Genomic DNA, 121,896 nt, shown 5'->3' with positions numbered 1-121,896 from the left:
AAGGATATAGAAACCATGTTTGTTTGACTCCTGCCTTTACTACACTCAGACTTTCATTAAAAACAGAGCATTTATGATGTAGGCCAGACATCCCTGTCTCGTGTGGGGATATACCACCGCTTGGAAGAACAGATATGAATAATAGATCAGAGATGAACTTCCTGCAGAGCTGTCCCTCCCCTGTTCCGCGGTGTGCGTTTTACGAGCTTGCTTGCAGTAGGCCCCGTCTGCTGTGCTTGCAGTATGCATGAAGTTCAGGCTTCACTTAGAAGATTTCACCAACAAAAAAAAGATAGAATTGTAATTATCCAAGGAGGACAATGGCAGGTCAAGGCATGTGATTATAGATAGGGTCAGTGGTTTCTCAGGCATTATCATACACAATCACTGGAGAGGATGCTGGTGGAAAGCTGCCGGTGTAATGGGTGCATACCTTTGCCAGAGTTTTTTTTTTTTTTTGTTACTTATGTGCTACAATTTTATCACCCACACACAAGTGTAATAAACTGTTGTAAAGAATAAAAATTAATCTTCCAGTATACGAGAACCCAGAAGACAGGTGTGCATAAGGCCTATGGCAACAGTGGCTGGCAAAGCAACATTTTACACATGCTTATTGTACAATCCAGGTACGTACTCACTGTTACTAATCTTGAAGCATAAGTAGACTGATAAAAATATATCTAATACTGGACTGAATTTCTTTTGAAAAGCATGGTTTCTAAACCACCAGTCCCTTTTTTCAAAGGGACTTCCTGTTTTGTATAGTTCTCAATATTTATCATCTTTCCTGTTTTATGTGATATATTTAGAGCTGTACATTTGTGTGAGTCAACTGTAGAGTAAGTACCCGAGCCTTTGATGTCAAGGTGGTCATCTAAAAAACATACTGTATACTAGTAGGCAATCTGGTTAACCAGCTCTTGACAAGCATAGTGTATGTTAAACTTGATTTTGTCCAAGCTTGTCCAAGCTTACGGGTCAGCCAGCTTGAGGTTGCAGTCAGGTTGATCTTGCTTTTAGATCAGTTAAACCATCAAAGGAAAGCACACTTAATACTTGTCTATACCTAAGATGGTCAATCTGCTCAACTAGCTTGCTTGAAAAATCCAGCTCAAGACAAGGTAGTAGCTGATTTATGATCTCTGGTCTATAAAGCTGGTCACCCAGGCTAAAACATTCTCTATACTGGTAATCATAGTGAACATTTGAGTACATTTATAAACTAAACTCTAGTAAAATAATCTGTAAAAGCAGGACATTTCTGATTGATTTTCTAGTTCATTTCAGGAATGGAATTTAAGTGTGTCTGTCCCTTTAAACACAGTGGAGAAACATCTGGTTGTTGAATGAAACCCAGCCATTCATAAAAACAGCACAAAACTCCGGCTGTGATTGGCTGCCGACGGCTTAAGACATACCGAAGTCGCAAACACCCTCTGATTGGAGGATGGTTTGAGTGACGAGCGATATTAGCCAATCAGCGCTCGCTGTGGCACTGAGCGCCCGCCTTGGGAGAAGCGGGCGAGTCCATTGAGAAAAAGCCCAGAGAGTCGCTGAGCTGTTCGGCAAAGCGGAGCGGGGTTACGGGTAGCGCTTTACTGCGGGATTTAATCAGCTCTGGACTTTATTTCACCGGTTTTACCCTTTCTGCTGAGAGATTTAAAGCGCGGACGGGTGAGTATCGTGTTCAGCGCGTGCGGTTCGTTTTGCGGTGTTTGTGCGTAGCTGCGTAGGTTAGAGTTCTTGCACGAGTTTTTTTTTCTGACTGATTTTTAAATTAATTTGTCTGAAGTTAAAGCCGAAGCAGCTGCACGGGGTATTATCGCAGATAGTAAGTGCATTATCTGGTGTTCAGTGGAAGTAGCAAACGCCATTTTTCTGTATTTTCCTTCAGCTGGGAATGTTTTAAAACTTTATTTATCGTTTTGCTCTGAGGTAAAACTCATGGTTTAAACTAAAGCTTTAAAAAACTTCAGTCCCCCCTGTGGGTTTGTGGGGGTGGTAGAGGGGGTGTTGGTGGCTGGTTAAGCTGGTGCTGTGTGTGAGTGTGGTGAGATTTATGAATGGCGCGTTTGAGTGTTTTTTTTTCTCTCCTGTTTTTTCCCCCTCGCGAGGGATCAAGTTTCACTTCATTGAGAAAAACAGGAGGCCGGGAGGAGGAGGGGTGGAGAGGAGGTGGAGGGGTGAGGTGGAGGGGTGAGAGGGAGGGGGAAGGGATTGAACTTCTTGAACTCACTCTTGTGAGTCTTGTGTGGTTGTGGGGTTAACCCTTTCGTGTGATCTTTTAAAATACATTTCGTTTTATTAAGGAGGTTATAAGAGAAGCTGCAGCTGTACATGTTATTTACTTGGAATTGCCCGTTCCACCTTAAAGTTACATTCTGGCAACTGCTGCTTTTCCTTAAGATGAAATCACGAAACTCGAACAAAAAGCAAATTCCAGTCACCATGCTCTTGAGGGGCTCTCGTGGGGTAGCTAGGTGATTTTCAAGTGGGCATGAGTCCATATATGCCACATGTGTTGCCCCTCCTGGTGCCATCACTGACCCCGATGGACATCCATATATATTTATATGAGGTCGGCATAAAAGCCATGGACAAAACATTTGCGACCTGAATTGGGGTTATAAAATAAGCTTTTTTTAAATTATCCGTTCCACCTTAAATCATGCAGCAGTAGCTTCAAGGTGAAGCTGGAATAAAAACCCAATCTAGGTGCAGATCCCAAACAACATGCTCACACGTGGACTAGTTGGGTTTCAGGTAGACATGGGCACACACAGGCCCCATGTGGGCCCATGTTTAACTCCTACTGGTTGCATCACTGGCCCTGATGCAGTCTACTCATGCATTCATAGGTGGGGTCAACATGGAACCCATAGACAAAACTTTTGGGTCATGTTCAGTGTTATAATAAAAGCTCACATTTGATGTTATTTGCATTATTATTGCATGTTCCACCTTAAGTGCTGCAGCAACTACACTACTTTACCTTAAAGTGGAACGGAAAAAGTCAATCAAAAAGCAGAATCCAGTAGGCCTGTCAAAATAATTACATTGTCGACTTATCGTACAATATATTGGCATAACGTCAATTAATTTACTTATCAAGAAAGGCTCCTAAATGTTAAGTAGTCTGTATGTAAACTGTAAAACACTGGTTTTGTTTTATTTAATTTTGTTTATGTAAGGTATAGACCTGTCACAATTACTACATTATAGACTTGTATATGTGCAATAGATTTGTACACAGTAATTAGGTTATTATTTTTTTCTTAGCGAGAAGAGAACTTTAATGTGAATGCACAAAATTTTGACTTATAAATTATATTTTTATTACAATTCAAATGTAAAATAATTATAATATTACTCTTTAAAACATGCAAAAATATGCAATTGTATTATCATGCTAATATGTTATTAAAAAATCAAATCAATGGCAATATAATGACAATTATATTGCTTATCACAATTATTTCTTAGAGTTATTCGCAACAGGCCTAGGATCCAGCTAACATGCTCTTGTGAGATGGATAGATTTTTTTATTCTGGGACCCAACAATTGTTATAGCCCTTCTAAATCTCATACTGGATCCATCTAGGCCTCATGTGTAGTGGACAACCTAGATGAGCCCATGTTTAACACCTACTGGCCCCATCACTGTCCCTGATGGGCACCATATGTGATATGTGGGGCCAACTTGGAACCCATGAATAAAACTTTCTGGATTCCACTTGTTAGCTTTACATAATAATGTCAGCTTTTTTATAATCGGCTACTTTATTGGGAGGAAGGGGTGGACTTCTTGAACTGACTCTGTGAGTCTTGTGTCTTTCATGGGATTTTATTTTTACTATCCTGTTTTGTTTAGGGGGTTTGCTATAAGAGAAGCTGATGTCTGATGCTCATAGCTTAGATTTGCCCTTTCCACTTCCAATGGTGCAGCAGTTTGCCTCTGTCCCATTAAAGCAGCAGTCCCTGAGATTTTTTTTTTTAAATGAAAAGCAGTAGTATTCCTGAGTCAGGAAGGGATACAATATTATTGCAATTAATGGTATCAGTGCCCTGGCATGTCCATCTCTGCAGTGTCCAATATATTCATTCTAAAATCAGAGTTGGTCTGATAGGTTTGTGTCATGTATTTGTTCTCTACATTTGACAGTATTTTATAAAAGAACAAAACAATATACTCAAATAAAGAATTAACCTATATTAAAAGTACTCTTCCATATGCTTTATATAATTTCACACATTCTCACTAGAAAGGTGTCTCAATCCCCTAAATCAAGCGGAATTCTGGTGGCCTGATCATTACCGTCCATCTTAGTCTCACATGGGTCCCATCTAGGCCATTATGGATCCCAATAGACAAAACTTTATGGTTTCCAGTTGGGCTACATGGGCATGAAATACAGGGGGCATTCCATAACACTGTGCCAACTTTTATTTTGTTTATTAGCTACTCTATACACAAACCAGGAGACTTTTATTATGGGTACATTGTTACTTGTGCAGCGTGTTCACATCCTGTTGGGAAGTGCTGATCTAGAGGAAGCAATAATATGGGAATTATTATGGTTTAATTACATCCTATTTTACTGAACCACTGGCCAGGAGCCACTGTAGATGTTTTTTGGCTTGTTAGCAAAAGAAGTAATGCAGAATAGCCAGCTGAGTCCATCAGGGGAAATGGACACGTGTGACAGGCACATTTTGTTGGACTTTGTTCCCTGTTCTGTTAGGCTTGAAAGCTTGCTATTACCCCTCCCCCTCCTCCCAATACTCACTACCACTTCCATCAAATGTGGCACATTGTGGCACAATATTACATAAAGTAAACCCAGTTTTGACCTTTTTGATTGTATACTCTACTTTTTTCCCTCTGTTCCAGTGCCTCTTAGTGAGAGTAGCTCTCTCCCTTGGGCAACAGATGGTGGATGTGTGTGGTTATGTAAGGCCCCCATCTGTACCGTGAGGCTTAAATGGTTTGTGTGGTGTGTTGATGTGACCAAGGCGAGTGTGTCCCTATTTTTAAGCAGCATATTTTTCAAAAAAATATCTGTTTTTGGAATATCTAGATTGTAGCAAGATTTATTAATAATAGTATGACTAGGGGATGAGCTATAGTGTATCATACGTGATGATATTGTTACAATTTTTTAAACTATTACCTGCAAATATTTGCAGTTTATTTGCATGCATTAAATCTATTAATATCTGTTTTTTACATTTCTGAGAAAGAATGTCATTTTGACAGTGGCACAACACCAATTTTCTTATGTTTATTCTTAAAATATCTAACTGTGTATTTAAGGAATATTTATATTTTAAGCTAATATTTAGCTAATTATACAATATTCTGTCTTTGTGTTATAAATAAATACTAATACTTTCCCATACGCAATTATATCACATCTGAGAAATAAATCAGATTTGCCTGCAGTCTGAACGAGCCCTAGTGCTGCTTCACAAATAAACAAGCTGGTTGAAGGTGCCACACATCAAAGGGACAGTTGGTCCTGGTCCGTCAGTTTGGGTGACGTTTTCTGGCAGCTGCCTAAACCTCTGGCAGAATACTCAGCTTTCTCCAAGTGACACCTTTTCTGGCTCTTCCCTCATCAGGTCCCGGCAGGCGAGAGGAACGCTCTCGTGTAAAGAGAGGAACCCATCCCCCCATCCCTCCTTCTGTCACTGACCCGGACCAGGCCTCGGGCCACGCTGCAGAACCCGCGGCATGGACGGCTTTTATGACCAGCAGGTCCCTTTCATGGTGCCACCCAGCGTAAGTGTCATAGCTTATGTATTTATGCTCTATCTTTCATACATACTTAACATACAAAATATGGGCATAACTTCAATCTTTTTTTTGCAATAATCATTACGTAAAGAAAAGCCCACTAATGTGAATGAGCTGCTGTGTTGTTTTATAGTATATTTTAATGTGATTATTTTTTTATTTTAAAGTTCATTGTTTTCTTTTTTAATGGTTTAATTGCTTTATAATACTACTATGTTACCATTATACTAGTTACAAAAATTCAAATTACAATAATATTGGTCATCACAATTATTTCTGTAAACATATAATAAGTACGGTTGCATTTTAAAAATTGTAGAATTTTAACTTTAATGGCGTGTTGTTTTTGGGTAATTCCTATTGGTCCCTTCCACTGTTATATTTTGAATAGTAAAAGCTAGTCTAAGCTTGACTAAGTTTAAGTTTTAAAATTACTAAAGAGCACATAAATGATTTTCTCTGAATACCAAACAGAATAAGGTTGAATAATGGCTGAAGGTCAAATATACAACACAGAACACCTTTTTTCAGGTTTAAATTCAATTTGCCACATTTTTATCAATGTAAAAATCAAGTAGCCTAAATGCATTTGTCTTGCTTTTCAAAGAAAAAATTTATTGAATATTTTTTATTTTTCAGCAGACAAATCAACAAAATGTACCTCGGTAGTGCTTGTTGAGTGAAGTTTATACAGTAAAAGGCAGCCATACGTTTGGAAACAAACAAATGCTAAAGCTACATTTCTGTATAGACTGCAAATACTGAAATATACTGAATACTTGTTCAGATGAACACACTGAAAGTATTTTTTCCCCTCTATTTTCATATGTATATATATTCAGTTATCCAGGTTTAACAGGCATATAGTTACTAATCATACTTCATCTAAACTATCTGAACTTGTAGAAATGTCATGCTGAGGAGCCGCCGTGCAGACCACAGACTGACCGGAAGAGGAAGTTCGTGGATACTGAGCTCGCCCAGGACACTGAGGGTAAAGAATTGCAGCAACATTATCAATCTGACTGTTACCAAAAGGTATATTTCAGAGAGAACTGTAAAATGTCCTGCATTTAATTCTGAATTATTCCACATATTCCCACAGAGCTCTTTCAGGACCTGAGTCAGCTGCAGGAAATCTGGATCGCTGAAGGTAAAATTCCTGTATTTGATAAACGTCCAAAAAGATTTCACATATATAGTATATTATATTATATTTAGTGAACATGTACAGTATACTAGCGCACAGTTAATTATCTCAAAATCACAATCTCTCACAATCAGTCAGTTTGAATATAGAACCGAGGTATTTCACAAAGTGTAGCCAAATAACTTGATCTCAGAGTCTGGACTGGCCAATGGGAGAAGAGCTGATGAACATTCCTGTTGAGCTGTCAATTTTGGGCTTAAGTTAGTTACAATACTTTATTAAATATTACAAGTTGTTTGCTGTTTTTTTTAAAGTTTTCATTTGCCATGATACATGGTCATAAACAGTCTATATTTACCCAGTATCTTAAATCTGAGCCGCCATTTAAAGCTGCTATAAAATACACAATATATTTATTGCAGCACCATATGTATGATGCTGCAATAAATGTATAAGTGTGCCAAATAATAATTACAATAAACCTTTAGCCTGACAGCCAAACTACACTATTATAATGGAAAAGGAATGGTTTATTGGGATAATTATTGGAGTATTTTATCAGATTCACATTTTGCTGCTCCAGCATAAACGTCTTTTAGGTTTGATTTATTGCTGAGAATATTACAGATATTACTTTAATATTGACTCCAGCCCATAATTTTCATAATAATATAATCGTAATTGTGTGATACATGGTTGTATACAGATTTTGGATAAATGCAATAGTATTCATACAATCAAACAAACCTGATGTGGAAAAACTTTTTAAATGTGTCTAGAAACATGTTTAGAAACTCCTAAACCATCTAACATTTTTCAAGGTATGAACACAAAATAATACAAAATTATCAAAACATAGGTATGTTTTATGAACTTTATGGTTTTGTTAAAATCATAAGCAAATGTTTTTGGACTCAATTTTTATCCAAAAGCCTTCAAACATTGGTGTATTTGCATGCCATCATTATCCAGCTGTTTATGGTGATATAATATGATCATAGGCCCTTCATGTTCTTACACTGTTAATGTTAGTGATTGTGTACATGATACTTAGACTAGTTTTGTGTTTGAACTGACACTTCTTTGCCATTTTTACATTCAGTCTATCCTTTTTAAGAAGGATCTGCAGATCCAGACTGAACTCGTGTTTATCTCCCTCTGTCTACAGCCCAGGTTCCTGATGATGAACAGTTTGTTCCAGATTTCCAGTCTGATAACTGTGAGTATCTGATGCTGCAGTCTGCGGGCAGGCAGGGATTGGGGTTGGTTGTATGGCTGCCAGTGGCGGCTAATTTGCATGTGTTTCATGAATTATTAACCACAGTCTGTGGAGTAAAAATTTCATTGCTCATGCATTTGATACTGCTATTGGTTCAATATGGCTGCTCTGGTGGGGTTTAGAATGGAGCTTAAAAGCTGACATAAGTATTTGAATATGAATTTATCTTTTGAGCAGACTAAAATATTTACAGGTCATTAAAAATCTTAAATTGTATTAAAATAAATCTTAAGATTTTCAGATTTTTTTTTTTTCATAAATATTGAAAACTATATGATTTAAAAGTCAAAAATATGAATTTGGGCATTTTGCCTTTGTGTTAAAACTTACACAATTAATTTTGTGTATTGTGAAAGTGTCTTTAAACAATACAATATAATATTTTATAATATTCATATTTGTTGGCTCTTAATAGTGCTGTTTGTTTTTACTATTTTGTTACTATAGTGTTTTATTTAAAAATTATTTAGAAAAGGTTCTTTCTTGTTTTTTTTTTTTCTTTTCTTTTCTATTCTTGTGTGCTCTTTTGTGGGGGGAGATCAACAAAGCAAAAAAATGTCCATTGAATGGACCTCTGTTCCATTCCATGCTGTTCTTGAGTTCTGGGCCTGGGCTGTTTATATTGTGCGAGTGGAAGGGGTTGTTGTGTAAGGGCCCACTACACTACTGCAGTGCTGTAAATCACGGCAGCCTTCAGCACAGTGACATTTTAATGGGTCAGGATACACACACGCACACACTATACTTTCATTATGTGCTGAACACTGGTGTGGCTGTTTCCTTGTTAAGGTTTTTTTTTCTTGGCGTGTGAATGGGTATGGCTGGCTTTATATAATGTTGAGTGTGTGAGTGGGTGTTTACACATGTATATGTTTGTATAGTGTGTGTGTGTGTGTGTGTTATTCTGCCATGGTACTAAAGCTTTGGCAGAAAGCCTATTGGTCTCACAGACCCCCCTTTCATCAGGTCTGGGCTAAACAACCCCTTTTTTCTTGATCTTGCTGGTATATAGTCTTTAAAATCTCAAATCATATTTTTTGTTGGTTAATATGTGCTAACTGTCCTTTACTCTCCTCACAAAGAAAAAAACAATAACATATTTTTATTTTTGGGACAATAGTATAAATATATAAATATGAAGACCCCAGTTTTTAAATTATATAACTATTTTTGGCTGAAAATAATGTTAACCATCAGAAATTCCACCAAAAAGAATCTACAGGTGAGAATATAAAAGGATACTACTCTGAAAGGTTGTTTAGCTTAGCATTCCCCCACTGATTGCTGGAGATGAGATGTATGTTGGTTGAATACCTGGGCTCGCCACTATTGGGCCCTGTCTAATTGTCTAATTGTTATTAGCTGAATGAGGAAAGCTACACGATAATAATGTAATTAGGTGACAGGCTGAAATTGGATTGGTGGTCCGGTATGAATCTTCTGTGCTAATATCTACTGTCTGTGTCTCTGCAGTGATGTTCCATGGACCTCCTCAGACTAAAGTGAAGCGCGAGAGCAGCCCGAGTCGAGAGTTTTCACCGTGTGTACGCGAGCAGAGGCTCTCGCCCTATGGAGAGAAGTGCCTTTACAACTACAGGTACATCTCACTGTCTTCTCACTGACGCAAAAACCTCAAATCCAATAGCTACCAACCCCGAGTCCTGGAGATCTACCACCCCGTAACGGGCCTAACCTAATCCACTAAACATGATCTAATTACTGTCTTCAGAAGACAGTAGTGAAGTGATTAGCTGAATAAGGAAAGCTACGTCTACAGTAACACCAGTATTAGGGTTCATTGGACTATCTGACCAAATTGTTATTGTGAAATAAAACAAGTCGTAGCTTTTGGTGAGCCGAGATCTGTATAAGTGGTGACCCACATAGATATGAAGGCCATATCTAGTAAAGTTCTTTAGTGCGCTCAGTCAATACACAACTTCAGTGTGAAACAGCACAAAACTAACCAGACCAAATACACGCTATAATGTACAAACATAATAAAGGTTGATGTATTAATCAAATTAATCACCATGTTTTTTTCACAGTGCCTACGACAGGAAGCCGTTTGGGTTCAATAAGTCACTGACCTCACCCTCCACCCCTGTCTCACCCTGCGACTCCTCCCACAACACGGGGCCACACCCCCTGCAGAAAAGAGTCCCACAGTCCTCAGTCAGCTCTCACACACAGGGGTTGCCAGCACTAGTACATGCATCAGTACATGCCCACAACCCAAGCCAAAACCACCACAGAACACAAACCCCAGTCCACAGCCAAAGCCCGCCTTTCGCAGTGCCCCACCCACCTGTCAGGAACGCAGATGCCTCCTACAGTACAGATCACAGGTATGCAACATGCTGTACTACATATCCTATAAATGAAACCCATCAAAGCTGATATTTTACACTATATGAACAGAACTTTACCATGTGAGTAAATGAACATTTGCCATACCAAAACATATGTCTTCTGAAGAAAGATATCTCAATTAAATAAAAAAAATATAATTAGAAATAGAAAAATAAAATTCACTGTCAGGTTTGCTTATAATATTTTGCACCATATGAGCAGAATATCACATTGCAATTCTATTTCTGTGTTGCAGTAGTTTTTAAAAGAACATATTAATGAACCAATGTATTGCGTATTCAAAGTATTTTGCTTTTGTTGTATTAATTTGATATACTGACATCCATACAATTTTTAAATCCTTTTTTTTTTTCTGGGAAAAATTTAACATCAGGTAATTTTGAATATTGCAATATACAGCTATGGGTAAAAATAATAGGACACTTAAAAATGATGAAAAATGATTTATTTAAATCACAATTTAAATCAAAATTCTAACAAACGCATATGCAGTATGTGCTAATGAAACTACTGACGTACAATAAGACCTGCGTAATGAGTTCAAAAATCTATGTAATATAATTAAGAGGAAGATGGATGATCACAAGCCATCAAACAGAGCTGAACTTCTTGAATTTTGTGGCATAAAGTTATCCAAAAGCAGTGTCAAGATGCATGAAAACTATAATTAAAACCAGGGTTATTCTACCAAATATTGATTCTGAACTCTTAAAACTTTATAAATATGAACAAGTTTTCTTTGCATTATTTTAGGTCTGAAAACTCTGCATCTTTTGTTATTTAAGCCATTTTTTATTTTCTGCAAATAAATGCTCTAAATGAAATTTTATTTTTATTTGGAATTTGGGAGAAATGTTGTCCGTAGTTTATAGAATAAAACATCAATGTTCATTTTACTTAATCATATACCTATAAATAGCAACAGAAACAGAGAATCTGATTTAGAAACTGAAGTGGTCTCTTATTTTTTCTAGAGCTGTAGAAAGCCTATGTATATGTTTGTGGTGTTTTAATTTTATATCTTGATTGGTTAAAACCCATAAAATCCAAAAACACTAATATACTGCCATTTGTAATTTGTCATCTCCCAAATATTGTTTATTGATGATTATTTTGTTTGAATAAAAATGACAATTTATTAGATTTATCATAATTTATTTAAATCACAATATATACATCACAGAAGAAAATATAGCAGTGTCTTTTCTCCAATATCGTGCAGCCCTAGTTGATACCTTGAATTTGGTTATAGGACCAGATGAATTGGTGGTAGCGGTTTTGCACAGGCCAACACTCAGGTTGCACCCCCGTAGTGTGCTCGCTGATGTCAGCCGGCTGAAGTCACGCTGTAATCAGTGTCTTGTGCCTGAGCGGTTAGTCAGCACTGTAATCAGCTCTTGTGCCATTGGGTATTAACCTCTTAATGATTCTACGCTGACCTGGAAACTCAAGCTATCTTTATCCCAAGGGTTAACTCATGGAAAAGAGTGCTGAAGCCCTTTTGACCTTAATATCACGGACATCACTTAACACTCAGTGGTCAGATATCTTTCCCTGATCGCAGTTTACAACTCATAATTAAATGTAGTTTAGTTTAGATATATTAGCCCTCTCACTCAATAGTCAAATACAGCTCAAATATCCACACGTATGAATACTTCATTATTCTTTATATTATATTCATTATTCCTTATAAAGAACTTATTCGGTGACCCTGTCTATCCTATTCCTTTGTCTCCAGGTTCCACAGGCAGCTTTCAGAGCCGTGTCTACCCTTCCCACAGGCCGATGTCTGCTGTGGGACACCCTGTCCTCCACAGACCCTCAACCCCTTCCCACGGGATAACCGTCCCCCTTACCACCGGCAAATGTCCGAGCCCCTCGTCCCAGTCCCCCCTCGAGGGTTCAAACAGGAAATGGTTGACCCCCGATACCCTGAGCAGGGTGTACCCAGCATGGGAGCATCTCGCACCCTTCTGTTCCAGCAAATGTCCATCAAACAGGAGCCCAGAGACTTCGGCTTCGACTCAGGTGAGTGGGCGTGTCCCTACGTGATATGAAGTGTGCAATCTTCACAATAATTATGTTGTAGATTTTTCACACAATATTTATATACATAACCCCAATACTTTGTGCTGACCTTTGATATTGCCAATAATTTTGACTGAGAAGAACGCATTACTTTTTTATTTATTTTATGTATGTTTATATTAATTTATATAAATAAATAAATAAATATATATATATATATATATATATATATATATATATATATATATATATATATATATATATATATATATATATATATATATATATATGAACATTCTTAAGATTTTGGCATAAAAATCACTGACATAAAATTATATTAGAATTAGAATAATAACAGTTATGAAAATAGTTTATGGGATAATATATTTTAATTGTGATGGGTAGTCATGATTAAGTCAAAAGCACATATTGCTCTAAACTCCTTTTATTTGCATTATATCTCTTACGCTCTTGCTCTTTCGCACGCACTCTGTGACGTCGAGATGTGTGATGTAACAGTAAATCCTCTTAGTTCCTATGAGCCCTGAAATACTCTTGGCTGTGAATACTGAGCACATTTCAAAAGACCATGTTTCAGGCAGGACTAAACACTGCATTATTGCAAACTTCATAGTAGGCCTGGGTGATATGGTAAAAAATATCACATTTTCACAATACACAATATTCACCTTGATGTACAGTATATGATACAATGAATGATAAAATGCACTTGTAGGGACAAACCTAGAGATACCTTTACTACCGGTACTTAACTTAATGTAAGATAAATGCTATGCTTTTTTTTTTTTTTTTTTTTTAAGAAATATAAATATATCTAAAAAATATATTAGATGTTGCAGGAATGGGCATTCCCTGACTACAGAATATTTAGCCCCTTCCCAACTTGCTGTCTCATGATGAGGAAAGTGATTTTAAAATCAGAATGCCCTGTTCTTTATTCAGTTAAACAAGTTGAACCCTTTCAGACCTGAATTATGTTCCAGTAAAGACAAAATATATAATGTATGTAATGCACTCAAAAATAAACCTTCAACTGATAAAGAAAATAATATATATATATAATAATATATTATTTGCCTTTTTATGTCCATAGCAGTGAAATTATACTTTTTTTTTTATTCTGTATCACTTTTTATATAAGTTTTTTTTATTTCATAAAGTATCTATGAAGCAAAATAAACTTTTTACTCATTAAAAAATGTACTCATTATTTATAATGTTGCAATGCTTTACATCAGTTTGCAGACTTTTATTTTTCCAGTGCAGTGCTCAGGGCTAAACTATGGTTTGATTGGCTGATAATGTCTATTCTAATGGACAATAGGTCTCAATCTGTGTTAAGTGCTAGAATACATAATGTCCATAATAATAATACACAATGAGCACAGGGTCTGAAGGGGTTAATTACACGGAAATGTGCTCTGTTTTCTTCAAGTGATATGATTTTAAAATTTATCACAATGCAAAAAAAAAAAATCTACATATTGCCCAACTCTACTTGAAAGCAAAGTCAGTTTTTACCTGTAATCATTTAATTATGGCAGATACGTATTTACCTCACATTTGTATTTTTGTATCACAGAGATAAAGAACTGCCAATCCTCGTTTGGAAAGTCATCCAACTTCTACAGAGCCAACAGCGAAGGTAAAAATTCATACATCAACTTACTGAATGTACAGGGGCATGCAGAATTTTGGGCACCCTGGGCAAATTTTCTGTTAGTGTCAAAAGTTTAGTTAGTAGAATGGATTAGTAGATTAGTTTGTGTCTGTGTGTGTTTTTTTGTTTTGTGCAATTTGAGAGTAAAACAGAAAAATAGACCAATGCAAACGTATCAGCACTCAAAACTTTGAGGCTCTTAGCAAGAACTCAGACCCCTAATTATTCACAAGGTCCGCTTGGGTTTTTCTATGTGTGAATTCAAACCAAACCAAGTGGAACGCTTCAACTTCACAAACTCATTAACTGATTCAGACCACAAACTACGAGTTTGAAAACACCCTGAAAATCTCACAGAACTTCATGCATTCTTTCTAAAAGAAAGAATGCATGAAAATCCCACAAATAACAATAGAAATAGAAAAGCTGCCAATAACAAGCATTTTACAATCTGTAATAGTTGGTTCTAATTATTCCTGAGAGCTGTTCCTTCAGGCTAATCCAAACCTGTATCATTTCCTCTCTATGCAGGGTTAATGTATGACGGGGAGACTCACCTCTACTATGACGACGCCTGTGTGGTTCCTGAGCGGGGCGAGGCAAAGGTGAAGCAGGAAGGGGTGGGGTTTAGAGAGGGCCCACCCTACCAGCGGCGTGGTTCTCTGCAGCTTTGGCAGTTTCTGGTCACTCTGCTGGATGACCCCTCAAACAGCCACTTCATTGCCTGGACTGGACGCGGTCTTGAGTTCAAACTCATTGAGCCAGAAGAGGTCAGTATTTTTTTTTTTTTTGGCATTTGCATTATAGGGCTGTGTGTTTCCACGATTGTAGAGATATGTTGAATTGTAACCCCTGTATCGTGATGCAGATCATATCAGTATATTGTTATACTGTAAGCAAGGCTATATATATATATTTCTATTGCTTTGAATATAATTTTTAGAAAAAGCTATGGCATTTAGATTTAAGCTAAACATTGTGTATTCACAAACTGTGATTTGAATGTGTAGATCAGCTTTTGAATGTAAAGGTATTAAAATGTATATATGAACAGTCATTAAGCATATATGTAGAACTTTTCATTCTTTCAAATCAACTTGTTTGCATTTTAATTTCCTATGGCCGTGTACTTACATTGCGACCTGCACAATCATAACGTGTGCCATGGATTCTGTAAAGTCTGATCTGTATATATGTTACCGTTGTAAACATCCATCTGTTGGTTCAGATTAACTGGCATGTTTGCGTCTCATTTCCTTACATTTATGAGTTTTGCCAGTTCTGTTAAGCATCTATAAGAATCGTAATCAGAGAAGAGTGTGAATAGGTTGTTTAGAATTGTCCACAGGTGCCAGCTGCACACACTTCTCTGGGCCGTACGAAATTAAATATTAATTTATATTTGCACTTACACATTTACATTCAAGAGCCTTCAAATCACATTTTATGAATATAAAACTGTGTGATATTTAGATGCATTTCATGTGATGACAGACCGTAATAATATACAACAGACCTTTTTCTATCATCTATATCTTCACAAAATACAGCAGGCTTTTTTAGTTGCTTGGGTGACACGTTAAAGTGGAAGAGTGAGCGCAGCACAGGACAGGCTCATTCTGGTCAGGAGACTCAGATAGAAACTGTAGGTTGGTCCAACATTGGTAAACATTGTCTTTGTCGCATGCAGAATTTGGTTGTCAGAATTTTCAGAATGTTGGATAATGGTCATTAAGGGGCAGAGGTTGGCCTCAAAATGCCAGTGTTTTTCAAATGGTAACCCCAAGTTGGTCTGTTGCATATTTTATTACAAAACAGCCTGCGACCTCAGCCGAAACTAGTTAACGAGTTAAGTTCCTGCTTGACTCAAACCCGCGCCACTCTACACACCTACATTTGTGTTATGAGCTGTTGTGTCCGTTAACTGGTGAACGACTGTGAAAGTGGAGAGGTGTCTCAGGAATGTTAAAAGCTTGGATGAGTGCTAGTTCATAAGGCCCTCCTGCAAACACAAAACTCACTTAACGTGTTTTGTATGTGTGCAGGTGGCTCGGCGCTGGGGTATCCAGAAGAACCGTCCTGCCATGAATTACGACAAGCTGAGCCGATCGCTGCGCTACTACTATGAGAAGGGCATCATGCAGAAGGTAAAGGCACGTTCCCGTTCCAATTTCTTCTCCTTTTGCTTCAGGCATCCTTCATGTCCATTAAACATTTACTGCTTATACACAGTCCAGTCTTTTTTCCACCTCAGTCCAGTAGTGATGCTGAGGTGTTTAAAAACTCCAACAGTACTGCTGTGTTTCATCCTCTTGTACCAGAACAACACACACTAAAACACCACCACCATGCTAATCAGTGTCACTGTAGTGTTTAGAATGACCCACCACCTAAACAATATCTGCTCTGTGGTGATTTTTTCTCCTGTGGGGTCCTGAGCATTAAAACACAGGGTGAAAGGAGGATAATAATAAAGTATGTAGAGAAACAGATACAGAACTACAGTCTGTAATTATAGAACTACAACATGTCCTATATGATCAGTGGAGCTGAAAAGAAATACTGTGACTGTAGGAACAAAGAGGTGTTCATAATATTCCAACTGGACTGTGTATAGTCAGAATCCCATAGTCAGCCACATTTAGATCTAAATATATAATTCATATATTATTTCAAAGCTTTCCAGTATTAATGGCATTCTCTTTCTGCAGGTTGCTGGTGAGCGTTACGTGTATAAGTTTGTCTGTGATCCAGAGGCGCTGTTCTCCATGGCTTTCCCTGATAACCAGAGGCCCAATCTAAAGGCCGACCCTGATGGGCCGCAGGTCCCGGAGGACGACACGATGCCCCTGTCTCACTACGATGAGCCCAGTGGCGCCCCCTACCTCAGAGACGGCCGTGATCAGTGCTTGGCGGGATTACCTTTCCCAGAGAGCTACGCATTCTGACCTGCTTCTGAATCTGTTGGGACTCCTGAACCATACAGAGCTGAAAAGCTTACATGAGTATTTAAATCTACATTTTGAATATTTTAAATCCGACTTTTCATCAGCTTAAAATATTTAATGGTGTGATTCATACATTGTGCTACATACATTGTGTTTTGAAATCTATTTGTTTACAAAACAGAAAAGCATCAGATGGTGATGATTATTTTGAAACATTTTTCAACAGCAAATTTCTCCACCTCACATATAGTCAAAACACAAAAAAAAATCAGTTACACCAATAAATATTTAAAGTTGATCAAAGGTTAAGTAATTTAATTGAAATCTACAGAATGCTGAATCAAATACTTATCTGCTCCCCTCAGCCACTGAGCAAGACCTGTATATAAAAAACACACACACAATGAAACATGCATACTGATTGACTCCTTTTCACTAAAGCTCCTCCCATTGTGTCCTAAACAGTGGGAGAATTCACCACCTGCATTGTCTGTCCTTTTTTTTCCATATGAAACCCTTTTCTGCAGTTTTCACCCCATCCTTCATCCTGTGATCTGAACTTGTGAATGATTCTCTCTCCTACACATAAACTCTCTCTCTTTCTCTCAGTAATGGACCTTTTCAAGGGTTTTTTGTTTTTTATTGATGGAAAAAAAATCTATAAAAGGGATTTTGCAGTATTTTTTCACCACGCATCTGTTTTCTATGTATAAATATAAGATAAGTGTATATTTTAAAGACTTTTGAGCTTTTGTGGCAGTTTTTTCTCTGTGTAGAGTCCACTGTCCACTTTTCTGCTCTGTCCTGCCGTGAGATTTCTCAAGTTCTTTGATGAAATGTACCGATACACCATGTAATGGTATCGAATGCTGAACTTTATAACTATAATTTTTAATATTGGAAAGATGTGCGTTTTATTCCAGCCATGCGAGTGTACATGCTTTGTTATGGGCCAGGCTGAGTTTAAGATTTGCGCTTTTGTATTATGATTTAAGATGATTTTGAAGACTGATATGAATGGAAACGGGTTAAGGGGGGGGGATTTTAAAAGATAAAAACTATGTATATTATATGACTATATTTTTGCAAAGTCTGCATTTGATTTTCTGTCATTGTATAAGCTTGTATACCAGATTTTCATCACTCTAATATAGGCGCATTGTACACAGTGATGATTAGGGACACAGTGGGAAGTTGAGCTGTGTCTAGACAGGAAGTCAGAGGTTTTTGTTTGTTTATTTCCCACAACATATCTGTTGAAATGTTGATGATGAAATATGAACATTGGAAATTTACATTTCAGTTTCAGTTGGTTTGATAGGCAAAACAGTTCATGACTTCATTGTTAGAATTGTATACTCCACAATCAAAGCCCTTATATGCTGCTGGGCAGTTATTTCCAGTCAGGCGAGACCAGACATCTGTTTGAGTGGTGAGAGATCTGATAAAATCTGATTAGAATAAAACACCTAAACAGTTTATAATGTTTGGCTTAATACTGCTTACTGGTATTTGTGATATATATATATATATATTTGGCTTGTTCTGGCTACTGTGCTTATGGTATGAACACAAGCCTGACTTTTGACTAATTAGAAATATTTAATGGCGTAATTCACTAATTAGAATTTTAACAGATTTTTGCAGAAATTAGCTGTTGAAAAAATAGCTGATACAAAAAGAAATCCATAAGTATATATAAATACAATTTATTTAAATAAAAATTATAATATATTATTAATATATTAATATATTATTAATATAATTAATCGATCTGAACAATTATCAAATTATTTTTAAATCTGAAAGCTATTTTAAAATGTATAGCAAACTTTGTCATCTCACAAAAAATCATTGGTAAAATTAATTTTTTTGAATTACGCCAATATATATTTTAAGAATCGCAAGTTAATTGGCTCTTTTTTCTTGATGGGTGGGACTCTGCATTGAGCACTATAAGAACCTTCCATATTTCAACCAGTGGGTGGTCTCCTCATTAATAATGTCACCGGTATAGTGTGTGGTAACCCACCCTGGTTAACATGCTTTCTATACCATGTTTGAATATGTTGAATTTTGGAACTGTTTTGCCAATTCTGCAAGTATTTGTGATTTGTCAAACAATCCCAAGCTTGCAGATTTTTTAAATACACAAATCTGATCAAGCATATCAAGCTGCTTTCTAAACGTAGCCCCACTGCTGGTTTGTGATCAAGGCCTTTGTTATACAGTCCAAAAACGATCAAATTCTAGTTTCCGATGTTTAGTCTTTCCTTGTAATCATACTGGTCTGGTTTACTGTAAGGGAAACTGAACTGCTTTTAGCAGTAAACAGGATGAGACCCATGTAGCTGAGCTTTATGGATAATCTGGGTGTCCCTACCTCCACTACTATGCTTTATAATCTGTTCTGAGTACAATAAACTCATTTCTGCTTGACTCCAGTCTTTTTATTTTTAGAATATTAATAACGTGTATGTTTATTGGGTAAAGCTTGATTCAGACTGATATAAACTGCAGTAATGTGTAAATGTGTGCTGTACTCATATCTTGGTGCAGTGTTAATACACAGTGGTGAAGGTGGATGCATACAAACATTTTGTTTTGGATAAATAATAAATGAGTTATGTTTTATACAAGCAAATGGAAAATCTGTTACAAATAAGGCCAAGCACACTCAAGAAGAGTTAGAAAAGACTGAAAATGATTTTAAAAACTCGGTCCTCTAGACAAAGAAATGTTGATAATGTGTCCTAATGAGTGCCTTTCTGCCCCACTGAGCAAAGACCCCTCCAAAAGACATCATTTTTACATACGTGTTAAACATTTAAAAGGCATCCACAGATAAGCCAGAATTATTTTTTTCTTGTCTTTATGGCAACTAACTTCTTTACAGGATGCAAAATTAGTTCTAGCAGTTTTCTTAATTAGTTTTGACCCAAGTTACAGTCCCAAAACAAATCACTCAACTACTGCATTTAAAATTTTACAGTAATTACAAAGTACTTCATTTCCACGCCTCCATCCCCTCCACCTCTATTCTTTCTTGGTACGGACACATTATTAGTAAGCAAGGGAATGCATGTTTGAAAGCAAAAATATCCCTATGTGAAAGTAAAAAGTATTAACATTGAAATACCCTGACAAAATAGCAAGAACTACAGTGAAAATTACATTTATTATCATCCCTTAATACAACTTGAATATAACATTTGTATATTAAAACTAGTAAATAACTAGAAACTAACACAGTTAAACTAGAGTAAAGGGCATGTTAATAACATAATGAGGATGCCAAAACATAAAAAAGTATTTATTTAAATGAAGGTCCATGTAAAAAAAAAATTAAACTAGCCTGTATTTTTACTTGGATATACATTCAGTGTATCTGAGCATTTACAATAGACAGTAGGGGTGTAACGGTACAGAAAATTCACGATTCAGTTCACATGTCGGTATAAAACCCACAGTTTTATATGTTTCGGTAAGGCTGGTGGACAATTAAAGAGGCTGGGCATTCTGTATAGCCTTACCTTTATTAACTTCATGATAACAATTAATCTTCATTATAATCATGCTTTGTTTTTTGGGAATTGGGCTCCAGCACTTTTATTAAATGCTTTAAACCAGGGTTCTCTCCTACTGTCATCATGAGAGCCTCCACCTTTTGGATCTTGTTGGAACAAGAACATTGAGCATAATTGTGGTGCTTTATTAAGAACAAAAACAACAGCATTACTTTAACTGATTAAACTACAAATATTTTTCCTAAACATATTGGGGACACAGATGGGGGGGGGGGGGGGGGAGCATGCAAGAGAGAGAGAGAGAGAGACACGTCACCCCATGTACATGCACCGTTACACCCCTAATATACAAACACTGTTACTGCTGTTTACACATAAAATTACAGTGTAATCTAATTTATCATTATAACCATGACTGAAAGAATTATATGTCAATACAGTAAATTATACATATAAACCAATATTATAAACACTAATCAAGTAATCATATGAATATCTTTGCTTTACATTTACTATTGCCTCCTTTTTAGTATGTTTTATGCTCAATGTAAAAGACTGCAGCATTAGTTTTAAACAGAAGATGCTGTATATTAATATTCATTTCATAAACTTTAGTGAAATGGGTGTAACTCTGGACCTGCAGTTCATACAATATGTTATTATTTTAAACAGATTAAAAATTCAATTGATTAATTTATTCAATACATTTTTACATTACACATAGTAAGCCCATCTTGCCCATACAACAAAGATCAAAGAGTCAGTCGTTCAGATTGTGAACCCATCTTGCATGTGCACAGGGAGGTAAAGATGAGTCTCAGTGTGAGAGTGAGAGAGGTTGAATGAGGCAGAGCAAAGCAGACTAAGACTATAATTAGGTACAGTAAAGTAGAGTAAGGTAGAGCTAGGTAGGGTAGGTAGAGTGAGGCAGAAAGAGGTAAAGTCTGGTGGAGCATGGTAGAATGAGGCAGAGCAGCGTAGAGGGAGGTAGAGTGGGTAGAGAGAGACAGGGTAAGGTAGAGCAGTAGATTGATGCAGAGAAAATTAGAGTGAGTCAGATAGAGGTAAGGGTTTGTTAGAGCAAAGAAGACTGAGACAGAGCAAAGCAGAGAGAGGTAGAGTGAGGCAGAGCAAGGTAAGGTACGGTAGAGGGAGCTGAGAGTGAGGCACAGTGTGAAAGAGTGAGGTAGAATGAGGCAGAGCAAAGCAGAGGAAGATAAAGTGAGGCAGAGTAAGGTAGGGTAAGGTAGAGTGAGGTGACAGTGAGGCACATTGAGGATACAGTGAAGCAGAATGTGGTAGTGTGAAGTAAAGTGAGATAGAGGTCCACTGTGAAAACACATGCCAAATTACTTCTTATCCTGTGAAAAATAAGTGCATCCAAGCCAAGTGGTGGAAAAACCTCAGAGAAAATTAAACTAATTTAGTATCTTAATTTATCACATCAATATCAGGATATCAAACAGCGTTAATTCACATCAACTTTTCTGTCCATATCGAAAAAACCCTCTTATGTGCGATTTTTATTATTTTGTCTGAGTCTGCCACTTGGTGTCTTTAGTACTCAGTGCTGTCCTGTGAGAGCTGAACACTCCAAGACGCTACTTCCAGTGTAATCTGGTAAAGCTTTAAAATGTGTAACAGGTCTTATCTAAAGGTAACCTACTGACTCTTATTTTCTCTCTCTCTCTCTCTCTCTCTCTCTCTCTGTCTCTCTCTTTCTCCCTCTCTCTATCTACCACTCCCTCCTCCTCTCTCTCTCTCTACCACTCCCTCCTCCTCTCTCTCCCTCTCTCCGAGAGAGGGATCAGCTGCTGATGACCCTGATCCGCTGTGTAAAACTGCAGGATCTATTAGGGCTGCAGGAGCTCAGATCATGACAGTGCTGGATAAGCTATTTCTGAGGATGACACAGTGTCAGGCCAGACCTGAGAAAATCATGGTATTAGGCTGTGTCTGACCAGTCAAAAAGTGAAAGTTTCAGTAATGTTTTCTACACTGTGAGAAATTGGGAATGTTTATTTCTAATTCATTTACATTTTAACTGGTAAATTCCCGTGTCTCTTAAAGAATATACAAGGCAAATTATTAGGTCTTAGCTGGGTCATGATCAGAATTGAAAACAATTACAAAAAGGAGTTTGCATTCTTTTGATTATTTCAGAATATATATATATATAAGACTCCAGATTACACAGAAATCATATTTTGTTGAATTGTTCATTAATTATTTTAATTACCGTGATATTTTTAGGGTGAACAGCTTAAGCTTGATCTCAGCTAAATATGGAGAAAATATATGGGAAATATTTAGTGAAATTAATATTATTAGTTGCTGTACATACAGCAAGTGTCATCAGTCCTGTGAAAATATAACATTGTGAAGATTGTGATGTCATTGATGTCAAAGGTTACGTTCCTAAATGGGTGAGGTTTCACCAAGATGACAGGGTGAGCAAGGTATTTGTGGACACAGTTTAAACAGTTTGGGATAAACAGCTACCGTATTTTTCTTACTATATGGCTCGCTATCAAAAACGGCTGTTTTCATAAATAAGACACAGCTGGTTATAATGCAAATTATGCAACACTAGTAAGGAACAAGGATATCGCCATGTTTTCCTTTTAATTTTCTCTCTAATTTCAATACACTAATACACTGTGTACCTGTACCCAGATGTAATGACAATTTAAGCCTCTTGACTTGACTTGACTAGCAGGTCTCAACACTGGGTGGCTAGGCTAAGTAAACAAAACTGTAATTCTTAAAACATTTTAGACGAGTCAGACAAGTCAAACCAGCATTGGATGTTAATCTACACAGATTTCTCTCCTGAAAACTGTTTATTTGGGTGAGTAAAGCACTTCCATTTATGTTAGTTTACGTAATTTTTATGTAAATTTATGCAATATTATCTAGCTGTTTGTCCCATGTAGCTTGTTTTAACATGCCAAACATACAGACTACAGTCCAATTTACTCACCTCTGAACGGAAAAAAGCTAGCGCTTAGCACAGTTAGTGGCCAATGCTAATGCTGCTCCAGCAGTGCTAGCCGGGGTTAGCAGCAGACTACAGCCGATAATACTCACTTTTGAAGGACGAAAGAGCCTGGCTGCGGGAGTACGCTGCACTTCAGTGGAGTGGCTTTACTGCTCCTTACAACCTGACTGGTAGAATTCATACACAAGACAAACCAGATTAAAAGGCGCACTGACAATTTTTGAGAAAATTAAAGGATTTTAAGTGCGCCTTATATTGTGAAACATACGGTAAATTAATTATTTTTTATAAAATAATTATTAAATGAAGAAAAATAGAAAATGTAGATATATTTCTTTAAAGTAAAGATGAACATTCCTCTATGAGTAATAATGTGTTCATTCAGAATAAATCTTGAAAAACATGTCAAACAGTGTTTGTATAAAATTTAAACGACTATGATGCGACTCAGAAGCCACGTTATATAAATGTTGACCCAGGTAAAGCAGTACAGGTGTAGGACAGTGGGCCTCAGGGACCTGGGTTCAGAAACACTCTCAGGGAAGCGGCGCCCCCTGGCGGTTCATAGGCCCGACTGCAGTTTAGCTTTATGAACTGAACTAGAAATATCTGATTCCCAGCTCCGCGTTTTTAGTTGAGTTACACTCACAATAGCAGTGTATATTACAGTAATAGACCCACAAAGGGGCCTATTTGGGATAAAACTCTGTGCGTATCAGCGACTTTAAAACAAATGAGTCTTTTGGAAATGCTATTTTTGAAACATCCACCCAATGAAGACGCTGAGATTCAAATACATTTATGATAGTAATAATATTTCTGTTCAGGTCTGTTTTACCGCATATTACCACCTGTAAGACCCGGTTTAAAGCTCTGCTCTGTGTTTCTTCCACCAGTGAATACAAGCAGCTGACAACAGATTCATTCATTGATTCACTAAACCGAATCCCTCTTGCGTAAAGAGCTGCGTCCCAAACCGCACAATTCCACACTACATATTAAATAAATACTTTAATTTAAATTTTTAACGTGTTTTGTAAACTGTAGTGGTGGTTTGTGACTTAGGAAAGACTCAATTAATGATCCGTTGAGATTGGACGATCGATTCATTCATGAATCGAATCTCTAAAAGAATCAGTTTGCTAAATGAATCAAACTTTTAAACTCTGCGTTAAAGGCAGCGTTAATGGTATTGGCCGAGGCGGTTATCAGTCAGCGCGGTGTTCTATCGAGTTGTGCCACCCTGTTTCCATGTGTTATAGAGGTGGGTAACTCAGATCTCAAAAGTTAGTGTGGCATCAAGTCATTTCAGACCGGGTCCATAAAGTCAAAATCCATCCCACGGATTTGTACCAACTGTCTGTGCGGCTCTGCTGCAGCTGAGCTACACACAGAGCCGCCCAGGCAGTTGGTGCAAATCCGTGGGATGGATTTTGACTTTATGGACCCGGTCTGAAATGACTTGATGCCACACTAACTTTAGAAATTTTGATGTTAACTCAGTTATTTCAGTATTTTTAATTTCTCTGAATAATGAAATGATAACTATATTCTGGATTTAGTTGGTGGGAGGGCACCCGGTCATATCTGAGTGGAAGTTTAGTAATCTAGCCTCTATTTCATTGGTCAATATTGCTAAAGCTAACGGCAGTACAGATAATCTGAACCCTCTCTGATTGGGCGGAGTAGGTAGCAGCATTTACTGCGTTTTATGCAGCCTTCAAGTCCTCCTCGGAAATTCCCACTTACGAGGTTGGAAGTGTTTTTTGGTCGGGTGATAACGGACACCATTAGGAAAATGCTTTTGTTTATACTTTTTGACTATTTTCTTAAAAAAAAAAAAAAAAAAACAGGAGTACGGGCCTAATCCAAGAGAATGAAGCGAATAAGACACGCATTAGGAGAGTGATGTTATCTCATACTAGACTTTTTCCCTCGTATTGCTAGTGATTGTATTATTTAGCTAAAACAACCTGCCAGTGTTCAAGAGTTAAGCAGTTTACAATACGTAATGTCTGCATCAATTTATTAAATGTATTTATCAATTTCACTTCTTGTTGCTGACACGCCCCCAAATTGGGAAACTCGGGTCTTATCTAAAAATCCGAGTTTCCCACCGGTAATACGAGTTTGTGGTGGCGTTCATGTGCTCTCATCTCTTATATTCGATATTTCCCTCACGACTTCAAGCCAGCATAAAACCTGTATCAGAGATAGTTAACTAGCGGTGGCTGATTCAGAAACGGTCCTCTACGCTGTGAACAGCTTCGGATCACTGAGAACTGACCTCAGATCAGCCATACGCTGCTTCCGCCCCCCGCGCCTCGTCATCCGGGTATGTGTGTTCAGTAGGAAGCGGATCTTTCCAGAACAGCAGAGACTTTGGTCGAGTTTAGCTCAACACCTCACAGTCCAACACAGTCCAGCACAGACCAGCAGCGCGCGGCATGGCCTACCCGGGATATGGCGGAGTGAGTTAACATTACACTGCGTTCATTATTTATTTACTGTTTCTGTAACACAGTGAGAGCAGAGTTACTGTAAATCCGGGGCCGTTTCTCCTACAAGTTCGTTAGCCAATCAGATCAGATCAGAGTGTGTTAGATGGGTTGAATAAACGGCTGGATTTATTATTATTAGTAAAGAAAGTTACTGATATTAATATTAATATATTGCATGTAATCGCTAGATCAAGTGTTTATATCACCTCAGAGAGAGATACGGCAGGATTAACGGACTCTACAGGTCTGATTAAAGGTGAAACAGCGCGGTGTGGGAAGGGGCAGTACGGGGGCGGTGACCGTGGGTTAGGTTAGCTGTAGCTGTGTCTCAGATAGCGAGGCTCATGATTCAGTAAACTAGCTAACCTATCGTAGCAGTAAATTAACAATCTATCCGGGTTCATTCATGTGTGGCCGTGTGCTTATATATTTTCACTGTCCAATAAATAAGTTTAGAATCCAAAAATGTTCTAAACGTTGAGTAGAAGTCAGTGTAAAATCAAAGTTTATGTCAAGTAACATTAACTTAACTTAAGAACTTTTCTATATGTTAATTAATCCAGAATGATTTATATAGAGTACAGAGTGAGGCTGCAACTAATGATTATTTGGGTAGTCGACAAATTTGTCGATTATTTTTCTGATTAGTCCATTTCTGCCATTCACTCCCGTTTCTTGCTTTCTCTATCACCTCAATTAAATAAAAAACACCTGCATGGGGGATTTATATGCCATTAAAGTTATACAGTCATTTTTATTTGGGGGTATGGTCTGATATTTAGTGAGTAAATATGTAATCTGTTGTGTTCGGGCAATTTTGGAGACACAGACTTGAGTTGAGTGTAAATAATGTTATTATTATAAAATAGTAACAATAATGTAACATTAAATATATCTAAAAGTTCAATTGCATTATGCATATTATTAATACCAAATATTACTTGATTTGTGTCTCTGAATTACTGTTCCCCACTCAGAGTTTACTGAGGTGTTTGACTTTTGGATGTTGAAAGTATAGGTAGGTGTAAGTGAAATGTAGGCGGGACTTACTGTTGTAATTTGTGTGAAAGTGAGTTACAACAAGTTTTGTCCGAGAGTTTCATCAGTGCTGTTTCAAGAACCTGGGAGTTTTTAGATTGCACAGATGTCCTATGTCTGTTTAGAGGTAAAAGATTTACACAGGGTGCTGTAATTCTCACAGTGTTATTACTTTATAAGAATGTGTAACCTTCCTGTTGTGAACAGTGTATATTGTAAAACTAATCTTAAAAGTAGTGGCAGGCCATGGCTGCCTTTAGTCTCAAAACAGGTCTAAACATGACCAAACCTGTCCAGCTCTAAAAGTGAAATTTCAGGGAAATACATGCATCAGTTCTCTTAGAACACTGAGAGCGGGAAGCTCAGGTCATCTGAACAACATTACAATGTGTTTACGGAAAAATTCAGTTTGGAATACAAGCAACAGTATAATGGAAAAATGCTAGAATTAAGAAAACAGTAAATAAATGACCATTTCCAACAAATAACCATTTATCTACTATTGAGTAAGTGTAAATATATGAAAATATATATACACATACACACACACACACACACACACACACAAATATATATCTTAAAAAAGGGAACAATTGTCCTTATATTTTTTTGTTAGAAGAGCTTAAATAGTGACCCAGACGTCTCTTACCCGCAAGATGAGACAATATACACACATGGTTTGTTGTGACAAATTTAGGTGCGTTTAGATTCGTGCCTGTGTAAAAACAAACTAAACAGAGGAGGAAGAATCCTCAGAGTAAAAGAACTCATTAACTCACTGGAACAGAGAAACTTACTACAGGTGTAAAAATGCCTTAAGTTATAAATTTCAGCCTTTGCTGCCCCGTCCCAACATTTTTGAGATGTAATGCTGCATCAAGTTTTTAATGTGGAATTTTAAAGACCATGTTTGCAGCTATTAATGCTAGTACATAAAAATATTATTTTCTATTTATTAAGAATATTCTGAAATTGAAAATGACTGGTATTTGATTTTTTTAAATAATGTAAATAAATTAAACATAAATAATTGAACAGTTGACACCCCAGCTTATTCAGGTTAATGGGTTTAACTTACAAAGTAAACACAATAAGCAGTAACTTGGTCAGTAAAAAATATAAAGGCCATGTCCATATATTGTATGATAACTCAATATTGTAATTATCGTGATGGATCTATTTTTACTTTAAAAATAAATTACTGATTATTTAAATTTGTTTAATTTAGAACAAATAACCGGTGTACTTATAAGCAGCAGGGCAAAGTATGTAAATCAGGAAGTGTGTGGGCTTTTGTGGGGAATCTTTCTTTCTCGTTTGCTCTTTCGCTCTCGCTCTCGCTCACTCTCTTTTTCTGATTGTCTCTCTCCCCTGGTCTGTGAAGAGGCCGGCAATGGGGGCGGGATTTATAGTGTTATGTTGTAACGGTCTGCCTCCTTCCTGTTCCTGTATGTCTTTGCTTTTCTTTCAGTATGGTGGGATGCCAGGCATGCCCATGCAGGGGGGACCTATGGGTGTCCCTCTAGCTGGAGGATACCCGCCTCAATATGGAGCTTACCCTGGGACATTTGCCCCACCCCCTTCCCAAGACCCCATGTGGGGATACTTCACCGCCATAGCTGGGCAGGTACCAGTATAATGCTGAATATTCAAGTTGTTTTAAGGGATCTGATAGACTAGACTTTATAATAATGTGGAAGTTATCTTTTTACCTCTGGCCTGGATGAGTCATGTGATAATGTGATGTTAGGACGGTGAGGTGGATGCTGAGGAGCTGCAGAGATGTTTGACGCAGACTGGAATCAGTGGCTCTTACATGCGTAAGTTTAAATTGTATGTTGTAGATGCAGTAAATATTACTTTGCCTTGGGTCCAACCAATTGATACAGATAAAGTTAAACATTTGGCTGAAGGCCGAGCAACTATACTGAACACATTTTTCTACTTTTTTACAACTGACAAATGACAGCCTAAATATATCTTTGATTTGGTCTTTAAACAAAAAGCAATTGGAGTACTAACAATTTAGTTTTTTTTTTTATTGAACACTAACCTTTTAATATTCCAGCAGACACACCAACAAAGCACAATGCATTCACCTCAGCAGTGCTGTTCTAATCATGCATTTAGCTAGCTACCTCAACAATTCAACCATTCTTATCGTAAAAATACTGTAGCAGTGCAATTTTAGCTGTAAATTTACATCGTTAGTGGCATAGTGATCATGAATATATTTGAACAGTGCTGTCTAGTCATACCTTTAGCTATCTACCTCAGCAGTAGATAGCAGTGCTAGCTTCGATAGTCATAAAAGTTACTTAAGCAGTGGTTAAAAAAATAGCCAAAACAAAAATGTGCTGAAGTTTTCCCCCTGTCTTTTTTGTATATAAAAAAGTTGCCAAAAAACGATTTGCCATTGAGATAAATGTTGTATAATTAAACTTAATGCACATGTATTAAGAGGAATAGAAAAGAGGGCGGGGGAAATAACAAAAAAAGAGAAAACTTAAAATGCATTAGGAAAAAAAATTATTTCATAGAGCCCACCAATGCCAAGCACTGAATATACTGGTTCCGAGCACCACTATGTACCCCCTGCCAGAAGAGGCGTTATACTGCACCAGAGGGGGGGGGGGGCACTCTCTGTAGGGCTCGCTTTCAGAAGAGAAGTGGGATTCCTTTGGGCTAAATATAGGTATATATAATGTAATTTCAATAAAGCTTAAGACTAAGCTGTACATTCTTTCTTTGCAGCCTTCAGCTTGGAGACTTGTCGGATTATGATTGCCATGCTGGATGTATCCTTAACAGTCCTGTCTTTCACATAGTTTTAATTCCTGCATTCTTATTGCACCATGGCTTAGAATATGCTGGTAAACCACTGCAGAACAAGCTTTTAGATGCTCAAATGGCATTTTATATATTTTCGATTAATGGCAGTTCTGTTGACTTTCTTAACTGTGTAACTATAGACAGATTACTCTGGTAAAATGGGCTTTAATGAGTTTAAAGAGTTGTTTACTGCATTAAATGGATGGAAGCAAAACTTCATGATGGTGGACCGGGACAACAGTGGAACCGTGGAGCCTCATGAGTTGTCACAGGCTATTGGTAACATGGGTAAGTGAGGACCTATCTGTTTGGTCTTTTTGGACTTTTATTTTTTAAAAAGATGCACAAATGAGGATGACATGGCTATGTTCACATCAAGTAAAGGTGGCCCAAATTTAATGTTTATTTTAGACTGTTCGCTATCTTTTTAATCTATATATATTTTAAATTCATGCTCCTAAGACATATGTTATGAAGAGCAATGCTTCGCTTGAGTTTTGTCTTCTCCAGCATCACAAGAGCTATTAAGCAGTTCCAGTGTCTTCAGCTGGGCATATCACCAAGAATGTGTTCCGATACACTGTAAAAAAAAAAAAAAAAAAAAAAAAAAGTTATTTGGCCAAATAAACTTATGTCCTGGTTTTATTTTTAGTTTTTTTTCCTGTGACTACGTTGGCCTTTTTATTAGAAACACTAAGTGGTTGCAACACAAGGCTTTTAGTATTATTAGAACAGACAGTCTAAATATTTGAGCTCTGTTACCTTATTATTCCATCACTGACCTCCTTTACTCACTGCTGCCGTCCTTTTCCCTTTTTCTCATTGCCTTTTCCTTCTTTACGTAAAAGACACATGAATTCTGATTGTGTTGCCACTATTACATATATTTATATATATTTTTATGGGCTAGGCAATATATCGCCAGTATCAATATATGTCATATATGCAATCTGGTTCCAATAAAGATTGTTTATGGGTGCTGTTTGTGGACATGGAAAATTGTAATAGAAACATGATAAAAAAGAAGAAGACTTGAAGATTTGTTCAGTGTAGTTTCCTGAGTCAGTGAAATACTTACTTAGATACAGTCATATATTTAATTTTTCTTTTTTATATACCATATGTTTTATATATGGTGTTACAAATAAATACTGATACTATAACATTATAACTTGTTATGGTTTTATCGTATAATGTTTATTAGATTTTCTCGGAAACATACCAAGATATACATGTTTAGTCATATCGCAAAACATATTTTAATATCACATATTAAAGTAGCCCAAATTACAATTGCAAATGTCAGATTCAGTTTTTGTTCGTACCATAGACTGTGTATAGCTGGACAGAGCATCATCTCTCAAAAGTGAAGCCACCACAGGTCGGGCGCTCCCTGCTGTTCGGTTTCAGAAAGCTGTGTAACCCCACCCATTCCCATAGGTTTCAATGGCAAAACAGCAAAACATACTGTAATTCTACCTCCATTATTTAAATGCAGCAGCTAGTGTAACCTCTGCTTATATTGTCAAATTTTTATAACCCCACAGAACTCGTTTTTTAAAACGTTATTTAGCTCTATACAAAAAAGGTGTGGTTATTGTAAAAGGGCTGGTTATGGGCGGGACCAATAAGAGACCGTCAGCTCCGCTCTGCAGCCTGTGACCTCGAGGCAGCCCTCAGGGGCGGGGTTATTTAAATGAGTAGGCTGTCTCTCCAGAGTCTTTCTCCCTCCTCTGGTCTCTACTGCGCAGACTCGGGTTTCAGGATCGGCAACATGGCGGAAGATTTTGGCTTCATTTTTATTAAATGAATGGGAACGGCGACACGACGTCCATCTTTTTTTTACAGTCTCTGGTTCGTACTGCCACACATCTATGTCACATATGATCAAAAATGCAAGATTTGGGCCACTGTACCTGCTGTATAAACATAGCATAAGGTATTTTGTGAGACTGAAAAATAGGAGTATTTTAGATAGTAATTTGTGTTCTAAAATGTAAATATATTTTTGGTTTGGCTGTGGAATTGAAATTGGATTGTGTCTCATGCTGCAGGATACAGACTGAGCCCTCAGGCTTTGGGCTGCATCATCAAGCGCTTCAGCCGAGGAGGCAAAATCTATTTTGATGACTACGTGGCCTGCTGTGTGAAACTCAGGGCTCTAACAGGTGAGGGGAGGCATGCTCTGCTTTAGAATGAAGCAGATCAGAACTCTTGGCTTTTAGAGATTAACTGACAATAAGGATAATATGGCCCTAAATTAATATCATTGACATATATAGCCATTACATAAATCTTTTCTGAGGTAAAATATATTAGTAATAAGGAACATGAAGTTGTCAAAAAATGTAAAGAACACCTGGTGTGAAGAAATAGAAGACGAATTATACTTTAAAAGACACAAGCTTTTTTATTTAGCTCAGCACATGCAACAAGTATGTAAAACTAACCCACCCAATCAGTGAAACAAATTCTCTCTTTCTATCAATGATAGACTTCAGAATTTACATCAGAAACTTAGCATCACTGCAAACTCAACTCTAATTCACAGCAACATGCACTAGCCAATGTTTATAAAAAAAAACACAGCTAAGCCATACCAAAAAAAGAGAAATAATATCTACAAAATACTAACATACCTACAGTTTAACTATACGTTAGGAAAAAATGTCAGTGACCTCTGGTCACACTGCCAAGCAACTTTCCTCAAGCTGATATTGGCCAATAAGCTTTCAGAAAAGAAACCAATAACCGTCACTGATTCAAACAGTCAATTCAACTTAGGAGGTGCAGTTTTAGCGATCTAGAGGCAAGCCATCCTTCCAAACTGTGCAGCTGGATTTAGGGCGCGCCTGTGTGTGTTTGCAGGAAAAATACGCCTTATGTAGCACGAAACATGCAAAAGGTGTGTACTATACTTAATCATGGGTGTGTTTTGGGCACAACATGATATAAACAGAAATAAATCACCTGCCATTCCCTTTAAGAGCGAGGTGTGCTCTTTGGCGGATTGGTATTTTAAAGGCGCAGCACTTCTGTGCTTCTCAACAGCGGAAACTAACCTGCATGTTTATGCTGTAAATGCTGTATGCTGTAATGAACTTCTGACTGTTGACTGTAATCAAGTTTTAAATTACTCAGTAGCGCACCTGTGTTCCACTGCCAAGATAGCAATTGGTGTAGATATATTTGCAAGCTCAGTCACTAAATTAACAGCACAAGTGCAAGGCGTGAAAATAGAATGTAAGATAGCAATGAGCATAAAAATGAGGGTTTAAAATAGAGCCCAGGATTTTAAAATTGCAGATTAACTCATTAGATTTTGTTCAGCAAATGCATCATTTTAATTGAATGAAGGAAATTGTTATTAAGGTTTAGCAAACTTTAAGTGTATTTTTAGTTTAATCAACTTGATAAAAATAGTAATTGAAACTACTACTAACAATTATACATAAAATACAAATAAGAATAGCCTGCTTTCGATACAGAACACTGCCATTATCAGATAATACATTTTTCTTTATTGTTTTAAAAATTGTGCAGATGGTACTGTGAATGACACATTATGGCACACCCCTAATGAACACAAGAATAAATAAACCAATAGAAATGTGCCAAAATGACTTGGAATAAAATCCTTTTGCTTATGTATTTCTTTAAAGTTGCTGTTTTAAAATACGTTTTCAATACATGCTTATCAGGAGGTATTGCCTGCATGTTTATACGTCTCTTATTAATTGTATAGTAAAGTAAATGCAGATAATTTAGCTGTATTTCTGTTGAAGATTTTTCATTAGTGGTTCTGTTTTTGCAGAGAACTTCAGGAGGAGGGATGCTATGCAGCAAGGAGCCGTGAACTTTCCGTATGATGATGTAAGCACTTGTGGCTGGCACCACTTCTCTGTTAATTTACTCTCTAGTTTGTGTGCAGGAGTGTACATACTGTATGTACTGATCGATCATCTGAATTTTTTGTCTTGGATTTATGTTCACACACACAGGAGAGCCACAGTGTCGTAAATATTACATTGGTTTGACGGAACACGTGAATTAAAGTAGTATTTTTGTGCTTATTTATAGATTAATGTTTCATTTAGGGTTTTTTTTTACCCTAATTTTAGTTTAGAAATATTTAGAAACATTTAAATTTGCACCTTTTTATGTGCATTTATCAACGTGTTTATGTTTATTTGGATAGTCAGTCAATGGGGAAACTTAGATTCGACAAAACTATTATACTTGCTAATTTATTTATTGAGAAATTATCCAGTATTACCTATTTGTGAGTGGCATAGGTTTGTAAATGTCTAGGATTAGCAGTTAGTTGAAAGCAGATGATGAAATTAGAGTCAGGTGTTTTCAATCGATGGGATGACAATCAGGTGTAAGTGGGCGGAGCCTGTTTTATTTAAAGAACAGGGATCTATCAAAGTCTACTCTTCTTAATACATGTTTGTGGAAGTGTATCATGGCACGAACAAAAAGATACAAAACCATCTCTAAACAGTTTGGAATCCGCCAATCCACAATCAGACTATTGAGACCCTCCTCAGGAGTGGTCAACCAACAAAGATCTCTCCAAGAGTGCGGCGAGTAATAGTCGGGGAAGTCACAAAGGACCCCAGGGTAACTTCTAAGCAACTGAAGGCCTTTCTCAGATTGGCTGTCGTTAATGTTCACGACTCAGGAGAACACTAAACAGCAATTGTGTGCATGGCAGGGTTGCAAGGAGAAAGGTACTGTTTTCCAAAAAGAAAATTGCCACTCTCCTGCAGTTTGCTAAAGATCATGTAGACAAGTCAGAATGCAATTGGAAGAATGGTTTTGTGGATGGATGAGACCAAAATAGAACTTTTTGGTTTAATTGAAAAGCTTTTTGTTCAGAGAAAGGTAAACACTGTGTTCTAGTGTAAGAATCTTCCTATCTGTGAAACATGGTGATGGTATCATCATGGTTTGGGACAGTTTTTTATTTTTTATTTATTAAGTGGATTTCTATGTACATGCATGCATTTGTAGCTGGATAGGACATGTGGTCTTTTAAAATAAAAGCTAATTTCTGTAGTTAAAGCAGTATAAGCTGTTAGCATACATGCACCATTCATCCAGAACACATAAGGAATCATGTAATAAACTCTGTGAAGCATTTAGGTGCTCATATCAGGGGAGCTGTTAACTTGTGGTTTCTGAGCCCGGTAACTCTGATGAATGTATCCTGTGCAACAGTGGTAACTCTTGCTCTACCTTTCCTGGGGCAGTCCTGATGAGAGCCAGTTTCATCATACAATTTTTGATGGTCTCCGCAACTGCACTTGAGGATACTTTGAAAGTTTTTCGGATTGGCAAACCTTTTCTTAAAATCATTTTGTTCCTTTACTTAGTTGAGTAGTTATTGCAATAATCTGGATTAGAACATTACTCAAATAGGGCTATTCACTGTATACCTGTAACTCTATCTCTTCACAACTTTACTACTGATGCTCTCAAACCCATTTTGAGGACAAGAAATTGAAGTAATTAGCTCTTGACAGCACAGCTGTTAACTGAAAGCCTGAAATTCCAGGTGACTCTACATTATAAAGCTGACTGAGAAAATCCGGCCAAGATGTAGCAAAGCCAAAGGTGGCTACCTTGAAGAGTCTAAAACATAAAATGTATTCTGGCTTAACATATTAAATTTATCTATTTAATTTATTTATAACTTTTGTTATTCAGTGCAGCTCTAATCTTATCATCATCTGGGTCTTTTATTATGAAATGATATAAGATTCTGCAGTCCTGCAGGATTTTGAAGATGTTTACTGAAGTGTTTGTGTTTCCTCCTGCAGTTCATCACCTGCACCATGGCTATCTGAAGATGTCTGAGAAATACACCAGTCTGTACACAAAAGTGTATGCAAAGTATATGCAAAATAATATATATAAATATATACACACTGTATATCTCAATCACGTGCATTTAGAATGGCTACCTCGACCCAAACGTAAGTGCCAGTGGACGTCTGTTTTAGTGAAATCTGTTTATGGTCAGTAAGAATTAACATGTGACTAAAATCTGCTTTTCTACCGTGAAGCCATTTCATGCCAGCCCTTTGTAAAGGGATGCCCCACATCACTGAGCCTGTTGTGTGCCAACATAATCTTTAATATTATTTTTTATAATTATTATGCTGTTCTTAATGTTTAAACATTGTTACCAATTTTGCCAAGAACATGCTTATACACTCCATATTAAAATACTGTTAATAAACTATGTTTTAGTTTTAAACCTGCTGTATTGTGTTTTTTTGAGTAAAGCTGAGATTGGATTAAATATTTATTGCTGCTGATTAACAGTAGTGCTACGGATTAGTGAAATAATCGTTTACTTTATTACTTAAGATTTGGCACAAATCATCTTCTAGAACTACGCTATCCAAAAAGCATGTTACATATACTTATGTAAGTGTTATTACATACATACACATATTTATATATATATATATATATGTAATAACACTTAAGCATAGTCCCCTTTATATTCCTATATAGGTATAAAAGTATATCAAAGTATGTTTTATTCAGATTTTATAAAGACAATGGTGTTTTTTAATACTATGTCAGACGTTCTAAAATTTCAATCACAATATATTGTCCAGAATTCAGAAAAAACACATATACACAGTGATGCTGCATCACTTCACAAAACAGATTTTATTAATCACAAGATACAAAATATATTTTTTACTCAGATACATATATCATTTTTTATATATTTTTTTATACTGATGCAAGAAGGAAAGAACAATATATTGATCACAATCAAGATCAATCAACAGTTATATCAGAGAGACACAGAGTCCGATATGGAGAGAAACAGAAAATCAAACCAAGAGCCTCATTATCATCATCAACCTGCATTAACTCATTGAACACAGTGCAGACTCTGGATTCTGGGAAAAACACTGGCGTGGAAGCAGAACAGGGCCATCGCTGTGGATATGAAGAGGAATTTTAAGCCTATAGCCAAAGTGCAGAGTGAATCTGAAGGTCAGGGGATCAGTCTTCAACTGGTTTCAGATTTTATATGGGGACAAAAGGAGAGGACTAAAGAAAGAATACAGATGTAAGACTGATGCCAGTACAGTATCTGTAGGCGGTCTTCCCAAGTATGTATAAAAACATATTTTATATATTACAGACATATTAAGTAGGACTGTTACAATAATTACATTTTATGGACAATGTATTGTCCCAGAAATAGTTCAATTCAAGGGACAGGACCCCACAGGACCACCACAGAGAAGCTATTATTTGGGTGGTGGGTCAATCTCGGCACTGCAGTGACACTGGTGTGTTATTGAGAGTAGATCAGATGCAGCAGTGCTGCTGGAGTTTTTAAACACTGTTCACTCACTGTTCACACTATTAGACAATCCTACCTAGCTGCTCTACCTTCTATATAAAGTAAGTCAGAGACAGAAGCTCTGAATCTGTTGCTGCACAGTTTGTGTTGGTCATTCTCTAGCACTTTATTAGTGCTCACAGGATGCTGCCTTCAGGATACTATCCACAGGACGTAGTAGTTCTTAGCTGAATATTTCTGACTGGTGTTTAAAAACTCCAGCAGCATTGCTGTGTCTGATCCGTACCAGCATAACACACACTAAAAGTAACAACCACCATACCAGTGTCACTGCAGTGCTGAGAATAACAACCCCCCATCCAAATAACAGCTTCTCTGTGGTGGTCTCTCTCCTGTGGGGTCAAGACCATTAAAGAACAGGGTGAAAGGAGGATAAGAGGTCTATTTTGAGGGTTGCAACCCTCAATATATAATTAGCTGGTTTACCTTTCCAATTTACATATCATCACAAACTAGCTGTGATGTATATGTGTATGGGTGTGTGTGTTACTGCACCTTTGTAATAGGTGTAATGTACTGTATGCTGGCGGGTGGAAGCAGCACTCATTGCACAGGGCTGGTGTGTGTGTGTGTGTGTGTGTGTGTATGTTTGCTGGAGCAGTTTAAGCAGGCAGGTTCAGACAGTGCTGGGATCAGAGGGAGGACCAGGCTTGGTGCGGGGCTCCCATGCACTAATATATAGTATTCTGTATGAATAGAGAGAGAGAGAAAAAGAGAGAGAGAGAGAGCGTGTGTGTGGGAGAGAGAGTGTGAGACAGAGAGAGAGAGAAAGAGAGAGGTCTGGATTTACTGGGGCAGAGCTTTCAGAATGGCGTTGACCTCTTCAGCCACAGCAGTCAGAGCAAACTCGAACTGGTCCTGAGGAGAGAGAAAACACATAGCACAGGATTAATACACAACCAACAACCAGTACATGCATCACTGCACTACACTAGTCCCACAGCCTGTATAACTGAATTGCATTCTTGGGTTTGTGAAATTATTATTATTATTATTATTATTATTATTATTAAGCCTCAGCCACTATATAGCAGTATTGTACTGTATTCAGACCCGAATTTATTGTAAGCCCAGATTTTAGACCATAACCATCAGAGGTGTTTAAAGTACTAGAGACCCAGACTCAAGTAGAAGCTTCACACTTAAGTGGAAGTACTAAAGTTCAACATTTTATGTACTTAAGTACTGAAGGTAATTTGTTGTAAAATTTAGTACTGTATTTCTGAAAGTAAAGGTCCAGTACTGTGTTATGTACAGTAGTTATTACAGAAAGCAGTGGAAAGTTCTCAGAGTGAAAGGCAGAATGGGAGCCGTGAGGTCTTCGTATAACATCAGCTTTATCTCTTGATTCACTCAATGATGAGCTGCGTCATCAAACCAGTGACAGTGTAGAGCATCTACCGCTCTGGATTTAGTGATAATGTGGGTTTAGAATGATTCCTAACATTTTTATAATTGTAACGAGTAACGATGCAGCACATCAAATCTAGTATCAAAGCAAAAGTATTAAACTCATAAAAAATATGTAATGAAGTAAAAGTGGAAGTAGGGGAAAAATAATACTTAGATACAGATACAGCATTTTAGTACATAAATACAGTATTGAAGTAGTTTTACTTCATTACTATTTTATTTGTAAAAATTGCAAAATATATTGCCTTGTGTACAGTATTACAATATATCACATGTGCACAGTGAAAGTGGAGACCATCATAAATCTAATGTTATTCTTAATTGTAGATGCCTGACTTTAAATATGATTACAGAAGTATTTTTGTGTAAGTGTAATAAAATAAATTTTTTGCCAAAGTCTAAAAACTATACATAAATTGCTAGTGATTGTATTGTGCTTCTTTATGTTTGCAACAGTGGAAAAATTGTAAGTATTTACAGACCACTCAGGGTGTTTTACCTTTGTGCGCACCATTCCTGGTCTCTGGTCTCGGATATGCTCTAAAGTTGCAGCGATATCAATTTCCTTCACCCCTGCACCAAAAACATCACACGATCATAATAGTTAACCTAAAATCATATCTATATGTCATTCAGCAATCACAACAGGTTGCTAATATAAAAGCAAAGAGTTGGTTTACATTAAACGGATGAATTCAGGTTTATACCGGATTCTTAAAATAAAACAACAGCAAATAATCATCACAGAGGTGAACAGGCAGATATGCATAAAAATGCTAGCAGCTTATGGATCCACCTTTAGCCATGCGGTTCAGAACCATGTCAATCAGGATGTACGTCCCAGTCCGACCCGTCCCGTCACTAAAGGAGAGAGAGCAAAGGAGGAGCAATAAATTAAAAGTATGATTAAAATGAATGTATTTAGAAAATCAAATCCTTTTTGGTGTTAACAAGAAAAAAAAAACATTGCAATGATCAGTCCAAATCTCCTAACACGCCCTGTTTTTATTTTGCTAAAAACAAAAATACAAACAACAACCAACAATCAAGGCCTAATTGTACACGTTAAGGTGTACGCAAGAATTCAGCCACTGCTGGAAAAAAATGTATCTCCATTTTTTTTTCACTTATTTGGCGTAATTTAAAAGCTAAAGTCTCTGGCCATGCTGTAAAGAATATGTTATAGAGCAGAGGTTGATTAAAATGGGCCAAAATGATTTGCGCAGTACTTAAACATTTTTTTCCTAATTTTTTTCTTTCTACTAATATAGTATATGGACTCATTTATGCACATTCCCTGTTTTTTTCTGAAATCAAAGCTAATAAAAAGAGTTTATCCTGCTTTTGTTGAAGCAGCTGTCTGTTCTGTTCCAGATTCTGGAACATTTCTATGTAGATATGATCTTCAACTCATCCATGACTCCATAACTGATTAGTCATTTTATTAGCACTATTGCCTAACACTAGTGCATTAAAAGTGGTGTCAACAAATATTTGGACATATTGAGTAATTTCTGTTCAGACCGCAGGTGGTCAGTAAGAGTACCTGCAGTGGACGATGATGGGACAGGAGCGTCCTCTGTAGCATTTATTCACCTTCCTGTGGGGAGAAAGAGACAGAAAGAGAGACACTCACACTTTAAACAGAACTGCAGCAGCAAACAGGCACAGCCTGAGCCAAGATAAAACAATCAACAATCATTAAACCCACCCACAGGTGACTGAAGTGAATATCACTGATTAGCTGGTTAGAAGGGGTGATGTATATATTTATTAGGCAGCAAATAAATGGATCTGCTTACACCTGGAATTAAGATGCATTTTGCATCTTGATAGTATGTGGATCTACTTCTCTGAACTGTCTCTAAAATGCATCCTCAGCATGACCCAATAAAATCCTATTTTCCTTTAAAAACACAGCAACACTTATATCACATCTGTTTTACTTATTACAGAATTGTCCGGGTTAGAGTACAGGTGGGAATTCTACAGCTCTGTTGAAGAAAGAATAGGTCTTATGTTCCCATAAAGACTTTATTATTTACATTTTTTTGCTCACGTAAAGCTATAAAAGTACACAGTCTTAAATATACTCAAAGGTATTTAGATAAAAAAAAACATTTGTTTACCAAGGCCTTCTAATTTCCTGATTTTAATTATTTATTGAAATATTTTTTTATTACATAAAACACAAACACATCCTGAGCCAGAGTGTAAATAAAGGTTTATAGGAGAAATGTATTGGTTTCCAGTTATTAATTGGTTTTAGGAGCCTGGTGGAAAACTTCATTCAGTTTACCAGAAAATATTCACCTCATCAAGTCTGTCCACTTAGATTTAGCAACCTGTTTCTCCACTGAAAACCTATTATTATTGTATTTTATTAATTTTTTAGGGTCAGCCCTAGTAGACAGGCAAAAAAGTAGACAGACTGAAAGGTAGACAGACAGTTAGACGGGCAGACAGACACATGTAAATAGCTACATAGCAATACAGATAGAATTAAGAACAGTTGAGAGAATAAGGATGAGCAACAGATAGATGGAGTGATGAAGAGATGGACTGACAGACACAGACAGATAGCTAGAGATAGAGGTAGAGAGAATAAGAATGACAGTTAGAGGGGACAGAGGGAGGAGCTTTGAGGCGATGGAGCGTACCATCAGCGCTGCTCTTGCTGCAGCCACACCTGTCCGTGCTCATTTTTGTGACTATGCAACTGGAGTCAGATTACTAGCTGCAAACCACAAAAATGACACAGACAGCTGTGCAATACCACGGGCCACGCTGCGCTCCATCGCACACGCAGTGAGGGAGAGAGAGACAGAAAGACAGAGAGAGAGAGAGAGAGAGAGAGGGAGAGTTTTCACACCAGCACTATTTTGTCAGGTTAAAATAGACTCTGGTTTGTTTTCACTCTTGATGTGATTCAGTTTGGCAGATGTGAAAACATTAAATCACACTCAGGTGTGGACCAAACCTATGAGAAAAGGTGCTCTCACTCACGGTCCCAAATGAACAGTAAATTTGTAGTAAAAACACAATTCAACCTTGATCTGACACAACTATTAAATACACATTTGAGCTTAATGGCTGCAGGTACACTTTAACCTGATTTATTACACAGATAATTAACACAGCTAAGTAATGTCATATCTGCTGCTCCTCCCTGCTAATTTACAATAAAATATACGCTAGTCTAGAACACAGAACCTTTTTCTCAACACACATCTCTGACCAATAAGGGGAGAGAATGTGCTCACATGGTTTGTTGGGATGCATTTGTTGCATTTACAGTTTTTTTTGTTTTTTTTTATGAAGCAACACCAAACCAAACCAAGTTGGAAACCAACTACAAAAATACAAAAAAACAATAAAAAAAAAACAACAGAAAAATACTCTAAAGGTGGTTTCACGCCTGCCTGTATTGTCTGAACCAAAATATCAGGCATGAAAGATGACACAAACCACAGTCCGGACCCAAGGACCAAAAACTGGGCCAACCAAGAGAGGCAGCCTCGGTTTGGATGAGCTAAACTGTGGTCCAATTGGTTTGCTGTGTGAAACCACTTTTTCTAGATGGTTCAAACTTTCGGAATAATTACAGGAAGTTAAGGCAGGCTGTCATCAACCATTAAACAATAGAAGAAAAAAAAGACGCAGTTTTGTTTAAAAAAACTGACTCCCCTTGGTGTGCAGGCACTTCATGCAGCAGTATGGGTACAACAGATTACGCTAGTGATTCCTTTATCGACTGTAACTGTAGATTATCCCTTATTTATAAAGAGAAATAGAAAGAATCCGAGGGGAATCCAGCACTCGGACTCGGCAGTCGGATTCTGAGACAAAAATCAGCATGCTACCTGCAAAGGCGCTAACTGAACTGACAGCATTCTACAAGCCAATCATATGTATACCTACACTATCTCACAAAAGTGAGTACCACCCCCCATTTTTGTAAATATTTTATTAAATCTTTTCATGGGACAACACTGAAGATATGACACTTTAATGCAATGTAAAGTAGACAGTGTACAGCTTGTATAATAGTGTACATTTGCTTTGCCCTCAATATTACTCAACACACAGCTATTAACGTCTAATCTACTCACAACAAAAGTGAGTACACCCCTCAGTGACAATGTCCAAATTGTTCCCGATTAGACATTTTCAAGTTACAAGGTCTTAGCTGTGAATGGGGTCAATTTGGTGATATCATTCTCACACTCTTTCATACTGGCCACTGGAGGTTCAACATGGCACCTCCTGGCAAATATGGCCTAGGCTATATTAAGATTTCTAACACCCTGAAACTGAGCTGCAGCACAGTAGCCAAGATCATACAGTGGTTTAACAGAACAGGTTCTAATCAGAACAGGTCTCGCCATGGTTTACCAAAGAAGTTGAGTGAACATGCTCAGCGACATATCCAGAGGTTTGCTCTTGATATAGATATATGAGTGCTGGCAGCATTGCTGCAGAGGTTAAAGGGGAGGGGGGGGGGCAGCCTGTCAATGCTCAGACCATCCGCCACACACTGTAACAAATTGGTCTTCATGGCACTGTCCTAGAGGGAATCCTCTTCTGAAGCTGATTCTGAATTAAGACAGATCAATAATGTTGGCCATACCAAATATTGACACTTAGGGCACAATTTGGCCATTTTCACTAGGGGTGTACTTACTCACAGCCATTAATGTTTGAACTTTAATGGCTGTGAGTTGAGTTATTTTGAGGACACACCAAATGTACACTGTACCCTGACTACTTTACATTGTATCAAAGTGTCATATCTTCAGTGTTGTCACATGAAAATATATAATGAAATATTTTCAATCAACACACAAACCTTGGTTCAGACTCTGGTCTAGACTTTCAGGTGTGAAAACACCCTTAAACAGAGATGAGGGAAGTATAATGGAAAAAAGACAAACTGTGTAAAAAGAAGTACAGATATACACAAAAATAGAAAAAGAGAGATGGAAGGTGAAGTGATAGAAGTTAAGATATACGGGAAAACATGAATTCAGTAGAGATGGCACATCAGCAACAATATGTATCACTGCAATATCAGCAGAAAGCTGGACTTGAATTAAAAAATGTATATTTATACTAAAATCTGATTTAGTCTAGCTCTAAGCAGTGCTGGCTTTACCTCTGGTCTCTCCTGACTCTAAATACAAATTTGACTGATATTTTTGGCTTTGTTTCTATAGAATGGAAGGGAATGGAACCACAGCATTCATGCTTTTATGCAGTCCTTGGTTTTAAACAATTTAAGCATGATGCTCTCTGTTAAGATGTCCTTAAATTGAAAACCGTATTTATCTTGGCAAGGTTGAATCAAGAGAGCTTGTAGGATGCAGACTAAAATCCCACATAACTGAAACAAAGCTTTAAAATGTGCCGACTGTCCTGTACAGTCTTGGCTGATATTAATGCTCTTAAAACGTTTGTACACCCAGATTACCAGTGAAAGCACAACAACAATAATGATAAGTATAGGTAGAGTCCTGTCTCTAGCAGAAAAGAGCATGTGAACCAGAGGAGTTAAAATGTGTGACGCCTGTGGTGCAGTACCTGCGGAAGTCCAGCAGGGGACGAGTGGAGGTCGGGATCCCTTGTGCAGGCCAGCTCAGAAAGTGAAACTGTGTGAGGGTACGCGTCTCCTGCGTCTGGACGTTCTTTAGGTAGAAGCTACGCACCAGGAAGTCGTTGCACCAGATGTGTTCGGACACCAGGTTCACCTGTGTGTGATGTCACAGGCTACTGACATACTGTTTTTCTTTTCTGATTCTGAGAATTATAATACATTATAATAAACTGGGCTGACCCATCCCACTACACATTATTCACATTCCAAACACACACACACACCTCATAGATGTGGTAGAGGGAGGAGCCCTCATCTGGCCAGTACCGGTCACACTGCTTCTCTCCATCCTCAACCAGTGCGGTCATCATCACAATCACAGTACAACCGTTCTCCCAGACCATCTAATAAACACACACACAAACACACATAAATACAAATTCAAAATATTTGGCAGCAATTTTTTTTTTTTTTCCAAACCTAAAAATGAACTCTCCCTGCAGGGTCTCCAGCGAGAAAGAGCCAGCAGGGAGAGTGGACAAAAGGCAGATTTAAGTTAATTTTTACAATCTTAATTAAACCAAATAAAACATTTAGCATCTCTTATCATACTCGCAAACAGATAATACCAGCTGGTTGCTGTCCAGCTGAAAAATCCAACCTGTATATGGCTGGTATAGTAACGACTGACTGTTTCTGTGTACATTTTAAGTTGGCAAGCTATATTGGTTAAATGTAGGATAAGAATACACTGCTAAGGTACATTTTTATGAATACAATAGCGCTGCGGAGGTAGCTAGCTATCCAGTAAATTTGTGACTAGAATATGCTCCCAACACTTGTGTCACACACTGACCTGCCAGAAATCGGAGATGGTGTGTGAGAGGGGTCCCTGGGTGGCGATGTACGCTGGCATCCTGGGGTCATGTTCAATCTGGAGAGTCAAGAGAAGACAAAAGGTTGAGCTTCGGCCCCTCTGACCCGAGTTGGGCCTTATAATCCTTATAGGAAAGTCCGTTCACTCGGCGGCCATCTTGCCAACAAAATCAGGCATTTCTTTTATGCAAGACCAGCCTTTAATTTGTTTGAATAGGGAGAGATCAAAATCGGAAATTTCAGAAACAGAATTTAAATCACTGATAAAAAAACTTGAATATGAATTGCTCACCAGTGGAGATCTCTAAAAAAGGGCATACATCCATCAGGTGTTTTGTCTGGCAGAGAGGCAGGGAGGCCATTCTCGTTTACCATTATGAGACAAATATATTACTGTGAATATACCTGACTGTTCTTACAACAAGTTTTTATAGGTTAAAAATGTCACCGTTATATCAAGAAATAATAGGCAACACTATCAGCGTTAAACTCTATAACCATCATGCCCCTCTTATATGGGAGTTTGACTCTGGACAAACAGTACTTATATGTACCTAGAATAATCTATAATAATAATAATCTATAGGAAGCATGAGCAGAAGCTACACATGATTTGTCACATGACAAGCTTTGAAAATCTTTGGGAAAATCTGACATGTGATCCTTAATCACTTAATGCTTTTTTTCATTTTGACTAATGGCCCTTCAACCCCTTAAACCACAACCTTGTCATTTAGTTGTTAATCTCTTATGTATCTTATCTAATATACATTATTTAGTAAATATGTTCCCAATATCTAACCTTTGTAGTTAGAAGTGAGGCATACTAAAACGTGGGTCCACAAACAGGTCTTTAATGGCTTTTCAGGGGTTAATACCTAGACAGTTTGTTGTGACTGAGACCTGCACTGTTTTCACTTACTATAGTGCTGGCATTGATGTAGTCAGTCCTCGAGGGGTTAATCTCTGCCTTCAGTTTCACACGGGAGTGATCGTCTGTACAACACAGCAATAAATTACACACATTTAACACATGATTGGGGGGTTGGCAGCGTGAAAAAAAAACAAAAAAACAGAAAACTGCTGTCTGCTGGGCTTCATTTACATTTCAAACAGTAAAATGAAAAAGCTTTACAGCAGAAGGCTGAGAATTATTTGAATAAGAATTTTTTTAAGGCTCACATGGAACAGCGTCAGGGCAGCGGTTCTTCTTGAGGTTGCTTTCGCTCTGAGCGACAGACACAGTGCTGGGTTCCGCCTGGTAGGAGCACAGTGCCTCCCACTCCTTCATCAGCCGGTCCTTATTCTTAACATGGTCCTCCATATATGCCTGCAGATACAGGGAGAGAGAGAGAGAGAGAGAGAGAGAGAAAGAAAGAGGGAAACACTGCATGTAAAATAGTACTCGTGTGTACACCATCATCAAAAAATAGGTGCACCAGAAGGAAATGTGGGATTGTATTGCTATTTAGAAGGAAGATATAACTATGGACATTACTTATTGAGCTACACATGCACAAGTAATGTGTAACACGTGTAATTCAACATGCCAGATGTCTCAACATTGAGTTGTAAAGGTTCCTAATGGTTTCCTGTGATGATCCATCCTATGCAGCTTGAATATTCTCAAGCAGTTCCTATCAATTTTGCAGTTGGGATGGAGCATTAATAGTGTCTCCAATAGCGTCCCACACATTTTCAATCAGGGATGACTCTGCTGATGCATCTTGTGACTGATGTTACTGTATGTGTGTCCTTAGGGAAACGCCTTGAGACGGCAGCAGTTTGTGGACGAGCATTGTGCTGCTGGAATAACTGGGCTGTAAAAGTGCCTTCAGTGAAGACCAAAGGTGATCTAGCATCATACAAAATTGCATCTTACACTATGACGCCAGGTATATTGAACGTGTGTATCATCAAAGTTCAACTATTACTGTCATTTCATTGTGAATAAAGAGTGATGCGAGGTACACCTATCACACACCTAAAGCCACCTACCTTAGCATTTCAACACTATAGATGCAATTTATTTAAAAATAAAAGGTGATAAAATAAAATACAGTCCACATACAGTACATTTTTGTGCAGCCTGTCATGTGACAGTCCTAGTAAAGGACCCGAGCCTGTGCTCTCAGAGTCTTAAGACGTAGATTTTATGTTCATCAGTATATCAGTGTTAGTGGCTGTTTGTGTGTACCAGTATCATGTGTCCAGTAGAAATGTCCATGTTGGACTGGGCTGGCTCTTCACACCAGGAGGGGGTGCTGCTGTGAGAGCTGGGGCTCGGCTGTGCAGCGTCGCTGAACTGAGATGACACGCTGCTGACCCGCGAGGTGTCTGTCCCTGCTCCTCCTCCCGAGGCTCCTCCTGCGCCTGCCGCACCTGTAGCCCCCGCCACCCCTTCCTGCTTGCCTGAAGAAGACTTTGCAGCCATGTGCTGCCGACAGAGGTCCTGCAGGGGACGGAGAGAAACAGCCAGAAACAGCCTTTATTGTAGCCTCATGTTATCACTGAATGATAAAATAAGAGAAATTATACCGTTAGATCAGACCCTGCTATGTGATTGGCTGAGAGACATTCTTTTTTTTTTTACTCTTTAGATATCCTGCCGCACTTATGTGGCTAAAATGAAATTCGATTAAATTAAAATATCCAGAAAAAAATGTATTAAACAAAAATGGAAACAGTGATGGTACATTCATAAACAATGTTTAAAATTAACCAGTATTACACTATATATAATTTAAAAAATGAGTCAGTCAGTGTTATAAAAGTATTGACCACATCCACCGAACATATAATCAGATAACAACACTAAGACAGTGATGTACACTGACATGTTATATGTCATTAGACAGAAACTAGTACTATGTGTGTTGTGTACCATGACCATTTTCCATTGAATCTAAAGAACACTGCACTGACCTGTGAGATATCTTAAATTAAATGTGGACACAATTACATTTAAGATTCAAAGATTTAAGTAAGAAACAAGTTTTCTCATACAATGAAATTCTTTCTTTGCTCCAAAGAATGGTTAATACCCACCAGATATTGAATTTTCCATCCATCTGCACCCACTATCAGACCTCACCCTAACCAGCCATGAACACGCTGACCAAAAAAACAAACCCCACTGTAGTACTCTGATTCTGATTTGATGCTCCTACCTGGTATGCATAGTGTGTGTCACTTCCTGCCTCTGGTCCCAAGCCCAGCTTTCCAGAGGCCAGCTGGCGTGCATGGCTGCGCAGGCAGGCGATGGTCAATGAGCCGACTAGGAGGCCGCCCACACAGGCCACACCCACAAAGGTAAGGAACACCCATCGGGTGCCCTCTTGCATGCGTTTCGCAACTGGCAAGGCTTCATTTTTCTGTACATAGAGTAACAGAGGAGAGAAAACAGATATTTAATATGTTAAAACCTTTTGTTAGCTGATTCCCACCTTATAATAATCTTTCCTTTAGCCCTTTGATGTGCAACATGGGTCAAAAGTGACCCATCTGAATTTTCAGTCAGTAATCATTTAGTATTTAAGGTACTCCTTAATTAACTTGTTTTTCATCATCATACATCCTTGCTTTTAGAATGAGAAAATGTCCCGCATTCATTTTCTATGTTACTTCATTTGTTTCTATGATATATCTTTAAAATAAGTAAATCATCATTTTTATTTTCTTTTATAACTTGAAGAAGCAGCCTTTGTATTTCTACATCCAGTTTACACACAGGGCTCAGACGCATGCATTTACCATTTCACAGCTCAGCACAGCTCCCTTCAGACAGCTGACTCAGTACTTTTATACAATTGTTCTGACATTACTTTAGAAAATATGTGATGACAGTAGTAAAATATAACTGGAATTGTGAAAGAGTGGTTCAGGGAGCATGAGATCATCATTTTCACACATGGATTGTTCACCACAGAGTCCAGATCTTAACCTCATTGAGAATATTTGGGATGTGCTGGATGGAGAAGAGCTGCTTTGTGCAGTGGTCAGACTCTACCATCATCAATGCTGCTGCAAGATCTTGGTGAAAAATGAATGCAACACTGGATTAATATAAATTTTGGGACATTGCAGAAGCTTATTGAAACAATGCCACAGCAAATATGTGCCGTAATCAAAACTAAGTGTGTGACCTTTTTTTTGGCCAGGTAGTGTATGATTAGGTCTTACCTTGAGAATGAGTATATTACCTGTCAGACAGTTAAAAGTAATTATTATTAGCTGCTATTATTAATTATTAGCTGCTGACATATTCTATTTTAGTTAGCTAAATCTATTGTAGTTAGCTATCTATTGTAATTAGCTAACTATTGTAGTTAGCTAGCTAACAAATTAGCTAAATACATATAAATATAAATACACACATATAAATATGTGTGTTTTTTACAAAAGTAGTTAGGCTAGCTACAGGGTATTTTGCAATACCAATATAATAAGAAATAAATATCTTTTTAATTTAAATAATAAACTACTTAAACAAACAATTATATAAAATAAAGCTTTACAGAAAATTCAATGTATTATATATACAATTCAAGATATCATGCATACATCTGGTGTGCTGGTTGTGCATGTCCGCAGAAATTAAAGTAGCACATACAAAAAGAGCAATACGTACAAAAACACTGAATGAAGCTAATCAGCTAAAAACTAAAATTCATTAGTTACTAATCACCTGGCCAACATATTTCTTTATTTTTTTATAGAATGATGCATTTCACAAAAAAAACATATATTATATATACAAAAGACATATATTGAAAGTTTTTCCACATCAATTGAGTTTTAATCAGTAAATACGCTAGCATTACTGCTACTGTTGAGCTTAAGAGCCTGGAGTTACAGGCAGAGCGCTCCAGTTAAAAGTCTAAAAGCTTTAAAAATGATGTCTGTGGTACTGAAATATTTGAGTGCACAAAAATTTAAGTATAAAATGATGAAATATTTATACTTATATTAAATACAAAAAGATATTTTATTGGGTATTCTTCTCTCTAAAGATTCTCTGCTATCTGTGCCTGTACAACATGTCCTTAAGTTATCAGTATGGTGAGTTGAGGTCTCTAGTAGAAGACTCCATTAACACACGTAGTACACAGACAAGTATGTGAACCGTTACATTCATTACACAGGTGGTTGTCTACACAAACCCACACGCAAACTGCAAGTGTATATCTAGCCTTACTGGCCTGTCATATTACCCACCCTGAGCTCTACAAGACATTTACCCCTCCACCCTATTTCACTGAATCAAGAGATAGAGACCACCAAGCACGTCTAATTCTATTGAAGCTTTTAAAATGAAAAGGAATTAGAGGAGACAGAGAGAGCGGGAAACACACACACACTCACTCACACCCACACACACACACACAGAGGACAGAATGAGTATCTCAAAAAGAGGTGGCACCTCCCACCCTGTTGTCTGGGATACCATGCATCTCAGCGGGGGCAGCAGTTACCATGGCAACATCAAAACGCCTGATCTAAACCCTCTGGCCATCAAACGTGACACAAAGAAAGAGGTAGAGAGAGTAAAATAGAGGAAGAGAGAGAAAAGGAGAGAGAGGTAGAGAGAGTGAAAGAGGGGTAGAGAGAGGAGGAGAGGGAGAGAGAGTGAAAGATAGATCGAGAGAGAGGGAGAGAGAGTAAGAGGGACAGCTAGAGAGATTGAAAGAGGTAAACAGAGAGGTAGAGAGAGAGAAGGAGAGAGGTAGAGAGAGAGGTAGAGAGAATCAAATAGAGATGGGGAGAGAGAGAAAGAGAGAGAGAGAGAGAGAGAGAGAGAGAGAGAAATATTTCTCTAACTTAGCAGATTAATAAAGCCAATTAGACCATGTTGGGCAGTTAAGCATTAAAGCATCTCTGAAGTGTTTACAAACTCCAGCAGCACTGCTGTGTCTTATTCACTCATATCAGCACAACAAACACTTGCACACCACCACCATGTCAGTGTCACTGCGGTGCTGAGAATGACCCACCACTTAAATAATAGCTGTACCCTGTGGGGTACTCTGGGTTGCTATGCAGAAAAACAGAAGAACTACAGTTTGTAATAATAGAACTACAAAGTGTCCTATGTAACCAGTGGAGCTGATAGGATGGACAGTGAGTGTAGAAACAAGGAAATATTCATAATGTTATGCCTGATCTGTGTCGTCTGAAAATGAGAACAGTGCAAACTTTTCTTTAGTATCTAGTTGTTGCATGATGTGCACATTTCATTAACGATGCTGAAATGATGCAGCCCTACTCCATGCCCTCCTCATAACTCATCACTGCACATAAACACATAACTGACATCTATTATATATCTCTCTATCTCTCTGTCTGTCTCTCTCTCTATCTCTCTCGGTCAGTATGATGCAGACCACACAGGAGTAGGGGCATTACATCATCGCATCTGGGCCAACTGCACTGACCTTGTCGCCACAGCAACCACCTTACCTGACATCACCATCTGTTAGGAGATAGCAGGGAGCTGGGCCAAATGAACTGGGCCACAGGGTTCCCTTAAGTTTGTTCCTCTGGGATTCCTTTCATTTTTAGTTTCAATCAATTTAATTTTATTTTGCAATTAAATGTATTTGTTTAATTCTTTATAAATGTCACACGCAAAGTCACAAGGTGACACTGATGGATGAAACTCTTATGCTTTTTCATTTCTTCATAGAAATAGTTTCTAATATATATATTATCTTATATTATATTATATTATCTAATATTATATATTTTCATTCAGTTTTTATTGTTATTTTTTATTTTTCCCTTCTTGTTGTAGGACCACAGTGAACTGTGGTTAATCGAGGGTTTGAAGGATTCATCAGTTGCATCCTTTAAATCACTTGGAACATCAGCTGCATTTCTCGTCTGTATTCGAAGTATCTAAAGGATGCTTTGCTGCCCACACACTGAGAAGGCAGTGTAGAGATAAAGGTAAAAAAAATGTCTTGATGTTGTCATGCGTGTAGCTCTGTTGTAATTAGCTTCTTGGCATTTTTGTCCTACTAAACTTCAAATTCAGATATGAATGGGTGACTTCCTGCCTCCGAATCCTGCCTGAGTAGCTGGCATTTCTCATGTTTCAGACACAACACCAGATAGCTGCCCAGCAACCACCCTAATACCACAGCAACCACTTACCAACATGAGCCACTACTGCTGGCACAGTAGAATTAATAAACCAGATATCAGACACAGTTACACATCAGAATAACAGGTAACGCCGCGAGCTAAGGGAAACATTGGGAACAGGCAGCCCCTCAGTTTCGTAGAGGTGGCCAATCCCAGCTCCTCCTAAACGTTATGAGAGCGCTTGCAGTCTAACTGATAGACTGATAGTAGTTACAGTCAGTGTACTGCCCCGCCCCCGCACTGTCTGATCAATAGACTTCAGTAATCCTCAGCAGCTGGACCGGACCTCAACGCGTTCAAACAGAACAAACAGCGGAATTAAGCAGTAAAACAGCATCAGCCGTGTGAACTACCTACCGCTAACTCACCCGCAGCGCCGGGAGAAGAACCGCCGGGTCCGAACCGTCACCGCCTCCACCGATCCGTGGATTTACGCTCTTTTACGGGGCGAAAACTTACAGCCCAGTGCAGTGAGCACGAGAGTTACCGGAGCGGTACCGGTAGAGAGAGAGAGAGAGAGAGAGAGGGGTGAGTGGGAGAGAGACAGAGATAGAAAGAGAGAGAGGGGGGGGGGGTGAGAGAGAGAGAAAGAAAGGAGAGGGGAGAGAGAAGGGTGTGAGAGAGAGAGAAAGAGAGAGAGAGAGAAAGAAAGGAGAGGGGAGAAGGAGTGTGTAAGAGAGAGAGAGGGAGAGAGAGAGGGAGGGAGGGAGGGTGAGTGAGTGTGAGAGAAGGAAGGATAGAGTGGGTGTGAGTGAGAGAGAGGAGGAGAGAGTGGGTGAGTGAGAGAGAGAGAGAAGGGGAGGGGGCGTGAGAGAGAAAGAGATAGAGGGGTGAGTGATAGAGAGAGAGGGAGGGGGAGTGAGAGAGAGAGAGGAGGGGAGAATGATAGGATGAGAGAAAGAGATAGAGGGGTGAGTGAGATAGAGAGAGGGGAAGGAGAGAGAGATGGGATATGTGAGAGAAAGAGAGAGAGAGAGGAGGGGAGAGGGAGAGAGACGCCTGATTGACTCGGGAGCGCGCACACGGACGGACCCAATGCACGCCTGACAGTTTGACACTTGTGAAGTGGTTGGCATGGCAACAGTGCGAGTGGTGACGAAGTTGGCGGGGTGCAGGGGTGGCGGGAAGCGTGTGAATGGCTCTTGAGAAAAATCTCGTATCAGGCTTTTGAGCGACAGAATCCTAGAGAGAAAAGCAGTGAAGCAAAACAGACTCATATACAGCTATTGAAACCAGGGCCCGGCTGCCTCTGCGTGTGAAAACTGGCAGTTTTCTGATAGACAGGTTACATTTCTTTAAATCCACTGTATGTCCTGTACATATGCAGTATTGACAATAAAACTACTTGACTTGACTTACTGGGGGGGGTGCGTGGTATAGGAAACATGTGATGTGTGATAATGCAGTTGGACGTAAAGCGCAATAAATAGTAAATAGTTAACATTTTTAGTTTAATCTTCTCAAAGGTATTTTGGCTTGGCTGCACTTATTTTGTCCAGGATAAGAACTAGATTGTTGTGAGTGTTCACTATGTCTGCTTCACTGTGCTTAGCTCTACCTCACCTCACTCTGCCTCCGGCCTCCTAGTCACATGATCAGTCTGCATGAAGAGATTCTGCCTCTGTTGCTGTACATAGTGCCATTTAAGTTTGCTGTTATTCGTGATGTGATTGTCACTCTTTTAATGTGTTTATCATGAAATCTTAAATAATCTATCTAATCTATCTATATAATTTATCTAAGCTAAGAAATGTTTGGCTAAACCCCTCTACAGTTATTACAGACTTACCTCTCCGACTCCAGCCTGCAGCACATTCAGGCCAGTCTCTGATTCCAGAAAGTTCTTCTCAGCCACTGCTCAGAAAAAAATATATAATATAATATTTAAATTGAATAAATAATTCACTCAGTTTAATAAACTGTACCTCAGAAATGTTATATTGTTCTTTTAAATTAATATATTTTTAATTAAATACACTTTACATTTAATAAAAAAATATTGCCTTACTATAATACATTGCTTCCTTAATTTTAAACCTTTCCCTCAATAAATTAACTGTTCTCTCAGTTTATGTAATGCGCCCTCTATATTAAAAGGTACGGACTATTAAACTCAGGGAACTATCTACTTACCGGCCTTGTCTGCCACTGCAGCAGCAGTCAGGTTCTTGCTGTTGGGACGAACTCGGAATGTAAGAGCCGGACCCACCACACTGTGAACAGAACTTACAGTCACACGGCCAGACAGGCACAGGTTATGAAGCACTATGGGAAGTAAGGGAGGGTTAGCAGCAGGGTCAGGGAGGATGTCAGGGGTCAGGGCACCCCAGAGCTAAAGGCTGCTTCATGTCATTCACCCCCACCCCCCCCATGGTTCTACGCCCTTCCAGGGATCCGGGTTTAAGGCTCCACCTCACCACAGCTCAGGCCCAAAGTACAAAAAAGGGTTAGAGGGTCTAAGAGGAATTATGCTGAGTCATGCGACAATGGGAATGTCGGTCTTTTGGGCTTATTGTTAACTTAAATAAGCTTAAAGGAATACACAGATTGTTTCATTTAAATGAATCTGTCACTTTTGTCTCTGTATTACTATTTAAGACAGCCATTTTAATGTGTTCCTCTTCATTTAGAATGGAACTTCAGCTAATTAAATTCTATTTGACTTTTATGCATTGAATATTATTAATTGAAAAATTATTTTTTGTATTGATTTTTTATGTACTGGGTTCTGCTCAGACAGTTCCTTTGACATTTTTAAGATGGTCAAGTTGATGAAACAATTTAAACTGGTTGACCAGCTTAGCTCTTGTGATCAGCATAGGGTGGGTTTAACTAATCTGCCAGATTACAAGATCCAAACTACATTTGGAGGTGGTTTAAAATGATTTGTACAGATGTGTCTCAGTCTGGACACTCAAGTTAGACTTCAACATGTCTTTTGTGTTGCTCACAACATGAAAAAAGTTAGTTACTGGTGCCAAACTCAATACCATTACAACCCATGCACATACATTTGTGATGTTTGGACAGAAATCTCATCTAATCACTCAAAAGATCTCATTTCAGAAACACATCTGATTTGCCTGCAGTCTGAACACAGCCTCTGACAAAGGATGGGAACTGTACTGGGCTGAAAGTAGCTGGTCCACTGGATTGGATCGGGACTACCTGATGTTGACGAATGAGCCAGTGGTGAGGTGGATCCTTTCAGCCAAGGTTTCAATCAGACGAACCCCATCATACAGAGAGAGAGGACTGCAGAGAAACATACACAGTAACACACACACACAGACAAACACTTACTACACACTAACAGACTACACAAAACAAAGGAATGTAACAACATGCACTGCAAAAAGGGTTGCTTGTTGTTTTTGAGGTAGTTTGGGGCTTGGGAAGATATGGCCAAGACATTAACAAATATTTGCGTTTGATATCAGAAGATGAGACAAAATATCATAATTTTGAAAACAATGTATCACAATAATGTGCTACTTTGTGTTGGTCTATTACTTAAAATCTCAATAAAATATAATAAAAATAAAATATAATATATAATAATATATAAATATAAAACAAAAAAAAAGTTCCCGGGGTATGAATACTTTTTTAAGCTACTGTACACACAGGCAGGCAGTCCACCTCAGTGCATTACAGCGATTGTGTAGTGTTTTGATGTATGGGAAATGTGCTGATAAAATGACAAAAATGTGAAAAAAAACCCCCAACAAATTAACTCAAATGTCTGATGATTTATTGACAACAGAAATATACAGACAGTGGGTGGGTGGGTGGCAGTGGTTGTACCTCTGGTTTGTAATGATGTATCCATACTCCTCTTTATACTGTGTTTGATTCTTTACTGGTGCTGTATTGGAAACTCCTTTCCACACCTTTTCCTCTCCTGACCAGCCCTTCTCCTGTTTCAGTGGGGACAGGGGGCCTGGGACGCTAGCCCCTTCACTAATATCGTTATTCTTCAGGGACATTTTAGAACCAGTAGAGGAGGAGGACACAGCAGCCACTGGAGGTTTCTCCACTAGATGCGTCATTTTCCCCTCTGTGATTTTCATCTAATAAAGGAGAACACAGGATAGAATCTGATCAATGGAAGCGTCCAGAAACAAGTTGTACAGACTGTTTTTTCCTACCAAATTTCCTTTACTCTATCTTGGATCATTATCAAAATACTGTTCCCTCAAGTGCCTTTTCCCTCAAAAAACTTCAAAAGAAATGTTTACTTAAAAAACAAAAACTAAATAAAAATTAATTTATCTTTTGGCTATTTGGCTATTTGAATAACTTTGTTAATAAGATAATCCTATTAAAATATTAAAATAATCCTATTTAATTAAAACTTGATTAAAAATACTTTATAATACATTACAAAATAACCACCACTTTCAATAAAAAAATCTGATCCATACATTTCAGACTGAAAGATTGAAATATGAAAGATAATTATAAAAAGAAAGATTGTGTTATGTATTTATAGAAATATATGGTGGTGAGGCCAGAGGTGACCAGAGTTGAAACTAATCTGAAGTTATTTCTCACCAGAAATAATTATATTTAAGTTCAAAGCACAAAAAACGTACAAATTACTCTATTAAATATACTGAGTTGATCAAAGGTTAGGAAGTTGTAAAGATCTAAAAATATATACAAAATATAGTTTCTAATATTATGTCAGAGTTTAAGCTCTGCAGGGGAAGAGTAGAGGAGCAGTCATAAGAAAGGGTTCAGACAGGGTCTGTAGCAGAAGTTTTTGATGCTGGTGGTTTGTTAGTGAAACCTTCTCATGGTCGGTCATGTCCTGCAGTCTGTGTGTACACTGCCCTCTGCCGTTCAGGTTGTACAATAACAATGACATCACAGTCCAGGAGCAAACTGCTCACCCTGATTTACAGCACTGATACATAAAACACTTACCGGCTTTTGTGGGGCGGCTGATTTAGCATGATCTATAAGAAAGAAAAATAAAAAAAAATAAATAAATAAAAACACATTACCACCATGACTATACCCTGGCCTGCTAAAAAGAAACTGGTGAAGCTACCCAGTCTTCCTGACCAGCTAAGATTGTTTAGTTTTTGACCAGTATAGTTCAGCTGATTGATAAACATGATCCACCTGACCAAGCTATATAACCAGTGTGATCAAGCTCATCATTATAATTGTACAGTATTTTTCAAGCATGATCAGAAAGACTACTCTGGTTGACCAGCAAGACGAAGATGTTTGACCAGCATGACCAAGCTCACTGACCAGTTCAACCAGCACAACCAAAATGATCAAACCAATCAACAAGCATGACCAGCAAATCCAATCTGGTCAACAGGCATGACCAGCAAAAACAAACTGGGACCAGCATGATGGTGCTGGTTGATCAGCCTGACCAGCAAAACCACTCAAGTCAACCAGCATAACCAGCAAGACAAAGCTTGTTAACCAATACAATTCAAGCCAGGTCAAGACATTTGAGTCTCTTGTACAAGTTCACAATGGAGCCAAATTACATTCCTCCAGAACCAACACAGTACAGACTACTTTAAGTGCAAATTGTGCAAAGATAAAATTAATTAAAAAATAAATAAATACAGCAAAAGTGCCGTTCAACACAGTGCAATCTGAATGTGTGTGGTGACTCAATGTCAGTTTATACAAACAGTGATCAATTTGGGCACCCCTGATAATTTTCATGATTTTCCTTTAGAAATCATTGGTTTTTCAGATCAGCAATTTTAGTTAAATATATCATATATCAGATGAACACAGTGATATTAGAAAAGTGAAATTAAGTTTATAAATTTGGCAGGTGCCAACAGAAAAATTACATCAATATTTAGTAGATCCCCATTTTGCAGAAATAACACCCTCTAAACGCTTCATATAGCTTCCAATGAGAGTCTGGCTTCTGGTTGAAGGTATTTTGTATTATTTTTCTTTACAAAACATCTCCAGTTCAATCAGGTTTGATGGTTTCTGACCATGAAGAGCCCTCTTTAAATCACACCACAGATTCACAATAATATTCCGGTCTGGGGACTGAGATGGTCATTCCTGAACATTGTATTTCTTGCACCATATGTTGTACAGCATCTCATTTCAAAATGAAGCTGGCTTGTCCAAATATGCTTAAGCTTTAGCATACCTCAAGCGACACTGTTTGTGGCGTGTGCTCAGAAAAGACTTCTGCATTTCTCTCCCATACAGCCTCTTCTTAAAGTAAAGTGAGCTGAATAGCTGAACGATGCACAGTGACTCCATCTGCAGCAAGATGATGATGTAGGTCTTTGGAGCTGGTCTGTAGGTTGACTATGACTGTTCTCACCATCCTTCTCCTTTTCTTGCCGTGCAACTTCAGGTCTTAACTAGAACTGTGCCTGTGTTCTTCCATTTTCTCAGTATGTTCCTCAAAGTGGAAACTGACAGCGGAAATCTCTGAGGTAGCTTTTTGTATTCTTCCCCTGAACCATAATGTTGAACAATCTTTGTTTTCAGACCATTTGAGAGTTCTGTTTTAAGACTTCCATGTTGCCATTCTTCAGAGAAGAGGAGAAAAACATGCAATTTTTGAAATAACCCCTCCTCATAATTGGATTCACCTGTGTATGTAGGTCAAGGGTCAATGAGCTTACCAAATAAATTTTGCGTTCCAATAATTAGTGCTAAAGGTATTTAAATGAATAAAACAGCAAGGATGCCCAAATTTATGCACCTGCCTAATTTTATTTAAAGAATTATTGCACACTTTCTGTAAATCCTTGAAATGAAACTTAATTTCACTTCTCAAATATCACTGTGTTGCTATATGATATATTTAACTGAAATTGCTGCTCCGAAAAAACAATGATTTATAAAGAAAAATCATGAAAATATCAGAGGTGCCCAAACTTTTTTGTACCACTGTACATAAACACAGCAGTTACTGAGGAAGAGAATATCTAGTACTTTGGTAGAATATAGGGTAACAGCAGCAAATAGGTACAGAGTGTGAGCATTAATATAGTGTGTGTGTGTTAGTGTTTGGAGTGAGGAATCAGTTCCAGTGGAGGGGTCTTTTAGTTGGTGGTGACCTGGATGCCCTGCCACTACGCTGCATATCAGCAGTGTCATGGAAGTGGTTGTGGACTTTCTTTGCATAGGTGCGCTCGCCTCTCTGATGCCCTGGGAATGTTTGGCTCTGGCTGTTCTGAGGCCTGCCTTATCCCCTGACCTGAAGGGTCTTAACTGGGTTCTCAGCAGCACATGCCCCTCTGCAGTCCATGGCATCCATGTTTTCTGGTTGAGGTGTGTTGTGATGGATTTGGAGACAGTATCATCATCGGTGCACTTGCTGATGTTGCCAGTGACCTGCAAGCTGATGGGTCATCCGAAGTTGAAGCTTCCCTAAATATGTTCCAGTCAGTGTGCTCAAAACTGTCCTGCAGAGCAGAGATGGCACCTGGAGGCCAGGCTTTCACTTGCTTCTGTTCTGATTTGGCACGTATTTGAGTAGCTGTAGTGGAGTGGAGCTCAGCCATGTACACACTGGCATTGCTTGTGTAAACAAGACCCAGCACATTTATCCTCATGGGTCACAAGGTCCACAAGTTGATGGAATTTTGGAAGTAGAGATTTTAGAATAGCACGACTGAAATCTCCAGCAACAAAAACAGTGAGTTAGTGTGTGTGTCAGATCACTAGGTGCTACATACACAATGGCCAGCATGGCCAAGCATGACCATTAACAAATGTCACATCCTTATAATGGTAAAGAACTGGATAATCAATTATCTTTATTGTTCTAAGTTATTTTTTTTAATGCCTTAAAACTGAAGAAATATAAGGCTAACTAAATCAAATTTTATATACACCGGTATAAAAACTGTTAAAAGTTGGCAATTTTGTAAACAACAGTAACTTTTACACTTTTATTGTAACAGACTTTTGTTACAATAAATAATTAATGTAACATAAAAATAACTACAAAAAATAACACAAAACTAATAAAGCAATTAAACAATTCTAAAAAAAATACAGTTAAAATATCACAGTAAATAAAATAAAACACAAAATAACCTGCATTCAATAGAGAATATTGCTATTATCACAATATAAAAAAATGACAATATTATTGTGTACAGTACAATGTGGCACAGCAGTAAGTCTGAGCTCTGATGGTGTATGATGAAGAGGACTGAGGTAGGTCAGAAGTTTGCTCACCCTGACTGTGTGTGATTGGTGGCTCGTTCTGTAAGTGGTCCAGCACAGTGAAGAGGTGCTCCATCTCCCCAGGGTTCAGATGAGCCAGGTCAAATCCGTGCTGCAGCAGCAGCTCATTCAGACTCTGCTGATCTGCGTCTGCACACATGCACACACACACACATGCGCACACAATTAAATAGCAGGTAGAACTTGTGAAGACATTTAAGCTTTGTAAGCTTTGTAGAAGGAATACTTGACTGCTGTGAGTGGGAAACAGTTGGGACAATTTAGTCATTTGTGCAAAGGCTGCCCAGCTATGGCAAGATGTTTATCATTTTTTATATATATATTTTTTTGTTTGACAAAAAAAAGGTATGTTTTGTGGGATTGTACAAAATTGCAAAGTGTGTATTTTTTTCTTCATATGTTGTGAATGAAAGTTTATTTGCCCCCAGGAAGCATGTTTAAAACCAACATTTGAAAAGTTTGAAAAGTTATTTCTATAAATATACATTATAGTTGCCTTTCATTTGAGTGTTTTGTGGAATACATTTTTTTGCAATGTTAGTGGTTTTCTTCAAATAAAAGGCAAACAATGATTTAAACTTTGTTTAATATCATATAGAAATGAACACATTATGTAGGGCAGTGTAAAAACCTCAATTCCAACAAAGTTGGGACACTATGTATAATGTAAATATATGTTAATAAAAACAGAATGTGATGATTTGTGAATCTAATTGACTCATATTTTATTCACAATTGAACACATATCAAATGAGATATCTGATGAAGTGGGACATTTTTCCATTTCATGAAAAACATTATTTAAAACTGATGCAGCAACACATCTCATAGTTGGAATGGGGCCAGGTCAACCATTGTGCAGCATCTTTTCTATTAAATCAAGATGAGATTTTGACAGTGACATGAAATGTTAACAAATTTAGTTTAAATCTTTGTTTTGTATGGAATTTATTTTTTATGAATCCCTTTAAATAGATTCTTGACAATAGGGTGTAATTTGAAGGTAATTTAGAGTAACTATATAATACAAATTTGAGATAAGTATTTACAAAAACCCTAAGTAATGCAAATGTTGAGAATGTTAAGGAAATTAATACATTTTAAAGTAAATCTTTTTTTTTATTATTTTGTTTTACATCATAATGCAAAAACACTTAGTTCTATTGAATGAAGATTTTAACTTTTTGTGGATTTCAAAATTGAAAATCTTTAAAGTAAAGTTATAGGACTTAAAAAGCACCCGGGTTAGAGAATCACTTTAGCACTGTTAACTGTTATTAATTCTCATGGATGGTCACACTCACCATGGACCCTGCTGTACTGCTCAGGGGTCTTCTTCTGCTCCTGCTGGCTGTTGACCTCCACGTCCTGGGAAACGTAGTCCTTACTGTAATCCAGAGGGAAGTCCAGCCCCTGAAAGAAAGATGAGGAGGAGAGGGGTGTGGCCACTCGGTGACGGGACGTGGGTTGTTCAGGTGAAGACAGCAAGAGAGAAAACAGGTCCTGCAGCAGCTGTGCATCCTTATCTGGAGGCTGAGGACGGGGGGCGGGACCCCGGGAGCGGGAGGAGGATGCTGGATACCTGTCCCTGCCCTCCACCAGGTTCAGAGAGCGCTCTTCTTCATCCTGGTACCCGTACTGAAGAGCACAAGGGTAGAAGAGGTATGAGGTATGAGCTTAAAGCCTCCAACAACAGTAACAAGTGTCACATATTATCAGAAGAACCAGTATTAGGGGTGGGTGATATGGCCTTAAAACGGGGGTGTCCAAACTTTTTTTGTTAGGGGCCAGAAGGAGATATATTTGAAGTCACGGGCCACAGACTCTGTAATAAAACAAATAATGAAATATACCACTTTAAATAATACATTTTCCTGATTACTTTTATTTACACACCATTTTACTTGACTTACCACCTTTATCTATCTTTGACAGTGTTGTGTAAACTAAGATTTTTCAAATTGATGTTTCATTTCATGATGTCTCTTAATATTAAACTCCTTAATTACGGCAACTTTTAGACTCTTTGGCCTGTTTTTCTGTGCTACAACTGCACACTCTCTCCGCTTTTAGACTCTTTGGCCCGTTTTTCTGCATTACAACTGCACACTCTCTCCGCTTTTAGACTCTTTGGCCCATTTTTCTGCGCTACAACTGCACACTCTCTCCGCTTTTAGACTCTTTGGCCCGTTTTTCTGCGCTACAACTGCACACTCTCTCCGCTTTTAGACTCTTTGGCCCGTTTTTCTGCGCTACAACTGCGCAGCCTCTCCGCTTTTAGACTCTTTGGATACCGTGGCTCTTGATACATCACAAAGACTTGGTGTCTTGGTCACAGATGGTCCAGCAAGACACACACTAACAATCTGTCCTCTTTTGAACTCTGGTATGTCACCCATAATGTTGTGTGCATTGCAATATTTTGAGCAAAACTGTGCTCTTACCCTGCTAACTGAACCTTCACACTCTGCTCTTACTGGTGCAATGTGCAATTAATGAAGATTGGCCACCAGGCTGCTCCAATTTAGCCATGAAACCTCCCACACTAAAATGACAGGTGTTTCAGTTTCATTGTCCAACCCCTGTATTTACAGCACAAATGTTAGGCCTCTGATTCACTGAACTGTACCTTTTTGTCTAGTGCTAAAACCACCTCTGAAACAAACATGTCTGACATACATAAGCAACTAGTGGCTTCTGATGAAAAACACAGTGACAACAGAGCATCATCTTATATACCCTTTAAACATGCTCTCACACAGTCACACACACACACACTTACATACACACATTTTATACTATATTTGTTTCCATATACAATAAAAAACATCAACAGGAAACAAAATCTTGTTATTCAGTTAATTGCTCAAAAGAATGTAACATTTTCTCCCCAAATTTAGTAATGAGGAAAACAGCACCTTTTCCAAATATGCATACTCCCAATGATTTCTGAGCCAGAGCAGTATTCCACCACCTGTTCAGCTTTTGTTCTGCTCAGTCCCTGAAGACCCAGTCTACATACTGCTGGTCTGTGCACATGTCCGAGACTTCTAAACACCAGGACTATCAGCTGGCATTTTAATCAATTCAATAATATCCACACACACACACACACACACACACACACACACACTATAATGATGTCACATTCTGACCTTTTGGTAGGTGGGCCTGTACGGTTCCATGCTCTGCATACGCAGTGAGGACTGGGGAGTGTCAACAATCATGTAGTCCATATAGTGCTGCAGTTTGGGGTTGAGCTGGTCTGCTGTACCTCCATCGGACCTGGAGTGGACACAGAGAGATAGAGATAAAGAGAGAGAGAGAGAGAGAGAGAGAGAGAGAAATTTATCAATTTATCATATTTTATATAATATATAAAAGTACACATTAATCATATTTTCCAGCTTAATCGCCTTTTTTTTTACTTTTTATTTCCTGTCATGCGTGTATCCACCCTGTTATGGCAAGCTGCACAACAAGATAAAAAATGACAGGTTTGTATATTTTAGTGAAAAATGGCATTTGATGGAAGTGTTGGTGACCCACAGTGGGGATCTCAGTCTGTTTCAAACATACATTTGAATAAATTTTTATATTCTTTTTTTTTATGAAAGAGATATATGCAAACAAGTAGAACATTATGGTTAGACATATTTTAACAGCAATAATGACAACACAACAATTCCCCTGTTTTGAAAATGGTATGATTTTATCCATTTTATCTCTGCTTTCTGCAAGCTGTGCAGGAGCTACACTGAGGACACACACACACACACACACACACACAGTAAAAACAGAAAGGATATCATTATGTTGTCACTCAGCACCAACACATTACATTACAACATGACAACACAGTCATGTTGGTATTAGCTCAGAGTGGATACTTGATGTATTTTTGGCTAACCACTGTCCACTGTTCAAACTGGAGTGAGAGAAGCTAGTCACTGTGCCATTGGTTGACCTGGTACTGTCTCATGTGTGTATCAGATAATTAATGTTACAGAATGATAGAAGACAAGATGAGACAGATGACCCACCCAAAAGTGTTTGTGTGATGAGTGCCAAACACTTACATTGCTCCTGTTAATAAAATAATAAAAGTTAAAGACTCCCAGTGTGACAGCTGCTATCTCATCTGTTTGGTTTCACTCTCAGTCCGTAAAGAGATGGTGTTAAAATGTGTGTAAACGTGCAGTCTTAAAGTTGAACTCTGACCAGTGTTAATTATGATTTTCTCACCTCACTTTTTCCTCAGGGGCGGATAGACTGCTGCTCTTTTAATAGCATTTAATAAGAAACAGTTAAATAGATGAATTTTGGAACATTTATCTGTATGTTGATTATATTTAATGATAATTGTTAATGATAATATTTTTTATATTTTAATTGGTGTAAGGTTTGTGGTCATGAGGTCATATTTAGCCTTGTTAGCCTTGTTAATAGGCTAATTTAGCAGCATTTTCAATGTAGTGTGATAAAGTCTGCTACTCTTGTGTAACATAGAGTTGCCAGTTAGCTAACACTTGACTAGACTGCCTAGTCAATGTAAGCTGGCAAAGATGCAAGTGGATCCTGTTCTCTTGAATTACTGAATATCTCGCTGGCAGACCTCAGTATGTCAGGCTAAGGGACTGTACATCTGAGACTGTGGTCAGCAGCACAGGAGCACCACAGAAAACTGTACTTTTCCCTGGCCCCTTGAATCGTGCCATGTGCAAAATGGTTTTGGTGTGGTGCAATGGATAACCACTACTTGCCAGTGAGCCTGGGTTCATGTGGGAGACTAGGGTTTAATTCCAAGTCTGGGTGACTACTCTGCTCTACACCAATGAAACTTAGGAAAGGACTTAGGCCCAATTCCATTTCACCCCTCAGCCCTACCCCTTACCGATTCTTGTTAGGCTAGAGGGGTAGGGGGAAGGGATAGTGCTTGATAACCCTTCATATGGAGATTTTTCAGATGCACACTTCAAACCAAGGATATATAAATCACTGGTAAGATGGCAGCTCAAGTGACCAAAGAAAACCCACAAATGTAAGTAAAAGTGATGATTAGCACTATATTACTATAGTTTAATGTGTAGTTTCAATGTTTTATGGCTGAATTCTTCATAACAAGCATAAAAAAGAATGCTAGTAGTTTGTCTCAGGAGCTAGTTAGCTAGCTAACTTTTCCGTTCCACCTTAAATGGTGCAACATATGGCAGGGGCTGTAGCATTTAAGGCGGAATGGAAAAATAAAATAAAAGCTAATCAAAGCTAATTTAAGTTTCCCTTCACAGAATAATTAAGGAATGGACAATAATCATTATTTTCTGCACTACCTGCCCTCTTTCTGAAGACATACAATGCCCTAAAGTTGAATAGTTAACCAGAAGTTAGGTTAATGAACTTTAGCACTCCTGATGACAAACTGAGAGCTTAAAGGGTTGTCCCAATTCTTAGAGTAAAGGATTTCACCCCATGCCCTTGTAACTCTGTTCCAAGGTGAAGGGTTACACTCGAAAAGAAGGGGTATGGGTAAGTGATACGGCCAAAGAGTGAAATGGGATTGGGTCTAACACTACATTGGCCCACTCCTGTAACATAACTATCTCTGTGAATATGAATGTAGTTTTTATTACGATACTGCTATTGTGGCTTGTGTAAGGGGAGGACAGGAGGCGGAGTACAGAAACCTGGTGGACAACTTTGTGGCATGGTGTCGTAGGAACAACTTGCTACTGAAAACTTCCCAAGAACAGTGAGATGGTGGTGGACTTCTGCAAGGCTAGGCCACTCAAAGAACCAATTTCTATTGAGACACTATTGAGCTACAGGTATCACGGACTGTGCGTAGATGATAGGTTGGACTGGTCAGTCAACACAGACTACTTGTACAGAAAGGGGCAGGGTCGGCTCCACTTTCTGAGGAGACTGGGTTCCTTTAACATATGTAGGAAGTTCCTGCAGATGTTCTATCAGAGTTTGGTGTCCAGTGGAGTTTTAATGCTGTGGTTTGCTGGGGAGGGTGCTGAGAGGACAATGCACAAACCACGGTCCATTATGGATGATTATAAGTACCCACTGCACACCACCATTATGGACAATAGGACCAAGTATAGTGGCAGGTTGCCGTCACAGAGCTGCTCTACAGACAGACTCAGGAGATCCTTTGTCCAGAGAGCCATCAGGTTAAGGACAGAATAGGACTAAATAATAGGTTTATTTAGCTGCACTATTGACACTTTACTGTACATCCTGGACATCTTCACTCCTGGATACTCTAGCAATACAGACCATTGTCAATACCCGCTTTATCCATCAGAGTCACGGGGGGACGGAGCCTATCCCAGCCGGCATCGGGCGAAAGGCAGTACACACCCTGGACAGGCCGCCAATCCATTGCAGCAGACACATACAGTGGTGTGAAAAAGTCTTTAAATGAAGGTTTTTACTATTAAGGGAGAATTTTTTTTACAAACCTACATGATCCTGTGTAAAAACGTATTTGCCCCTAAATCTAATAACTGGTTGTTTCACCCTTCGCAGCAAGTACTGCAATCAAGTGTTTGCAGTAACTTGCAGTAAGTCTTTTACAGCACTATGGAGGAATTTTGCTCCACTCTTCTTTACAGAAATGTTGTAATTACCCTCATTGGAGGGTTTTCCCACATGAACTGCCTTTTTATTCCACAGCATCTCAATAGGATTCAGGTCAGGAATTTGAATAGGCCACTTCAAAGTCTTCATTTTTTTTTCACCCTTTCATAGGTGGACTTGCTGGTGTGTTTTGGATCATTGTCCTGCTGCAGAACCCGTAGTTCGTTTCAGCTTGAGGTTACGAACAGATGGCCAGACATTCTTCTTCAGATATTTTTAGGAGACAGCGGACTCCGTAAGATCAAGGATTTATAATAATAATAAATGTTATATAAAAATAAAATGTTATGTCTTACCCAGGGGAGGGAGCATTCTTCACAGCTGATAGCACTGGGATCTTTACAACTTTACTAAGCTCTTTATCAATGAGTGACTGGGTGACATCATCTCGCCAGGTCAGTCCTGCAAAATACATCATTAAAGAAAGGCCATATCAGTCTCATGGGTATATACCCAACGTATAGGTAGGGCTGTTTTAACGGTTGCAGATTTAGCACCACATGACCTTGTGATGTTTCCATGGTGATAAATACATGTTCCTGTACATTCTCAAGCACAAAAGAGCCTACACCTTTACTGTGGAAGATCATTGGAAGCCTTTATGTGAAAATAATATACAGATATATTCATGTACGCATGACTAACCTTCCTTCATGAGCATCTGTAGTAAAGACTGCAGTCTGTCCAACAGGGAGGCATTTACCCTGTAGCGAAATCTGTCCTGCTGCGGCGCCAGGCACTGCCCAAACAGCTCATCTGTAATTTATAAAATATAGAGTGAGAGGGCACCGTCAGTGTAACGTTTAGCAGTTTAATTTTCTGACTCTATCAAGCTGTCCATTTTTGTTCATTGTAACACAAATCTGATGGTATACTCCTTGCAAAATGCAAAAATGCTAAAATCAGAAAATAAAGAAAAGATTCATTTTTTCATTTTTCCTGATATTCCGATTGTGAAGGATGAAAAAACAAAAATTGGAAAAATGGATGGTCAGTGTAGCCTAATGTTTATTAATTTAATTTTCTGACCGTTTAAAGCAAAATTTGGGAGTAAAAAAAATCATTTTTTTTATTTTTCTATGCAGTGCATTGTACAAGAAATATGTTTTCATTAATTTTTCCAATTTTTGTTTTTTCATCTCTGCCCCTCACAATCATAATTTTAGGAAAAAAATAAGCGCAACCCAGCCACGGTTAGCAGTGCTAACCAGCCGCGGTTAGCAGTGTTAACCAGCCGCGGTTAGCAGTGTTAACCAGCCACGGTTAGAAGCGCTACCCAGCCACGGTTAACAGTGTTACCCAGCCACGGTTAGCAGTGTTAACCAGCCGCGGTTAGCAGTGTTAACCAGCCGCGGTTAGCAGCACTACCCAGCCACAGTTAGCAGCATTACCCAGCCACGGTTAGCAGTGCAAAGTGTAAATATTATAATAATATTATAAGTAATATTAGCAAAAGGTATGCCCACACTGAATAAGAGTAAAACAGTGTCAAATGCTTTTAAGACATAGTTGCATTGCATGAATTCATAAAGCAGCCCTGTTTGTAGCCTGATACAAATACATGTTATAGCTGTTTAAAAGAGGAAGCACCTTTAACCTGAAGAATTAAAATTGAGCTGTTATATCAGAGAAATTAAGAAAATACATATTAGAGTGTCCTCCTTTTCAGAAACCCAAATCTGGTCACCCTAAACTCTCTTATACTCTATAATTCATTGGAGTAGCTTTACTGCTTCTTACAACCTGACTGGTAAAATTCATACATAAGGCACACTGGATTATAAGGCGCACTGTTGAATTTTGGGAAAATGAGAGAATTTTAGATGCGCCTTTTAGTCCAAAAAATACGGTATGCAGTTATACAGACAGACCACAGCCTGTAATTATAGAAATGCAAAGTGTCTTATATTGTCAGTGTGTGATGGTAGGTTAGTTGTTTAAGCCCTGTTAGTCATCGTGTTTAGCGCCACCTAGTGCCATTATGACGGTTCCTTTTTGTTTGACTTCCTGTGACAGAGTAGCAATCGAAGAGACAGCAGAAAGCTGAGAAAACATAGCTCCAAAATCTGTGAGTAACAATGCTCCTAAGTATATTATCAATATTTTAAACAGATTATTTTAGAGGAAATTGTTACAGGCTAGCTATTCGAAAAAAGATAATTTCTAGCATGTTTGTGTGCTGTTGTATTATTCTCCATTTGGATTGGGAAACCGTGTCACAAAGGTTGGAGAGCTATAAAAAAAAAAAAAAAAAGCCTAAAATATTAGGGACAATTCCAAGAGTCGGTATATACATTTTCACAGTTAACCTAAGATTAAAACCAAATTTTCCCTATTATATCTTTGATTTTCCTTTTTTAAATCCTATTTCAAAGGCACTTTATATATGTAAATTAGCTGGTCACATAACCAATTTTAACACTTGAGCAAACATTTTCAGTGTAAAGAAATATTTTAAAAGGTTTAAATTTTAAGATTTCATAAAACAGATCCAGATTTGCATGATTAACATCATGCTACGTTAAAAATATGTATTTTATTTAAAAATATCTTTGTCACAATATTTTATATTGTGATATATATTATATTTTATATTATATTTTATCATACATTTTGTTAGCTCTGTTAAACTGTTCCCTGGGTCACGGGTCATCAAAGAATGATCTCAAGGCATGAGAGTCCACTACTTGCTAATTTTATTTTATTAATTTGACGATAATTCTCTTTATCAGGTAGCACATAACTTCTTTGTGTCACTGGTGTTATGAGCTTTAATTGTTAAAAATGTTTTTTTTTAATCAAATATATTGCTATATGTCTTTTATTTCATTGATTTTAAGTAGTTACACATGGTCTCTTGACTGCCAATGAGGCAGGCATTTCACAAAATCCTCCATTTTAACTAAAATGTCACTGGTGTCACAGTCACTGGTGTTACAAATGTGTTACCATGTGGTGTTTGTCCTTTTTATGATTTTTTTTTTATTAAAAGTATCCTGCATGAAATGTTAGAATCATTCATTCTTATATCAGTAGTTACATTTTCATGTTTATTGGACAATAATGTATTGTTTTTTTTGTTTTTTTTAAATAGTATAGGAAGATGCCTTTAAGTATAAAGATGCCTTTAAGTATACATTTTTTTGTTATTTTCAGTGCTTATGTATATAAATACTTTGGTAACATGTTAAGTTAAATGGGAATTCTTTATCACATTCAGACACATTGTAATTTAATTAAAAGTAATGTAATTTAATTAAAAATAAATACATTTATGACTAAATAAATTCTTCAAGATGGGGTAACAGCAGTGACAAATTGACCAAAACTTTGCATTTTATGTTAAAATATATTAAAATCTATTTGGAGTTAAGCTCTCCATTTTGCATATTTGGTAAGTGAAGTGGAGACATTTTAAGGTTGTTTGTTTCTGGGACAAATTAAATTGGTTTTTAAAAATGTATCCACTTGAATTGCCACTCCAAATGGAAAATGACCCGTTGGTATTAGACAGGCACTAAAATTCTTTTATGTGCATGTCTTTGTGCAGTTTCACATTCTGATTCAGATGAACTTTATGACTCAAGCATCTGTGCTTCCTGTTGAGTTATTTGGACAACCGCTTAGCGGACTAGATATTCATGGATATGCAACATGTAGAGAGACTAGAACTGTAGTATTACTGAAGGTGTGTGTGAGTAAGTCATCTGAATATGCAGGTACTCTCGCTGCACTCAGGTCACAGCATAATCTGCCTAATGACTCACTTTTATGCTTTCTTTTCACAGTCATGCTTTCTCTGTCTCGTTCCCCTCTCTCTTTACACAGAACTACAGAAGGGAGACGTAAAGTGATGTCACAGTTGCCATAGAGACAGTGTAAGAGCCTTATCATTGGATAAGAGCAGGTGACGGTAAAGGGCAGTGCTTACAGGGGAAAAATGTTCCTAAAGAACTATGGAGCAACATACAGAAAAAACATATGTTGCAGAAACATACACCTATTCATATTTACAAAATAACAAAATAATGGAAATCACTTTTCAGGACCACATTAAAGACTGTTAAAGAAAGAACAGAACAAATAATTTAAGTTAAAAGATGAAATGATGGGTGCGAAAAATGTAATTTATTCCATATTTAACCATTTGATGCACAACATGGGTCAAAAGTGACCCAGCTAAGATTTAATTTTCTTTATCTTTGCAATAAATTAATTTAATCATTATGTATTGAATGTATTATTTAATATTTGTTTCTTCCTTATGTTTTGAATAATAATAATAAAAAACATTTGTATCACTATCCCTCTAATGCACAACATTGGTCAAAAATTACCCTCATTCAATCAGTGTTTCTAGGATATATATTTAAAATAAAGGAATAATTTATTCATTTCTATTCTAAGTATGCAGTAAATATCCTGTTTTTGTTTAGCACAAATCTTTATATATATTTTTTCCTTTTTTTTTTACTCTATGAAGAAGCTGCTTTTGTATTTCTACATTAAGTTTACACACAGGGGTCAGACCCGACCCAAATACATTTACCATTTCACAGCTCAGCACAGCTCAGCCCAGCTCAGCAGAGCACAGCTCCCGTCACACAGCTAGTTCGGTTTTACCATTGTTCTAATATTACTTTAGAAAATATGTGATAACAGTAGTGAAAGATAACTGTACATAATATATGATTAGGTTTAGGTTACCTTGAAAGTGAGTATATTACCTGTCAGACAGTTACAAGTAATTATTATTTGTTAGCTATTAGCTGCTGATATATTCTATTCGAGAATGATTCAAAATATCTTCAATCAGAACCAGAAGACTCTTATTGGAATCTATAGGAAGCATTTAGAGGCTGTTATGTCTGCAAAAAACTATCTAGTAAATATTGATGTCAGTTTTCTGTCGGGTTGACCAAATTTATGCTACTGTCTAATTTCGATTAAAGAATTATTGCACACTTTCTGTAAATCCTATAAACTTCATTTCACTTCTGAAATATCACTGTATTCTAAAATACAATATATTAAACTGAATATAACATATATTATAACGTTATATTTATGTTATATAATATAACAAAAACTAAAAATATATACTTTATTAATAGAAATAAATGGTAAAACGTATATAGTATAACAGTTTCAAACATTCAGTAGGAAAAATGCTGTAAACCTTTGTATATTTTGTAAACTTACCTAAAAAAAAATCTTTTTATACACAGATATACACACAAATGTAAAATAAAATGCTATAAAGGAAAAGAAGGCCGCTGTTATCACAATATGGACTTACTACTTGGCTAAACAGCCTACTAATGTACTTAAATTACTTGTAATTTTCTCACATTATTTTAAAGATGCTTTGTTGCCTGTGGTTTTTGGGTCCATTCTGAAAACCTGACAGTATGTGTGCGTTTCAAATTGTTAATAAATTTTTGGTCCCAATCACTGCTACAGTAACTATTTAAAACAAATGATATTTACTTTATTTTTATATCACACTTGAATGAATGAATATGTGTAAAGTCGATTTAGTAATATAAAAAATAAACAAAGATCAGTGGTGATCATTAAAAACAAGATATTTAAAGAATATTTCATCATAAAATGACTTGATTCAAAAGATCAAAGAAAAACTTAGCCAGCATGAAATAACTTGGGAAATAAATGTGGTTAATTTTTGACATATGTTTTGCATTAGAATGCATATATTGCATATTAAAGTGTTGAAGAGCTTAACCCCTTAAACAATCAGTGTCTCTGTGTTTGCACTTATTGTTTAATGCAATGGTGGCCAGCACAGGTGTCTGTTGGCTGGTGTATCAGTGTTGGGGATTCGGCGCTTTCCTCCGAGGATGTTGGTGACTATCTAGTAAAGCTGCACTGACAGCAGTTGGAATAGAGGAGGGGTCTGATTTCTCATGTGTCAGAGAAGGCTTGTGCTCCTCCTCACCCTCCTAGGTGAGGGCATTACTAGTGATAGGGGGAGTTCATATCAACAGGGTCTTTGGCCTTCTAAATTGGATGGGGGGAATGAGGTAAGTTGACTGTCAAAACTTTTTCTGCGTCTATAAAAACATAGCTTAATTGACAAACATGCATTTCACAGATCAAATATGAATAAATCATATATGAAACAAAAAACCCTGAAAGATGTAATGCCTGCATACTCACCATCCCAGCAGACCTGCCCACTCGAGCACAGACCACCATCAAACAAACAGCCTGAGAGAGGAGGAGAGAAAGAGAAATAGGTAGATGGTTGCAGGCGGCAATATGAGAATGATAAAAGAGAGACAGGGCGAGAGAGATTAAGCGAGAGATTGGGCGAGACAGACAGCAGATGACACGGGTCTCTTAGTAACTGATACCGAGAAGCAGACCACAGGTAATTGGCTCTTTGATGGACATGGAACACTGGGTCTTTGGTGTGTGTGTGTGTGCGCGCGTGTGCGCCTGTGAGGGTGTGATATCACTTGATATGACCTTTTAAGCCTGCACAATAACAGAGAAAATACCAGTTAAAGGTCTAGATAGTGTGATTGTGATATGACTTGCACTGTATGAAACACACTGACGGTGTTAGACAGGAAATGGTCGCCCTTGGTTTAGCTATGGTCAATATTTGACTAAACAAAACCTTTGTTTGATGCAGTAAGTACAGCTCAGAAAAAAATAAAAAAACACTTAAAAATTAGGAGTTTCCTTGATTTTACCAAATTGAAAATCTCTGGAATAAAATCAAGAGGAAGATGGAAGGAGGAAGTCATCAAACCAAACTGACCTGCTTGAATTTTTGCACCAAGAATGGCATAAAGTTATCCAAAAGCAGTGTGTAAGACTGGTGGTGGAGCCAACATGCCAAGATGCACGAAAACTGTGATTGAAAACCAGAGTTATTCCACCAAATATTGATTTCTGATCTCTTAAAACTTAATGAATATGAACTTGTTTTAAAGCTCTGCATCTTTTTTGACAATATTTTTATTTGTAATTTGGGAGAAATGTGGTCCGTAGTTTATAAAATAAAACAACAATTTTCATTTTACTCAAACATATACCTATAAATAGTAAAATAAGAGAAACTGATTTAGAAACTAAATCTCTCCATTTTACTGGTATGATTAATCAGTATGGGTAGAGCTGGACAATATGGCCAATATATATATATATATATCGCAATCTATTTCTTAATTTCAGTCGATACTATATAGTTCTGACATTGATATGAAGAAATGTCTGTTAATACAAACTTCAGAAATATATATGAGCGCCAGTCAGTGGCTGATGCTGTAAATAATTTCATGTATACTGATATATTAGAAAAGTGTAAAAAAAAAAAACACATCACGTTACATTGAAGTTGGATAACTGTCCAGCCCTAAGTATATGATATCTTATTCCTAAATTATGATTTTGCATTTGCAAATTATCACTTTGTATATTATCCTCTGTTTTTTGAGATATCAACACACAACACATGAGATTCAGGCTTATTTACAGCTTTTTAATTGAATAAACACTTTTTTTATTTTTGTGAAATTTTGTCCCCATTGGAATGAATGGGGAAAATTGGGGCACCTTTCTTATGTCATAATAATACAATTACAACAGTAACACCCAACTAACCCCTTGAGATTTCACAGCAACAATCTTTTTTACAAATCAACTGAGACACTGTAGCAAGTATCAATAATGCCATTGTACCTGCCTAGCAACCACCTAGCAACCATTAAAAACATCACCAATGCAACTGCCAAAAATATCACTGTATCACCCTTTTAGCAAAGTGGGAAAACCAGAAACTGTGAGGTTTTAGAAGACTAGCTCATAAGCTTCAGGATATTAGGCAGGTCTTGTGGGGTGTTCGCGTTATGCAGTGGCCACTACCTACTCAAAATGTTCAAGCAAGGAAAACCAGTAAATTAGTTACTAGTTATCTGGTTAGCAGCTTTTATGCTGCTGTAAAAACAGGCAGACCCGGTTCCTGAGTTTGTGGCTCACGGTGTAGCCCCTGCAGCCTAGCAAACCCTCCACACATCCAGAGTACATTTCCATTCAATAATCAATCTGCTTTACATAACCAGTGTGAGGCTTATCAGTCGCCATTCCATCCATCATCTGCTGCCACAGCAACAGGCAAGCCCTGCATACAAACAGTGCCCACCATCCCGGTGAGAATCCACAAGTGTCTGGCGCAAAAAAAACAGCCGTGTGCTCTGTACCTGTGTTTTCTCCTTTTACTACTTTTCACAGAATTTAATAAGCTGGAGTGCATAAAAATACATGACAATGAAAATTTATGTGAACATAACACAGTCCAGTGCAAATCAATGGTATGGAACACAACATAATATACTGGAATGGCTCATGATAGAATAAAATAGAACATAATAGAATAGAATAGAATAGAATGGCTTACAATAAAAAAGAACATAATAGAATAGATCAGAATAAAAAAGAATGGCTTAGAATAGAATATAATAGAATAGAATAGAATGTATAAAAAATAGTCATTGGCCAGTCAGTGGATGATGCTGTATATAATTCAATGCATACTGAAATATCAAAAAAGTGTATTAAAAAAAGATTTTAATAAATCAGATGGATTACGTTCCAGCCCTAATTATAGGATATCTTAATGTATTCCTAAATTATGATTGTGTATTGTGTATATTATCAAATTCATATTATTCTAATTTTGATACTTATGTTTCTGACAGATTTTTACTTTGCATACTATCCTCTGTTTTGGAGATATCAACATGCAACACATGAGAATTAAATAAGCTGGAATAGAATGTATGTTGAAAATACATGACAATAGAAATTAATGTTAAAATAACACAATCTAGTGCAAAGTAATTGAATGGAACAACAGAATATAACTTAATGGCTCAGAATAGAACAGAATAGAACAGAATAGAACGGAACGGAGTGGAACAGGATGGCTCAGAATAGAGTAGAATGTTCGAAAAATTCAAGACAATAAAAAACAATGTAAAGCAATAAAATAGAATACAATGTAAACAACAACAGAAAACAAGACAATGGAAAATAAAGTGAAAACAAAGCAGTCTGGTGTAAAAGGATGGATTGGAATAAATATAATGGATATAAAAATGAAAGACAATAGATACCTAAAACAGAAATGAAATATGACAGACGGATGTAAAATAATGGAACAGAAAAGAATAGATTGTAATAGCTTACAACAGAATAATATAGAATACAACAGAGGTAGTGTGAGGTAAAGCGAGGTCAAGCAAGTCAGAGCAAGGTAGAGCAAACCAGCATAAGGAAAAGCAAGGTAGAGTGCTGAATAACTTTTGAGAATCTAAAACTAGTCTAGAATCTTAGGCCCCGTCCACACGAACCCGGGTGTTTTTAAAAACTGAGGGTTTTGTCTCTGTTTTGGCCTTCCGGCCACACGAAAACGGCGTTTTCAGTCACTGAAAACTGAGGTTTTCGTAAACACCTTCCAAGGTGGAGATTTTTGAAAACTCCGCTCTAGCGGAGCCGTGTGGACGCGGAAAACGGAGGTTTTTGAAAACGCTGACATCACACAGCGAGTCTGCGCATGTCTGCTTTTCGTTTACGAGCTGGAGGGGACTCTTTTCGGCACATCAACAGCGAACTCTGGCTGTTTAAAGCATATTTACACCCTGCTGATCCAACTAAGGAACTAACTGCACTCTCTGACCCAACAGTGCGGAATTACCCAGAACCAGCTTTAAACACGTTTTATCAGTGTAGCTGAGACCAGTGATAGTGGCATGTTGGCTGTTCTACACACTACTCTATCAGTATGAGCTTTAATTATACTGGTCCAGCACCACCCTGGATACACTGACAGACCAGCAACACCAGCAAACTCAAAATACATCATTTACTGTTACTGGAGCTCCTCATCCAGCCTGTTTACTCCACAGCCTCTCTGGATTTTACAGTGGGTCAGTAATGTGGGTTATAGTGATTTGTTTATAGATTCTGAAAAATGTTATTATGCAGTGAAAAAATAAGTTGTTTGGTGTTTGTTTCTTGTTGTTTAGTACATTAAGCCACGTTAAGATTCGTCCTAAAACACGGACAGCACCTGGATTGGTTCGTTTCTCTCTGCAATGTGTGGATTAATAACATGTTCACAGTTTAATTTAACATTACTCTCACATTAAGTTACCTAACACAACGGAGGTAACGTTACTAAAATGCGCTGTGTGCATTTTTTTCCGATCCTCCTGTCCGGAGGTACAGACCCTACCACGAACGGTAAGAAATTGGTGGGACAATTTAAAAAAAAATAAGTAGTTGTTGCTGAGGAGTGATGAGAAAACGTCCAAGTGTCTAGAGAATCCCTGTTCATTTCAGCGTTTTTGAGTGGTATGGCGTTTCCGTGTGGACGGAGATATTTCTGAAAACGCTGCTCGTGTGGACGAAAATATTTTTAAAAACGGAGACAAAAACCTCCATTTTTACAAATATCTGGCTCAGTGTGGACGGGGCCTTAATTTATTGTGTTTTACATTGATATAAGGATATTTAACAGCATTTACGCATATCACATATTTTTGTCCATATTGTACATCCCACACACACACAATTAAGTTAGAGCATTAAACATGGTTAGGAGAGTGGGAGTTTCCTGCTGTTTTTCCTCTGTATTCTAAATCTACTCTGGAAGCCTCCTCAGCTCCTTCTCTCCACTCTGCTGAACCTTCCTGAGGGAGAGGGTGGGGAAATAGAAAGAAACAGAAAGAGAACAAAAACTGGGCGCATTTTCACACCTGAAAGTCTGGAGCAAGGCTGATTAGTTTGTTACATTGTATACTGTATTTACTGCTGTTATTGGTATCCAGTTTCAGTTTAGTGCAGTTTAGTGACTGAGTGCACTATTGAACTTTACTACATCCTATCACCATCATCTATGTGGGCACAGTGTTCATATACTTGACACTGATTGGTTTGTAGAATGTTGTCAGTTCTGCAAGTTGTCTTTCCAGGTGTTGTGCTAAATTCTGCCTTCCAGACAAAATCTGACTCCCTTCTTGTGCAGGGGCTTAAGACGTACAGTGCCCTCCATAATTATTGGCACCCCTGGTTAAGATGTGTTCTTTAGCTTCTCATAAATTGAGTTTTGTTCAAAATAATATAGGACCACGATGGGAAAAAAAAGTAAAGTCCAACCTTTAACTCAAGTAAATTTTAAGGGGGAAATAAAATCCTATAATTATTCTTCATAAAATCACCTGTTCCACAATTATTGGCACCCCTAACAATTCTTAGGAAATAAATTTAATAAAAGTATTTCTGTCACTTCTACAGTAGTTTACGAAGTTGATCAGAGTATGTAGGAACATTTAATTAGTAATTCACAACTTCCTGTTTCCCTGGGGTATAAATATGACGTGACACCTAGGCCATTTATCTTCAACATGGGAAAGACAAAGGAACATACCATTCAAGTGAGGCAGATGTGTGTTGACCTTCACAAGTCAGGCAATGGCTACAAGAAAATCGCTACTCGCCTACACCTGTCCATATCTACTGTCAGAGGAATTATTAAGAAGTTTAAAACAACTGGAACAGTGGTAAACAAGCCTGGACGAGGACGCAAGTTTATTTTGCCACCACGCACAGTGAGGAGGATGATAAGAGAAATAAAAAGTTCTCCAAAGCTCACTGTTACAGAATTGCAACAAATGGTAGCTTCTTGGGGTCACAAAGTCTCCAAAACAACCATCAGGCGCTATCTACATGCCAACAAGCTGTTTGGGAGGCATGCACGGAAGAAACCATTTCTCACTCACAATCATAAACGCAAACGTTTGGAGTTTGCTAAGCGGTACTGGGACTTCAACTGGGACCGTGTGCTTTGGTCAGATGAAACAAAGTTAGAGCTTTTTGGCAACAAATGCTCTAAGTGGGTCTGGCGTAACACAAGAGCTGAGTATGCAGAAAAGCACCTCATGCCCACTGTGAAATACGGCGGGGGATCAGTGATGCTGTGGGCCTGTTTCTCTTCTAAAGGCCCTGGGAACCTTGTTAGGGTGCATGGCATCATGAATGCTCTAAAATACCAGGACATTTTAAAACAAAATCTGGTGGCTTCTGCCCGAAAGCTGAAGATGGGTCGTCACTGGGTCTTTCAGCAAGATAATGACCCTAAACATGTGGCCAAATCTACACAGAAATGGTTCACCGCACACAGAATCAAGCTCCTCCCATGGCCATCTCAGTCCCCAGACCTCAACCCCATTGAAAACCTGTGGGGTGAGCTGAAGAGGAGAGTGCAGAGGAGAGGACCCAGGTCGTTGGATGATTTAGAGAGAATGTGCAAAGAGGAATGGTCAAAGATCCCTCTTTCTGTATTCTCCCATCTTGTGAAACATTACAGGAGAAGATTAGGTGCTGTTTTGTTGGCAAAAGGGGGTTGTACAAAGTATTAACATCAGGGGTGCTAATAATTGTGGCACACATGATTTGATGTTAAATAATTATTTCTTAATGTGGGATTTTTTTCCTACTGAATAAATTCACTTGAGTTAAAGGTTGTATTTTACTCTTTTTTTCCATCGTGGTCCTATATTATTTTGAACAAAACTCAATTTATGAGAAGCTAAAGAACACATCTTAACCAGGGGTGCCAATAATTATGGAGGGCACTGTATTATCTCATAATTACAAGATATTATTTCATAATGTAATAAGATACTTTCTCATAATTATGACATCTCGTAATATTAATATGTTGATGATTTTAAACATTTTTATTATGCCTGCCAGCAATATGATTCTGTTTGGACAAACTAAATAGCACTATTTAGTCCGGGTAAAACAGACCCTCTGACCTATAACGTGCTCACATGATTCGACGGTAAAACTGAACAAAACCAAACCAAAGAAAAAAACACTCCAAATTAACCACCTCATTAACTGATTCAGACCAGAAGAACCAACTCCAGGTGTGAAAACACCCTGAGAAAAGAAAAGAAGGAAAGATGAGTGGAGAGGAGGACATGTGGTGACAGAGGAGGATCTTCCTGCAGTGACTCATCTCCAACATCCTCCTGCGCTGAAGATGAAAATAAAATAATGAGAAAACACTTGGGACACAGTCAGCTACTCAGAACTCGCTGAGCGCCCACACACACACACACACACACACACACACACACACTTCTCGTACACACCATCTTCTATAACATAAGCTCTGTGTGTGTTATCGTCCAACAGTAAAGTGTGAATCACAGTCTAAAGCATGTTCTGCATTAATAACAGTATAACACTGTCTGCATTAGGGTTTTAACAGTATGAGAACCATATTAAAACAATACTGCGCTTATGGTACACTTTGTTTCCCAATTCTTCATCTTGTTAAATATACTTTATCTTCTTTTAATAACTATACAGTCATGCGATTATTATTCTGCGTCTTTTTCTAATTTACATTGCTATTTTTCTGCTGGATTTTCTCTGTGTATCTCATCCTGCCTGTTCTCATTCTGCGCAGGTCCACATGTTCTAATCCACAGCCATACGGACCCATACTCATCTATTTGTTTTCTTTCATCCCACGTTCCTCTCATTCAATCCCATTCATTTTAACACACGCCCAAGCCATAGTATTTCTGTGTCCTGACAGCCACCAAACTTCATGTAAGGCAGGTAACTAACTTCTAATTCACAGCTATACTGACCCACACTCCTCTATTTGTTGTTTTTTTTCATCCTCATATCCATTCTCTTTTTTTTTTATTCATGCCCATAGTCTAGAGTTTACTACATACACTCCTTTAGAGCAGGTAACTGTGCTCTTATCAGCAGCCACCCATTTGTTTTTCATCCCTCGCTTCTCCCTTTTCAGCTGCGGAAATGCACTTTTCTTTTTTGACCAATCTGTTTATTGTTTATTTAGTAAAGCAGAAAATAGACACAAGATAGTAACAAATGTAATAACATTCAATAATCAAAAATAAAAATAACAATAATAATATGCAAAAATATATGCGGAAATAAATGAAATGCATAAATCCACAAATAAATACAGTAACTAATCTTAAATTAAGTAATAAATAAATAGACTGAACTAATGTAATGTAATAATATATCTATATTAACTTATTATTAAAACCTGACCTTTCTTAGGAAATGCCTTTTTCTATTTATTATTTATTTGTAGTTTATTATACAGTGCTGTGGAAAAGTTATTGCCCCTATACAGATGTCTTTTATTTTTGCTTTTTTGTGATACTTCAGATTACCAAACGAACTTTAATATCAGACAAATTTAACCTGATTAAATACAAAAACTCATTTTTTAAATGATAATTTCACTTATTAAAGAAAAAAAGCATTCTAAACAAACCTGGCCATTGAAAAAAATAAATAAAGAAATCACTTAAATAGAACTTGTCTGACAACATGAAGCAGGATAAAAGATTTCCAAAATAACGCATTATGCTCGAATTCTGCTATCAATAATTTCTAAGGCTCTGGGACTCCAGTAGACCACAGTGAGAGCTATTATTCACAAACAGAGAAAACAAGGAACACTGGTAAAACCAAAAGGGCATAGACAACTCATCTATAAGATCAAAAAAGAACCGAGAACAACATTTAAAGAACTGCAGGTCTCACCCACCTCAGTTAAGGTTGGAGTTTCTACTGATTAAATACTAAGAAAGAGACTAGGCAAAAATGGTATCCATGGGAGAGTTCCAAGGTAAAAACACTGCTGACCAAAAAGAACGAAAGAGGCACATCTCACATTTGCCAACAAACATGCCAAATGTAACGTGTGTGTCCCGTTACATTTGGCGTAAAACTAACGCATAATTTCAGAAAAAGATAATCAGGACTGGACTACTTACTTTAATTAAAAGAACCATAATCTTGCTCCCTACCAGAAAATCCTAAAGGAGAATGTCTAGCCATCAGTTTGTGACCTCAAGCTCAGACGTACTTGGGTTCTGCAGCAGGACAATGATCTGAAGCACACCAAAAAGTCCACCTCTGAATGGCTCAAAAAATAAATAAATAAATAAAATGAAGGTTTTGGAGTGGCCTAGTTAAAGTCTGATTGAAGTGCTGTTGTATGAACTTAAACAGGTGGTTCATGCTCGAAAACCCTCCAGTGTGTCTGAAATAAAACGATTCTGAGTGGACCAAAATTGCTACACAGAGATGTAAAAACTCAATGCCAGTTATTGCAAACACTTGCTGTTGTTGCTGCCATGTGTGGCACAACCAAGTTATTAGGTTTAGGGGGAAATACTTTTTTTTTACACAGGGACAGGTTGGTCTGAATAGATTTAATCCCTTAATAAATTAAATTATTATTTAAAAACTGCTTTTTATATTTACTCAGGTTATATTTGTCTGATATTAAAATGCTTTTGTCTGAACAATGTAAGTATGGGCAAATACTTTTTCACAGCACTGTATATGAGAAATGAAGGATGTACTCTATACACAGGATGGCTGTTACGAGGAGAGCACTTAGTAAATGAACGAATCCTAAATGTAATTAACTGCTGCCTCTCACCTGATCCAACCTCTTCCAGACTCATCACCTAATCTCCACAACCAATCAGTACACACACACACACACACACAGCGCTAAAGCCAAGCATACCTCCTGGTTGATGCACAGCTCATTTCAAAGTTCCAATAGGGGAGTGTGGGGTGATTTGTGCCAGTTTTTACTTAAAGTGACTTTAAAGCGAAACCATGACAGTAATGCTTCCAACTAATATGTGTACGTATATTTCAGGATGTGATGCATCCCTGGAAACAGTTACTTTGAATCTGAAATATAGTATTTAAGAAATACAGCTTTTTGGTCTCTTGGCACAACTTGCCAAAGTACCTTAGTTAGCCTTTTTCCAAAGTACCTTAGTTAGCAATCAGAAACACTATGAAAATTTTACTTCTTTTGAGCTTCTTTACACCAGTATAATTAATCCAGTTACAAAAAAGAATGCATTTTCTTTAATTAACATCTACAGACCACCAGGGCCCTATTTAGAATTTTTAAAAGAATTTAGTGATTTTGTCACAGACTTAGCAGTAAGTAATGATAAAGTGATTATAGTTGGAGACTTCAACATTCATTTCGAAAAATTGGATGATCCATTAAAAAAGGCATTCACATCGATTTTAGACTCAGTTGGTATTATTCAAAATATAACAGGACCTACTCATTACTGTAATCATACTCTGGATTTAGTTTTGACCCTGGGTGTGAGCATAGATAACCCGAATATTCGTTCTCAAACCTCCGCAATTTCAGATCATTACCTTATTTCATTTAAATTACATCTTAGTCATAATATACGTACATCCCCTAGCTACTCTGTAAAACGTTCAATTACGCCTTTTACAGCCCAACAATTTACAGATAAGCTTCCAGACTTATCAACTCTAATGTACTCTCCTGTAGACCCAGTAGAACTAGACAAACTAACCGAAGGTTTAGAAAATACCTTTCGCTCTACCTTAGATGTTGTAGCACCCCTTAAACACAAAATAGAGAGACAGAAAAAGCTCGCACCGTGGTACAATGATCAAACTCGTACCTTAAAGCAGTTAGTACGAAATTTAGAGCGTAAATATCGATCAACTAAACTGGAAGTGTTTCACTCTGCGTGGAAAGACAGTCTTGTTAAATATAGAAAAGAACTTAATAAAGCCCGCTCAGCATATCTGGCCTCACAGATCGAGATAAATAAAAATAATCCTAGAGTTCTCTTTAGTGTTATTTCCAAATTAACTAAAAACCAGGCAGGTACTGAACCTCAGATTCCAGCCATTTACACCAGCAACGATTTTATGGACTTCTTCAATAGTAAAATTGAAAACATTCGGGATAAAATTAAACAGATAAATATTACATCCTCTCTGTCATCTGGTCTGGCTGATCTAGAACAAAACTCTGTTACTGAAGTTAGGTTGGAAGTCTTTAACCCACTTCCACAGCTAGAACTAGAGAAAATTATCTCCTCTTCAAACAGCACAACCTGCACACTTGATGCTGTTCCCACAAAATTATTAAAACAGGTACTGCCAGATATAATTAAACCTCTGTTAATGATAGTAAACTCATCGCTCGCCCTGGGCCATGTACCCAAAGCCTTTAAAACAGCTGTAATTAAACCTCTGATCAAGAAACCAAATCTTGATCCTAGTGTACTGTCTAACTATAGACCTATTTCAAACTTACCGTTTATTTCTAAGATTTTAGAAAAAGCTGTAGCCCAACAACTTTGCTCTTACCTGCAAAGAAACCAGATCTATGAAAAATTTCAATCTGGATTTAGGCCTTATCACAGCACTGAGACAGCTTTAGTTAGAATAACAAACGATCTACTTATAGCCGCCGACCAAGGCTGTGTTTCCTTACTCGTACTTCTCGATCTGAGCGCAGCCTTTGATACAATAGATCATGCTATCCTTTTAGAAAGACTAGAGAACATGGTCGGTGTAACCGGAACTGCCTTAGCATGGTTTAAATCGTACTTAACCGATCGCTATCAGTTTGTGAGGATAAATGATATGTCTTCCAGTTATACCAAGGTAAGATATGGAATTCCACAAGGCTCTATATTAGGACCGTTATTATTTACATTATATATGCTCCCACTGGGCAAAGTTATTAGAAAACACAATGTGAATTTTCATTGTTATGCGGATGACACGCAGCTCTTCATATCAGCCAAACCTGATGACAGAGTGAGATTAAAGAAAATCGAGGATTGTGTAGAAGATGTAAAATCATGGATGTCGCACAACTTCCTCCTATTAAATAGTGATAAAACAGAAGTTCTCCTATTAGGCCCCAAAGCTGCTAGAAATAAATTATCAGACTTAATGCTAAATCTGGCTGACTTCTCAGCCACCCCGGGTTCAGCAGCTAAAAACCTTGGAGTTATCATAGATTCAGATCTAGCATTCGATAAACACATATCTAATGTTACTAGAACAGCTTTTCTACACCTCCGTAACATCGGCAAGCTAAGAAATGCCCTATCACTGCATGACGCAGAAAAATTAGTACATGCCTTTATTACCTCAAGGCTAGATTATTGTAATGCGCTACTGTCTGGATGTTCCGGCAGTAACTTAAATAAACTTCAGCTAGTTCAAAATGCTGCAGCCAGGGTCCTTACTAAAACGAGAAAATTTGACCATATTAGTCCAGTACTATCAGCACTGCACTGGCTTCCAGTCAAATTCCGCATAGACTATAAAATTCTCCTGTTAACGTATAAAGCCCTACACGGACTCGCTCCTGAGTATTTACAAGACCTCATCTCCTGTTATGAACCACCGCGATTACTCAGATCTCAGGGTGCTGGTTTATTAGTAGTGCCTAAAATTCAGAGGAGCTCTGCTGGAGGAAGAGCTTTCTCTTATAAAGCGTCTCAACTCTGGAATAATCTCCCCGAATATGTTCGGGACTCAGACACAGTCTCAATCTTTAAGTCTAGACTGAAAACTTACTTGTTTAGTTTAGCTTTTGGTAATTAATGTTTTTCCCTTTAGATAAGGCTGCAGATTCAGGGGTTCATGGACAGAGGAAATTGTGGTAAACTGAGATGCTGGTGCTGTTGTTCTCCCACTGCACACGGTCACTCAGGTTTGTGGACGGTGGAGTGGGTGGATGCTGGTGTTTCAGGGTGCCTCCATGTCTATGTTACCTTCTGGCTCTCTGCCTTTAGTTAGGCTGTTTTATTCAGTTCTGCCGGAGTCATTTGCCACACTCTGATAATGTTTTAATATTCTCAGTTTTGCATAAATCCAGTCAAAACTAATTCCATCTCTCTGCCTTCCTCCGAGTTACTGACTGCCCACCTGTCTGACCCGATACCGATGTTGGACCCTCAGGCTCTCGCGTCTCCTGTCCGGCCAGACTGATGGAAGTTTCTGAAGTCAGCTCTTCTCCACCACCACCACAGATCAGCTGCTCATCGACCATCTTACTCTCCACTACAGATTACATCCAAGCCATTAGTGGCGCTATTACACTCCTGAGTACATAAAACCTATATAGATGTATAAAAGACTTTTTAAATTTCTATTTAAAAGCCGTTTGACCAGTGGTAGGATGGTCCCCCCTTTAATGTGAGTCTTGGTCCTCCCAAGGTTTCTTCCTCCTCCTGCAGCTCTGAGGGAGTTTTTCCTTGCCTCCGCGCTCACTGGGGGTTCTGTATTCTGTATTTTCTATGTGTAATGTTTTGCCTGATTCTTTGTCCTGTAATCATGTTTCTGTAAAGCTGCTTTGTGCCAACACCTGTTGTAAAAAGCGCTATACAAATAAATTTGATTTGATTTGATTTGATTTGCCCCCTCAGTGCGGGGTAAGTTGTGCCTTTGGAGAGAATACATTGGGGTAAATTGTGCCATTGATTGCTGGAGTAAAACAGTATATTTTGATCTCAGGAACTGTAATGCTATATAAAAGCTAGACCAATCCAATACAAAATGACTAATTTAAGGTTTATTTAAAGTTACTTTACAACATCAAAGGTTAATTTGAGCACACTAAAAAGTCACTCATATGAGCACACCAAAGGTCAATTTTCTAAAACAAGGCCTAGCAATCCAATCACATCCTAGCAAAGATTAAAGGTTTATTAGCATAATTAGCATATCTCTTAATTTGTCCCTTATTGAGCCATTGCAGTTTACATTCACATTTGCATAAGTTAAAGCTATATGCTTTAAATAAGTACCCAATTTCACTTCTCTGTGAACTATCTGTATTGTGGTAACTGATAATGAGTAGTTCCTGGGGAAATAATTATTAATGCTCCCTATTACTTTTTCTTAATAAACCTGCTCTTTCCTCTCTGATCCAGCTGGCAGGGATATTGATGTCATTTCTTTGTGCATACTCAACATTTTTGGTCTAAAATTAAGAATGTCACATTTTTAGTGATAAAATTTAAAAATACAATGTACAATCACAAAAAAATGATATGTTCATAAGTGGGAGTGAGTTGCAGTTGCAAATTACCCCAACCCGACTATTTTGGAAAAAATGCATCATCCAGTATTTTTGTGCTAACATCATGCTAGTACATATACTGTATAGACTCATAGTGTAGCTGTACCAAAACACTAAAACGTGTGAAATGTTTTCTACTTGTCTATAACTGTTCAGACACAACAATCAAAACTCCTTGATTATAGAAATTTTACTTTGAAAGGCAAAAATCTGTTTTGAACCTAAATGTGCTTAACTCTCATGTGATGAGGCTCTATTCTTTGCAGGTTGAGTAAAATGGCTGACTTTTTAAAAATGTGTGGTCACATGAGTAATTTCTTCTGTGGTTCCCTAGAAACAAGGGGTGGCACAACTTCCCCACTGGCACAAATCACCCCACTTTCCCCTATTGATTTTAGAAAAGAAAAAGTGTCATTCTGTATTTCTATTCAGAATCTACTTTAGACAATCAACAGCTTACTGCGTAATGAATTGGAGATGCTTATTGAACAGATTTCATAGGTTTTGCACCGACATGTCAAAACTACTGTCATACTATTGTCCCATAAAAGCTAAAGAAAGCTGCACTGACCTGTGGAACGTGTATGTGTGTGTGGGGGGGGGGGGGTCTCCAGCATTGAAAAAGGATGTAATTACTACCAGGGTCGTTGGTCTCTTCACATTTACGATTCTAGCCAGACACCACTGATCACAATTATTACCACCAGCTGTGCTGTCTACTGTAGGTGGTAATGCCATTTGTGACACATTTCCTGTACACTGTGAATCGAGGAATGTAATATATAGCATGGAACATGCCATCCATCTGCACCCACTATCAGACCTCACATCACCTAACCATGAACACGATGGCCAGTGTTGAACCTCACTCACAAGATAACACAAGTGTGGGAATTTCCAAGCCACTTCCATACTGCTGTCCCATGACTTCTGGCATGCCATTGTAAATGTTTCTTTGTGTTAGTAAAACAATAATCCTAAAAACATGTAACCTTTACATAAACGATATACAACAGTATATTTTCCTGCAGCTATTGAATTGTGTGCAGACTCGTGCCTCCACACGAGGCGAGGCGGGACTCAGGAGGTGAGTCAGCCGGCAGAGGAGAGCAGAATACACATGCACAAACACACACACACACACACACACACACACAGAAAACATTTGCTAAGTGCGGACCACGCCTTATAGAAGTAGAAAAGGAAGAAAAAGGGGAGGGAACTCGGGGAAATTTGGGCTGGAGTTCTGAACTGCGTGCTGAAGAAGCGTGCAGTTATATCCCCCCCTTTTTATTTAATGAGAAGTGGAAGAGTAGAAAAAAAGGGGGTTGTTGGGGAGGAGGTGGGTTGCGAAGTTTTCGTCACGAGAGATAGTTAGTTAGGGGAGGTATTTATAGGACGGTTGATTGATACGGGGTGGAGTTAGAACGTAGAGTTCGGGCGTGGTCCTTCTCCCAAACTTTTGTTATTACATAACATCATTTTGCTAAGTGCGGACCACGCCTTATAGAAGTAGAAAAGGAAGAAAAAGGGGAGGGAACTCGGGGAAATTTGGGCTGGAGTTCTGAACTGCGTGCTGAAGAAGCGTGCAGTTATATCCCCAAAATATGGAGCTTATAATGAAGCTAGTTTGAGATGAGCCTGTCTCGAATCGTCTGGTTTGGAACGGATGTATAAGTGGTACGCCTGAGAAGACCACCGTCCGAGAAGCTTGATGACGTGCTCGGGGATTCCTTGTCTGGAGGCGTTGGATGCTGCACCGATGCGGAATGAGTGGGCGGAGAATTGGTCTGGTGAGTAACCGTTGACTGAAAGGATGAGGCGGAAATGTGTGTGGAACCAGTGCCTTGTGATTATACTACCAGATTCCGTAGTGAACGGAGGATCCGAAGGTGATGCTTGTTGAGAGAGCCGGAGATTTAGGTGGTGGACGAGTGGTTCGTACGGGCTGAGGGGTGAGTCAAGTTTAAACAGATGGAGGATCGTGGTTTTGCCAAGTTGGTCAGTTTTGCTTCGCTTGATTTTAGAGGTGAGAGTATCCGAGTCCAGGATGCTGAGATCTGATATGAGGGGGTATGAAAAGGAGTTGTGGGAGATTTTAAGTGAAGTGAATTCTGAGCATCTGAGGAATCCGAAGTATGCCAGGAGAAATAGCGATTGGAGCGTGGAGGATGTTGTCGGAGGGTAAAAGCCTGATCGGAGGGTTTGAATGCAACGATGGAGAATTTCTGGTGAGATGGGAGCTCGTTCGTGTGAGGATGGAGTTTCCGATTTTTGGATTCCTTTCAGGAGAAGGGAAATTTGAGGGTGATTAGAGGAAGGGTGTGGTATGCCAGTAATTAGTTTAGTGAAAAAATTGATAGCTGCCAGATGGACTCTGAGTGATGAGGAACCGGCTGAATGTTGAATGTGAATGAAAGTAATATAAGCTGCTATTACGGATGGATGATGAGAAGGGAAAGATATATTATGTGTGGAGTGGAAATTTTTGTATGCTTTCCAGCTTGACCAGTAAGTAGAGAGTGTCTGTGGGGAAACGGCTGAAAGGATGGTTTGTTGTGCTTGGAGGATTAGTTCGTTCAGACGGGGGTTAGGTGTAGTGTAGTTAGTGAAAATGGAGGTACCGGCGTTGGGTTGCAGTCTGCATGCGGAGCCAAGGATCTGGATTTCTGGAATTGAAAGCGAGAAAGAGAGTCAGCAATAGAGTTGGATAAACCTTGGATGTGGACAGCTTTAATTATAAACTGATGCTTAATGGAGTGCCAAGTGAGGCAACGGATAAAAGGCATTATGTCTAGCGATTTTGATCGACTTTTGTTGATGTGGACCGCGGCGAGATTGTCTGAATGGAGTAAAATTGATTTTCCTGACCATTCATGTCCCCAAAGGAGGGCAGCGACGAGGACCGGATGTATGGCCAGAGAGCGCAGAAGAATCGCGCGGCGGAGCAGATGAAGTTCTCCGGCCGAGCAGAAGCGACCAGAGGAAGGAGCGGCATCTGTGAATAGCTTAATATCAAAAGAGCTGGAAGCTGCGTTGGCGTAGAAGAAAAACCCGTTCGATTGCAGAGGAGGCACAGCCAGAAATGGAGCTCTGACGTGCAGTATTAGTTGAGCATAACGAATGGTGGAGGGCTCGGACGAAAAGCCAAGCGGAGGAGGCGGGAAATGAAAGAACGACCCTGGGTTCGATTCGGGTTGTGAATAAAGTGGCCGAGGGGGGAAAGACGGTGCTAGGTACGGGCGGGGAGACTTGAAAGGAGGCGGAGTCCAGAAAGATCCCAAGAAACTCGAGAGATGTGGAGGGACCAACGGAGTTCTCCGACAGCGGGGCACGGAGGCGAGTGAAAGCGCTGGTCATGGCTTCAAGACCCATCGAGAGGGGCGAGGAAGGAGGATCGACGACGAAGTTACCCAGGAGGTGGAGCACGAACTGGGGCCCGTGTTAAGCAAATCCAGCAGAGCGCCTTAGCAAGGGAGTCGAAGCTTGGGGTTACTTTTGCACCCGAAAGCAAGGTGAACTGAAAAAACGGACTCTGAAAAGGCGCCAGGAGTCAGGATGGAGAGGGAGGATTTTTGAAAGCCGAAACCACGTCAGCCGTAGACAGCCAGGCCCATCGCGGGATGGGGAGCTTCGTCCCGCAAACACACGTCAATGAAGTTCCAGATCCGGGGCGTCTTGGAATGTAGCAGGGTTCCAGTGTTGGAGATGAGCCGCAGCGCGAGCTGAGAGGGGGCGGCGCTGTAGATGGAGAATGAAGGTCAGGAAGCTCCAGCAAGGAGCTGAGCGGGTGCTGCAGCCCGGTGAGAAACGGCGAGAGAGGAGGCGGGGAGAGAATTGACGGAGTAAAGGAAGGCTGGCTGGAAGGGACGGGTTGGAGAATAGTGTTGCCAACTGCTCAGTAAGGAAAGTAGCCATTGGCTGCAATTTGTGATGAAAACCCCTTAAATGTTAGAATGTTACAAATGAACTACGTTTTTTTTTTTTTTTTTTTTTTTTTTTGACAGTCAGCGGCGGCTTTAGGTATGCGCAGTTCGTTGCAGCGTGTTTGAAGAGCGGTGTGAGTGTGTGGTCTGACTGAGACTGCGCTGTGAGTGTCGTGGGTGGGGCTCGCGGCAGCACCTGCTGCTCGCTGAGGAGAAACTGAAGAGCACGCGTGTTCATTTAAACTCTCAATAACAAACAAAAACTACGTTGGCAAGTCGGCAACACTGTTGGAGAACAGCAGGAGGAACGCAGAAATGGAGAAGGAGGATGACAGAGAGGGGGTTCGAACGACTAGGGGAAGAGGGAAACGAGAGAGACGAGAGAAACGAGGCGCTGAGGCGAAGTTGGTGCCGCGCCAGGGGTGCGAGAGCTGCAGCAGCGGCGAGGGGGTTTGGACGACTGAGGGAGGGGGGAGTTGGACGACTGAGGGAGGGGGGAGTTGGACGACAGAGGGAGGGGGGAGTTGGACGACAGAGGGAGGGGGGAGTTGGACGACAGAGGGAGGGGGGAGTTGGACGACAGAGGGAGGGGGGAGTTGGACGACAGAAGGAGGGGGAGTTGGACGACAGAGGGGAAGAGAGACGAGAGAGACGAGAGACGAGGCGCTGGGGCGAATTTGGTGCCGCGCCAGGGGCGCGAGAGCTGCAGCGGCAGCGAGTTGAGCGGGTGACGTCATCAGGCCGCGACGCCGGTGCGGCTCATGTGCGCTGTTCAGAGGTCCAGTGAAAAGTTCCGCTTTTGGAGCAGAACGGGGGAAAGGGACGCCGCGGCCCTTCAAAAACCCGCTGCAGCTTAACAACAGTCCAATCGGACATGCGAGAGAGGGGCCCAGGGCCGGCGAGGCCGGCCGAGGAAGACGGGCGTCCGGAGCGACGAGCCCGCGCAGGAGGAGTAGGGGGAGAAGAGCGGCGGGAGCGCCGAGATCCGGGGGTGCACTGGTGAGGACGACCGACCCGGGAGGAAGAATAAGCAGTAGCCGGAGTAGAACCAGGAGTAGCCGGAATGGAGATTACGGAATTCAGACGACGAGCCCGGCGAGGTGGAGTAGGGGAAGGGGGAGAAGAGCAACGGGAGCGCCGAGATCCGGGGGTGCACTGGTGAGGACGACCGACCCGGGAGGAAGAATAAGCAGTAGCCGGAGTAGAACCAGGAGTAGCCGGAATGGAGATTACGGAATTCAGACGACGAGCCCGGCGAGGTGGAGCAGGAGTGGAGACAGGCTGGCTAGGAGGGAAGAGGTCCTCGTCGGAGGCGGTGAGTTAAAGGTCCATGGCGGAGAACAAGCTAATGCGAGCAGGCGGGTGCGGCAGATTCGACTGATGCGAAGTTTTCGTCACGAGAGATAGTTAGTTAGGGGAGGTATTTATAGGACGGTTGATTGATACGGGGTGGAGTTAGAACGTAGAGTTCGGGCGTGGTCCTTCTCCCAAACTTTTGTTATTACATAACATCATTTAAAGTCTAGTTTTGCAGATATTGGCTGTTTAGACAATTAACGGCGTTTTAACAAGAGGGACGGTCTTAATTTTGAAAGGCATAAAATATGATCATATTATACTGTTCTCAGAGCCTTAAGATGTAGATCATATGTTTACTAGTGTTTAGATGTGAAGGGCCCCGATCAACATGGCTTATGGCTAGGCCATGTGAAACATGCACTAAGAAAAGATCATGAAGGAGAGGTACAATGGAGCTTGACAGTTTGTGAACCCTTTAGAATTTTCTATATTTTGGCATAAATATCATCTAAAACATCATCAGATTTCCTAAAATTAGATGAAAAGAACCCAGGTAAACAAAAGATACAAAAATATTATACTTGACCATTTATTTATTGAGGACAATGATCCAATATTACATATTTGTGACAGGCAGAACAGCTCCAACTCTGGGATGTTGGTGGGTTTCCTCACATTAACTGCTCACATTAACTGATTTGGCCATTCAAAAACATTAACTACATTCTTCTTGAGCCAAATCCCTTGTTAGAATGACTTGTGTTCTTAGGGTTGGTGTCTTTTTGCATGACCCACTTGTCTTGAGGTTCAGTTCATGAACAGATGTCCTGACGTTTTCCTTTAGAGTGTCATGATATAATTCAGAATTTATTATTCCACCAATAAAGGCAAGCCATCCTGGCCAAGATGCTGCAAAAGAGACCCAAACCATGATACTACCACCACCATGTTTCACAGATGGGGAAATGTTCTTATGCTTGAATGCAGTGTTTTCATTTTTCCAAAATGCTTTTAATTTACCAAAAAGTTCTATGTTGGTCTCCTCTGTCCACAAAACATTCTTCCAATAGACTTCTGGCTTGTCCACATGATTGTCTGGAAACTGCTATGGACACTATTGTTTTTCAGTGTTCCCCTGATGGTGGACTCATGAACATTAACATTAGCCATTGTGAGAGAGGCCTTCAGTTTCTTACTGAGGAGAGCAGACTTTGATAGATTCTTTAAATAAAACAGGGTGCTTACTCACACACATAGTCATCCTACTGATCCCATGAAAACACCTGACTCTAATTTCACATTCAAACTAACTGTTAATCCTAGAGATTCACATACCAGTAATTGTGCCACTTACAAATATGTAATAATGGATAATTTTCCTCATGACTAAGTATGATATTTTTATCTCATTAGTTTAACAGGGTTCTCATTATCTGCTTTTAGGACTGAGGATGTTTTAGGTCATATTTATTCATAAATATAGAAAATTCTAAAGGGTTCACCAACTTTCAAGCACCACTGTACGTTCTGGGTTTTGTAAGGCAAAATAATATGGCGTGCACAGTGATGATGCTAAATATGTAGCTGCAATGCTAACAGCATGCAGGGCAATTTAAGATGAAACAGCTTAATTCCATTAGCAAGAAAGGAGCTCTTATCTTCTGTTGAGTTTGACCAACACATTTAGTGTGGTTGTTATTGCTGGACGACTGCTAAAGCTGCAGTAGTTGCTAAGTGAGGCTAGCAGCAGGAGCCCTGCTAACGTTGCTGCTGTTAAACTGCAGGGCCTGGTAAGGCTTAAGTCCAAGTTTCAGACCCTGGGCTTTGGTATCAAGAACAGCTGAGTTACAGAAACAGTTTAATACCACACTGTTTCCCTCTACTATAGTATATTCAACTAACACACACAGAACATCCCAAATTAGTCAGTCCTTGTGAATTTCTTCAAAGTTCATCAATTACTTAAGAAGTAATTGATGAATCTTCTAAAATGTTCTAACCAGTGATCATCTAAATTGTCATCACTTCTTGGTCATACAAATACATACACAATGATGAAAACACTGGAGCAGCTGCTTATGGCAGAGTAGAGTATGTAGAGTAAATACATACAGTCATGTGAAAACCTAGCACACTCCTTGACAATCTTGAAAGTCTTTTTGAACATATTCAATCATATGAACATCTGGGCTTAATTTGAACAATACTGTGAGAATATCGACTGGGAGAAAGTTTTTTCCAACACCTCCATGCAGAATTCTTTCAGCTGTGTGAAGCTTCTTCTTCAGTGTTTGTATAGATGGTCTCAAATTTCCTTAAAGCCCCTTCTGATACAATAAAAAATCCAACTAGAACTATGATGGAGAGCTTCCCAGGCCCTCCTGTAAAGAAGCAGCACCAAACCAGGACCATTTCCACATTCATTCAGCGCCTTCTGTCTTTTGTTACTTTGCTCAGATGATCAAACTGTGGATTGTTCGGTCTAAAACATATTGTTTCAGAAGTCCTGCTCTTTGTCTAGGTGTTATCTTCTTACTCTGAAGTTTTTTGACAGCTAAGATTTCCTCCTTGTACTCAATAAAAAAAAAAAACTTGTTTGTTCTCCCTCTGATTGTAGTTGTTGTCTGTACCTTGACAACCCATACTCTTGACTTATTTATGCATCTTGTGCTCTGCTCCCAAGCTGCAGTTGATAGGATGGCCTGAGCATTTTAAGGGGTGTCCTAAGTTTTTCACATGACCGTACATCCTACACTGGAGCTCTGCCAAAATATCCAAAGCCAAAAGCCAGCAAAATTAAGAATTTTGCTAAAGGCTGATTAATAACTGAATAAACAAAATAAAAAAGCAATATCAAAACTACAATTTTAAAATAATGAATGAAAACAACCATTATTGCATTGTCTTTGCAGACATACCAACAAAGCACAATAAATTTATCTCGGCATTTACTTTTTAATTTTAGCAGTGTTAATCTAATCATAACCGTACCTCAGGAGAGCTACTTAAAATCACATGTAAGTGAAATGTTTTCAGAGAAAGGCAGTCAGCCTTTTGGTAAACAAACAGATTAGCTTAGCTAACCTTACTATCCTAGTTCTGTACAGTTCTTATCTTTGCATGAATAATAAAAAAAAAACAGAATGCAGCACACAGGACACCAGTCTGACCAGCAGTACTGTGGGCTCTGTCTGTGGTGCTGAACTGAATCTACACCGCTCTGCACTGAGAAAAGCATATCTGATACAAACTGGTATTTATCGAGCAGTGTCCAGTATCATCTGTACTTTACTGAAACCTAATCCGAAAGTCCAGATTTATTAATCCACTCCACTCTCCCCTGCAGCCAACTCACATTTCTCTTCTTGGACAGAGTCTCAGCTCTCAGTCTGTTAAGAGTGAATCTTAGGGTTTAGCACTGGCTTCCTGGACTTGGACTAAGTCCAGCTTTTGGATTAAGCGAAAATGCCTGTTGTGATTTTCGCTTAATCCAAAGGCTGGATTTAATCCAAGTCCAGCTTTGAATTTTTTTAGTACACTCAACAAAGGTTTCAAAGCCATTCCTAGTGTGGACATACAGTTCTTGGAGAGAGTTTTAATCATGTGAAGTATTGGATACTTTATATATACTGTACATTTAGTCAGGTTAGTTTTATTACACACTTCAGTTTAGTAAATGAGTGCATTAAAGAACTCATCACCTACATGGGTGGAGTCTCTTTATACTTCACACTGATTAGTTTGTGGAATTATATAAGTTTGGTGAGTTGCCTTTCCAGTGTGCTGAATTCTGCCTCTATCCCAGAATGTGACCCCATTCTAATGCAGGCTGGTCCAGTAGCAGAATGAGCGAAGCACATTCCTCTCTAATTTATTTTTGTTTATGTTTATAAATAAGACTAGGAGGAATCACCAGCATGATCTGTTGTGCCCATACTGCTGCGTGATGTGTGAATTTAGCCTGCTTTAACTTCCTGCAATAGGTCTGAAAGTTCAAACCGTTCAAAAAAAGTTGTTTTTTTTTTGTTTTTTTTACAGAGCAACAAACTGAACCATGACTCGGTTCATAATTTTAGTCAAAAGTCTAAGACTTAAACTAAATCAAAATCACCTTTCAAAACTGACAGGACATCCACAGTGTTTCTGGAGAGCCCAGAGAGCTGCAAAGGGCTAGAGCTGCTGATAAATGAACTGTGTCTGACTCTAAAATAGTAATTATACCACAGTTACAGTTAGTTTCGACCCTGTAATGTAATTGGCTGAGAGGCGTTCTAAGTGCAGTTATCAGCCGATAATGCACTGTAACCGAAGTTAAACTAAACAGTTAGTATTTTCTCATCCTCTTTAACTCAGAATCTTTTAATAAACAGTGATAATGAAACTGTGGTATAATGGCTATAATACACTCAAGGTTCGTGCCATAACGTTGATCTATGACCGCAGCACAGCAGTGCCAATATTACACGTTATAGCACTAACCTCGAGTGTATTATTGCTTAATTGAATTAAGTCACTTTTGTAGGTGAAATTAGGTGTTTAACCACCTGTTGAAATACACCAGAATGCAAGAAATCTACTCATTAAACATTTTATGGGGAAGGACACCTAGATCACCACGCCTCAAGTGCGTCTGACGCCCCTGTAAATCGCTTTTATGACATATCTCTGTTTCTGTAGTTATTAGATACTGCACACTACAGATGCAGACTGGCACATCTGCTACACTGCTGGCCCAGCTTTACCCCGTGGATGAGTCATAGAGCAGGCTGACAGCTCCGTGAGAAAAGGATGCCATGTTTTCTGCAGGAAAAATAAAAGCCCAGTGGATCTGTCAGCAGCAGATCAGACTGCGGTGTTCTGTAACTGCTGTTAAACCACAGCACAGCAAAACACAGTCTCAGAACCAGCACCAGAACTCCTGCTGCCGCGGACCGGGTGAATCACGATTCCTCTCGTGTCTTTAACCCGCGAGCGGGTGGATCACGCGGTTAGCGCGCACTGAATTGGCCCTGGCATTACGTGGGCGCCGAGGCAGCTCAGTGACGTCACCACACTGGCTATTTGTAAAATGATCGTCATAAATAAACAGAAGCGCACAGAGACACAACAAACACAAGAGAAATGGCGCTGAAATAAACAGCGTGGAAAAGGAAACTGGGGTTTTGCGCGTTTGTTTTTGAATTTGCATATTTTTTAGTTTTAAAAAATACAAAATAAATAAATAAACAAACTATTTTTTTAATGTAAAAAAACGCAAAAAACACCCCTATTCTCTTTATACGTATAAAATAAATGATATAAAAATAAATAAATAAATAAAATAATAATAATAATAATAATAATAACAAATGAACACAAAACCCTATACCTAGTAAACGAAAATGCTAAAAAAAAAGATAAAACACCCCTATACTTATTTAAGAAATGTAAAACACTACACACAAAACAACCCTACACTTGTAATATATAAATAATAATCATAAAAAACTGAATGACATATACAATAAAAACGTATGAGTAATACTATTAACTTGTGATTGCAGACACAGTATTACTCCTAAACCAAACAAACACTAACTGCTTTAATAAAGCCGGAATGCTTTAATAAAAATCCGTTCTCTTTTTTATTTTAGTACTATTATTTTTGCCAAAACAGCATCGAGCGCGTGCACGTACCGTATCTCGCGCAGCTGCAGAGCTGACAGCACGCAGTAAGCAGAGTGAGGAGCGCGCGGAGCCGCGGGGACTTCATGCTCACTCTGAGCAGCGGCGGACTGCTCTTCACTCCCGCTATCACTCCCTCTATCGCTCCTTCTATCACTCTCTCTCACTCTCCCGGCCCGCGGTCACGCCCACATCACAGAAAAGATGCTGCACGCGCGAGCGGCGGCGGCAGAACGGAGGGGAAAAACAGCTGCGCGCGCCCTTCAGTGCACAAGGCGGGCGGGAGACCCGGCGATTACGTCACGGCGCTCCGGTCCTCTCGGGCAGAAAACACCGTCTGACGCTGCGGCTCGTGCACTGCACTGCACCGTGCCCTGAACACACACTCCGGTCCGGGAGGGGGGTGGGGGGTGTGGTGTTTATTATACCGACTTTTTCCTTCTCCCCTCACCGTGTTCACTCTCTGTGTCCACTCTACCACACACTCCTACCCATCTGCTGCACCTTAAGGTCAGAGACAGAAACCAATCTGTTGCTGCAGTTTGTGATGATCAATATGAAAATAAACAATACATCTCACTTTTGACATGACTTGACATGATTCTCCTGGATATTGATAGCAGCTTCCTAAAACCAGGACATTGTGGGGCTCTTAGTCTTTTGGAACGATTTATGTTTTTTTTTCTGGATCTGCTTTAATGAACTCAATACATTTGATCAAGTATGAAAGCTGTTATGGAGCCCAGGAGTTTATAAAAGAGTCACTTACAGATTTCTGTCAGAAGAACAGGCATATTTACTAAGATTCCCTTAGACTGTTTCTATATGTAACAATGTAATCAAATTAATTTAATTAATCTCCCAGCACTATCATTGTGTTTTCATTTGAGTTTGATGGTCTAGCTGGCCTACATGCATGACCAGTGTGAACAAGACTGACACATAGACAACCAGTATGTCCAAGCTTTAACAAAATCAAAGGAAATAAACAATGCTGGCCAAGACCTGGTTAACCAGCTGGCTCAGTTAAAAAAGGAACCATCATTACTTATAACAGGTCAGAATGTGTCAAACAAAGAACAATAAGTGGACTGCACAACTAGAGCTGGGACACAAAGTACTAAGGGCCTCTCTGCTCAGCACCGTTTGTTTTCCTTACTCTGATACACTCGACTGAGCTTAAGATTGGCTTAATAATTAGCCAATGCTATGGGACAACACTGTGCAATGAAGTTTTTTTTTTTTATAGAAGGGGGAAAACACTGGTCTAGTGTAATGTATGACAATAGACACTGGTGTATGTTAAATGTTTATTGTGTGCTTGACAATTCCACTGAAAAAAAGGGACAGAGCGTACAGTGCAGTTACAGGAGTACAGCTATTAAACAGGCCTACTCCATTACACTGCTGTGATTATTAAGACAAGTACAAAGAACTGGGATGAGAAGAGGAGAAGTGAGGTTGAATTGATTTTCAAGAGTTGAATACTGGGATGTTCTGCCATCTCTCCCACTGTGCTGGAACAAAGAACCACACTAGTCCACCACTAGTATGCTCCTCACAGATGGAAAGTGTTCAAAGAAACCCTGAAGATAATGAGAAATAACAGTACAAAGGTTACTGATAACATCTATACACAAGCATTTTACACAGCTACATACACAGACAGTAGAGGCAGTCATTTCAATCATTTCAACATTAAGTAGTTGCTGACAACTTTGAACAGTTGATACTTTGCAGCACTAGGTGGCATTAAGCACCTTTTACACTTTTAGTCACAGTACATGAATGGTTGGACATTTATGTGTAACTAAATAAATTGTTAAATCAGTAATGTTTATGGTTACATTTTAAAGAAATCAATATTTAACTGCATTAGAAAATGCACGTAAGGGTTATTAGCCATTGTTCCCTGCCAGAGAGGCATGTTTTAATATTTAATATCATCAAAATTAAATGACTGACATTTTCTGAAAATAAATTTCCAGTAGTTTGGCTAGATCACCCTGACACTGGCTGAAGTTCAGCATTACCTTAAAGAGATTGGTGGTCTGGAGGACACCAGAGGTGCAGCACATCTCTCTAATAGAGTGCATGGCCAGCTGGGGTGCACCAATATCCAGCACCGGAATTCCCAGTCTAGCTGCTAGAATAGGCCCAATGGTTGTTCCACAAGGACTGTCATTTCGAACCATCACATCCTGAAACACAGTTATTCTCAAATTAAAACTTATACTCTTATTCACCTAAATCCCAAAGTATTACTATAAAACAGTTGCTGGAACCTTTTGCCAAAATGTCTTAACTGTTGGGTATGTTTGAAAGAGGAGTGATGATGCTTTCTTCCGCAATAACATCCTACAACTGTTAAGCACGGATGTGGTAGCTGAACTAATATTTCAATGTGTAAATCCTTTTCAAACCACGGTTTGAAATGGTCATGTTATTTGCTCATTCAGACAGAAAGTCTGTGTACTGAATGGAGAGATAATGTGCAGGACAAAAAGAAAAACAGGCAGCACTTCCTAATCAAAACCAGAGACTAATCGACCAATAACTTGATAGGAGATGAGTACACCAGTCAGGGTTCATACACTTTTTAACCAATACATTTCTATTATTTTTTTCCATGACTTTCCATGCCGTCAAGGGAAATTTTCATACGATTCCATACGATTTTTAAAACATCAGTGCTGACGTGGACAATAAAACCAAAAGTCAAGTTGATTATAGTAGGTCTAAAATGAATCGGATAAAATGTTGACAAACAATCTTTAGTAAGAAAATATGCGTCAGATCCTGAGAGCTCCATTGTGCAGGGCTAAATTACTGAATTAACTCTGAGCTGATTTTTGATATTTGTAGCTCAAAATATATTTTCTCCATCAATACACGGAAACACAGATTTGTAGAGCAAATTTCCATGACTTTCCCAAAACTTTCTGGGTATTTTTATTTTTCCAAAACTTATCCAGGCCTGGAAATTGCTATTTTTAAAATTCCATGACTTTACAAGCTTTTTATTGACCGTATGAACCCTGACCAGTTTGTATTTTATGTTTAAAAACTAAAAACTGACAGCATAAAACTAATTCAGAAGAGTTTCATTGTAAAAGCCAGTGATGCAGACCGCTCACAGAGCCTGGCTTCTAATAAAGTGAAAATTCCAGAAAAGTAAAAGAAGAAATGGTTATGTTTATGGTAGCATAACAAAAATATACTTCATTTAAAGCCTCATTCTCCAAAGGGGTTCAGACAGAAAAAGTCTGAGTAAAACAGTCTGTTTTACACCCAAAACTTTTTTTTTCAGGTGTTAAATGTGAAAAAAATGGCTCCAGAGCAGAGCAAGAGAAGTGAAGCAACACATTAAAAAGAAAACGCAGACCAAAAAAAAAAAAGATTACAAATATACCTGAAGAGGCACTTCCGCTCTCCTTGCAATCTCTCTCAGCACACAGGCAGTCACTGCAGTCGTGGCATATCGCTGGTTACTGTTAAACTTTATGACCGGACCCTGAACCAGAATATGCACATTCAGCAGATAATCAGATAAAAGGCATAACGAATGTGTGTATATGTTGTTTGTGAGAATGAGTACTAAAAGTTTCAGTACCTTATGGAAAGCTGGTCTGTGATTCTCCTCATGTTTCTCTCTGTAGAGTGAAGAAAAAATAAAAGAAATATATTCTCACACTAGTTCCTGCTGTTTTCACGGTACAAGACTTAACTAGATATAGATTCCTATAAATACAATGTATGACCTACTGTTATACATCCTTTCATACCTTCATATAGAATTCTTAACCAGCTGTACATCATTACACACCATTATACCACATGCCTGCCTTACCTGCTGTACAACTTTATTTACTCAGAGAAATTAGTTCCAACAGGGACAGAACTCACAGGATGAAGCACAGCTCAGCGACTCTTCTTGCTTATACCTAGCATACTGAGCTACACAGGGTTGCCAGGTTTAGCAAGAATATACAGCCTGTCTAAAGTCTGTCTAAAACCAGTCCATCAGAAGCTTAAAGTAGCCCAAAAATTGCCGAAGACTTTAAGGGTGCTTTCACACTTGCCTCGTTTGGTCCGGACTTTCTGACTTTTCAGTTTGGTCCGAACCAAAGTAGCAGGTGTGAAAGGGGCCACGAACCACGGTCCGAACCAACCATTTTTTACTTCCGTTCAGAGGCAGAGCTAAGACATGATTCTGACAAAGTGGGCGGGACTGGGCACACTGGACGTCCAACTCCGCCTTCCTGCAGGCTGCAGTCAGTACCCTCTCAAAATAACTGGAAAAGCAGGCAAAAATAAACCGTGGAGACTGTTGCTTCAGGACAAGCACGTTCGTTTGGCAAATTTGAACTAACTTAGAGTACTGTGCCTGAAGTTGCTGCTGCTGCTGGTATTAAAACCACAATAGCAGCACTACTATGGAGACGAAATGAATCTGTTAATTCATTTTATCCTTATCCTGGAAAGGCTTCCCACCGAATGAACCACCCACTAAATTGTCAACACGCAAACGTCAGACGCATGTCCTTCTAAAACCAATCAGCGTCAAGTTAAGGAAAACGCATCGATACGTAAGTGATGATGAAAGGATGTAGGAGTATCATATAAAGGTCTTTGGTGTGCTCCCTAAACTGCTGTGTGAAAACAAAAATAAGCGGACCAAATATATACAATGTATAATTAGGTGTGAAAGCACCCTAAGTGTACCAAGTGTACTCTTACTTTGTTTCTTAATTGTAAAGCCTACTTTTTACCATTTCTGTAATGTTTTCTATTATTACTGCTATTTTTCATTATATTATAAATAATATTTTGAACTTCAAAAAAGCATTTGCTATATTCAGTGTTCACCACATACAATATCTATAGTTCCTGCAAAAGAGTTTCTGCTGTTCTATCTGATAAGTACACCTTTCTTTCTTTCTTTCTTTCTAAATGTCGTTCGTGAACTATCGTTTTGAGCACACTCTTAATTAAAATGAGGAGCTGTCTACTCTTGGTGTTCTGAGCCAACTGATCCGAGCAGGAATTTCCCCCACTATCAAACAGAAAGACAAGCGAGGAGGCTAGGACCTATTTTATTTTAGGCTAGGACCTACTTTATTCCTTCAAATCTAATAAGTAAACTATGTTATCAGATAGCAATTTGTGAAAGAGTTACAAATTTGCATAACATTATAGTTTTTAATTTTTAAGGATTTCAAGCCATTCTGCCATTCTTCTTTTGTCATGGTGGACAGTGATGGACAATCTTAAGGGGAAATATAACTGACCCTTAATGTGCAAGGTGATGCCTGATTGATGACCATTCTATATGGTAACGTCACAAATCAATACAGACGGTTTGTGGAGAGATGCAGTGGTTGTCACAGTGACTCACTGGTAGTTGGGGTGCACGGCGTGAGCCATGTCTGCACTGATCATGAAGGATAAGGGCATGGACTCCTGGAAGGCAGTGAGATTGGTAGGTGTGGACGCCAGGCGACGCAGAATCAGCTCAGTTAGGTTAGACTGAGCACCCTGAGCACTCTCTGACCCCACCTGAACATCAGAGGGTAAAGTTAGACAGGTAGATTAGATACTGTACAATACTGTAGAATAGTTTTACATTAACTTGGTGCTTTTTATTGAATTAAAGAAACATGTCACATGAGGCTGGGCAATCTTATATGTCTACATATGTTTAAAATATTAAGATAAGATTCTTCATGGTAGGAAACTGTCTCAGGTAACTGCACTGGATGATGTTAAAGATGGGGTATAAAGTCTTTATGTTGCTCCTACAATTAAAATGTTTCTATGACATAATTTGCACAATACTTTACTCTATCATCCATTCTTTTTTTTTAACAGTTAAATCATTCTCAGATGATGAAAACATCCTTTTTTTTTAAAGCTGTGTGCCCACTAATTTGGGAGAGGTAGGTGGTGGACTGAATATGCAAAAAAAAAAAAAGAAAAAAGATGAACACTGGTCAGGTTATTTTTTTGATGCTAAACTTAATTTTCACAGTTGCCACATTTTATAAACTGCAAAGCATGCTGCGATTAAGGTCAGCTTTGTATTCTAGAAAAGCAAATGACCAGACAATTACAATAAGGTACGTTTTATAAGGTCTGCTTCATTAATGTAGCATGCCATCAATTATAGTTTAGCTCGTTTCTGATGAGATGAAATTAAAATGCTGCTCACCTCCTCGTTGTCATACAGAGTAATCACACGGATATTTGGATCTGCAGCCAAAGAGGTAGATGTGCTGGAGTCTATCAGAGCCTGAAACAGATTAGGGAGCAACACACATGTTCATAGACAGAGGGGCCAGTAAACAACTAAAGGTAAAACACACACACACACACAAAAAAAAGACATAAAAAATACCGTCATAGCACAATAGCAGCTGTGAAGATTGTCCAGACGAGGAGAGAAGATAAACTCTTCATAAAGACCTCCTAAAGCCTAAAGTGTGAGACAGACAGACAGACAGACACACACACATCATTTGAGCTGAAATGCATTCTACAGGTGTAGTTTAAGCTGCAGATAATTAATACAGATAAACTAATGTCATCTCTGCAGCTGCTTCACGTAAAAACTGTACAGAAACATACACTACTCTAGAACACACCACCATCTTCCTGTATTCACTGACCAATAAACAGGAAGAACACACTTTGGTTTGTTGTTATGCATTTTGGTTTAACTTGGGCAAAAAACAACAAACAATAAACCAAACCAAGGTGAAGCAAATGAAAAATAGAAACGTACATGATATAACAGCTAAAAAAAAGACAGACTGAGTTAGCTATTGGCTGTGCAAATATATATATATATATATATTCTTTTACAGACAGCCCAAACATAAAGAAGTGAAAAGCTAATAGATCACTGCAATTCACAGAACCAACCAGAACCCAGAAGCAAAAATAGTTTCCAGGTTCTGCTTAAAGCAGTGGTTCTCAGTCCTGGTCCTGGAGTAGCACTGCACTGCAGGTTTTACAGTTTATACTAACTAGAGCTCACCTGATCCAACTAATCAACTAATGCACCAGCCCTCGCTGAGGTGGCCCGGGTGAACTGGGTTACAGCAAGAAAATAATAAAACCAGCATGAACAGTGGTATCCCAGCACCAGGAATTAGAACTGCTGGATTATTGTATTTCCCTGGCACTGAAAACTGGTACATAAATGTCACAAATCCTGACTAAGAGGGCATGTTCTGTAAATGCATGCCATTTATAGGCGTAAAAACGCCCCAAAAGATAGACAAGACAACATTACCTAAACTTCTCACAAGGCCAGGTTCACACTGTGTAAAGTACGAGTGCAATTACATCAATGAATATTCTGAGCATGTTTCTGCACACTGTTAGAATCCATTACTGAGATTAATGCAGAGAGACAGTGTGTGATATAGCTCTGAAAATGAACCACTTCCACTATAATTTATTTCCACAGACAGGCCTGGAGAGTCACACTGACAGGAGCTTTGCTGCTTCTGCAGCATCCAACAAGATAACAGCAGCCCGTGATGATCTGTGTGAACCACAGCACACACACTGAGGTTTTGATGTTCTGATCCCAGAGAGCAGCAGGACTCACCCCAGGCTGCGTGTCTGCCAGACACAGCTCAAAGTCCAGCAGAGTGTCAGGCTCCACCCCCAGCTCCCCACACAGCAGCCGGATCAGAGCCGGGTGGTGCTTCTCTGGCTGAGGAGTGAAATGACAGGTCACACACACAAACACTAACAAATGATCCATTATAACAAAAGACATAGAACAAAAAAATACTTTAAAATAGGTTGCTGTGATCTATATTAAAGATGCCATGCAATGAAACAGTATAACTGACACAGGGCATTCCTGATAATACTCCTGAGGCATGCAGCAATCAGTCTTTCTCAGTTCCAATATTGATAGATAAACGTACTGATCCGATACAACTGTGGAATTAATAAACTGTATTATACCTCACCATGTGTGAAAGACATGAGCATGACTAAAACATTACTTCACTAACTCTTTTAAACAAAACATAACAAATAAAACACTGAAGTTTTGTTTCTTTCTCAGTAAATAAAATAAAAATCTGTGCAAAAATAGTCTTAGTCCTGTGGTTCCAAACCTGCAAAGTAACTTGCCTCTGCAGGTTTTTCCGAGCAACTGGCATGCAGCTGCCCACAGTGCTGGATTATATGAAAATATACAGCCCTGGTAAAAAAAAAAAAAAAAAAAAAAATAATAAGAGACCACTTAAAAATAATGGGTTGCCTTGATTTTACCAAATTAAAAACCTCTGAAATATAATCAAGAGGAAACCAAGCCATCAAACCAAACTGAACTGCTTGAATTTTTGCAACAGGACTGGCATCAAGATATCCAAAAGCAGAAAGTAAGACTGGTGGAGGAGAACATGCCAAGATGCATGAAAGCTGTGATTAAAAACCAGGGTTATTCCACCAAATATTGATTTCTGAACTCCTAAAACTTTATGAATGTGAACTTGTTTTCATTGCATTATTTGAAATCTGATTACTCTGCATCTTTTTTGTTTTTTTAGCCATTTCTCATTTTCTGCAAATAAATGCTCTAGATGTCTTTGTTTAATTTGGAATTTGGGACAATAAAACAACGTTCATTTTACTCAAACATAAACCTATAAAAGAAACTGAAGTGGTCTCTTATTTTTTTTCAGAGCTGTATATGAAAACTGCCTGAAACTGAGGGAGCACAGAGGTGGCTACCCTAACATTCACAATAAACTTATCTTTAAGAAAGGAACCCAGATACAGCCTGGATGCTTGGGTGGCTGTCTGGTACTGCATGTAGTGTATGTTCCCAATGTCCTGTTCACTAGTACATATGTATTTGTATTATATGTGTGTGTGTGTATACTGCTACCGACAGGTTAAACTGCTGGGCAAGATGGTCAAGTGTGTTTCTAAATTATTACATCACTGGTTCCATGATACGGTGATACATATATGTGAATCTCAGACTAGAGATGTACTTGCTGTGCAGCACTCTGCAGCATCGGTCTGATGGAGAGTTTTGCAGAAAAGCTAAATGCATCTGTATGATGTGTTCATGCCACTGTGGCAATAAGAGAACTCTAGTGGAAGCCTCTGGTAACACAGGGAGCACATAGGCTATGTGAACGGCTACAATTAAAACACATCTGGTTGTTTACATAAACATTTGAAACAAAATATGTATTTCTAGCATTTAAAGGGAAATATATCAACAAGAGTTGTCATAACCTGTTCTACTCTAAACTGAATTTACTATCCTTTAAAAAATTCTTACTGTGGTTGCTGCATTACACGCATCACCAGAAGCAGCTGAGCCAGTCTCCAACTCTTCCTGAACTGCAGTGGCAAGGAAAGGCACTCTAAAACACACACACACACACACACACACGCACACAAATCAGATTCTAATAGTCTATAAATTATTCTCTCTCTAGCCCTACTTCCACTGATGCTCTGAGAGACTTACAGGTGGTTCTCCTTGTTTGGGCCGAAGGAGTCGTTAATGTCTCTCTGCAGGTGAATGGCCAGGTGAGGAATCCTGAGGATGGGCCGTTGGACATGCACCAGGCGATGCAGCAGCTTATCTCCACTCTAAAACAGACAGACAGACAGACAGAGAGAAAATATGACGTGTAAGCATTTATGTTAAAATGCACTGGTGAGCCATGCAGATTGAACTACTGTGGTTTATCTAATCAGACCGTGTACCTTGACCATGACACGACCCGCAACAGTCAGATCCCGGTCAAACCAGGTGTTCCAGATTCCACCGCCGTAACACTCCACACCGACCTGCAGACAGCCCAACCTCGTCTTCTTAGAGCGAGGCTTCACCTACTCGTACAAACATATGAAACAACACATTTTAGCAGCTACAACAACAAATAAAGTTGAATTATACAAACATCTGCAACTAGGATTGCTGAAAATAATTCAACGTTTTTATTCTACACAATATGGGAAGTGTTTCAGTTCAGGGACTAGATAAAACAATTTTTTTTATATATATTATTTCATATTCACAGTGCCTATTCTCACCCTCAGGCATGGGCTGTCTGTATGGGCTCCAATCATGGAAAATCCATTGCCCGGTTTGTACAAGCCACCCACTGCAAAAGCGATGATGGTGGAGTAGTTCCGGGTCACAAAGTACTATAGGAAACATACAAAAAATAAAATAAATAAATCAGTACAGAAAATAACGTGTGAGAACATCTGCAAAACCATGCCAGGCTCAAAAGGAAACCTCTGTCTGAAGATATGTCTCAACCACACAAAATATATATGGATACCTTCAAGGAATAGCTTTAATGAAACCAACCACACACACACACACGAGCACACGCACGCAATAAATCACAAAAAAAGACTCAAAAGACCGATACAAGAGAAAGACAGTAATAGACGAGATGAGAGAAAGGTGCATTATATTAGCTAACATTAAGATAGACACCTAGATTTTACAGTTTCAAAACATAGCATAAAGCACAGCATAAACCAGAGCCACACACTGACAGAAAAACTCTAAGCACTTAATGTGAATATGCAATATCAGGTTTGCCAGTATGCTACAGCGGTTGTCAGCCGAAACATGTTCCAAACCTGCCACTGCATACGCACAAACACATAACCAGACACACATATGCACACCTTGTTAGATGGTTTGATGTCCCAATGCTCAGACTCCTTCAGCTCTGTGAAGCCAGCTTTTAAAAGACGTGATTTGCACTCTTCCACCACTGCAAAACAGAAAGATGCACAAGAATTATGACCAAAGAAATAAAACAGAGAGATACAATGAGAGAAAACACAAAGTGGATCCTTTAATGAATAGAAATTCAATACAGAACACTAATTATTATTTCAGGGCAAAGTGCAATGGTAAACTTGTGAAACTGTCTTATAGCTTTACAACAATAATAATGGGAATAAGAAAAGAAATACAAATACCTTATGCAAATATATAAATATACAGGCTGTATGTGAGGGCAGTAATCAACAACTTTTTTTTATTAAATCCAACTTTTGAAGTTTGTAAATACACTAACCTAAAATATAATTACTTTATTACCAGTAGCAATTATAGTTCCTGATATCTTCAAACGTAATTCTGACTAGTAAAAAGTCTATATAGTATATAGTATACTATATAAGTATATATAGTCTGAACAAACATAGTGACGAATGTAAATTCTTATTAAAGATATGTAGTTTTCACTAGTAGTAAGGTGCGTGTCAGACATATGCAGTGTAACAGGAGATTTACTAATGAATTAAATAATTATAGATAAGACACAAATTGCAAAAGTATGTTGACAAAACACTTTTTCATGTCTAATGAATTTAAACAATGTCGATCTTCAACATAAGAATATACTTATAAACTTACATTAAATAGATAGGTGTTGTTTGCATTATATTCTTTTAGTTTTACTGTGTTTTGCAGTGTAAAGGAGGGCATTTAAAATAATAATGATATACATTATATTAATTATTCTTAACATAATTATTACAGGCACACTTTGTCTAAAAGCAGATTGTAGAGTGTAGATTCAGAGCCCGAATCTTTCAAAACCTTTAAATAAAGGTTGATATAATGTCAGAATTTCAACACTAAGCGATGCTTGTTAGACAATGTTAAATAAACGTTGTTTAAAGGTTGTTTTTCCATCAAACAGTAAAAGGTGCAATGCAAAAATATATTTTTTATGCAAAGAAAGTCAGCAGGAGAGTGAGTAACTAAAGAGTTCAGTGGCAAAAACTGAGAAATGCTCTCCTTTAAACACAGTTACACTCTTTTATCTGCTTTATCAAATCAACACTTCAGTTCAGAGCAAACCAGTGGTATCGTACATATTATAACTGAGATCTGAGGGTTTATACCCATATAAACCACAATTAAAGAGATGTGGAATTATAGATTTACTAGCAATAACTGAGTTAGTATTTCTAGCTGATACCGGTGTGATTTAGGTGGGGAAAGACGCGAATATGTAGTTAGCTGTTCTTCCTACCGTGATACGGCGAAACTCCACGATTCACAAAACCCAGGAACTCCTTGGCGGCGGCATGAACAGCTTCCTTAGAGGATTTCATGATGAAGGACTGAGAATCAGAGAACACAGAGAGATCAGAACCACAGGCAGATTAACACTCTCTCTAACAGCCCGTCTGAATTCCTGTTTACTGAGACACTGAGCTCAGTGTAGAGAGAGCTCACTGAGATTACTGACGGGAAATCAGCCGGGGTTACACACCAGGAGCTGCTGCTGCTGACAGTAAGGCACACACAGAGTTAGCTTAGCTTATCTTATTTTAGCTGAGCCTAGTGGAGTTAAACTGCAGTCCTTCAGAAGCCGCTAAAGCCCGGCATTTTATCTGACAGGAGTTTTATAGCTCTCTCTCACAGCTCACCTGCATTAATAAAGCTCAGTCCTCCCTCAGTCCTGTCTCCCCCCCACAGAAACACACAGCTCAGCATCAAGCGCCGGAGCAGCGCTCACCTACCGCCCTCTAGTGTCCGGAGGCTGTGTTACAGCAACGGTAAACTAAATGATCTACAGCAAGGGTGTCCAAACTACGGCCCGCGGGCCATCTGCGGCCCGTTTCCTTTTTTGGAGCGGCCCGCGAGGTATTTTAGAAATAGAAAAGCGGAGTCTAAAAGCGGAGAGGGTGCGCATTTGTAGCGCATAAAAACGGGCCAAAGAGTGTAAAAGCGGAGAGGGAGCGCACTTCTTGCGCATAAAAAACGGGGTGAAGAGTATAAAAAGCGGAGAGGGTGCGCATTTGTAGCGCATAAAAACGGGCCAAAGAGTCTAAAAGCGGAGAGGGTGCGCATTTGTAGCGCATAAAAAACGGGGTGAAGAGTCTAAAAGCGGAGAGGGTGCGCATTTGTAGCGCATAAAAACGGGCCAAAGAGTCTAAAAGCGGAGAGGGTGCGCACTTCTAGCGCAGAAAAAACGGGGTGAAGAGTCTAAAAGCGGAGAGGGTGCGCATTTCTAGCGCAGAAAAACGGGCCAAAGAGTCTAAAAGCGGAGAGAGTGCGCATTTCTAAAAAGAGTCTAAACGTTGCCGTAATTAAGGAGTTTAATATTAAGAGACATCATGAAATTAAACATCAATTTGAAAAATCTTAATTTACAGAACACTGTCAAAGATAAAGACAGTAAGTCAAGTAAAATGGTGTGTAAATGAAATAATCAGGAAAAAAGTATTATTTAAATTGGTATATTTCATTATTTGTTTTATTACAGAGTGTGGCCCGTGACTTCAAATATATTTCTCTATCTGGCCCCCAACAAAAAAAGTTTGGACACCCCTGATCTACAGTACTGTATGGGTGAGTTCCCACTGAAGACTAATTACTAACACTGACTAGTTTGTGAGTTTTAAGCCTTTCGGAGCAGCTAAACCAGTTGATTCAGTGTTATAAAGCTTTTCGTACTATTTCAAAAACATATAACAGACCACTGAAGTCGTGTCATCATTTTGTAGTCGGCGCCATGTTGTTCATGCCCATATTTGGGGTTCCGTGTCTAAGCGGTCCATGTAAATGGCGAATTTGAATGGGCTCTTCAAAAACTGGCCTCTGTCACATTCTGTGGTAAATAAATATGTTCAGAACCCTGTACGTTTTATTCTGTGTACATTTACCTCCTAAACATCACTGGATCCTCTGAATTACGAGATCGTTTAGGGGTAGTAATTAGAAAAATGCTAACTTTAAGCTAATGCATAACTGACGTCACAGCACAGCGGCTGGAAATGACACTGGACTGGATTCTGCATAACACCAGCTAACTCCTGTCAGATCACGTTTTGGATTATTATTCTTCCTCACAGAGGATCATTAAAGCATTTAAACAGGTGAAAACTCTTTCAGTAATGTTGAGCAGTGCAATGTTGAGCAGTGTAGTCTGTGTTAGAGCTTTAAAAGGCAGATAATAAGAGAAAGTGGCTCTCAGTTCAGCAGTGCTTTCACCGAAGGGTTTAGTATTTAATGACGGTCATTAGTTTATACTAATTACAAAACCTGACCCAAATAATCAACTAACAACTAACTAATCAACTAATCAACTAACTACCTGTCCTCACTGAGGCAACAATGAACCAGAAACACCCATTTATTTCACTGCATAATAAAGAGGGTAAATGTTAAAATGTGTTACAGCTGGTTCTGGAGTATCACTGTCCTGTTTTAGTGATTTAACGCTGTGACACTCTCAGCTCTCCTCAACGCAGTTAGTTCATTAGTTGGCTCAACTGTGTTTAGTACGCTGTATTGTTACAGCCAAAGTTTGCTGGTGTTGCGCCAAAAATAGTCCCGGGCTGATCTCTGCAGTTAGGCTGGGAGTTCAGTTCACTCCGCTGTAGCATTAGCTTAAAGTTAGAATTTTTCTCATTACGACTCTTAAACAATCTCATGATTCAGAGGATCCAGTGATGTTTAGGAGTAAAATGTACACAGAATCTAAACAGATTTATTTACCTCAGAATGTGATAGGAAGGGTTATTAAAAACCCTGTTCATTTTTCTCATAGGGAAAAAACGCTTAGACACGGAAGCCGTACGAGCACTACAGAATGACGCACGACTTCAGTGGTCTATAATCTACTGGTACCTACTTTCTCCACCTCTGATACTGCTGCGAGGTGCATTGTGGGATATCGGACTGTAAGAAGTCTACACAGGTCACCTTCCACACGACACCTAGATTACATAATATTAAAAATGAATATGTGGACATTGTAGATGAAAATGTGAAAATGTAGCAATATGTTTGTAAATCCATATTTAATAAAAACTGTGTACCCAGGAAAAAAAAAAAATAGACCACTGAAGTCGTGTGCCATTCTGTAGTCCTCGTATGGCTTCCATGTCTAAGCATTTTTTCCCTATGTGAAAAATGAATGGGCATTTCAAAAACCCAGCTCTATCACATTCTGTGGTAAATGAATATGTTCAGACCCCTGTACGTTTTATTCTGTGTACATTTTCCTCCTGAACTTAACTGGATCCTCTGAATTTCAAGATCGTTTAAGAGTCGTAATTAGAAAAATGCTAGCTTTAAGCTAATGCTATAGTGAACTGATGTTCCAGCGCAGTAAATAAAGTATCTATCGATCGGTCTGTCTGTCTGTCTAAAGCACGTATGTACACTTGTAAAAACAGCATACAATAATTTACTATTTCAAAACCAAAAGCTAAATTCATGTCAAAATTGCACACAACCTCCTCAAAATGCAATCAGCTCAACTGCATTGTATTCCACTGTGTGGCGCTGCAAATGTTCAAAAGTAAATTACAATGCACAGGATTGCATTTCATCTAGGAGCAGCCAGGAATTTGTGCCAAAATGAAATGCAATCACTGTCTAATTACAACCCACTACATTATATCCACTGCATTCCAGAGGAGAGGAGCTGTTACTAGAGCTCCAGTACCGAGATGTCTCGGTAAGGCATGTATGTGTTACACAGTTCTTCTTCTTTGGAGATGGTGGATATACAGTATTGAAACAATCCCTTTATTTCTGCTGTAGATTAAAACCATGTGCGTTTAATATTATATATTGAATATGAGATAAAAGATTAATATTTCAGCTTTTATTTCACATCTATTTCACAAATATTCACATTTGAATCTGTTACACAGTTCAGAAGATAACACCTTATGCCTGAACCCACCCATTTCGTGAGCAAAAGTATTGGAACAGCTTGCAATAACTGCATCTAGCCTGTGAGCCACTGACATCACTAAACTTGTGCATTCTTTTCTGTGATGTTTTTCCAGGCAGTGTGTTGTGGATCATTATCTTGCTGGATGATTAAGGATCTCCTGCATCTTCCTTTAAAGGTCTCATTCCGTCATTTTTCAATCCTTTTAAAATGTCTAGTTGTGATCTCTAATATGAATGAATGTCATGTGAGCTGTTTTTTGTGCAAAAAAAGTGCGCTGGTTTTTCTGTATAGCCCTGCTTTAGATAATTAAATTACTGGTCTTGGCTGGTTATGGCACTTGCTCATAAATATTCATACATGCAAACATATCGCCTCTGATTGGATAACAGCACTGCAGCAGAGCATCTACCTGCGTTCCCCCACAGTCAAATGTACAGCTGTAAAACTCAAAGGACAAAATGTTTTCAGAGATACAGCCTTAGTTATAAAGATATAGCACGGTATAAATGCCGCGGTGCCGCTCTCCCCTGGCCGCGTTGCTTTCCCAGAAGGAGACCTTTAAATCGATAGACAAAATGTTTCTTTAGACTTCTGAGTCTATTGAACATCAATGAAGATTAATGAGTTCATGCATGCATGATAGATAATAAAAAGTGAAAATTAAAAGTGATTAGGCTGGGAAATAGTCTGTAGTCTTATAAATATGGTAAATAAAAAAAAATGTTTTTCTTTAGTTGTGAGGGACAAAAGACACAGTATTCTGAAAATTTCTGATGTAACATTACTGTAAGAAGGATCATTATAATTCTCTGCTGTGGCAAAACAATAATAGGCATCACATTTACATAGTGGGATGTGTATGTGTGTGTTTGCACTGTTGCCTGGTTCCAGTACAATATTAGCATGAGCTGGACTCACTCACCCCACTCGCCTTACCAGTGTAACCCCATCTCCCACCCCCCAACACACATCACACAGTCAACAGGACTGAGATCTTTAAAGACACGTATTTCCTAATTTACTTAAGCTTGAGAGAATTTTGTAGGGACTGTGTGATTTCATATATTCATATATTGTATGGACAAAAGTACTCTTTCATTGTTTCTTCTGAAATTAAGGGTATTAAAAAAAGAGTTTATTCTTCTTTTGTTGGAGTAACTGTCTCTACTGTCCAGAGAGACTTGGATTGATGCTTGATTTGGTTGCATTGCTTGAGGATTTGATTGCACAATTCCACTTCTTCACAGCTCAGTTCTGGTGGCTTTTTACCCCTCTAGTCCTCGCCTGACATTTGGTATGTTTCCTTTCCCCCCCCTAATTTTTATTGCATTTACTCCCCAATTTACAAGGCCAAATGCCCAACCAACTCATTAGCACATGCCTCCTTTAACACATGTGAAGTCAGACTCCGCCTCTTTTTAAACTGATACATCAGCTCACAGACGCCCTGTGCTGATCAACATCAGCCTATGAGTGATGAGGGGAAAAAGCGCCATCTACCCACCCAGAGAGAGCAAGCCCAATTGTGTACTCTCTCGGGGCTCCAGCAGCTGATGGGAGCTATGTGAATGGGATTAGAAACAGCGATCTCCTGATCAAAGTGGCAGGTCCATAGTCCGCTGGACCACTCAAAGCATTTCAAAATGCTTTATTTAGAATAATCTTTCTTCACTTATGATGGAAAAAATAAATTTACAATAGAACAGAACATAGACCTGTCACTGAAATCAGTGATATTTTTCTCGCTTAGTGAGAGTGCTTTCTGATGAATAATGTTATCAAGTAGCAAAAGGTCAGACTGTAATTAACATTGCTTCCTGGAACATGAAAACCTTCCTGGGTTGTCTGGGAGATGGTCCACCCTGTGCACATGGACTCTGGACGTGTACAGAATGTTACATTGCATTTTGTTATTTTAGTACATGTTGACATTTGCTGTGACATGTTTCTGAGAATGATTTGAACATTTCACAGATACACAGTACATTTTCCAGTGTTAATTTGGCACATAGAGTGTTGATTTTTGTTTGTAAGTTGTTGTGCTATTCCAGCATTATGGTGCATTATAACATAAATCAAAAATAGTTTCAAAACACTTTTCATGAACATGACAATGAGTCCAGTCAGTAGATCTTCAACCCCAATTTCAAAAAAGTATGCTGTGTGAAGTGTAAATAAATATGAATAAAAACAGAATGCAATGATCCAGTAGATACACATTTTATTCACAAAGGAACATGGTGCACATATCAGATATTGAAAGTGAGACATTTTACTACTTTATGAAAAATATCAACTTATTTGGAACATCTCAAAAAAGTTGGGAGGGGGCAACAAAAGACTAGAAAAGTTCTTCTATTATCTTATATTTTTCTATTATAGTATCTTCTATTGAATAAATCCTAAATAAAAAGAGCTGCAATAGGAGCAATTTACACTACCTCACATTACTACCCAGATAGCAAAAAGGATCTGGCCCAGATCCGGCACAATTCAAAACGGATCTGGCCCAGTGTCCTTTTGCACAGTGGGTAGGTATTTCAAAAAGCAATTCTCTTAGAAGCAAAGATGGGCAGAGCTTCACCAATCTGCTAAAAATTGCCCCTCAACAGTTGCAAAGACTTTAGATATCTCATCATCAACAGCCCATATTATCAAAAGATCAGATCAGAAGAATCTGGGGAAATCATTGTGTTTAAGGGACAAGGCCAACAGTCTGTATTGGATATAAAAGATCTTCAGGCCCTCAGGTGGCACTGCATTATAAAATCTGGCTGTACTGATTTTGTACTGTAATCACTAAACTAAATAACTGCATGGGTTCAGGAACACTTTTAAAAATCACTGTCTGTGAAAACAGTTCCAAAAATGCGAGTGGAATCTAGATTGTGAAAGCAATGAAGATTTAAAAAAAATCTGACTTCAGGTATTAGTAAACATGCTTTAATAACATAAAGTTTGGTTGTTTTCTTGTCTTATTTTGTAGTCAAGTCAAGATTACTATCAAGATTACTTAAATTGTAGCTAAATTTCTTGATGAACGTACCAATAGAAATTCTTCAAAATGACCTGAAATAAACTCTTTTTCCATTGAAAGTTTACAAGGTTTTTTCTCTGTCCTCTAAATTTGCTTTGTTTTGGAGATAAGTGTTTTTCATTGGACAGCGACGATATGTATATTAATAAATGAAATGAAGTTAAGCAGATAAAAAAAAAAAAACATATTGGGTTTATATTACCTGCAGTAAAAAAACTCAAATGAAAAAAAAAAAACATTAGTCTTTATTTAATTTGTGATTTTCATACTGTCTCTGCTTTAGGTTTGTAGTAAACGTATCCAGTAAGTTGTTCCCATCTGTTTGTTAATTCATTTAACATTGAAATCTTTTGGCAAGCCCACCTTGTCTCTCACGAAGTCCTCCTCCATATCTGCTGCAGTTAAACATCAACACCTTATACCTTATATAGTGCGGAGTGGAGAGAGGTGGAAGTAGAGGAAAGAGGGAGGCGAAAGAGAGAGAGAGAGAGAGAGAGAGAGAGAGAGAGCACGAGCGAGAGTTTACATCCTCCGTCAGCTCTGATCTCCGTCTGGTTGAAGGTTTCCAGAGAAGCTTTTGTAATGCTGGAATTCCTGAGTGTTAAACCAGTCAGCATATAAATAGACCACTGCTCCAAGTATCAGATCTCCCTTATTTGATCATTAATGCCAGTAGCTTTAAGACCTGATTAAACACACAGAAGCTCCAAAACCTTTATACGTATCTGTTTATTTAATCAGATATGTAATATCAGCCTACACTTGTTCACTAATGGGCTGTATGATGATATATCTAGTGATGTTTCTGATGCATATATTTTGTTGCACAAAATTCTTTCCGCCTCTGCTTTAGAACAGCATTCTGACAGTACTACAATGAAAGAAATCTACAGGGAAACACAGAAACCCACATATGATCACCCTGGATGAGATTTACAGAGAGAAATGCAGTCTTAAAAAAAAAAAAGAAGAAAAGAAGGACTACAGTCTGTGTACCATATTTTTCACACTATAAGGCGCACTTAAAATCCTTTAATTTTCCCCAAAATCTTCAGTGCACCTTTTAATGCGGCCCACTCTGTTATACAGGAGATTCAGTTTAGTTCTCCAGCACCAGGGCTGGAGTAGCATTAGCATTAGCCGCTAACCGCTATTTCCCTGTTCCTGAGTATTATTGGCCTGTAACCTCCTAAATCCGGCTAGCACTGCTGTAGCAGCATTAGCATTACCCGCTAACTGTGCTAGCTCTTCAGAGGTGTTCAGAGGTGTTATCGGCCTATAGCCTGCTCCTAACCCTGCTAGCAGTTAGCCGCTAATGCTAAATCTCCAACCTTAGTTGCAATCAGGAATCTAAGCTTACTGTAAATAAACAGAAGTGCTTCTCTCACCCAAATAAACAGTTTTCAGGAGAGAAATCTGTGTAGATGATCATCCAGCATTCGTTTGGCTTTAATAATAGATTTATTTTTTGTTTTGTTTACGTAGCTTAGCTTTACCTAACTTAGTTAGCTACACCCCCCACCACCACCCAGCGGCAAGACCTGCTGGATTATAAATTCCTTATTGTGTTTCTTAAAATACGCCTTGTAAACCAGTGCGCCTTATGTATGAAAATACAACAGAAAATAGACATTTATTGATACTGCGCCTTATAATACGGAGCGTTATATAGTGTGAAAAATAGTTTGTTAGTTAGTATAGAAATGTGGTCATGGTATAGAATGTGGTCATAATCTGATTGGACTTTGTATTTTCATGTTATATTTTCACCATATCAACTCATTTGACCTCCACTGCCATCACACACTATTCTCTTTTTCTACTTGCTCTCTCTTCTCTCTCAGGTGAGATCATCATCCATGGCTGAGTCATGATAAATGACATCATTAGCGGGACTCTGTGTTTACACTAGCTGCAGGCTAAAGAGCGCGACTCTTCTCAGGGACGGTAGGCAGATGCTCTGCCTCGTGCCTTTCCTTTTTAAGGCAGGTCCAACAGAACTCACCATGGGCCATCAGTGTTCTATTCAGGAACTCCAAGGAGTGATGCCAACAATAAGAAGATGATGCAGCTCAAGATGCTATCGATGTGTCTGCAGGCTGTTCTGTTCAGACATAAGAATGACATCCTGTACATTCCTGATGTTCTCACTTTTTTAAAATATTGTTTATTAAGATTATAATTGCTCTCAGCAGTGCTTAGTCCTTTAAAGGTAATAAAGACGAGTAAAGCCTATAAATTATGTGGGCATAAAAAAGGTCATATACTAAAACAATGTTATAAACAGTGGTGTAAAAAGTGTTCCTGATTTCCTGATTTTTTGCATGTTTGTCACACTTAAATGTTTCGGAATATCAAACCAATTTAAATATTAGTCAAAGACAACACACTTAAACACAAAATGCTATTTTTAAATGAAGGTGTTTATTAAGGGAGAAAAAATCCAATCCTACATAGCCCTGTGTGAAAAAGTGAGCAAAAACATATAAGAACATTATACAAACAGTAAAACATGGTGGTGGTAGTGTGATGGTCTGTGGCTGTTTTGCTGTGTCAGGGCCTGGAAGACTTGCTGTGATAAATGGAACTATGCATTCTGCTGTCTATCAAAAGATCCTGAAGGAGAATATCCGAACAACTGTTCATGACCTCAAGCTGAAACGAACTTGGGTTCTGCAGCAGGACAATGATCCGAAACCCACCAGCAAATCCACCTCTGAATGGCTGAAGAAAAACAAAATGAAGTCTTTGGAGTGACCTAGTCAAAGTCCTGACCTGAATCCGATTAAGATGCTGTGGAATGACCTTAAAAAGACCGTTTATGCTCAAAACCCCTCCAATGTGGGTGAATTACAACAATTCTGCAAAGATGAGTGGAGCCAAAATTCCTCCACAACGCTGTAAAAGACTCATTGCAAGTTATCGCAAACGCTTGGTTGCAGTTGTTGCTGCTAAGGGTGGTTTAGGGGGCAATCCCTTTTTCAAACAGGGCCATGTAGGTTTGGATTTTTTTTCTCCCTTAATAATAAACATCTTCATTTAAAAATAGCGTTTTATGTTTACCTGTGTTGCCTTCGACTAATATTTAAATTGGTTTGATGTTCCGAAACATTTAAGTGTGACAAACATGCAAAAATCAGGAAGGGGCAAACACTTTTTCACACCAGTGTATTGTCTTATTTTACTCTGTTCTCTATCCAATTGGAAGGCCTATAACCCAATTCACATTAATCTGAACTTCCCTTATTACAAATAATGCTTTCAACACTAGGAGGTTTCAACACTATGAGTCGAATGCATGTTTTCTCCAATAGATGTGAAGTTAGACTTTGACCATTTCCAACTGCTGCCAATGCAGCATCGCTAGGTATCGTTACAAGACACTTAAAGGAAAGTACTGGATCCCCAGCTCTGATACTTCAGCCAAAATAAGGGTTCTTCAGTAGTTCTTTAGTGAAGCTAATGTTTCATCAGGATTATAAAGGGGTCCACATTTTCGGACTGTAGCCATGTATCCTAGTGTACTTTAGGGAGCCATTCACCTTTGAAGGAACCATTCTAATGAACCCTGAGTGTGAAGTTCAACTGCTGAATAAAAAAAAATGTAAGAAAGGTTTCTAAAAAGTTTTAAGATTAAAATGAGAACAATGATAATGTCAAATATAAGCAACAGTATAAGGTAATGTCTGGGTAAAGGGTGCAGGGAAGAGGGACATTGGGATAGAAATGAAAGGTTGAAGAGAATGGTGTGGGGAGGGGGTGGGATACGTTTGTGGAGTGGGGTGGGATGGGTGTGGGAAGGGCCTTCTACAAATAGCCTGAGCTGAACTCTTCCAGTCCTCAGTCCTCTCTCTCTCTCCTCTGGGGAGCGTGTCCGTATCCAGAATGAGCCGCTCCTCGTACGCCTCCTCCCAGTCCTCCTCTTACCGCCGCGCCTTCGGCGGACCAGGTTTTGTCACCCCACCCATGTCCCGAGTCGTGCTAGGCCGCTCCTCGCTGGGTGGCTCAGGGGGGTCCCATATCAGCTCCCGGGTCTACGAGGTCAGCAAGTCGTCTACCAGCTCCCCAGGCTACTCCAGCTACCGCGCCTCCTCCTATGGCATCCCCAGCCTGGCGGCGGGCGTGTCCCGCTCGTATGCGGCCGGCCTGGGCGAGACCCTGGACTTCAGTTTGGCTGATGCCCTCAACCAGGAGTTCCTGCAGACACGCACCAATGAGAAGGCCGAGCTGCAGCACCTGAATGACCGCTTTGCCAGCTACATCGAGAAGGTGCGCTTCCTGGAGCAGCAGAACCAGGCCTTGGTGGTGGAGGTGGAGCGGCTGAGGGGCCGTGAGCCCACCCGCATCGCTGACCTGTATGAGGAGGAGATGAGGGAGCTGAGGCGGCAGGTGGAGGTTGTCACCAACCAGAGGTCCCGCGTAGAGGTGGAACGTGACAACCTGGCCGACGACCTGCAGAAGCTTAAGATGAGGTGAAGGGGGTCGGGAGGTCAGGAATGACTATTGGTTGAATTCTAAATGTTTAATAATTTACAATAATGGTGAGATTATAGGGCAGGACAATAATTTGAATAAAAAATATATCAATATATAGCTAAAGGATATGTTAGATATTGTATGTTATATTTGAATATATTGCTGCTTTAATGTGATTTTTAAAATGGGTTAATCAAGATCAGTACATCTTTTCATACAGAATCTGTCAGAGGGAATCTTAGTAGATATGCCTGTGCTTCTGTCAGAAACCTGTAAAGAACATTTTTATGTG

At 38.6% G+C, this 121,896-nt stretch overlaps 5 protein-coding genes across 9 annotated transcripts in view; 3 read left to right on the top strand and 2 right to left on the bottom strand.

The window, feature by feature from the left end:
- The first annotated feature begins 1,540 nt into the window (after positions 1–1,540).
- Positions 1,541–19,702, top strand: etv5b (ETS variant transcription factor 5b). 2 transcript variants are annotated; one of them, XM_007234558.4, is made up of 12 exons: positions 1,541–1,677; positions 5,627–5,786; positions 6,708–6,795; positions 6,907–6,954; positions 8,120–8,170; positions 9,704–9,827; positions 10,279–10,578; positions 12,345–12,634; positions 14,238–14,300; positions 14,847–15,085; positions 16,361–16,462; positions 17,027–19,702. In XM_007234558.4, exons 2-12 carry the CDS (start codon positions 5,739–5,741, stop codon positions 17,261–17,263), a joined length of 1,590 nt encoding a protein of 529 aa, XP_007234620.2. In that variant the 5' UTR covers positions 1,541–1,677; positions 5,627–5,738; the 3' UTR covers positions 17,264–19,702. The 2 variants fall into 2 exon arrangements, with proteins under 2 accessions (XP_007234620.2, XP_007234619.2); XM_007234557.4 differs by having other exon boundaries at positions 16,361–16,468.
- A 6,403-nt stretch (positions 19,703–26,105) lies between these two features.
- On the top strand, positions 26,106–36,430 carry gca (grancalcin). The gene is made up of 8 exons (XM_007234556.4): positions 26,106–26,262; positions 28,802–28,957; positions 29,081–29,150; positions 30,085–30,128; positions 30,303–30,450; positions 32,217–32,330; positions 33,977–34,035; positions 35,991–36,430. Exons 1-8 carry the CDS (start codon positions 26,239–26,241, stop codon positions 36,015–36,017), a joined length of 642 nt encoding a protein of 213 aa, XP_007234618.2. The 5' UTR covers positions 26,106–26,238; the 3' UTR covers positions 36,018–36,430.
- Positions 36,431–36,829: 399 nt separating this feature from the next.
- ptprnb (protein tyrosine phosphatase receptor type Nb) lies at positions 36,830–98,703 on the bottom strand. Of its 3 annotated transcripts, none has more exons than XM_049479533.1 (23): positions 98,376–98,703; positions 73,641–73,691; positions 68,106–68,216; positions 67,755–67,862; positions 63,968–64,080; positions 62,117–62,450; positions 60,804–60,941; positions 57,528–57,559; positions 56,403–56,668; positions 55,764–55,850; positions 54,729–54,808; positions 54,385–54,449; positions 48,620–48,823; positions 47,647–47,901; positions 46,632–46,779; positions 46,372–46,445; positions 45,430–45,507; positions 44,858–44,977; positions 44,561–44,727; positions 40,527–40,580; positions 39,777–39,841; positions 39,480–39,553; positions 36,830–38,425 (listed from the first exon to the last, which is right to left on the bottom strand). In XM_049479533.1, the coding sequence occupies exons 1-23, from the start codon at positions 98,449–98,451 to the stop codon at positions 38,354–38,356; spliced, it is 2,772 nt and encodes a 923-aa protein (XP_049335490.1). In that variant the 5' UTR covers positions 98,452–98,703; the 3' UTR covers positions 36,830–38,353. The 3 variants fall into 3 exon arrangements, with proteins under 3 accessions (XP_049335490.1, XP_049335489.1, XP_022531219.2); XM_049479532.1 differs by having other exon boundaries at positions 63,968–64,097; positions 67,757–67,862; XM_022675498.2 differs by lacking the exon at positions 55,764–55,850 and having other exon boundaries at positions 63,968–64,097; positions 67,757–67,862; positions 98,376–98,702.
- Positions 98,704–99,659: 956 nt separating this feature from the next.
- LOC103039951 (aspartyl aminopeptidase) lies at positions 99,660–110,979 on the bottom strand. Of its 2 annotated transcripts, none has more exons than XM_007234555.4 (15): positions 110,826–110,979; positions 110,426–110,516; positions 109,062–109,150; positions 108,450–108,563; positions 108,120–108,245; positions 107,878–108,002; positions 107,686–107,770; positions 105,982–106,089; positions 104,761–104,838; positions 104,575–104,655; positions 103,762–103,922; positions 101,977–102,016; positions 101,776–101,877; positions 100,397–100,564; positions 99,660–99,949 (listed from the first exon to the last, which is right to left on the bottom strand). In XM_007234555.4, exons 1-15 carry the CDS (start codon positions 110,829–110,831, stop codon positions 99,899–99,901), a joined length of 1,425 nt encoding a protein of 474 aa, XP_007234617.3. In that variant the 5' UTR covers positions 110,832–110,979; the 3' UTR covers positions 99,660–99,898. The 2 variants fall into 2 exon arrangements, with proteins under 2 accessions (XP_007234617.3, XP_022531217.2); XM_022675496.2 differs by lacking the exon at positions 110,826–110,979 and adding an exon at positions 110,645–110,815.
- Positions 110,980–120,956: 9,977 nt separating this feature from the next.
- desmb (desmin b) overlaps positions 120,957–121,896 on the top strand; it is a 12,026-nt gene continuing 11,086 nt past the window's right edge. Inside the window, exon 1 of the mRNA XM_007234554.4 lies at positions 120,957–121,600. Within this exon, the coding sequence (XP_007234616.1) occupies positions 121,014–121,600 (587 nt within the window). The 5' untranslated portion in view covers positions 120,957–121,013. The remainder of the gene's footprint in view (positions 121,601–121,896) is intronic.

The sequence above is a fragment of the Astyanax mexicanus genome, chromosome 5, assembly GCF_023375975.1.
Source record: "Astyanax mexicanus isolate ESR-SI-001 chromosome 5, AstMex3_surface, whole genome shotgun sequence".
Classification (NCBI taxonomy): Eukaryota; Metazoa; Chordata; class Actinopteri; order Characiformes; family Acestrorhamphidae; genus Astyanax; species Astyanax mexicanus.
The sequence above is the reverse complement of the archived record's forward strand: the minus strand, read 5'-3'. Positions and strand labels throughout refer to the sequence as shown.

Bases quoted from the DNA above. Each gene is read 5' to 3' on its own strand.
- gca (XM_007234556.4), top strand. From the start codon at position 26,239: ATGGCCTACCCGGGATATGGCGGA. The intron at 30,129-30,302 runs GTATCCTTAACA...GTGTAACTATAG, and splicing joins TTATGATTGCCATGCTGGAT to ACAGATTACTCTGGTAAAAT. The intron at 32,331-33,976 runs GTGAGGGGAGGC...CTGTTTTTGCAG, and splicing joins GAAACTCAGGGCTCTAACAG to AGAACTTCAGGAGGAGGGAT.
- ptprnb (XM_049479532.1), bottom strand. From the start codon at position 98,451: ATGAAGTCCCCGCGGCTCCGCGCGCTCCTCACTCTGCTTACTGCGTGC. The intron at 56,669-57,527 runs GTAAGTGTTTTA...CTCCTTTATTAG, and splicing joins CAGCCGCCCCACAAAAGCCG to ATGAAAATCACAGAGGGGAA. The intron at 54,809-55,763 runs GTAGTCCCGATC...TTCTGTTCACAG, and splicing joins GGCTCATTCGTCAACATCAG to TGTGGTGGGTCCGGCTCTTA.
- LOC103039951 (XM_007234555.4), bottom strand. The intron at 104,839-105,981 runs GTGAGTCCTGCT...CTCACACTTTAG, and splicing joins TGGCAGACACGCAGCCTGGG to GCTTTAGGAGGTCTTTATGA. The intron at 99,950-100,396 runs GTAATGCTGAAC...CATTATCTTCAG, and splicing joins AGACCACCAATCTCTTTAAG to GGTTTCTTTGAACACTTTCC.
- etv5b (XM_007234557.4), top strand. From the start codon at position 5,739: ATGGACGGCTTTTATGACCAGCAGGTCCCTTTCATGGTGCCACCCAGC. The intron at 10,579-12,344 runs GTATGCAACATG...CTTTGTCTCCAG, and splicing joins TCCTACAGTACAGATCACAG to GTTCCACAGGCAGCTTTCAG. The intron at 14,301-14,846 runs GTAAAAATTCAT...CTCTCTATGCAG, and splicing joins CTACAGAGCCAACAGCGAAG to GGTTAATGTATGACGGGGAG.